Below are 144179 nucleotides of genomic sequence, written 5' to 3'. Positions count from 1 at the left end.
GGGCAGCTGAGTCGAAATATTGAGGCTTATGTTGATGACATGATCGTTAAAAGCAAAGAGAGCTCAGATCACATCGCAGACCTAAGGGAAACATTCACCACCCTTAGAAAATATAAAATGAAGCTCAACCCAGCAAATGTGTCTACGAGGTACAAGGGGAAAAGTGCCTCGGCTTTATGGTGGATCAACGTGGCATCGATGCCAACCCAAACAAAATTCAAGCTATCCTTAACATGGAATCCCCCCGAAATGTGAAAGAAGTACAACACCTTACAGGTTTCTTAGCTGCGCTTGGACGATTTCTATTCTTAATTAGCTGACCAGAGTCTTTTTTTTTTTCAAGGCCCACAAGAGGCCTAAGTTCATGTGGGATGAGGAGGCTGAAAAAACCTTCCAACAATTGAAGGAGCATTCCATGAACATGTACACCTCGAAACTTGTTAGCCCCCTGCCCAGGGAGACATTGTTTTTGTACTTGGCCATATCCGACTATACCCTGAGTCCAGTTCTTGTTGCTGAGAGGGATAAAGGTTAAATTCCCGTCTATTTTGTCAACCATGCCTTAAGAGGGGCTGAGATAAGATACACTCTCATCGAGAAAGTGGTGTACGCTTTAGTGATGGATAGCAGTAAGTTGAAGCCATACTTTCAAGCACAGCCAATTAAAGTTCTTATCGGCCAGCCAATCAAAAAAGTGCTGGAAAGCAAAAATCACTCTTCCCGGATAACAGATTGGTCAGATTAGTTGGTGTAGGCGTCGTTCGAAGTGCGCCTAAATTAAAGCATGTTGTGAATATGCTGGGCACTCATAGGAAGTGGGAACTGACGTATACGATTAGGGATAAATAAAGTAGGGAGCCGCCAACAAGTATTTAAGGAACTTGTAAACCGTTCACGGATCATAAAAGGAAACCACAATAAAGGGACAACGATAGGCAACAACGATTGACCCGTGAAGGTTACACCCCATTCATAATCCATGAGATTACTAACTCCATATGGTTCGGAACCACGAAAGGAGGATCGGGGATGATGGTACGAAGTGAGTCATGGAGTCACATTCGCCCGTATTGGCCTCTACTCGATTCTTATAATGAAAAGTGATTCCTGCGATCTCAAAGGCATGCAAACAAAGATTCAATTTGCTCCAAACTATTATTAAGCTAAATTGGTTGAATATTAATGCACCATATAATTCTAAAATATTTAGTGATCACTTGAATTAATAACAAGATTAAAAAGGAACCTAAACCGGTCGTCCAAATTATCTTATTAGGCGTGATTTTCAATTACATATTCCCTTTAAACATGCAATATGGTGATCAATAAATATAATAATAGAATAAACATTAATATTGGAAGCAATTTAACCATAATAACGTTAGTCAAATCAAATATAAATTAACCTAATCATGATACTAGCAATGTAAAAATAAAATAAGTAATTAAATTAATTAATTACTCATATTACGCACGTTCCTTTAAAATTGCTACATCATGAATAAATTGTTAGTAACTTCAATAAAAATATAAATCAAATTAAAATTAAATTAAAAGTAGAATTGATTTGGTCCAAACCCTAAGTCAATTCTACCTTTCACGCCTTGGTCTATGGACGGAACCTCAGATTAAGTATGGATTCCTCGGAGTGCTTAAGGGAAGGAATAATGTAATTAGAAATACAGGTTTAAGGTTTAGAATATGAGAGAGAGAAGAGAATGATTTTTGGTGTAGAAGAGAGGAAGAGAGAATGATTTGAAGCCCCGAACTGTAGAAAGGAGAGCGGTATTAATAGAGAAAATGAGTAGAGGGAACACACGGAACCCTAAAAAGGTAAAACCCTAGTTTTGGGGCGCCGTGACACGGCAAAAGGTGCCGCGACACGACAAAATATGTCACGAAGCGGCAAAATAACTGCCCTAAAAAGATAAAACGCGTGTAGGTTTTACGCGGAGAAAACACGGAAACATTCCGTGACACGGCACATGTACCGTCACACGGCAGAAAATGCCGTGACGCGGCAAAGTCCACCATGGTGCGGCACGTGGCGCCGTGTCACGGTGTACATTTTTTTTGTGACACGGCAGAAAATGCCGTGACGCGGCAAAGTCTACTGTGGCGCGGCACGTGGCGCCGTGTCACGGTGTACTTTTTTATTTGAAATGCGTGAGGAAAGGAGGAAAAACACAAAAAAAGCACCTTGAAACAGTGTAGAGTACCATGTCACGGCAATAAGCACCGTGCCACATAACCCTTTGTCGCGTCGCAGCATTTTAGCTGCTGCGCGGTAATTCTAGTTTTTTACGTGTTTTTAAAACTACGATAACTTTTGATCTGTAACTCGGAATAAGGCATATAATATATCATTGGAAATCTTATCAAGTATAATTTCTAATTGAATTAGAATCAGGTCAAAATCATTTTTATATTTTATGATATGGCCGTTTTAGTGAAAGGGTGTCGGTTTTGGGCAGAGTTTAGTATTTTACTCATATCTTCTTCATTTTAAATCGGAATTGGGCTTATGATATATCGTTGGAAATATTATTTCAAGGCCTATCCAAAAAAATAATAATTGGATCAAAATTTTAGGGTCAAAAAATCAGTTTCTCTCGGTTTTGTGATGTGGACACGAAAAGTGAAAAACAAGTTATGGTTTAGGGAAATGAGCTAGGAAATGGATTGATTTATGAAATGTATGGAATAGAAACATGGATTTAAGCACTCCAAAGATTAAATACTCAATCTGATCAATATTGGCGGTGAAAGATTGTTCATCATCGGGTTTGGTTTTGGGGAGACATTTTTAGGTGTCTACAGTTGGCTGACTTTTGAATTGAATTCGAGCCCCGCAAAGCCATAAAAGCGCAAGCCTTAGAATATTTCATAGGTGAATGCTCCCAATGGCCTACCCCAATGGACACCTCCACCCCCTGGGCTCTTCATGCGGATGGGTCGTCTAGTAAGGCAGGAAGTGGGGCCGGGCTAGTCATCACCTCCCCGAAGGGAGAGAAGTTTGAATATGTTGTAAACATCGCTTTCCATGCATCAAACATTGAAGCCGAATACGAAGCTCTTATCTTGGGGCTAAATTTGTGTCAATTCATGAAAATCAAGTCAGTTCAAGTATGCTCGGACTCCTAGCTTATTGTGGGGCAAATGACAAAAGAATTTGAAGTAAAGGAATAAAACATGAAGGCCTACTTTGAGAAGGCTGAGAGGTTGGCAAAAATGTTTGAAAACTTTAAGATCAAGCACATCCCTCACTCGAAAAATCAACAAGACGATGCTTTTTCTCGATTGGCAAGCTCAACCGAGGAAACAAATCCTCTAAACATCATGTGGGAAGTCCTAGAAAATCGAGTACTCATGAACTCGTCGTCATGGAAATCGATAGAGGGGATACTTGGATGGACCAAATCATTCTTTGCTTGAAGGGAGAATTCCCAACTGACAGCCTGACTATCAAACAATCAAGAAGCGTGCTGAGTGGTTCATAATACATGATGGGATCCTTTACATGAAATCCTTCACTCACCATTGCTCAAATGTATCACCCTAGAGGACGGAAATTTCATGAAGGGGGATGTGGTAGCCATCAGGGCAAAATAACCATAGTAGGAAAAGCGTTGAGGGTCGGGTTTTAATTGCCAACCCCGAGGCATGATGCCATGAAGCTTGTTAAAAAGTGTGATAAATGTCAACAGTTCGCTAACCTCCCTTACCTCCCTGCCAACGCCCTCACAAGCATTCAATTAGTCTTACCCATTGATCAATGGGGCATGGATATCTTTGGGCCTTTCCTTGTGGCCTCGGGATAAAGAAAGTTTCTAACAATGAATGTTGATTATTTTACTAAGTGGGTTGAGGCTGAGCCGGTGGCAACAATCACTGATAAGAAAATTCAAAAATTCATATGGAGAAACATTATCACTTGCTTCGGGGTGCCCCGTATCTTAATCTTAGACAACGGCCGTCAGTTCAACAGTAAGCCTACCAAAGAATGTTGTGGGCGATTCAGAATTCAAACCAGGTTCTCGGCTGTATGCCGACCCCAAACAAATGAGCAAGCCGAAGTGGCAAACAAAACAATCTTGAAGGGGCTAAAAATAATGCTTGAGGGTACGAAAGACTCTTGAGTTGATAACCTACTCGGGATTTTTTGGTCCATCTGTACCACTACCAAAGAGGCTACGGGGCAAACTCCTTTTGCCTTAGTCTATAGAAGCGATGTTGTGCTCCTAGTATAGGTCAGAATCCAATCTCCCAGGGTCACCTTCTATGACTATGCCTAAAATGATGAATTGAAGCCCTTGGCCTTAGACCTACTTTCAGAGATAAGAGGAGATGCCTTGCTTCGTTCCATAGCATAAAAGTAGAGGGTCACTTGTTACTATAACAATAGAGTCAAGGCTAAACCCCTAGCTGAAGGAGATTGGGTGTTCATAAAATGTGAAGCTGCTGGCAAGCCCCCACATTGGAAAAGCTGAGCCCAAATTAGGAAGGGCCTTACAAGATCAAAAAAGTCATTCGCCCGGGGACCTTTCGCTTGCAAACTCCTAATGGCAAGGACCTCCCCTGGCCATGGAATGCGAACAACCTACGAAGGTTTTATGTCTAGGCATGTCATTCCTTTACAATGATGCTCTAGGGGCAATAATAACCGATACGAGGAGACCAATTTTTTCTAGTGCATCATTGTAATATTTTTGCTTTATGTTAATATAATGAAAAACCCCCTTAGTTGGGATATTAGCCCCCTACCTTTTGCATTCTTTATTATTTTGTCACTTTTAATTTATTTCTTATCTTTTATATCGGATATTAGCATAGCCAACACACATTTAACAGCACTGTATGTCCGACATAGGGCATTCTGGTTTGCTGACTTATATCAATAACAAGATCGTTCCAATGTTTGGGGCAAGATGCTAGCCTATACTCAAGCAGTTGAGATAAAGTCCTTGCAAAGTCTTTAACATAACTTTGGGCTCATTTAACCCTCAACATGCCCCGTAGAAGGGGATAGCGCAGCTCTCAGACCCTTAATAACTCTGGGCTCGTTAGCCCTCAACCTATTCCAAGAGTTAGGAAAGCCCAGCTCTCATACTACTGAGTTGGGGCTAATTTTAGCCCCTAATCTATCCTTATTATTGAATAAGCCTATTTAACATCTACAATTAAGGGCTCGTTTAGCCCCTCGGCTTGTATTAAAAAAGCAAAATAAAGACTAAAACGAACCTCTTTCATGAATCAATAACATGGGGCTCGTTTAGCCCTCACCCTATTCGAAAAAGCAAGAATGGCATACTGAAGTTAATAGTCAAGCACTTGGGGCTTATAGCCCCTAGATTTCAACAATTCATGAGAAATCATCAAGTAAAGTGCAAGAATTCCACAAAAGAAAGTCACAGAAAAACATGCAATGTCATTATGTCGATAAAACCAAGTCAAGAGTCAGATTGTTCCGCAAATCAAAAACAAAGTGCTACAAGTTTAAGTACAACTCGAGAAAATAACTTAAGCAAATCAAATACAAATGCCGAGCTGGAATAACTACTCATTGGTCTCATCTTGCTGACCCCGCTTAGCCAAAACCTTCCTCTATGCCTCCGCTTCCGTAATCAGAGTGCATATCTTATCTTGCACCTTAGGATAAGACTCTTGTAACTCGAAGGCAGCAAAGGCCTTCACCGTATGACCCTGAGCATCAGCATCCCCGGCCTCGAAAGCCTTATATCCCAGCTAAGCCTAAAGTTCCTAAAAAGCTAGAGTTTGCTTCTAAGCAGCAATCACCGCCTCTTGGGATTGCCCCTGGGCCTCTTGAGTAAGGCTATCCACCTTAGCCTGAGCCTTAACCTACTCCTGCTTCACCTTTGTCAGCTCACTGATCTTTCTCTTAAGCCAGTTAACCGCCTTCTCCTTCTCCTTCTCCTTGTTGGCAGTAACAACATTGGCCTCAAGGTTCTTAGTACGAGCACCCCCGGCCTCGTTGGCATCGGCAAGGTCCTTCTTAGCTTTATCCAAAGCCACCCGTGCCAAGTTAAGGGCCTCTTTCAGCTTATGAATCTCATCGCGAGCCTTCGAAAAGCTCAGGCCAAAGTTGTTAAACACCCTGTTAGGCATTCCTTTGGTATTCTTCAATCAGTCACGCCAACCTACACCAAAAATGAACGGTTAACACAAAATACCTGAAGGAAGGGAAGGCAAACATAAGAATAAAAGAAAAGTACCTTCAGGTAACCGTCAAAGGCACCAGTAAGGATATTATCCGGGTCAAACCTACCTTCATGATCATCATTAACGGTCGCAAAGCGGGCCATTACATCTTCAGCCATAGGCCTGCACTCTGAATTAAAATAAATTAAGAAGGCTTTCGGGAATAAGAACCCAGGGTTCTCACCAACCTCCTCTTCTTCATTATTCTCTTCGTCCTCGCTCTGATCAACACGAGGGCCCTTCCCTTGGGGCATACTTCCTTCAACTTCAAAGCCCTGGACATGATGAGAGGCAGCTGGGGAAGCTTGGAGGGACCCTTGATCCTCTATCTCAACGATCGCAGCTTGTGAAGAGCCTTTAGCCGTGTCGGCTGGTTTCTTCATGCTCTTAGGGTTCTGAAAAGAAAAGACACAAAACCAATCAAGTCATTAAGAGAAATAAATAATTGATAAAGAAAAGAACAACTCACAAGAATAAGGGACATACCGTGGGAGGAGGAGGAATGCTCATCTCTCCTTTGGTCAAGGTAGCCTTAAACTTCGCAGCTCGGTAGTTTGCAGCGACCATCTTCCTTTGAAGCTGGTCTTTCAAGTGGCTATATGCAACACCTGTAAACAAAACATGTTAGAAATACATAAAGAGTTAGAAAATTTTAAATAAATAAAAGCAAGTCCTACCCCTATCATAAGTGTGGCTCAAGCCCACGACACTCAAAAAGCGCTCCTTCTTGAAATGTCTATCCTTTAAAATCCACATGGTCGGACGCTTTCCTTTCGATCCTTTTTTCTTAAAGGACTACAACCAGACAGCTCCTACGGCCTCATCAATGCTCATGGCAGGCACATTGTAGTTCAAGCCGACCTTAGGTGTGCCACTATGGTCTCTGGGTACTCTCCAATCCCCCGCATGGAAAATAAAGAGAACGGCATGGCGAAAACCTTTTTGGCTAGAAGGCTTTGTGTGTATGGTAAGGTAGAACTCCCTATCATGAATAGCATACCACCCATGTCTATCAACATTACCCAAGATCTCTTGAAGCCTATGAGTGTTCCTAAAGGTAGTTATAGTATAAGGTACGCCAAGTATACTACAAGTGGCTATAAAGGCCTTTATTGTCAACTAGGAGTTTGGAACAAGCTGGGTAATTCACAAGTTATACACTATCAACAATTCCTCAATGAAGGGGTGCAAAGGAAGCCTCAATCCATTATCTAAACAATCCTTATTGATGCGTGCCATTTATGGCACTCTTAGGCTAGGTTTTCTTCTTATTTTTATACTCGTTTTTAGTCTTTTATTTCGTGTTTTTAGGGAATAATGCTTGATTTGTGTGTTTGTGTGTGATTTTAGAGAAATGCGTGCTTTTAATGGTTTTCTTATTATTTTATTCATTTCTCGGCTATTTCTCTCGCTTCTCCGTTTCTTTGACTTGTTTTGTAGGTGTGTCGATTTTCCCGGGATTTAATTATCAAGGAGGAAGCTTGAGCGTATTCAAGGAGGTTGATGGAGCTAAGTTCGAGAATCCAAGCATGCAACTCAAGCAAACCAAGCTAGCTCCGCAAGCACAAGCACCTTGGAAGCAATGTTTTGGTTCGGAGTGTGAAAGTGCTTGAAGAATAAAAGGCTGCCCTCCTCGCGGGCATCGCCTCGAGTGCACCAATGATAGGGATGCTTGGGAGCGCAGAGATTGATCGAGCAAGCGAAGGAAGCAAGTCCACGAGCACCAAGCAGGGGTGCGCGCGCGCGGATGGTGGTGCGCGCGCGCAGACCCTGCTGTGCGCGCAGACCCTGCTGTGCGCGCACGCGGCCTGGGTGGTGTGAGCGCACAGATCTTCTGTGGCCTGCTGTGCGTGCGCACGGAAAGGTGGTGCGTGCGCACGGTCTGCCCTGTTTCCCCTCACTCGTTTTATTATAAATTAGCCTTGTCATTTCTATTTTAGAGGACGATTTTTAGATTAGTTTTGGAGACTTTCTCTCTCATATCTTAGCTTAGGTTGAGAGTTTCTCTCTCTAGTTTTAGGGATAGTTTAGGAGTAGTTTTAGAGAGAGAAAGTGAGGGATTTCAATGGTGGTTTAAGAGATTGAAGATCCAATGGTGACAATTGTATTGAAGATCTTCTTAATCAATCAATGAGCATTTCTCACTCTATCTCATCCTTATTGCTTTGTTCAATTTCATTTTTGTTTGGTTTAATCTTGATGTTTGATTCTTAATAGTGTAATTGTTCTTGATATTTTGTTGATTCTTTATTTCTTAGTAGTTTGTTGATAGATAATGATTCTTGAGTAGTTGTTTGGCTAGGAATTGGGTGAAACTTGTATGATTGATTGATTGTGATTAATTTGGGAATTGTGTTGATTGATTGTTAAGATTAAAGTGATTAATGAAGGTTTGCATGTGTGTAATTCGATTAGGCCTTGAGAATTATGCTAGATTGCATTGTAATTGCTAATGACACGACCAATTGATTTAGGAATTGCAATTATCGATTGGTTTGGATTGTGATTCTCTTAGTTTGTTATTCATAGTGAACCCTAGCTTAACGATTATGAGATAGCTCTTTGATTCCAATTGATAGCTCTTATCATTAGCCTTCACAACCTTTGATTGGCATGATCTTCCCAAGTTGTTGCAATTATCATGATTTCTTGTTGATCCCCATTCCTAGTGTTTTATTTGTTTGATTGTTAGTTTGTTAGTTGTTACTATTTCTTCTTCACCTTCGACTTCGACCTAGCTTAGGCGCATAATTGAGAGTGCTTGAACATTACCGTTCCTTTGGGTTCGACCCTTGACTTACCTCTATACTCGTATTTAGGTTTGTTAAGTGTTTATAAATTTAGTTTGACTTAGGGAGGATTAGTAAACGACCTAGTTTTCCCCTAGTCACTTATATACAACTATACACCCGGGCGGAGGGTTACAGTGATGTCACCCCCCCATGGAGAAAAATGAGAAAAGGTTCGATATTATACTGGGTTTGCAAATGCCTTGTCCCTCTAGATAAAGATCTAAGCTAAGGGACGGATGGGAAACACATAAAGGGGCTCCATCCAAGAGAAGAAGTGGAAGTATCATCCTCACTTGACATAGTCACCGCTTCGTCAACAAGCAATCTGTTCAAACAACCCCTATTAGTTGGTTCACGTGCAAGAGAAACTTCCCAAGGGGAAGGATACAAATAATAATCAAAGCCTAAATAATGCTCAGGGGTGGGGATGACATATAAGAAGATGGCACACCAAAAGGAATAGATGCATCAACACTACTACCAATCACATTTACTACAAGTCTCTCCCCCGACCAGATTTCCTTTAACAAGTCATAAGATGGAAGGTCGGCAAGAGGATTTGGATAATCTTGAGTCGCTTGGTCATTCATAACACATGCATAGCACAACTCAAGATTACCCCAAAAATGCTTTAATGTGCACACAATCGACACAACAAACGTACCTCTAAGCCTAACATCATCGATAGCGCAGCCGAGCAACAATCAAGCATACAAGGAAAAATAGCAAACAATTACTAATCATGAAGATATGATACTTAGAGTTATAAAAATTAAGTATTGAAATGCTCACCAAGTGGTCAGAGAGGCCGGAAGATTTCCTTGCAGCAAGTCGAGGGTACCTTGGGGAGAAGTACTCCTACAACACCAACAAAATTCAAAATATTAGAAGAAAGTTCAATTAAGCAAGCTAGGCCCTCACCATAACACAAATGGGCTTGTTTTTGACCCAAAATTTAAGCCAAGCTATGACACCAAAACTCAGCCCGCCTACACTAAGGTGACGATATCTGGGCCTTAAGCAAAACTAGCAACCCGGATGCTCGGCTAATCCCTTTTAGCACCTCACATCACTCGCCGCAAGTAGGTCAAGAGCCTTACCTACCCAATCATTCGGTCGCTCGAGTAGGCCACACATACCAGGAGCTCGGCATTCCTCGCACTGATACCCGCTTGGAATCCCTCCTCTTAGCTACCCCCTCGGCTTGCCTTGCCATATCCTCGGCAAGCCCAGTTACCCCCTCGGCAAGCCGAGCGTAAAGCACTCATGTTTGACGAAAGAGCCGAGCGCTCAACCTATCCACCCTCTCGGCCTACATACCTTCTCGGTTAGGCCTCACACCGCACTCCTACTCCCTCGGCATATGCCAGGCCTTCGGCAGGATACTTACTCGGCTATCAAGCCGAGCCCTCGGCCAAGCCTACAAGTCCCTCAGCGAAGCTGAGTTCTAGACCTTCTTTGTCGTTACCTAGCTAGGCACTTGGCATGCGAGACTGCTAGCCTAGCTAAGCATACTCAGCCCGCTCTGTATCGCACATCTCACCCCCCCCCCCCCCCTCAGCTTGTTAGCAAGCCCTCGGCATATCAACATTTAACAAAAAAAAAACTTAACTTACTTTGCTGATTGAAAGTCGAGAGCTCAGTACGTACACTAAGACCTCGACAGCAATGCCCTCGGCTTGCCATTAGGGCAATTGGCCCCTATCTATTCATCCACCCTATCAAGCAAGGCCATGGGCTTGATAAGCTATGCCCTCGGCTTGTCATGTAACACCCTCGGCCTGCTACTCTCTCGCACCTCATTAGTCACGCTGAGCGCTCAGTAGTCAGCGTCCCCTCATCCAAGCCGAGTGCTCGACGACTCCTCCCCCTAAAAACCTTTGTCCGGTAAACCTGAACTACCCTAGGCACTCAGCCCCCACCTCTACTTTGCCTTACATTCCTCTCTCTCGGACCTACCCGAGTCACCTCCGCTCGGCCTAGCCATCTCTCCCTTCGCTCGGCGCTCCCAAAGCTAACCGAGCGCTAGGCATTCCACCGCCTAGAAACTCAAAAGGGAAAAAGTCGCACTCTCACCTCACTCTCTCAGCTGGCCTAGCAACTGTACTCGACCGTACCCCATTGGCTTTCAGGCCAAGCCCTCGGCAGCTCAAGGAAATTAAAACTTCCTACTTAAAAATAAAAAAATTAAAAAATTAAAAAAATCCCCTTGGCTAGGCAAATCAAAATTCAAACACCTCAATTCAAAAATTCAAGTACAAAAAGCCAGATACATGCTTTTGGATATACAAAAACGAATCAAAAGTTCGAAATTTTCACATACCTCTTGAAAATCTTGGTGAACTTGGATGAATCCGAGCGATGTGACTTGAATCACTCAACTCTCAAGAAATTTGGGCGAAAATTGGAGAGGATTTTGTGAGTTTCTCTAAGGGAAATATGAAGAAAAGGAGAATGAGGTGGGATTTATATATTCAAAGGCAAAGAGAATGATCTCCCCAAAACCCTGGCTCAAATGGGCTTGTGATACTGGAGCCCAGAATGCCTCTAATGGAAGATTAAGCTTAATTACAAGTTCATTACCATTTAACTGCCATAAATTAATTCTTAATGCAAGCTTAACCGAAAATCAAGACAAGTCATGCCTTCAGCAACATACAAGGGCTTTACCCTTAGAAGAAAATTTGAAAAAGATAGGCTCTCAGCACCTACAAGCCTTCATTGTCCTTAATCGTTCTCAAACACCTGTTTAGCATTGCTTGGGGATGGTTTTCACCCTAGCAAGTTGCTTGGGGCTCGTTTTAGCCCTCAGGTACGCATGAGGCTCGTTTTAGCCCTCGGGTATGCCTAAAAATCTATTTTAACTCGCATGAAAACTTATCAGCCTCAACCTCATTCATTCCGCGTGACATCCGAACTTCATGTGATCTCGTTCACACATCACGCGTGGGCCTAAATGTTTGGGCCAAGTCCATTGTCCTAGGCCCAGTGACCTGAAATTACGAAAATATCCCTCCATGATCTAGCCCATCATTAATGATTGCAAAGTATAGATTTACCCCTAATCTGTCCAACTAAGTACAGCTTTGCCACCTGAAAAGTACAACTATACATAACTCTCCAATCATTAATGAAGACTTATTCTGAGTTCTCTTTCCTTCTCTCTACACTTTCTCTCTCTAATTGCTCTCTCTCCACTTTCTCTCTCTAAAAAACACATTTGCTGACTTAAGCGGGGAGGGGCTTTCCCGGGTCACACCCCGGGGCAGTTAACCTTCTTTGTATTGCAGGCATAGCTCTCAGATATACCTGTGCAAGGTGAATCTCTCAGACATACCTTGGCTAGGTGGAGCAGAAGGACATTTGGACAATAATTGGACTTGGTTTCTAGGACATCTTGGTACCCTTACCCTAACATCCCGAGGAGTATTCTGTTTCTAGGAACAGTTTTTAGTCTTTGTTTTTATTTTTCCCAGTACATACGTATCATGAATCAATATTTTTTGTATGTTGTAAATGATATACATTTGGCATTCAAAGATAAAATTACATTAAAGATATGTAAAACATTAACTCAATAATTTTTCAACTAGATTCTTAATTAATTACAAATGAAAACTAAACCAAATTGTAAATAAACCTCTCTAGACCATGTCATGTGTAGTAATGCACGCAAGTTATATTTATTATAAACAATCTACTGCAATTTTGGCTAATTGAGTCATATGCTGTACTAAAAAACCGTTTAACGGTACAATTATTCAAAATCTTGAGCAATTTCTGGTTACTAGTACACCTAGGTGTCTTAAACTGACTCAAAGCAGCCCCATTTCCTATGTAATACTCCAATATTTTCCTGAAAGTTCCTCTTTCAACAATGCAAAGCTCTAATGGTCCTATAGAGTTGGTCTTCCTAGACACCACGTAACCGTGATCGACAAAGGACTCATCCATCTTTTTGCAACACTCATGTAGCACTCGCTCCTCTGCTTCCCCCTTGATCTCCCAAAATATTACGTAATGCCCCGGCGTACTGGCCACATTGGCACGGCTCGTGAAGTCAACTAGCTCAGCCTGCTGACTCAGAATCTGAGACCCTGTCTCGACAACAATCTGCAGGTCTTTCTCTGTGTTCTTGTCTATGTTGACTGTCAGAATTAGCTTCCTCCTGCATATGATGCTCAGTTTTGGGGTACCCTTGTGGAACCCAGATACCTGCACCACATCTCCTAACCTATACCTGTATAATCCTACAAAAGAAATTTAAAATTGAAAATATTAATTTCATACATCATAATCGTACAAAATGTTGAATTATGTGATACATAATGATGATGGAAGTATGGAACAATCAAATACTATGATAAGACATAAATGATGCTGCAAAAAATGACTCATCTCTAAGTCAACAAAAAATCATGATTAATTACCAATTTACCACTATTCTATCGACATATCCAATCCAATATTATGTCATAATTATTCCTTGTACAATGACACCCAAATAATTAATAAACGTGATAAATCCTAAAAGCAGTACGTAGATAAATGGAACACCATGCACGCATCAGCTGTTAGCCGCATTTTAGCTAACCACACGACTGTGTAGAACTAGGTACACGGCCATGTACATCACACATTCACACTATTATGTAGCATTGCATTATATACACGGCCATGCATCATATTGTTGTACACCAAGTCATCAACACACAAACGGATAGCAAACTTCTCCAATTGCATTACTAGTTCCAACAATAGGAATATCATATGAATACTATATTAATGAACCGAATGAAAATAATTAGCTTAGTAACATATAGATAACGTACCTGTAAACGTAGTTAGGACTATCTCATAGTCTTGACCAACCTTGACCTTAGAAAGTGGAACAGGTTCATCTTTAATGAAGTCATCAAGAGCAGATGACTTCCCGTCTTCATACCTTCGATTTCTTTGAAGAGGTATGAACTCAAAATAGGAAAACATAGGCACGACTGCAAAAGTAACATCCTCAGGAGGGGAAGAAGGATCAATGTTCACCCCAATCCAACTTTCAGTTGACCCATAATCTGCACTTATTAAGGGCAGATTTCCTGCATAATGCCTTAATTTCTTAAGGTAAGGCTGCATTGATCCTGTCATTATAGAATAAACATACTTCGCATTTGGCCATAACTTCGGTATTAAACCAGACCAACTCTCCTTCTCTAATTTCTCACAACATTCTCTAATTGTTAAGGCCAAACACGGGTTTGGATACAAAATCTGTAAGACAGAGTCACGGACAGAAGGAATCGTGATTCTTGAGCTAGGTTTACCTTCTCTGATGTCTTTGCATAGTTCTTTCCGTAAGTCTTCAGATGTTTCGAGTGCTTGAACTATGCTAAAGACAAATGTCGAAGTGATAAATTCAATTTCATTGTTAAAGAAAAGGCCCAGGAGGAGGTGACAGTACGTCGCTTGTGCATAGTCTCCACTTGAAATCACTTCTAGAGGACTGCAAGTGAAGCACTTGGTCTTTTCCTGCTTCAGCTTGAATTCTTTGCTGTTGAAGTAGTGAGTTGTAGCAGTTCCTGCAGTAAGACCTCCCTTCGTCTTGAATTGCTTGCTGCCGTAAATAAACTCTAGGATCCTTCCTCCAGCTTTTGTTGGATAAACCCTGAAATTGTGTAAACAAACAAATATTGTAAGAAATTATAATTCATTTTTGAGATCAATATATTAAAGTAAAATAAAATAAGCAATGGTTGATTTCGGAGGTCACTAATAACAGTCTAAGTACTATTACTTTCGTCATGAAATTAAAGTAAGAAAGTATAGTCAGGTTGAATTGATAGAGTAATCAAAACCAGTAATGTGACAACCAAATCCAAATGAAGGTATATCTTATCGACACCTTGATCCAAATGAAAGGTATATCATATCGATACACTAGTAATGTGACAACCAAATCCAAAAAGAAGTTTTAGACAAGATACTATTTTTGCACAAATTTATAAGTCGGCTTTTTTCCTATTTAAGTTTTCTTGATTGGAATAGTTGATGATTGTAAAAAAACAAGAACTCAAACCTTGATCTATAAGCCGCTGCCAATCTAAATGTCTGAAGAGTAGTGTGAGCATTGTGTTGAGTAAAAGGTACGTACTTTTGCCTTCCTTCAGTGGTACCAGAGCTACCCAAATAATCATTCAAAATATTTATCAAATAACATTATATGAAATCGGGAAATTGTTTAAACTTGAGACTGCACTTAGACCATTCAAAATTACAAAAGGTTGATATTGTGAAAGTATATGTTGAGATGAATCTAATACAACGTCAAAGTGCAAACAAGTGGAGAGGTTTTACCTCAAAGAGAGGAGAGTTATAGGGTGTTTAGTGAGAAGTGGAGAGGTATCTCCATCAGCAATCCTGTAAATATAAGGCTCAATATCTGCGTGATTCGAAAGCGGGACTAACTTAGTAAACATCTTTTCCAAAGTAGATGCATCCATCTCTCGAATATTCGTGACCCCCCCTAACCACTTGCTTAGATACTCAACACCATAATTAACCTCAAGAATCTGTCGAAGTGTTTCTTGTTGCACTGATGTTGCATTGTCGGATATCTCGTTAAACCACTCGATTATTTCGTAATTCTCGACATTCATTGCTGGCTTATCTTCCTACAAATTGTGTAATCACCATAAAGAGACGATGAATGTCATGAATCTATATTTATATATAAATATAACTTCCACTGTTCTAATAATAATATTACAACATTGAGACTTTTGCACTATTCATCATACTTTTTTGATCATATAATATGATTTATACGTTAAACAAAATAAAGTCATGTGAGATCCTCTTAGATTTGTCTCATCTATTACTTTCACAATATCAACTTTTTATAATTTATTGTTACACAATTATATATATTTAACACGTATAATATGTTTTGAAATGCGTAATTATATCCTTGTTGGCTTATTGCAACATTATTGGAACCAAAGAAGTAATAATAATAATATATAACAATACACTTGAAAAGGTTACCAAGTACTCCGACCTCTATTCCATATTCCTTGAGGTGTTGGGGTACACTGAAAATTCTAATGTGGTGATATGACTACTGACTACCACAATGTGTTTAGAATGGACGGCTGAGATTAATTTTCTTTTTTAGAAATTTTTCTGACAAAAAACTAATAACTCGTTGAAAAAAAAAAAATCAAACCACTCTCTACCCTCTGCATCGTTCTAACGATTCCATCACCATAACTATCTTCAACATTGTTCACAACGATTGCTCAAACTTTTTTTGGCTATTAAATTTGTCTATTTTGTTGTTAACGTTGTTAATTAGTTTATGAATATTATTTTTTCAAAAAAAAAAAAAAGAAAAAAGGTTTTCGAATATGATACATGATCTAATTTTAAAATTTTATGAATTTAGTTTAGTTTTCAATTGCTGTACTTTTTAAGTGGAATTTTACTCTTGCAATTTGGTTATTAATGTGTTTCAAATCTATATATATCTATCTATCTATATATATATATATATATATATATATATATATATATATATATATATATATACTAAAATAACAACCGCTGATGTCATAACTGCCACGTATCACTTTCTTATTTTATTTTTTCCCTCCAAAATGCATGGATGATGTCATATTTTTCATTTACAAGCTACCCTATTTTGCTTTGAAAATTAAATTCCATTTGAATTTTTAAATTTTGGGTTTTATACAGATATTATGTTATTTAGTTATTTATGATTTGTTAACAATAGTTAATAATATAAAATAATATAATTTAATTGAAATTTCCTAATTAAATATGAAAATTATGCACTTTTGGGAATTGTATATTCATATTTAATCGAAAATTAATTAGGAAAACGGAGGAAGTAGTTATATTCTTTCAATATGTGTTAAAAGTCTATAATTCAATTCTTATTATAAAATCTTGCATCGCACGGGATTAACCTAATATATACTAAAATAGAGAGCACTCGAAGCTCCACTCTAACTACACTTTGACACGTGTCGAGCGATTGTTAAAAACATTCTCGCTTTATTTTTCACCCCTAAATATAGAAACAAAATCAAAGATTATATGTTATAAAATAATATAAATATTTTATACTCATTTACCTATTACCATAATATACCTACTCCCTTATGATAATGCATGTAAAATCAAATATAATCTCTGATTATACTTCCTCATAATATTATACATCTAAATATTTTTATTTTCTTGATCTTAATATTTGATCTTAAGTTTTTTTTTTTTTTTTTTGAATAGCAATATTTGATCTTAAGATTCATGATCTTAAGCCCTGAAAATTCTTAATTGGACTACGAGCATGTATTTTTTAAAAATGGGTTGTGGGTTTACAATTCATCATTATTGATGATGTATTTTTAAAATATATACAGTATAAGAATTTTTAAAACAGTGCAACTTATTTTTCTAAAACCATGAAAATTTTATTAGATATATTAGAAATGATGAGATAATTGATCCTATATAATTTTGTGACCACATTCTGACTTGGGATAGCGAGAAAGTGTTATTATGTTGATTGAATCTAAAGTACACATTTTAAAAGTAATCATAAACTTTCATATATTAGGTGCTACAAAATCAGTTAAGCTACATTTTTAAAAAAAAATTGGTCGGAGGTTACTCACTCGGCCAGGGGTTACTCGATTAGTCAGGAGTTACTTGGTTAGGGGTTACTCGGTCAGTCAGGGGTTACTCGGTCAGTCAGGGGTTACTTATCGGTTAGTTATGGTTTACTCAGTCAGGGGTTACTCGGCCGATCAGGGTTTACATGGTAAGGGGTTACTTGGTCGTTGTCAGGGGTTACTTGTGTCATTGTGTGTTAGCTGGTCACTTACAAAAGTTGCTGAAAGGTAATATATATATATATGAGCATGAGTCATCCGTATTGAAATGGTAAAATATGTAAAAGTCATAAACGTTTTTATATCTCCAAATTTAAATTTTTTTAATGCAACATTTAATTAAAATTCTGATACACAATACCATGATAAAATGGGTACATATCAATGTGAATTTGCACGGGTACTAACATGATAAAAACCATAACTAACATTAAGCTAATTTTCGTTTCAAATTTTAGCATATATAATGTATCAACTTTCAAAACCGTACAATTTGCACGGGTACTAAACTAGTATACTATACCAACAGACAAGCGCCTCAATGTGAGACTGACAAATGTCACTCCCTCATTTGCTTATCTTATTTATATAAACATTTCTAATAATTATTATTTACATATTTAACCCTAATTATTTTTGTTAAACTTCAAACTTAAATCTATCAATAAAAAGCAAGTTCTATACATGCATAAGATATTCATGATTTCCTAATAAAATTTTGTATTTTATTTTTAGCAATAAATTATACTCTGTGTATTGTAATTCTTAAATGTTACCCGTAATTTTTATAGTGTAACTATGTAGATTTACTTCATCTATGATTACAATGTCATCAAGTTATAGAATAAATAATTTGAATAAATATAGTTTAAGTGGTATAAGGAAACAAAATATTTAGTATATTGAAATCCTAATACTATTTTTCTACTGAAAATTAAGCAAAATTATTGGTAGACTTTATTTTGAGATCAATTATGGAGTCATAAATACAATACAAAATAGTGTTATAATTAATTTTATTGGTTGTTGTACTCCTTGACAGATATTGAATATTAAGTTGAAATGTTATTTTTAAAAAAAAAAAAAATTGAAGCTTGAATATAAATTTAACTTTAATTGTCCTTTCAATTTCTGTACAATGTCTTTTACAATGACAGTTTCCTCTTTTTCATTACATAAGAAAAATTGAAAGAAAAATCAGTCTAAACGAGAAGAATACATACAAGTTAAATTAGACATTTGATAGGAAAACACATATAGGAGTAAAATGTTTAACAACAACTACTCATGTTTAACACTGTAATATTCGTATATTGACAATGCCATTACTTTTAAGAATTTTGAGAAAAAATATTATTTTGATTCAAAATAAAATTGTGCATTGCACGGGTGTGATACTAAATATATAACCATTATTTGCAATAATTTTATGTTATTCTACATATAGTAATGTTGTTAATTAGAATATTCTAATTACATCAATCAATTAATACATTATACTATAAGATAAACAAATCAATCAATCAATCACTGATTCGTTTATCTTATATTTGTAATGAGATAACAAAGACTTGATAGATTTTGTTGCATATTTTTGGTTAGTTTTTGTTATATAAATTATATTGAATTCAAAATATATTTTATTGACTTTGATTGATTCCAAATAATTTATTACAAAAAGTTGATCAAAATGTTTCCTAGCCAAAGATATGCCAAAAATTTATGTATAGTGTGTAAGATATAAGGTTATTATTGTGTCTATAGATTTGGTGACTGCGACAATTAAAACAAATATTTGATTACATAGCTATTGAAGCGAATGATATGAAGAAAAAAAAAATTAGTTTTTCCTGACTGGAGATAGGAAATGAATCGGTCTGTTTCTCTTATAATATTTTTTTTTTTGATGCTCTGTCTATTTCTCTCATATAGTTATGTGGAGCATTATTCATTTATTTTTCAATTAATAAAAACAACATTATAAAAAAAAGGAAAAAAAAAGCGAATAAAATATTAAAATAAATGCCAATGACATAAAATATTATTCAAATCACATTCCATAATTTGTGTATCGGCCATTACTGGGACTAAGCAAAATTTTAATAATTAAATTGTTAGTGAAAATAAGCCCTTTATTACTAATTGAATTATTTTTGTTTTTTCCTATGGGATTAATAATATGATTTATGCACGGTCACTATACTAGTGATTTGCTAATTAAAAATACGTACATTACCCAACATAATTTATTTAATTTTAAACCCCTAAAACACGAAATCTTAGGTTTGACAAAATCTATGTTATTTTTTTTGACAAAATCTATGCAATTTTGTAAGTGACCCCTTTTTAGTAGAAATTGTTTAATACATCCAAGCGCGTGGTGCATCCAAGAGTATTTTTTGCACATTTCAATAATTATTTTTCATTTTATCATCAAATGAACAAACAAATTTCCTTGGATGTACCATACACCCGAGTGTATATAACAATATCTCATTTTTAGAGTTTCGCTTATGAATTTACAAACCAAAATCTATGTAATTTTTTTAACAAAATCTATGTAATTGGTTTTGAGCCTTTTTTAAAGATACAAAATTATGATTATCGTTTGTTATTCTCGAATTAAACTCTTAACTTCTAAAAATTAATTTAATATAACGATTGATTATTTTCGTAAATTGTGTGTATTAAATTGTTATAATTCTTATTACGTTGCACTACTCTGTTTCATGAACTATGCGTACATGAGTTTATGATATATATGAGTGTTTGGTTTGTTAATTGGTTGGAGTAACGCCTTCGCAATTAGTAATGACCTTTGTGAACAATGTTGAAGATAGTTTTGGTAAATGGAATCTTTAGAAAGATATAGAGGGTGGAGAGTGGTTTGATTTTTATTTTTTTTTTCCCAAAACTAGAGTAATTAGTTTTCAGTAAGAAAGAAGTAATTTTTTGGGCTTTTTGTCATAAACTACCTATTAAAAATCATTTTTTGTGAGAAAATACCTATTAAAAAAAAAGTTGTAAGAAACTACCTATTAAAATGAAAATGTTGTAAAATACTACCCTTTTACCGAATTTTCACCGTTGACTAATTTTTCCAGCATTGACCACCCACTTGCCAATCAAACTTTTAAAACCTTTATTTTTCCATGCCCCGCCAACAATAATGCCACCTATCATGTGATCGGCCTAGCATGGTTAACACCAGAGAAATTAGTCAAAGATGAAAATCTGACGAATAATAGCATTTTTACAACATTATTTGCTTTAATAGGTAGTTTCTTACAATATTTTTATTTTAATAGGTAGTTTTTTTACAACATTTTTTTTTCTTTTTTTTGTAGTTTCTCACAAAAATTGCTTTTAAAGGGTAGTTTCTGACAAAATGACCTAATTTTTTTATTCAAAAAATAAATAAAAAGAGAATTAATAATCTCAACCATTCGTTGTGGTAGTCAGTAGTTATACGACAATATTTAAGAAAGCTACAAGTAAATCCATTTAAAACATTTGTTTATTATACAAAGGATTTCTTTTTGTATTTTTATATGGTAAAAAAACAAAAAGTGGCAGAGGTGGGTAAGGAGAAAAGAGAAAATGTAATATTTAATTGGGTTTTGGGGTTTGTGATCCCATAGAGAGTATAGAAAAATATTTTTGTTTATTAACGGTCACATTCCATAGTAACGTGTGAATTATTTTGAGATAGACGAAATTGAAAATAGTGTCAAGTATTATAGGACATAGGAGTATAATATAGGAATATTCTGTTACATATGAATTTTAGTGAATATTAAGGACCATCTTATCTCAATAATCGATCTGACAACGTTGGAGGACGCTGTAATGAAGGTGATAGTACGTACTATGTAAATTCATGTGCTAGGTAAGAGTACGAATCCATGTAAACCACAAAAAAAAGATAAGTGAAGGACTCGATAAAGACAGATGTTATGTGACGGCCATCGTAGACAAGTTGTTGTTCAAGGGACCAAGATTTAAATCAGCCTTTTTCACAGGTTGGCATATATATACTCACCTATGTAATGTTCTTCTTCTGACATTTATGGCAAATTGCATTAATTATTGGAAAACCTTGGATATCAACGAAAATAGGATATTATACCAGGTTAAATAAATAAAAAACGGAAAAAACATATATGTGTTTGACAAAAAACAAAACTGTATTTAATAATATGTTTTTTGAGTTTGATTAGTGTGTTTTTGGATATGAACTATATGTTCTTTACAATTTGTTGATTAAACATGTTTTTTGGGTTTCAATAAAACAAATTTTGTTCTTTGAATTTGGCTCGTATATTCTTTAATTTGAGGAAATGAGTGGCGCACAAATTATGTTTTAATTATCCTATGTCGTATTTAAATTATTTTTATTACTTCCTCCGTTTTTTTTAAGTGACACACTTTCCTTAAATGACCAGTTTTTTTTAAGTGACACACTTCCTCTTTTAGAAATTCCTTACATTTTAATAATATATCTTCAACCCACTATGTCTTACTTTATCATTTCTCACTCTTTTCATGGTCCCCACTTTCTCTCACATTCTTTTACTTTATCATTTCTCACTCATCCAACCTACCCCACTAACATCTTATTTTATTAAAGTCAATAAAATCTCCTAAAACTACATGCCGGTCAAACTGTGTCACTTAAAAAAAACCGGAGGGAGTATTGTATGTTATTTGCGTTTGATCACTGTGTTTTTTACACTATAACTTATGTTCTTTTAACATTTGTTATTTTGAATTTTAAATTATAAATTTTAAATGCCCCCCTAAACCTATGAACAACATGTTTTGCGCACGAAAAGCGAAGAATTTTTTTTAACCGTTAAATTTAACGGTTTTCTTCACGGTAGGTGGTAAAAAACAATTTTTAGAAATTTTTTTGGTGGCAAAATAAAACTTTTAAAATTTTTGGTAGTAAAAAACAATTTCGTGATTTTTTTTATGGTAAAAGATAAATTTTTTTTTTTTTTTGAAAATATAATATTAGAGAGGGAAAATTAAAATTATTATAGGAAGTTGAATTTTAGAGAGAGCAAACTATTTTTGGGAAAATGATATCTTTAATAAAGAATTTTTTTTTGTTAATGAGTAATTTTTCAGGAAATTTGAATAAAGTTTTTATCATATTTTTTTTCAATTATCTTTACGTGTTTTGATAATGCATGCATGTTCTTTGTCAGACATAAACATATTTTTTGTCAAACACATCTATGTACTTTGTCAAAACACTGCCACACTGGTATATTCTCTTTGCCTTTTTTCTTTAATTAACCGGGGCGCTAAATAAACAAACCATGATTAGCGAATGATAAATTGGACCTTATTATTCGGCTATATAATGTAGAATCCTCTTTTGACATCTACGATGAATTGCAATTATTATCACGATATCATTCATACCAATGATCAATATATTGTTGAAATTATATTAGAGACGAGAAGGAAAGGGAAAAATTTGTGTGGATCTGGTTGACAAATTTATTGTGAACTTTGAAGTACATATGCGCACAACAGACGTTACATTAAATGTAGTGACCATAATTTTAACATATGTATTGACCTATGTGACCTTTAATATTATCGTGAACATGAAGTAAAAATGTGATAACCAACGTTATGCTGAACATAGTGACCTTAATTCAAACATACTCGTAGTGACCTTAATTTGAACGCACTCGTAGTGACCTTTATTGTTCATATTGACCTACTGTATATTATAACCTTCATTAAAAAGAACTAACCTCTTATTAGGACCTTTAATTTTAAATAACAAAATTAATGACCTTTATTTTAGTATAAAAACATTATTTTAACAGTACATAGTGACCTCTATTTTTTTTTTAATAAATCGGTCATAGTGTCTGTTTAACTAATAAATACCTATGTTTATCTTTTATCATATATTGTAATTTTATCAATTTTCATATATGTTAATTAAACATTTTTTTTCCACAATTTTCCACTTGAACGCAGTTTATGTTTACTCTTTTTCAATATTTCTTATGTAGATATGTCTAAATTTAAGTAATGTTATTTTTTTTTTTTGACTAAAGTAATGTTAATTTTTTTTGTTATGATATAATTTTTTAATAATTTAAACCATAATATCAAAATATAATTTATTCAATATTTTCGAAAAAATTATTTCAATCCTTAATCTAAAGATGATTTTAGTTTTTTGTTAAAAGATAGTTATTTGACTTTTAAATAATTTAAATCCTAAAAAATCACTATTCGGCTGTTTTTACTAATGTGGCAAAAATTTTAAATCTCATTCGTCACTTTTACTACGTGGTGAGTGAATTTTTTAATTCTAAAATAAAATACAAATCTAATTTTTGATTGGTGGAAATAATATCTTTGCTTATGTACCGCGACAAATGCTTCCAAAAAGTGCCTACTTTATTTATATAACTAGATGTAAGATCGTGTGATGCCCGATTTTTTCATATATATATATCTCAAGAAAAGATATTTTTCTATAGATTCTAAGTTTTTTTATAGTTATTTGATTTATTTTACTATTTAATAATTTCAGACAAACAAAACACATAATAATTTAATTAAACTATTATTGCCTATTACAAAAGTAAAACTTTTTTAAAGTATTTAATAAAAGACCTTTATTTATTGTTGTTTTGTATTTTATTTGTTGTTGTTAGTCGAAGTATATGACAACTGAATTTAAAAATCTGAATAAATTGTAAGATATCTTTTTTTTAAAAAAATATTGTAAATATGATATTGAAAAATTGTAAATACGCATGTTAATTGGAAAGCGTACATGAATATGAGAAGAAAAAAGTAGAGGCCTAAGTAGGGCGGGTTCTGATAGGGGGAAAACTAGGTTGTGACTAATCCTCCCTAAGCCAAACAAAATTTATAATCACTTAACAAACGTAAATATAAGTATAGAGGTAAGTCAAGGATCGAACCACTAGGAACGGTTATGTTCAAGTGCTTTCAATCGTGCATCTAAGCTAAGTCGAAGTCTGTAGACATCCAAATGTGTCTCCCCAAAAACCAAACCTAGTGATGAATACTTTTCACGTCACTTGATTATCGAATGAGGTGAAAGTGTGAAAAGTCTTGTGATGCGGTTGTTTTAATAAAAATCTTTCCTTCTCTTTTTGAAAATCTTCTCTATTTATGAAAATAGCTAGTCCAATTTGACTTGGTCCATGACAAGGTTCAAATAATAGTGTAATTGGGTCGGGCTCGTAAAGAGCTTTCCAATGATATATTATAAGCCCAATTTCGATGAATAATGAGGAAGTTATGGCCAAAATACTAAATTGGGTCTGAAATTGTTTTAAGGCCCAATGATCTAGTGGAGGACCCATTAATTTTATTCCTAAAATTATTAGGATTGATCTTAATTTTCTAGAATAGTCTAGGAAGTTATTTTGAGTTCTAATTTAATAGTGTCAGGATTGATAATTATCTTTTTTAGAAAAATAATGAATTTCATTTGAAATAAAACAAGTGTTTTATTTTGATAAAATCTGATTTAAAATTGATAAACACGGAGTTTAATTGCTTATATTAAGAAGAGGATTCCATAAAAAAGCGCGTTTTATCTTTTAATTAGCGCCAAACGACAAGTCTGTCACCAAACGACAGAGCCTGTCGCCATGCGTGATGCTTGTCGTTTCGCGCTGGGCTCTGTCCCTGGCGACAGAGGTCATTTTTTTTCCGATTCAAATTCTGATTCTTTTCTATCGTTTCCGGACTATTTTCTTTATAAATAGGGTCGTATTTCCCCGTTTTCATTCACTCAGAATCATCAAGATTCACAACCATCCTTAATTCTTTCAAGCAATAGCTTATTCTACTCTCTCTTTCTAAACCTTTCCCTTTTACAAAATTCCTCATTCACAAGTTCTAGACACACCTAGCCAAGTTCGAGGTTGCCTTCGCCCTAGACGTGAAAGGTTGATAATTTCTGAGGGTTTGGTCCCAAATCCCTATTTTAATTATTCAATTTAATTGTTTGATTTAATATTTTCCTTGAAGTTACTAACGTGTGTATTGTTTTGATAGAAAGAGATATGAGACATCGAAGTAAATAATTCGATTATTTACTATTCTTTTGATATAGAAGTCATGTTTATATTATTTTAATTCCTAGTATCATGTTAGGATGCTTTTATTGCTTTCTAGTATCATATTTAGGATGCTTTCTATTTCTTCTATCATATTAGTATCATGATAGGGATAAAGCTTTGATCTTTATTGTTTAGTGACATGCTAGGATTTGTTATTAATCTTGTTAGTATTATGTCTAGGATCTTGCTATTATTATTAAGCTTTATTGATTGTTATTATGATGATGGTTGTTATTATTATGTTGCTTGATATATTATTATTGTTATTGCCTGATCACGCCTTCTCTTGCAGGATTAAAGGGAATTTGTATTTGTAATCGCGCATAATAAGATAATTAATAATCTTGTTTAGGCTAATATGATTATAATTCAAGTGATCACAAATAATAGTTTTATTTGTGCATTAATTATCAACCAACATAGATAAACATGTTTAGGATTAATATATTGATTGTATGTTAGTCAAAAAGAGCACATGAATATGAGAAGAATAAAGTAGAGGCCTATTTTTAGGGCAGGTTCAATCTCTTTTAGGTTGGATTTGTACCTTCATCCTCGAATATCCAGTCATGGTTCAGGACCACTATGGAGTTAGCGATCTCATGGATCGTGAAGGGGTGCAACCTTCACCTTGTGAACGGTTTACAAGTTTCTAAAATTTGTTGGCGACTATTTTACTCTAACTTCCTTCCCTTTGGACGCCACCATGATTAAGTGTATGATCACAGTGGGGCTCAAGTGTGGGATGCTTGAAATATTCCCTACAGTTTTTTGGCGACTCCGCTGGGGAGGATTTCTATTTTAATTCCTAAAATTTATTTTGGCAATGATTTAGAATGAGTGGATGAGACTCGAAAAGTTCTAAATATTCATGTGCGTAATTTTAATTGACATTATTGACATATGCATAAAAAGGTCCTCATTGGATAGACCATCCTTAATGCGTCAAAAACATAGGATTTTTTACACGTATGATATTTGGGAAATATCTTTCACAACTAGGATCGAAAAAACGCTACGAAAACTTGGAAAATTCAAAGAACAGAAAGCTGCTGAGGCATGTAGGAACCGGTGCCGAGAAAACAATGCCAGCGCCATGCAATGGCTCTGTCGCCATGCGACAGCAATGTCGTTTGGCGACAGGGTCATTGTCTGGCGACAGGCCCTGTTGTCTCGCGCCATGTTCTTCCAATACCGAGCCAGAAATCTACCTTTTTTGTTTCAACCGATTCTAGTACTGTTCGCTCGATTCTACTTCCCGATTGAGTTTTTCCTCACTTTTTAGAACCCATATATGTTCTACATATGGCCATAACCTTCTGGGGATTCACGCTCCATCTACCCAATCGAACGCTCATGGCAACGAAGGGTACATCTGAGTTTGTTGAATTCACCAAACCGTGGAACCGAGTTTAACTCGGAGGGTCCCATCCACACGCGCCAACCCTTCCAAAGGTAAGGCTCTCGCGTGGTGCATCCGGACTCATAACCATGGACCCTTTTTGACTAACCCTTATCCTTGAACTTTAGAGAACTAGAGCCATGGTTAGGTTGCAAACTCATTGCATCATATTGTGCTTACTTGACTACTTGTGCATAACCTATGTGTGCTTACACTAACCGTTTTTTTGACTTGTGAATGAGTATAAATAAACTAATTAATGACTAAAGGACTTTGCTTAATTAATTAATTCATTAATATGAGTTTAAATAAATTGATCAAACCTGACTTAGGACGACTATAGGCTTGTCCTTTTAGAATAAAACACTGGAAATAGACCCAGACTAATGTTTCAGCAATGACGCAGAAGTTTGGCCTGTGGCACAACACTCTAGTGCCTGGCGCGATGTGACAGCAATGTCATTTCGCACTGGTCCCGGTGTATGGAGACATTCCTGTTGCTGAGGCGATGGTCCAGTTTTCTGCTCGAGTCCTCACGTTGAGTCTAATTAATCAATTTATTAAACAGCAGAAGCTATATTTAGTCCTTAATTGAGTCTAAGCACATAGTCTAGTCCCATGGTCATGACACGAGTCTTGAAAATATCACTTACACTCACAAGTATTCACACACTTTGTACATACCTTTTTCACACTATGACCATGTCTTAAGTTCATGCATGAGTCGTGCCTTCCGTCATTTGAGTTGGGGGTCCACTCTATTCCTAAATTCTTCCACATTTCTCCATCTACATCATCTTTCCACTCTCCACATGCTTGCTCCATACATATCATTCCCCTCATTCTTCCATGATCTTTCTCTACCTATGCATGTTGAATCGAGTTTGAGTCAAACATTAACAATAAATATTCATAAATCCCTTTTTCGCAATACTTGGTCAAGAAAAGAAGGGTGGCTAATCAAGGACAACGCTTTTGTTCAAGTCTTACTTTTTGATAAACCGATTCGTCAAAAGAGAAAAGCTAAGAGGATAATGGCAACTCAAGAAGAAGTCAATGAACTTAGGCAAAACTTGGCTAATGTAACTGAAATGATGAAGGCTATTGCTCTTCAAGTCAATGACCCTGTGAAACAGCAACAGATGCAGCGAACGGAGGAAAGCTTGAACAAGCTCTCCAATGACTACAAGTTCTAGGGAATTAGCTCACAAGGGGTCTCAGTGGACAAGGAACTTCTTCCGCAAAATTTCAATGCCAATGACATCCCTAGATTCAAACCTACTGACAATCCTTGTTTCCACTTAAGAGATTTTGAAACCATAATGAATATGAAGGGGATTGATAGGAAAGTCTTTCACTCTTTATTCTCTTTGTCTCTTGAAACCGTTTGCCAACAATGGTTCTTTTCCCTTCACAAAGAAAAGATCTCTACTTGGGATGGAATAGTAAACGCTTTCATTGATAGGTACAAATGTAACATTCAAGTTGAAACAGACCATAGACAACTTGAGATGCTAAGGCAAAAAGAAAACGAAGGGTTCACCTCTTTCTTCAACAAGTGGAGGGAAACTTCCGCTAATATGGTTAAATTTCCTACTAAAAAGGAGTCTGTAAGGATGTTCATCAAGAACCTCCAAGAAATGTATTCAAAGCACTTGAAATATAACCACAACTTGAATACATTCAAGGCCGTCTATGACATAGGTGTTGAAATCGAAGATGACCTTGCAAAATAAAAAGCTACTAACAATAATAACAACAGTGGCTGGAAAGGAAAGAAGAACGACAATCCTTCTTCTTCCGAAAACACCCACTCTAGTAACAATGTTAGTACCTTTGACCTTGACGATGTCTTAACCATGGATAATCAAGGAAACCAAAAAGAGAGTTCACACCCATTGGAATGACCTATGATGCTGCTTTCGATCGTCTCCATGATCAAGGATTAATCAAACCTATTGGCCCTATTGAAGATACAACACCAGAAAGCCGATCTTCAAGATGGAATCCCAACTCTTATTGCAAGTACCATCAAGGAAATGGTCATACCACAGATGAATGTTACTAATTTCAAAATCTCATTCAAGATCTCATAGAAGCAAACAAGATCCCATTGCCTCTAGCTAGCAAGAAGACCGGGTGATGATCAAGCAAAAGACACAAGGCGAGCTTCAACGATAAGATTTCATGACCTCTTTTTTCTTTTCTTTATTCCTTCTTTCCCCAATAAGTCAAGTATAGGAACCTTTTATTTTCCTTAGATTTTATTTTGTAGGATTTTTTCATTTCCTTTTAATAAAATGAGCATTTCTTCCTTACATATGATCATTGCATTGCATCATAAAAAAAAAAAAAAAAAAAAAAAAAAAAAAAGCTGAACTAAGCACAAGGTATACTAATAATTTGAGGCACCCTTGTAGCCATATCATATCACTTTCACCCTTTAAAAAATATAAATCCTTTCTTGATAAACCACTTTGAGCCTTGTCTAACGATAGACCTTTCTTGTTTCAACCTACATCTACCTAACCCTGGAATGGGATGGTGTGCAACTTATGCAATTTCAAAGCTTGAGTAATTTCAAAAGATTAAAAGAGCAAATAAAAATAATAAAAGTGTACAAAAGGACAAGTGTTCCAATGTCTTTGACATAAACATGTCTTTGATATGAACACGTCTCAGATTGCGTCTCTTATCGAGTGCTCGGTACCGTGCCTGAGAAACATGAATGCCAAGTGAGTGATAGACCGCATGATCGGGATTTCCCACACTTATCAAAAAAGATTCAAATGAAAGAATGATGAAACAAAAAAAGAGAGCAAAAAAAATAAACAAAAGAAAGAGAGTTCAAAAGTGAGGAAGCCTCAAGCATAAAAATATAAAGATTTTAAAAGCAAGGTTGCACACCTTGGGGGCTTATCTAGGGTCCTGAGCCTTTATCCCCTTCTTCTTCAACCTTTAGCCTAACCATGTTACAACCCTTCAAAGACCTCTTTGAGGTATACACACACTTGTGCGAGGTTCGGCTACAGCTACATTCGGACTGATTCCTAACGGATACGTAAGCAACCTCACATTGAGGTGCGGCCGTAATAAAATGCATTCATTCATATACACATTCATGCATGATCATATCAAGGGATCTCCAATGTTCATCCCTATCAATTTAGAGCTAGACTTGGGGGCTTGATCCTTACATTATTAGCCTACCCAGCCTAAGAGTCACCATCATTTGGTCTTCACAAAATATATTTCCACACACTTAGCTTTGGCAGCCTAACTTTAGTGTCACTTTCACACACTGCACAGATACATGACCAAATAATCCTTCCCTTAGGAACCTTTTGTCATGAAATTTTAGCACAACGCTGAAGCATGCCTTGACATATCAAAATCACTCATTGCTGTAATCATCATTGCATCACAAAGTATGAAGTGCTTAGCCTCCGCGCCTAAGTTACCCAAATACTTTCATCATCGAGTCAACAATTGAGATAGCCTAGGTTGAACTAATCCTTGCATTGTGAGATACAACGTCGACGCATACATTTGACTAAGCTCATTCAACATGCACCGTAAACACTCACTTTGATTCTTTTTCGTGTTTTTCTTTTTCGGGAGAAAGTCGGTACCCTCCACAAAAATGACGGAAAATTTTTGCTTTTCTGCATTTTGAGTCGCACAAGCACATTACATTGCAATGCACACACGAGTCATGCACATTGAGTCATGTCGTGTCAAAACACATTGAGTCAACCTCAAGTCAGTCAATCACATTGAGTCAAAGCAATCACAATGAGTCAAGTACACCAAAACTTAGGTCAACCCCAAGATGACTATAAACATGAGCACAGTCCTATTGTCCAAAATATAGATGCAGGTAAACTGAGTCCCTGATGGACGAGTAACCTTTACAAAAAATTTGAAGCAAAAGGACGCAAACAACTTAGCAAATCAACTGAAGTCAGCCTGATTGCAATCATATTTGATTGCCGATCGGCTTGCCGACGGTCATATTGATTGATTTGGTTCCTTGGTACGCCAGTTAACCCCCATAAGCAAATTGACATGATTAGTAGTCGGCCCGATTACAATCCCAATCAGTGATCGGCCTGACAACGATCATCTCACTTAGCTTAGTGCCTAAACATTGGCTCATTATAAGCACCAAGGCATTGGTTCAAAAGCATGTACATCACCTATACGACAATTTTCCAAGATTGGATTGTCATCTCAAACTAACAATATTTCCTAGAGTGGATTGTCGCATATCTTCTTCAACGAATTTTTCCAAGATTGGATTGTCCCCTTTGGAAAAGTTTCCAAGCGTGGATTGTCGTACTCCTTCTCTGTTTGGCAAATTTTTTCAGGTTCGGATTGTCATATATTCATATAAACCTTTGGCAATTTTTTCGAGATTAGATTGTTATACACCCAGTTCCCTATGGCAAAATTTCCCAAAGGATTATCGTAGGTCTCTATTCATCTTAAAAATTTCGGCAAAGGTTCCCTAACGTGGATTGTCATTCAATTCAATAAGTGACAAATTTTTCCAAATGGGATTGTCGATCGACTCTTTTTTACAAATGTTCCAAGACGCGGATTGTCAAATGTGGCAATATTTTCCTAAAAGGATTGCCGCATAACATTGGAAAATTTCCAAGGTGGATTGCTTTCAAGAGTTATATTCCAAGACGTGAATTGTCGATCGTAGCAAGGTTCTTATGACAGATTGTTACGAAGCATTGGCAACTTTTCCCAAAATAGGATTTTGGCGAAATTTCCGAGATACGGATTGTCGCTTCATCGTGGCAACATGTCCTAGGATGGATTGTTACGTGGCATTGACAAATTTCCTTAAATCAGATTGTTGTACATCATTCAAGAGTTGTGTTGGCAACTATTCCTAACGAAGAGAGGATTGTCATCACCCTAAAGCATCAACACAACAAGCTTTCAAGCGAAGCATCAGCAGATAGAGGATCACAAGGCAACGAGGTCTTCGACGACTTTCACTAGGATGAGAAAGTTTTCAATTAAGTCGAAGGGTGAAGAATCGAGTAACCAAGGCTAATCCACTAATAAAACAAAGAATCAAGCAAATAAAACACTAGGGAATAGAGATCAACAAATAATCATGACAGTTGCAACAACTTGGGAAGAACATGCATGCCAATCAATGGTTGCAAACACTAATGATAAGAGCTATCAATCTAAATCAAAGAGCTATCTCCTAATCATTAAGCTAGTGGTCTCTACGAATAAAAAACTAGGAGAATCACAATCCAAACCAATCGACAATTGCAGCTTCTAAATCAATGGTCCGTATCATTAGAAATCACAATGCAATCTAGCATAATTCTCAAGGCCTAATCAAACTACACACATGTAAACTTACATTAATCACTTTAATCTCAACAATCAATCAATATAATTCCCAAATTAATCACAATCAATCAATCATACAAGTTTCATCCAATCCCTAGCCAAATAACTACCCAAGAATCATCATCTAATCAACAAACAACTGAGAAATCAAGTACCAACTAAAGATGAAGAACAATTACACTAATGAAGAATCAAACATCAAAATCAAATCAAACAAGCATGAAATTAAACAAAGCAATAAGATGAGATAGAGTTTGAAATGCTCATTGATAATAGAGAAGATCTTCAATCTCCCAAATCACTTTTGAAATCTCTCACTTTCTCTCTGTAAATCTACTCCTAAACATGTACAAACCCTAAAACTAGAGAGAGAAACTCTCAACTAAGCTAAAATTATGATCAAAATTATGTCTAAAAACTTCCTACAAAAATCGGATTAAAATAGGTATTTATAAGAGGCACGGAAAAGAAAATGAGTAAAACCAGAAACCAAGGAGAAGCGCCCGCACAAGGGGCTGCGTGCCCGTGTAGGAGCCTTGCGCGCCCGCGCGTTTTAGGCTTCGCGCCTGCGCTCTTCCGGCTTTCTTCGAAACTCCGTATCTTCGTGCGCTCGCAAATGATTCTTTGTGTGCGCTCGCAAGGTCTTCATGATAGGTACTAAGCATGGAAGATTCAAATGGACTTGTTGGTGGGTTCAACACCGTAATTTCATGAGAGTGCGGCTTGAGAGCGCAAGAGCTAGAACTTGGAGCATCCACTTTCTTGCATCTTGAGCTTTCCCAATGCTATAAGTTTGCTCCAAATGCATCTTCCAACTTAGTAGGCCACCAATATCAAGACCTGAACCTCGTACAATACCTACAACCACAAAAGGAGGAGAAATAAAGGAGAAAACACTAGAAAAACCATGAAAACACAAAATAAGGGAGAAAAGGGAAACTAAGGAGGAAATGCATTAAACTAAGCATTTATTAAGAAAGAAAGTTATGAAAAGAAGGTAAAAACAACCTAAATACTCATCAAAAGGTTCAATCTTTTTTAGGTTGGATTCGTACCATCATCCTCGAATATCCAGTCATGATTCAGGACCACTATGGAGTTAGCGATCTCTGTGATCGTGAATGGGGTGTAACCTTCACACCCGTGGACGGTTTAAAAGTTCCTAAAATTTGTTGATGATGTGTGTCATAAATGGCACACATTTGATGAGCATTTAGGTCCTTTTTGTCTTCTTTTCATTGCTTTCTTGCTCAATAAATGCTCGGTTTTATGCTTTCTCTGTCTTTTCTACCTTTCTATGGTTTTCTAGTATTTTCTCCTTTATTTCTTTTATTTTCGTTATTTTAGTTGTTTTCTCTTTATTTTAGATTTTATAGATTTAGTTTTATTTTATTTTAGTTTATTTGATTTTATTTTCATTTCATTTTCCTTTACTTTATTTTATTTTCATTTTATTTTATTTTCTTTCTTTTATTATTTTCATTTTCATTTTATTTCTTTTACTTTTATTTGTCGGTTTTAGTTTTATTTCACTTTGTTTTATTTCTCGGTTTTTTGTGTGTTTTGTAGGTATTTGTTCCAATTGTGATTTGGTGTTAGAAACTGCTTAGTTTGGTCTTCATCACCATCATGGTGATGATGGTGATGGTGTTGGCAACAACCAGAAACTCTACAGCAACTCTCCCCTGCCTTCCCCTGTTCAACTCCCTTATTTCCCCTGCTTCAAACCAGCAACATCAACTCCAACAACAACTTCAATCTCCCCTGTTCCCCGAAGCAACCCCCAACAGCCACTACCTCACTCCCTCACCTCGCAACACCAACCTCCCAGCAGCTCCGCCGCACCTCCAACACACCACCACTTCACGCAGCCACCGCAACCCCTGCTACCCCCAAACACCACCAGCACCCACCACAATTACACCTCAAATCCAGCGACCTCACCACGCAACAGCAACTCCGACTCCACTCCAATTCCCGCAAACCACCTCACGCAACAACGACAATTGCAGCAACATCAACTCAGCCAGCACCGTCGCACCATATCTCCAGCCACAACCACCTATTACGCCGCCCTTGAAACAATTCCCAGCCGCAGCTAACGCCTTCTTCTCCTCCGCAACCACCGCAATTGTGCTCCTTCGAACCTCAGCATGTGCGGGCGCACATTCAATGAATGCGGCCGCACACAGCTGGGTATAATTAGGGGCTGTTGATTGATGATGATGTGCGGCTTGATAGTTGCGTGCTAATGATAATAGCCGTGAGAAACATGGGATTATTTCCCCAATTTGATGAAGCAACACGATTTTGCTGTTCCCCTTTTCTTCTTTTTGATTTCTTTTTATTTTTATTTTCTTTTTAATTTTAGTTTTCTTTTATTTTTCCTTTTCTTTTGTTTTATTTTATTTTTCTTTTCTCTTTTATTTTCTTTTCCCTTTTCTTTTATTTTCTTTTCTATTTTATTTTCTTTTATCTTTGTATTTATAAATACCCATTTTTGGGTAGAGAGGAAAACAATTAGACAATTAGAATTGAGCTTAGAAATTAGATCATTTTCCTAGCTTAGTTGAGAGCTTCTCTCTCTAGTTTAGGGTTAATTTTAGGAGTAGATTTTAGAGAGAGAAAGTGAGGAATTTCAATGGTGATTGAGAGATTGAAGATTCAAATGTGACAATTGTATTGGAAGATCTACTCTATTATCAATGAGCATTTCTAAACTCTATCTCATTTATTGCTTTGTTTAATATTCATTGTTTTGATTGATTGATTTGATTGGAATTTTATGATTTGATGATTGATTTTGGATATTCATGTTTGTATTGGTAGAATTGATGATAATGTTTGAGTAGTTGTTTGGTTAGGGATTTGGTGAAGCTTATGATGTAATGAATTGATGTAAATTGGGGATAATTGATGGAGTTGATGATGTGATTAAACTTGGTTGATTGATCATGTGCATGTGTGTGATTAATTAGAGAGTAGCTAACTTTGATTATTGCACTAGATTGCATTGTAAGTTCACATTAATACGGACCATTGATTTGTGGCTTGCATTTACACGATTGAGGTGTCTTGTGATGTTTCCTAGCTAGAGTTTATCGTAGTTGACGCTAGTTAGACCTCTAGGAGAATAGCTTGACATGCTCTTTTGGTTGCATGATTGATTTTCCCTCACATTGCTTGACTTAGTCGACTTTCCATTCCAATTTGCATCGTTCATTGCCATTATAAGTGAATCCTAATCCCTAGCTCTTATATTTGTTTGGTTTCCTCGTTTTAGTAGTTGTTAGAGCCACCTTTTATCTCTAGTCTTCGACCTAGCTTAGGCATATAATTGGAAGCACTTAGGCATTACCGTTCCTTTGGGTTCGACCCTTGACTTACCTCTATACTTGTATTTAGGTTTGTTGAGTGTTTATAAATTTTGTTTGGCTTAGGGAGAATTAGCCCAACGACCTAGTTTTCCCCACGTCAGTTGACGATTCTTTTGCTCTAACTTCCTTCCTTTTGGATGCCACCATGCTTAAATGCATGATCACAGTGGGGCTCAAAGTTGGGTGTTTGAAATATTCCCTACTGTTTTTGGCGACTCCGCTGGGGAGGATTTCTATTTTAGTTCCTAAATTTTTTTGGCAATTGATTTAGAATGAGTGGACGAGACTTAAAATGTTCTAAATATTCATGTGCGTAACGTTTATAAATATTGTGGCATAAGCATAAAAAGTTCCGCATTGGAAAGACCATCCGTAATGCGTCAAAAAAATAGGATTTTTACATGTATGAAAATTGGGAAAAATCTTTTACAACTAGAATCGAAAGAATACTCAGAAAATCGGAAAATCCTAAGAACACAGAAAGCTGCCTAGAAGTGTAGGGACTGTTGCGCGACAACAGTAAACATCCAAGTGCGATGGCTTTATCACGATGTGATACTCCTATCGTGGCGCAATAAAGCCATCTCATCGCGATTGATCCTTTTTTTATCATGCCGAGTTCTTCCAACACCGAGCTAAAAATCTGCCTTCTTGTTTTGATCGATTCTAGTTCTGTTTGGCCGATTTTACTTCCTGATTGAGTTTTTCCTCCTTTTCTGAAAATCATATGTGTTCTAAATATGGCTTTAGCCCTTTGGAATTCACGCTCCATCTACCCAATCAAACGCTCCGTGCAACGAAGGGTACATCCGTGTTTGTGAATTCACCAAACCATGGAAGCAAGTTTAACTTGCGGGGTCACATACATACGCGTCAACCCTTCCAAAGGTAAGGCTTCTGCACGATGCATCTGGACTCATAACCATAAATCCTCTTTGACTACCATAATTCTTGAACTTTAGAGAACTAGATCCATGGTTACACTAGTAGAAAAAAGCAATTGGGAGACAGTTGAAAACCCCTAATGGGAAGCGGTTTAGAACTGCTTGGGCTTGGGGGGCTTCCCATTGCTCCTTTAAATGGGAAGCAGTTTGAACCACTTCCCATTTCAAAGTAATGGGAAGTAGTTTTGGCTCATAACCGCTTTCCATTATGCCTACAAAAATTATTATTATTATTATTATTTTTTAATTATTTTTTTGCTTTTTTCGCTCAAATTGACATACAATTACTAAACATACATAATAACATAAATATTTTCATTAATTAATTGTTATAATATTACATTTTCATAAAAAAAATTAATAATTAAAAAAAATCCGTAACTACATCAAAAGCACAAAAATTTAACAAAAAAAATTATACACTCAATATAATTAAAAATTACAATTAAATAAAAAACATACAAGAAATTAAAATCTAAAATTTGATAAAAAAAAAAATGAAACTAGATCTAAATACTTGTAGCAAGGAAGTGTTGTTGTTGTTGTCGGCGTTGGTGGTGCTTACCACTACAATCGAACAACCACCGTAATTCAAACCAAAACATCACGAAATCATAGTCAAAACCCAGAAAATGTAAGTCGAATTCCTGATCTGCGAAATTGAAACCGAACCCCAAAATAAAATCAGAACCCAAAAATCGGAATCAAAATTAAAATTAAAATCGAAACCAAAAAATCCGAACCCAAACCCACGAAATTAAACTCCAAATCTGCGAAATCGAACTTGAAACCTTGAATACTACTTTCTTCTTCGTTGAATTAAGGTTTTTTTAGTAAAGGGGTAACGTGAGGAGAGTGAACAATGGGTCGATGCCTCAGTGGTGAGTGCTTGAGATTTGCTCGGTGGTTGATTTAGGTGTTGTAATAGGCGGACATTTTGCTTTTACTCCCCTATCTCGTCCATGGATATAACTTCTAAAAATTTATCTAACATAAACTACATAATCGCATAGGTTTCTCTTGCCAACTCTTCTTAACAATCAACAAAATCTTTAATTATAGGTATCTTAATTAATACATCGGCTTCATTTAGTCAGAGGTACAGACATAACAGCAGACACCTCACCTCCCCTCTATATCTATGTATTTGTTTGATGAAATATTTAATTATTATCGCAAATCAAAATAAACAGGACAAAAAAGAAGCAGATAGCATGCAAAGGGTGCTATGAAGGAAAATAAGAAAACACTACAGCGCAATAAACCTAAGCATCATTTTGTTCACCAAATTACACAGACAAATTCATATGTAACACTGAGTAAAAACTAACAGAGCATAAAACTGTGGACGAGGGTATAAACTGACAGCTGGAGTTGCTGGGCAGAATTAGTGGAGATGAATAACATCATAATACATTATATTGAGGATCTTTTGTCAAAATGACTACTTTTACAAAACTATTTATCAAAACAGCTATTTAACATTATTAATTCCAAAATTAGCTAACTTATTAACTTGGAAGGAAATTATTTATTTCTTATTTTCCTTTAAACTAGTTTAGTTCACTCTATGGGTTTTTTTAAAGAAAAAAAAAATAGTTTTTTTAGTTTTTTTTTTTTTTTTTTTTTTTTTTTTTTTTTTTTTTTTAGGGTTCTCCCCTCATTTGCAATGAAAAAAAAATCTCATTAATTTGAAAAATAACATTCAACATAATATATTTGCAAAAATTCTATGTTCAGAGGTGCAAGCATCAACATTTTAAAAAAAATTAGAAAAAAAAAAACTCAAAAAATTATTCCAAATTTCCAATTAATAAAAAAATATAAATAAATAAATAACAAATGAGAATATATTCATTGTCTACCATTATGTATCACTATGTGTAAATTTGATTTATTATACCCATCAAACTAAAAAATATTCAAATTAGCTGACATTAACAACAGTATACAATTAATAGGCATGAAAAAGATGAACAATACCTTAAAAACCCTTATCGTTGTATAAATTTGCGGTAGTGTTAATAGAACAATACTACTTGAAATTCCAAATTTAAATGATACGATCTAGACGAAAAAATTAGTATATTTGTACTCCGTATATCGTTAAATTTCCAACTTAAAAAAATCTTAAAAACAAAATTAAAATAAAACAAAAGTAAAAAAAAAAAAATATCAATAAAGTGAACCCTGAACAAAACTGGTTCAAAAGAAAAAGAATTAGCTAATTTACTTCAAAGTCAATAATTTAGCTAGTTTTGGAATTAAAAATCATAATTGACCGTTTTGGTAAATACTTTTGTCAAAAGTCATTTTGGCAAAAGATTTTTATATTGATTGATAAACTTAAACAACAGCAGATGTAAAGCGGTAGATAGTCAAACATTTGAATGACCTGAAACACCCTAAAGCTATCAAATCCAACACGAGAACTCTCAAAATTTCTTCGTATCCTTCTACCTTGTCCCTAACTAACTGACGAGTTTTCTTCAACAAGCTACTGTTAATAGAACTAGACTAAATTCCCAAGTACATTGCAAAGACCTTTGTTTGTGGCAGGTGAGCTTAGTATGAGTAAATGAAGGGCTGCTCATGGATACTGATCAAGCTTTGGCTACATACACTGGCTGACCATTACTCCAAATAGTTTGTTAACAATACAAATAGAACAAAGAAGGAAATTATGAGATCAGGCACAATTACAAGATAAAACTCAGTGTTTTGACATCTAATGTTATCAGCGGTGCCATTTGCACATTGAAGACTCACAAAATTAGATTGAAGTCAATGTAAGAAACTAGGTTGTACATAGTAAATATAGGTCCACAATAGTTAAAAAGCATGAGAAGCAAAAAGTATTGTAAAATTATCACACATAAACTTACACATCATCCTTCCTTCTGTATTCTTGATACTTCTTGATTATGCCATCAACATTGGGAGTTCGAGGAAGCTTCACGAGCTGTCACAAAAATGTATCAAAGAGAAGGTTGAGTTGAACACCAGAAAAAGGACAGCTGCATAGAGATAATAAAAGGTTGAGTCCCACACGACCCTAAAATACAAAGAAAGCAAGCAGAACAATATAGGTTGCTTAACAACTCATGAACAACATATTTGCCTCTTTAGTTTCACAATTGGTTTTAGGAGCTGTTGCAGGATTGTAACTTTATTTATGGGAAATTGCTCACTTTCAATGTTTCAACATGAACACTTATAAATCTTAGCAAACTAATTTTATAACTTTGCCTCAATAAGTTCAATAATATCAATTTCTAACTTTGTAAAATGGGTCTTAATCAAGCTATAAGATTGCATAATTGACCCTGAACTCCTAGCCAACTTCTCATCGACACGGGGAAATCTCAAACTTTTGTAGCTCCGGCTTTGTACATTATGCTAGTAGTCCATAAATGTGTTCATGAAAATCCAACAGTGACACAATCATACAAATCAATCAAGCAAGGCTATCCATCAGTGCCCGTGTTAGCTTTCATTAGCCCTACAGTCCTACACAATTAGAAATCCTTCCATCTCTACATCTGGTCCATACCAGAAGCAGTATTAAGCTATATAATACAGTATCTTCCCATATTGCTGGAAAAACATAACAAAGGGTGGGGATTTGTGTCTATGTATGGTCAGAATCTTCTTCTACACAATGTCTTCTAACATTCAGTTGTGACACCATTTGAACATGCTGATGCCCTTGTATTCCGTAGCAAACCTAGCTCGATATGAGCCTTCCTGTACGCATTTAGCAAGATGATGCTAGAATGCCAAACATTGCATTTTCCAAATGTACCCTTACTTTGTGTAATATGAGGTACGATACTCACTTTACCCTAACTCCATAAGGGTACACTTATACGAAATCCCAAGTTACGCCGGCAAATTTAACCATTCAACATATAAAATACATGATAGAAAAGTTTAAACCCATATACTATTTATCAATGAATCTATTGTCATTATTCTTTATAGTTTCAATTAAGCTGGATCAAGATATATACGAAAAGACGTAAGAGCAAATTACCTTGATTAGCTTCCGCTCCATATGAATTTGGAGTGAGGAGTGTATGACACAGGTTGTCTCTTCTCCTAAGTGGTGGCTGGTAATTGGATTAGATATGTTATTCTATCATTAAACGTTGTGTTTTTCTCAATTTTCATACATTTTGACATTTGCATGATCATTTCTCGGACTGATTCAGAATGGATTCCATATCTTAAACACCCATCACTCTTCAAGTCATAATTGAAGAGAACATCCTCGTAACTGTTGTCATACATCACCATCGCTGAGATAGACAATATATGGACAACCAAAAGCTTACCCTCCATATCTACAACTGCGGCCCCCGACGATCCCTCTCCGGAGCCAGCGGTGTACTCAACGAGGGCAGCAATTTCTTGTTTTTCGTAGGATTCTCCATCTACCAGGGGTCGGGATATGATGCCAGTCGTACACGAAACATTGTCGTGAGCAAAGTAAGAGAACATGAAAACTTCCGTTCCAGTTTCGTTTTCTAAGATTGAAATATCAACAAAATGTTTCCTACATTTGATATCTTTGACCACAAGCAAAGCCATTTCTTTTTCAACCATATTACTATTACTAATCAAATATGCTGGTTTATAATCCTCCACATGAAGAAACTTCAAACCAAATTCTCTGATTTTTCTTAAAAAAAATCTTCTACATTGTGAACGCAGGTTAATACGAGTAAATACAAGTTCATAACTGATATCAACATATTTTGTTGATAACAGGGGCAGCACCGTCTTTTCCGCAATTAAATGAGGGGCACGGATGTCCATACGAAAAAACCAAGTAAGTGCCCGTAATATTAGCCCCGTTATGAAAAAGTTGAATGGGGACTTTTGTAGTTGACGGATACAACAATGCTATTTTGCCGTTAATTCATTCCCCCTTCACTCTTTCGCATCAACCACCTGCAATCATTTGAAATAAAACTCAGGTAAAATGGAAAACACAAATCGATCTACAACTTGTTAACAATTTGCAAATAATTTAAGCTAAAGCAAACCATGAATTATCAATTACATAAAACAATTTCAATAAAGGGGAAAACCCCCAAGTCAATTAACTTCGAGGATCTGAAGCATACAAACAACCACACAACAGCATACAAAGAAATTGATCAATGTATTGGAAAGAATACCTCAATTGTCAGGTTAGCAGCTTCGAATTGGATAGTATTACATGAATTCACCCATCCCAAAGATATGGATCCATGGCTTTACTGAATACAACCCAGTGTCAGAACTCTTTTGTTTTCAAATGCATGATTGAGCTGCTGACGGGTGGTGCCGGATTAGACAACTCTATCTTCGTCGCCGATCATCTTTATGTTTGGTCCCGTCAATTTTGAGGATTCTCTCACCTTTATATCTCTCTCTATGAGAATCAGATTAAGTTTTCTCTCTCCTCCAAACCAGGATTCCAGAAAAATAAAAAGACGGCGTTAACTACCACGTTAATTTCCTACCGTTATAGAGTTTAGTATTAAAAATAGGAGAACGGAGTCCAAATAACAAATCTAATATTTTATTATTACTTTACAGAAGTCAAAGTCACGTGCAATGTTATAAACAACTTTCGTTTATAACAGTTATCAATGGGGACTGCCTCGGTTAATACTTGAAGACAGATGATTGTGTCTCCCCAAAAACCAAATCCAGTGATGAGTAACTTTTACGTCGATTATCGAGTAAGATGAAATGTTGAAGAGTTTCGTGCATTTCCCTTTTCTAAATTGTTTTAATTGAAAATAATTCATTTCGTATTTTTTAGGAAAATTTGTCAAAAATAAGCCAACCGTTACGTGATTAGCTCAAAATAAGTCAACTTTTCAATTAACTCAATATAAGTCGACTTTTAAAGGGTGTTTTCTTTTAATAGGTCCAATGACTTATAACCTACTAAACAAGTCATTTTTTTTAATTAAAAATAATTTATTAAATTTTATTAAATATTAATTATAATTTCATTAAATAAATATTTGGGTTTTTCTAAGTTATGCCCCTAAACTTCTTCGGTTTCTAAGCTGTGCCCACAGTTTTTTAAACGTCTAAGCTATGCCCTCCAGTTTACTTTTTTTAATTAACAATAACCAATTAAGTTAAAACTCCGTAAGTAGTTGTGGAACTGTTAAGTATCTCTCTTTGGAGGGAAGATTTGCCGCCATATTTGTTAGGGTTTTACTTGGATTTTATAACACAGTTTCCCTGTTTCTTCTTCTTATCTCCAAAAAATTTAGCCCTTGAAAATTTAGCCATTACGATGACGAGCTCCCGTTCTTCTCCAGCGATTTCTAGTTGTCAATGGGATTTTGTTAGTCCCAAGTGCAATTGCAAGCCTTCTTTAGATTGCAAGTTACATGTTTCCACTTCAAAAAGGAACCCTAGAAAGGCATATTGGAGGTGTGATTTCTGCAGATTTTTTGAATGGGTAGGCCCTCATAACATGTTGTGGAGAGGAGAGTACCAACAACCTTTTTACCATGGTTTTGATGGTGGTGAAAGCGTTGACAATGCTGCAGTGATGGAGGTGAAGCGTGAATTGGGGAATTTAAGGCAAAAAGTTGATAATGTTACTACTTCTTTTAAGGACATGTTTAAAATTGGGGTGGTTATGTTTTTGTTGTTAATTATCATATTGAAAATGTAAGTGGTGTTTAAGTAGTGTATGGTTTGAGAATCATAGTAAGCTTGGTTTGTATATGATCTCATGATGTAATGTACTGTCCTTTTTTTTATTAATATTAGTTATCAGATTCCTATTTATATTGAGTTTTATATTGAATTTGATAATATCACATTTCAAAAAAAAAAAAAATTAGTGACAATTTGCAATTTATATTCCATAATGTTAACCAAAAGTACCATACAATCACAGTTTGCCCAAAAAGTTACATCATCACTTAGTAGCAATAACACAAAAGTTGGCTTAAAAAGTGTTGTTTGCCACAAAAACTAGGCCACTTGCATACCTGACATAACACTAACAGCAATCAGTTCTAGTGTTTATGCCCAAAAAAATAGTAATTACATTTTGCCCCAATAATTACAAAAGGATAAGTGTCACCCATTTCAAAGTATGTAATATCTTCGCTTGCTTAAGGGATTTAACTTAAGGCTGACTCATCGATGGCTGCCTGTCTGCACTTTGTTTTGATGTTTGAACTAGGGGTTGTGAAGATGCAATCATGGTATCAATGAAGCTATGATCAAATGCATCACTGTAGTTGGATTGTTCTTGGTGTGACTTTCCTTTCCCTTTTGATGTACCACTGTGATAAGTATGGTTGTTTGTTCTATCAGCACCATCACTAGTGTAATTTCCATTGATCATCAATTCAATCAAGGAGAAGTCAACATCATCATTTTCAGGTGGTCTCTGTGCTTTCTTTCCTTTATTGCCTCCCTTTTGTGGCACAGTCTTCCCTTGTTGCTCGGCTACTTCTCTAGCAGTTGGGCCACCTTTGCATGTTACCATATTATGCCCATAATTCTTGCACTTACTACACTAGACGGTTGCGCTTCTTTTTCCTTTTCTCTGCTCCCCTTCTTCTCTCCTCTTATTTCTTGATGGTCTGCCAATACTTCGTTTCATTGTTGGTGGTATGAGGGTTGGAACACCATCAATGTGTGGCCATTGCTCTTGATCAGGTACAGGGGATATGTTTCCACTATAGGCTTGTTTGTACATAGCCACAGTGAACCATTCACTCACATAATCTGCTGGATCCTTACCTTCATGTAAGATAGCTTTGATTCCATGTTTGAATGAAATTCCGCTCAATTGCCATCTCCCACATTCACATGTTCCACCAGTTAAAGACACTAGTAACCTTGCTCGTCCATCATGAATCTCATAAGTACCCTTGTCAAAAGGGTATGCTTGACAAACTCTGCTATCCTTAGTTAGTACCCTGATCCTGTTCCTAATGTTTGGATAGATTCCGTCTTGCCATTGGTCTGCTAGGTGTTGTCTAGTAGCATGTCTAACCATTGCTATTCTCCTAACACCTGCACATATTACATAGAAAATAAAACATTATTATTGGCTTGCATTTTCTAATGTACATCAACAACAAAAATAACTACACACTTGCCTTCCAGTAGAGTCAGAATTGGATAAGTTCGGTCCACCCCTATAGTACTATTGAAGCTTTCCACAAAATTATTTGTGTTTTCATCACTTTTCAAAGTGGGGTCAAACTTCCACCTTGTCCATCGCTCTAGTGGACCTACATCATTAAATCATTTCACTGCCCCTAAACCACCATGGTTTTGAAGCTAAACCAAAGCCTTCCTAAATGAGTAGTCTGAGTACGCATTTGTAACAGTCCAAAATAGTTTATGCATGACTAATCCGGGGTTGTCTTTCTTGAAGTTTTTACATAAGTGTCTAGCACAATACCTTCTAGGCACCTTTGGCCAAACTGAGTCCAAAGATGGGTCTACACCCTGTATAACATAAATTAAGAAAAAGAAAGTAAAGCAAAGAAAGTAAACAAACATTCCAAATATTAGCAAAAAAAACAAAGTAAAACAAACTAAGTAAATTAAATAGCATAGAGTAGTAACCTTTTGTCGATCAGACATTATAGTCCAGTCTTCTCTCCCTGTAGAAGTGAGTATTTGCTTTAGATGGTGAAAGAACCAACTCCGGCTGGTCTTATTTTCATAATCAACAACCACTACAGCAACTGGAAAAATCTCATTGTTACTGTTCAAGGAAACGGCAGACAATAAAATACCCCCATAGTTTCCCTTCAAGTGACATCCGTCCACTCCAACTAACCCTCTACATCCGCTTATCAACCCCTTGAACTATGCAGCAAAGCTGATAAAAATTGATGAAAGCTGATAAAAATCTTACACTAATAAAAAAATTAATTTTTATCATTATGGAATATAAATTGAACTGTGCAGCAAAGCTGATAAAAAAGCTGATAAAAATCCAACAACAGAAAGCCATTAACCCAGGATTGCTCCCCTTTAATAGTTCACAATACCGAGGTAAATTAGTGTAAGATTCATCATGCCCACCTTGAATGATTTTCATTGCTATTCCTCTCATTCTATAAATGGTAGATGTGCACATTTTCAACCCATATCTTTCCCAAAGAAGAGCATTCAAGGCCTTTCCCTTAATGTCTGTGTTAGCTCTTATGTCCTCAAGAAGCTTATTAGCAGCCCATTCACAGTTACACATGGGGTTGTTTACTAAGTTAAGGTCACAAGTATGGCCTTTTCTCGACTTCTTGATGGCCCATGTATGTCCATCACCTAGCAGAGCTGCATGAACCCTCCAGTTGCACCTTTGATCTACACACTCTGCAGTATATCTTAGGTTTTCTGCCTTGTTCACAACCAGAGCAAATCCCTCTTGGATATAAAAATCTCTTAAAGCATCCTTGAAATGATCTTTGTCTACAAAAAGCTGCCACTGTTTCAACCTGATTTTACCAAATTTTGCCTCCTTAAATACCTCCCCATTCCTATACAACCTACTCATGTAAGAATCATCATCAAACACCCATTCATTTGTCCCAAATGGTTCCCATCCACCATCTACATAATTTTGATTCAACAGTTCATTGATATCACCCTCTTCATACTCCATTTCATCATCATCAAATTCAGTTTCTACATCAGAACCTTGGTTAGGTTGGTAATCACCTTCACTATTTGTACCACTACCATCAGATAAAGCCCCACTCACATTTGACACCCCAACATCATAATCTAGCCTAACCCTAGACCTCTTTCTAGTCCTAAATGATGGTTGCTCCTCCTGAACTTCATTGGCTTTAGTATTTGGATGAGGTGGAACCCATAGACCCTTGAATTTAAGGGTAGATTTTGAAATTTTTTTACCATGAGGGAATGAAAAAGGCTTAAAAATATTGTTTGGTTTGGTACGGGTAGTATGGCCAACACTAGGACCTGTTTGGGTGACACCTGAAGTTGGAGGGTTGATTAAGGACTATTGTGTGGTTGGGGGCTAGAAGGCATAAGCTTGGGGCTTCTTCTTGGGCTTGACAAAGTAAGGGCTTGAATTTGTTCAGGAGATTGAATTTTAGATGTCCATAAGATGAAGGGGTTGGAGATAGATTACCAGAATTCCGTTCTTCAGGCTTACCCCTCTTACCCCCCTTAACTGGCAGTTTAGTTATTGGTGGTTTAGGTGGTGCTGCTGAAGCACTTACATTTGATCCATTCAACCTTAACTTTTCAGCTAAGGTCCAAATAAAATTAGGTTGCTTCAAACAACCAATCCATATGTCTATGCTTTTGGACTCAACTACCTCAAACATGGTCATTAGTGTTTCATCATCAGTAAGTGCATGACTCTTCCCATTAGAACAATAACTTAACCCAGGAAAGTAGGGAGTTCAAACCCAAAAGAATTAAAATTTTCAACCATATCATTCACTACATCTATCAGCAAACATTCATCTATATCAGCAACCATAACATCAACAGAGTTACCAAAGAAATGCATTTTCAACACCCTTTCACCCATTCTACAGATCAAAAACAAGGGGCACAAAACCAATGTATAATCATTAACCAACATATACATATACACAATTGACCCAAACCCTATTTTACTTAATCAACACTTACCAACTGTATTTTTGTAAAAAAAAAAAGCCCTAGAATCAATTGCTACATCAACAATCACAATTTCTCCCAAATATATGTAAAACAACAAATACTTGCTCTAAATTTCAGAAATTTATGTGAAATTACCTGTCTTAGAGGTCAAAATTTTCGATCTTAGGTGAAATACAATTTCCCAGCCACCACGACTCCACCACAGGAGTTTTGATCCACCAAATTCAAGTACAAAAGCTGCGCTCATCAATGAAGATCAGTCATCGCATTCTTGGTTTGATTTCAATCGCAAATTCTGGGCACTACTTTTTAAGGGTTTTGATTTTCTTTTAAGTGTTTATGAAACAGAGTAGAAGAGGGGTTTGATCAGTGTAAGGGAACAAGAAAGAATTTTTTTATTTTAATCGTTTTTTGTAATTGGGGAATTCAATCGTTTTTTTTTTTAATTCTATTTCACCTACCAATAACAACTAACAGACCTTAACGTCCGTTAATTAGTGTTAATGATATAGGTTATTGTTAATTAAAAAATGTAAATTGGAGGGCATAGCTTAGACGTTTAAAAAACCGTGGGCATAGCTTAGAAACCGAAGAAGTTTAGGGGCATAGCTTAGAAAAACCTTAAACATTTTTTAAAAAATTGAAAATTCAAGCCACCCCAATCTGGCCCACTACCCACTGCGAGCCCACCCCCCCCACCAGCTCCCCTGTCACCGGCTGTCGGTCAGAGACTAGTCAGACTACCCCCTCCCTCGACGCCAACAACCCTACCCCCTTCTTTTGCTCTCTTGTTCGCCGGAAAACCACTGGAAATTGATTAAAGTCGTTCAATCTCATGTTGAAACAGCTAACATCCCATGTTAATCAAGGCTGCCACATTCACTCTACACTCGATCTTCCTGCTGGCCATTATGTCTTCCCGTCGCTCACTGTCAAATCCTGCTCATCTCTCCATTGTCCACTTCTTGGGACCTCCATTCATGCTAACTTAACCAAAAAATTTCTATTATCAAACCCATTTGTAGATTCTACTCTTGTTGATTTTTATGGGATATGTGTTTGGTTTTTGCACGCAAGTTTGATGTAATTCCTCTGAGAAATGATATTTGTATGGACTTTAATGATTTCTCTTATTGTACATTCTAATCATATTCCTCCGGCTTTAGGGTTTGAATCTATGTATGTTGCTCCAAATATTTCGACATTTATTTCGATTATCGATGGTTTATCATGATTGTTTTCTCTCTAGTTCCACCTAGAGCAAGTGCAGAGTGAATGTTCGCTCTCTATTATGTCGGAAATTCGCCGAAAATTCATTGAACCTTCCTTCCAATGAACTAGAAAACAAAAGAGGAGAGGGGTGGGGTCGTCATTGTCAGGGAAGGGGGTGGTGCCGGTGGCAGGGGAGCTTGTGGGGAGGATACCGGGCGGCTGGCAGTGGGTAGAGGGTGGTTAGGATTTTTTTTTTTAGTTTTTTTTTTATTCAATATAATTATTAATTGAAAAACAGCTTTTTTTTAAAAAAAAAAAAAGAAATAACAATTAATAAAAAATTAAATCTTAATTTTAAAATGACCAACCACATAATTACACATGTCTTAATTTACAGAAATAAACGATTACCCCAAAATTCAAGAGGTCATGACTCATTTTGAGAAGATATTCTATAACGGTCAACTTATTTTGAGTTAATTAAAAGGTTGACTTATTTTGAGCTAACCGAACAAAGGTTAGCTTATTTTTGACAAATTTTCCTTTAAAATCATTCATTTCGTACCCAATCTATTTAGTTTAGTCCATAATCTTGGTCCAATAATTGTGTAATTGGATGGGGTTTGAAAAGAACTTTCCAACGATATATTATAAACCTAATTCCGAGTTATAACGAGGAAGTTATGGCCGAAATGCTAAAATGGACCCAACCGTGCTTTATATGCGGACCCAGTGATCATGTAAAGGGTCCATTGAGCGCGGGGAAATTAGGTCGTTGACTAACCTCCTCACGGCCAAACAAAATTTATTATAATCCTAAACTAACCCCTAAACAAGTCTAGTGGTAAGTTCGGAGTCGAACCACAAGGAACGGCAATGTTGGATTGTTCTCGATCTAATGCTTAAGCTACGCCGAAGTCGGTTTATGGATAGTGGACTACAACTACACTAACACACATATAAAGATCAAGATATTATAAAGTCTACTAGGGGCAAAGATCCACTTTGAACAATTAACAAGTTAATGGGAATCGATTTGATAATCAATCATGCAAAGAAAGAATTAAAATGAGAATTAATTACACTCAAGAGCAATCTCTCAAATTTCTAGCCTAGATCCCTCATTGACTAGGTGCATAGAAGAAATTTACCCAAAATGCAATCAAATATATTAATTCTAATTCACAATCCCTTGTCAAACTAGAACTAACATGCAATTAAGTTTGCTATCTTGGGAGATCAATCCAATCTAAAACAAACAACATGCCATCATCAATTCAATCAATTTAATCACACAATTATCATCAAATTTATCTCAAGTAACTTGATTAACCATACCAAAGCTTCACTCAACACCTAGTAGAATGAAATCTACTTAAACATGATTAACAAAGCAATTAATAAAGCATAAAGAGAGAAGAGAGTAAGAAATGCTCATTGATATAAAATGGAGATCTTCAAATCATCAAATTCCTCCTTTGATTATCCAAAATCCATGAAAACCATTGTTTCTCTCACTTTCTCTCTCCAAAATTTGAGAGTTTCTCTCTCTAAAAAACTAACCTAAGCTAAAATTACACTAAGAAGCTCTCTCTTTTACAATCGGAGCTAAGAAGGTATTTATATTACCCCAAATAGAAAGGACGGAGAAAACGAGAAAAACGACCCGTCTACAGGTCGGCACGGACGTGCCAAAGGTTGCACGGACGTGCAGACCTGTTAAAATACGAGCAGCAGCTACTGCCTGACCTTGCACGGGCGTGCTTCATTAGACACGGACGTGCAGGGACCTGCACGGACGTGCCACTTATTGGCACGGACGTGCGGCCCTTTTTTGGCGAAACAGCTTATTTTCGGAAGGTCATAACTTCTTCGTTACTCATCGGAATAAGGCATGTGACCAGTCGTTGGAAAGCCCTCGAGATGAACTTTATTTTCCAATTTGAATCACTTCAAAATGTTTTTTAGATCAAAAGATATAGGCGTTGGAAGTATGATCTTTGCAAATCAAGTGCACATTTCTTCATTACTTGTTCTTTTATGTTTTATATTTCTTCAATCTTGAGCAATGAACTTATCCAAGTGTTCCTAAACATAAGAGTAAACCAATAAAGTTTAATCTAATGTCATAAGCCACCAAAATATGCAAGAAAAGCCAAAATTGAGCAATAACGACATTTCACACATAAACATGACAAATGTAGTAAAACGTTATTAAAACCAAGTAAAAAGATAGAAAAACTATGAAAAACTAACTAGAAAACTCCTAAAAATAGTGACATAAATAACACTTATCAAATTCTCCCAAGCTTAACTTTTGCTCGCCCTCGAGCAAAACAAAAGAAACACAAGGGAATGTGATGCATTATATACAAACAAAGAAAACTAGAAGGGAAAGAATATACACTAACTCACTTTCGTAGGAATCACGAATACATTTAGCGTATGCATCAAGCACTTTAAACCCCTTAGATTGCTCTATAGGACGAGTAAGCTCTCGTAAGGGTGTCCTAAGAGTTTAACCCATAACTCTTGACAAAAATCAAGACAAAGCAATAAATAAATAAAATAAAATAAATCGAAGTAACAGAAAAGTTACAAGCGTTCTAGAGTGGACTTTTATGATGGAACAAACACTAATGAATGTCAATCTTTCTAAAATAATAAAGGTATGCACGTTCTAAGATGTCCAAGGTTGATTGAAACATAACATATGCTAAGCATAGAGAACTAAAGGAAACACATTCCACCTTTTGTTTCAACCAATCGAACCACGTTCTCTCTACTAGTTTCAAATCCACTTTCAAGTTAGCTTTCTCATGATTCCACGAAGGAACCGGAAAATAAATAAGAAATTAAAAACATTGAGAAGGTTACCCGACATCTTGGCTATGCAAACTCGCTCTATAGGCTTGATTCCTATTTCCCGCCATCATTGAATGACTTAACCCTCTAGGATCAAAAGGACTTTCAAGGTATTAACATATAAGCTAGGAGAGTAAAGGTGTGGAGAACTCTTGAAATTGGTGGTAAACCTATGTGAAGCACGGGTGGAACTTCTTCCACAAGATCCAAACGATTCCAAAACAAAAGTGCCATGTATGCTTATTAAATAACTTTCCCCCAAGCTTATTTAACACAAAATAACAAAAACAGGGAAAACAACAATAACAAAACCCCCTTTTTTTGTGCTTTACATTCTTCTTTACTTTTTTTTTCAATATTTCCTTTTTCCAAGCTTTTGTTTTTTTTTTTTTTTTTTTTTTTTTTTTTTTTTTTTTTTTTTTAATGTCCTTGCCTCTTTTAACTTTGGACGGCTTTTTTCTCAAAATGCATTTGCTTTTATGCACAAAATTATATACGATACATACTTGCTTTGCAAATGAACTCATAATTCTAGACTTGCACCATAAACAATAAAACAAGCTCGAAAACAAAATTGCTTCACAAAACTAAAGGTAGAAATTAAAGTGAAACCAACGCTTGAAGGCTTGTATGTGGCTAGAGAAAAGAATGCATATGGGTCAAAGGGGCTAGCAAGAGGGGCAAATGCAAACCAAATCCAAAAATTGAAAATTAATCCTATAAAAAGAGAAATGCCTTTGTCATCCCCTAAAGTGGCTCGGTTGTGATCTTGGGAGCTAAAAGTCAAGTTCTAGATATGAGAATGCAATAGCCAAGGATCCAAAAATGCCGCTCAACAAAATATGATGAAGGCTTGAACAATTATACCTCACTAGGGATAGCAATAACTAACTCTTAATTTCATATCCACTATAGAGAGCAACTCCATCTTACCACAAACAAGTGAACTAAAGCTTCATGGTCCCAAAGTTCTTAGCCAACTACCTTAGCATACCATATCCTAGAGTCAACCTAACACATTCTCAAACCGTGCACACCTCTAAAATTTAGGAAGAAAGACATTCAAGAATACAAGTCCAAAAGTATTATGTCCAAAGCAAGAACAAAAGAAAACACATTGCAAATTTGCCTTGATAGAAACAAAAATCCTTTTGTGATTTTCAAGATAAAGAACATGAAAATACATATACAAATGTGCATGGCATATATGAATCAACATCCCACCAAACATGATGGAATACCCTCCCCGAAGCTTGAATGAAACACTAAACTCAATCATAAATCAATTAATCCATGGGAGGGGAAAACAAGGAGATCAATCCAACAACCCAACATATGTCTTGTTTCAAAGCCACTTTAGGTATCAACCAATGGAGAAATAGCAAGGAAAGATATTACCGGATTTTAGGTGGGTGTATATACCCGCAAATGACCCAATTAAACTTTTCAAAGCCACTTTTCTCAAGAATTGAATCTTGTTTTCCATATGCTAGCAATTGTGGTGCCAAACTTCCTTGATTCTTGATCCAAACTAATGCACCAAAGTATATCAAGTTATGTACCTAGAAAAAGGCACACAAACATTTCCATGAGAGAAAATCTATTCTAAAAAGAAAAGAAAATGAAAGCAATAAAACACGGGTTACTTCCCGAGAAAGGCTTGCTTAAGGTCCAAGCTTGACCGCTCTAGTAAATAATATTGCAACGATCGCAAGAGCTTGTCAAATGCACTACTACACATCTCATAAGATAACAAGTAGGCAAATGATATAAGAAGGACATGCACCAAGATTAGGGCACACAAAAGAAAATGAAGAGGGAGTTGCCAAGAAGAAGAATAATCAAAAGAAAATTCAAGAAAATAAGAAGAAGAATAGAAAGGCAAACTCTCTTCACAAAAATCTTTTTGGGTGGCAAAATCACCCTTTTCCTCAATAGAAGACGAATGAGGGACATGAAAATCATCATAGGCAAGGGGTTCCCCAATAGGCTCATTAACAAAGGAAGGAAGGGATATAGGAGTGTAGGGGATATGGTTGAAATTCCTTGGAAAAGGGACATGAGAGAAGGGGATAGGAGCAATGGTCTCACAAATGGTCTCTTCTTCACCACCATCCCTCAAATCACCAATTTGAGCATGAAAATCAATCATAGAATCCTCAAAAGAAGAACACTCATGATCATGATCTTCCTCAAACATCCAACTTCCAAGAGGAACTACATAATCCCCTTCACTACAATCATGAACAACAACTCCCTCAACTTCCTTAAAGCCTAAAATCTCAAAGCCATGCATGAATGGATGCAAATTCATTTCAAAATTATCTCTCTCCCATGAAGCATTCTTAATGAACTCACTCAAAAGGCTATGGGTTTTCATTTGACACTCAATAAACACATTAGACATAACCTCAAATGAATCCAAATACTCATGGATAAAAGGATCACAATCATGCATTTGAGACTCATCAAGATGGGAAAGAGGGTTAAGATTTTCAAAATCAACACTCTCTTCATTCTCAACTCCTTCACCATCACTCATATGCTCACCAATGGGATCCTCACACTCTCTTGGTTGCTTAAAATCATCATCATCATCCTCAACACACACATTAAATTGGGATTTTTCACAAACAAGCATCAAAGGTGACAATTGGCTTTCTAACTCTTCTTTTCTTCTCCTTCCCTCCTCAAGACGCTCCTCATTCTTTTTCATTATCTCTAATTGACCTCTCATAGAATTAAGAATCGTTTCCTTACTAGGCCCAAGCTCATTATCAAGCTCAATGCACCTAATTTGAGATTCAAAAGTAGCAATAAGGGATTCAAAAGGTGTAGAATATTGAGGCTCAACAAGAGAAGAAGAAGTACAACCAAGATTGGAAAAATTAACATTAAGATCATGAGCATATACATCACAATGGGGAGTGGGGGCACAATCAAACACATGAGATTCATCATTAAGGGAACGAAGCACATCACAAGAAGGCATGGTAAATAATGAAGAATATTGAAACACACCATTAGCATCAACTTGAGCATGTACCTCATCATCATGAACAAAAGAGGAAATAAAGTTGAAATCATGTGTTCTAGGTTCACTTAAGGAATCATGTAACAAATCATGGGAATTCATGCTAATATTGAAAGTATCAACACATTGCATATCAATAATAGAATCATTATTACCCTTATTGTTGACATCCCAAGAAAACCAAACATAAAAATCCCAAGCATCATCAATTGATAATGCTCTAAATTCACCATTATGCATGTATTCAATTTCATCCCTAGTTTGCTCATTCAAACCAAAATAACGAATCTCACAAGCCTCCCAAAGACTACAACAATTAAAGTCCAAATATCCCTCAATTCTATTGAAATATTCACAAAAAGGCTCATTATCATATTGAGGAAACGAGTTACTTGCCATTTTTTTTACAAAAACAAGCAAAAATAAAAAAAATAATAAATAAAATAAAAAGAAAAGTATACACAAAGACCTAGACTCAAGCAATAAAAAACAATCAAGCATTGACACCGTTCCCCGGCAACGGCGCCATTTTGAGCGCGGGGAAATTAGGTCGTTGACTAACCTCCTCACGGCCAAACAAAATTTATTATAATCCTAAACTAACCCCTAAACAAGTCTAGTGGTAAGTTCGGAGTCGAACCACAAGGAACGGCAATGTTGGATTGTTCTCGATCTAATGCTTAAGCTACGCCGAAGTCGGTTTATGGATAGTGGACACTACAACTACACTAACACACATATAAAGATCAAGATATTATAAAGTCTACTAGGGGCAAAGATCCACTTTGAACAATTAACAAGTTAATGGGAATCGATTTGATAATCAATCATGCAAAGAAAGAATTAAAATGAGAATTAATTACACTCAAGAGCAATCTCTCAAATTCCTAGCCTAGATCCCTCATTGACTAGGTGCATAGAAGAAATTTACCCAAAATGCAATCAAATATATTAATTCTAATTCACAATCCCTTGTCAAACTAGAACTAACATGCAATTAAGTTTGCTATCTTGGGAGATCAATCCAATCTAAAACAAACAACATGCCATCATCAATTCAATCAATTTAATCACACAATTATCATCAAATTTATCTCAAGTAACTTGATTAACCATACCAAAGCTTCACTCAACACCTAGTAGAATGAAATCTACTTAAACATGATTAACAAAGCAATAAATAAAGCATAAAGAGAGAAGAGAGTAAGAAATGCTCATTGATATAAAATGGAGATCTTCAAATCATCAAATTCCTCCTTTGATTATCCAAAATCCATGAAAACCATTGTTTCTCTCACTTTCTCTCTCCAAAATTTGAGAGTTTCTCTCTCTAAAAAACTAACCTAAGCTAAAATTACACTAAGAAGCTCTCTCTTTTACAATCGGAGCTAAGAAGGTATTTATATCACCCCAAATAGAAAGGACGGAGAAAACGAGAAAAACGACCCGTCTACAGGTCGGCACGGACGTGCCAAAGGTTGCACGGACGTGCAGACCTGTTAAAATACGAGCAGCAGCTACTGCCTGACCTTGCACGGGCGTGCTTCATTAGGCACGGACGTGCAGGGACCTGCACGGACGTGCCACTTATTGGCACGGACGTGCAGCCCTTTTCTGGCGAAACAGCTTATTTTCGGAAGGTCATAACTTCTTTGTTACTCATCCGAATAAGGCATGTGACCAGTCGTTGGAAAGCTCTCGAGATGAACTTTATTCTCCAATTTGAATCACTTCAAAATGTTTTTTAGATCAAAAGATATAGGCGTTTGAAGTATGATCTTTGCAAATCAAGTGCACATTTCTTCATTACTTGTTCTTTTATGTTTTATATTTCTTCAATCTTGAGCAATGAACTTATCCAAGTGTTCCTAAACGTAAGAGTAAACCAATAAAGTTTAATCTAATGTCATAAGCCACCAAAATATGCAAGAAAAGCCAAAATTGAGCAATAACGACATTTCACACATAAACATGACAAATGTAGTAAAACGTTATTAAAACCAAGTAAAAAGATAGAAAAACTATGAAAAACTAACTAGAAATCCTAAAAATAGCGACATAAATAACACTTATCATCCATTAATATTAATTATATTTCTAAAATCATTAGGATTTACTTTAAGCTCTTATATATATATTTCAATATATATATAAGGTTTACGTAATTTGTTAATTCAAGAATAAGTTTTACATAATTTGTTAATTTAAGAATAAGTTTTACATAATTTGTTCTACAAAGTTCTAGTTTATCCTATTTTTGAATATTATTATACCCCAAAATGGCATTTCCACTCCCAAATCCTACAGTTGATTACCCGTCAAATCTACACATTATATGAACACATGTTTATTTCAAATGCGCAAAGACACGTTCCTTGTAATATTTTCCCTTCATATTAGTGATTGAGAAAGAAAAATATATAAGGGTTAAAGATGAGGAGGAGAAGGAGGTTGTAGACACTCAAATGTGTCTCCCTAAAACCAAATTCAGTGATGAATACCTTTCATGTCATTTGATTATCAAACGAGGTGAAAGTGTGAAAAATCTGGTGATGTGGATGTTTTTTAAAAATATCTCTCTTTCTGTTTTTGAAAATATTTTTTTTCTTACTCTATTTATGAAAATAGCTAGTCTAATTTGGTTTGGTCCATGATGAGGGTCCAATAATAGTGTAGTTAGGTTGGGCTCGAAAAGAGCTTTCCAATAATATATTATAAACCCAATTCCGATGAATAATGAGAAAGTTATAGATTATATTAAATTGGGCTCGAAATGATTTTTATATGCGGCCCACTGATTTAGAGGAGGGCCTATTAATTATTATTCCTAAAGTTATTAGGATTGAATTTTAATCTTCTAGAATATTTAGAAGATTCCTTTTAATTCTAATAGTATTAGGATTAATAATTATATTTTAAAGAGTTTTATTTGGAATAAAATAAGTGTTTTATGATAAACTTGATTTTAATTTGATAAACACGGAATTTGCTGCTTAATCATATTAAGAAGAGGATTTCGTACAAAAGCGTGTTTTATCTTTTAATTAGCGCCAAACGACAATATCTGTCGCCTGGAGCTAACATCTGTCGCCTGGAGCTAACATCTGTCGCCTGGTGCTGGTGTCTGTCGCCTGGCGACAGATTTCAGTTTTATTCCGCATAGAACTTGAAGTATTTTCTATCGTTTTCGGACTATTTTCTTATAAATATGGGGTCGTATCTTCCCCGTTTTTAATCATCAACAATCATCTCTCTCTTTTCTCTTTCTAAAGCTAGAAGCTTTCTCTCTATTCTTTTTCAAAACCTTCCCTCTTACAAAATTCCGCATTCACAAGTTCTAGACACACCTAGCCAAGTTCGAAGTTGCCTTCACCCTAGACGTGAAAGGTTGAATATTTCTGAGGGCTTGGCCCCAAATCCCTATTTCAATTATTTAAATTAATTGTTTGATTTATTATTTTCCTTGAAGTTATTAACGTGTGTATTTTGTTATTAGAAAGAGATACGAGGCATCGAAGTAAGTAATTTAATTGCTTTATTGCTCTAGAAATCATGCTTAGATTATTTTATTGTTTCCTAGTATCATGTTAGGATGTTTTTATTGATTTCTAATATCATGCGTGTTTCTATGATGCTTCCTATTCTTTCTTTATATCATGTTAGTACCATGTTAGGGGTAAAGATTTGATCTTTATTGTTTAGTGACATGCTAGGGTTTGTTATTCATATTGTTAGTATCATGCCTAGGATCTTGCTATCATTGAGATTATTATTATTAATATGATGATTGTTGTTGTTATTTTTATGTTGCTTGATATTATATTATTATTGTTTTTATTACTTGATCACGCCCTCTCTTGCAGGATTAAAGGGAATTTGTACTTGTAATCACGCTTAATAAGATAATTAATAATTTTGTTTAGGTTAATATGATTATAATTCAAGTGATCGCCAATAGTAGTTTTGTTGTGCAATTCAACCAACATATATTAAATAGGTTTAGGGTTAACCTATTGATTGTATGTTAGTCAGAAAGCGCACATGAATACAGGAAGAATAAAGTAGAGGCCTATATTTACGGCAGGTTCAATCTCTTTTAGGTTGGATTTATACCTACATCCCCGAACTTCCAGTCATGGTTCCAGACCTATTGGAGTTAACGATCTCCTGGATCGTTAAGGGGTGTAACCTTTACCCTGTGAACGGTTTACAAGTTCCTAAAACTTGTTGGCGACTCTTTTACTCTAACTTCTTTCCATTTGGACGCCACCATGCTTAAGTGTATGATCATAGTGGGGCTCAAGTGTGGGATGATTGAAATATTCCCTACAGAGATCAAGATGAGGGAAAGAGCGTGTCTGATTTCTTCAAAGTGACAAAGATAGTGTTTTTTGGGTTATGGTGAAGTAGTATGCTAAAACCTCAGATAAAATCCATACAAATTAATACAGACGTTGTTTAGGGATTAGTACAGACATTGTTTAAAAATAATAATAAATAAAAACCCAACAAAATGGGGTAATTTAAAAATCAAAAACAAACAGAACCCAATTAATTAAAATAAAATTAAAGAAACCAAAAAAACTCTTATTATTGATGAAATCAACTTGATTAGAAGAAGCTTTACATTGATCACAATCGAGGTTTAAGAATTTGACTTTGGCAAACCCAAACCCCATTAGCGAAGGCCGGTTTGGTCGGTGATTGATTTGCTAAGGTCGTCCATTGTAATGGTAAGCCGCAAACTTCATTAGATGATTTGTTAGCCATCTTATGTCATTTGTTATGAGCCTATGAGCATATAATTATTATCTGATTATGAGTGAATCTAGGAAGTGTTGCTCTGAATTTTGTGTTGTGGCTTAGAAAGGTTCATAAAATCAAATATGACATTTCTCTTCGTGAGTAAATTTTTCTTTAATAGATACTCCCTCCGTCCCATAAAATAGGTAAAGTATATTTAAGAAATAGGAAGAAAAAGTGAATAAAGTATATTACTAAAAGTAAAAAGTACAATTATAGACAAAAGTTAGAGAGAAAAAGTGGAAAAAAGTACAAAGCATGTGCAAAATTCAAGGGTAAATTAGGAAGTACAATGAACAAAGTTAAAAAATTAAGGGTATAATGGTCTTTACATACTATTCAAAAATAGGAATAGGAACAATATTTTGTTTTCTAAAATAAGAAAACATGAACTATATTATGGGACGGAGGGAGTAATTAGTTTGTGTTTGGATTGAATGCTTTAATGTCTATTAGGCCTTATTATTTAGTAGGTAATTATGCTTATTGGACTATTGTTATTTTAAGGCCCTATAGTGTTAATACTAGCTTGTATATAATCTCTTCTATACTGATGAATGAAAGCTAAGGAAAATTAAATCCTGACATGGTATCAGAGCTATCAAACCCTAAAAACCCTAAACCTTGAGAAATTTTTTTTTATTTGCAATGGAGGATGGGAAAATTGACCCTTCTTCCCCGTACTACTTAGGTGCGAGAGATCAATCTGGAAACACGATTACTCACATAATCCTGAAAGCCGATAATTATCTTGCGTGGTCTAGGGCAATCACTTTGTCCTTGAAGTCCCGATGAAAATTCGTGTTCATTAATGGAATCATCACTAAGCCGTCTGAGAAGAAGAAACTTCTCGATTGGGAGACAGTTAACTCCATGTTAGTTTCATGGATTTTGAGATCAATGGACCCTAAACCTGCTGCGTCAATTCCTTACTTTGAGGAGGCGAAGCTTCTAAGGGATTATTTTAAACAACGATTTTGTGTGTCTAATGGTCCTCGTTTACAACAGTTGCGGGCAAGAATCACTGATTGCAAGCAAACTAAAGGCATGTCCATTGAAGAATATTATGCTAAATTAATGGGGTTGTTTAATGACATAACGAGGCTCAAACCACCTCATGGATGTGAGTGCGGCCTTTATCCCTGTAATGTGGCGGGTAAATATGCGACTGATAGAGAGGAAGAGGTGCTTCATCAATTTCTAATTGGGGTTGATGATTACTTATATGCTACGGTTCGCACCAATTTGTTATTGCAACAACCTGCGTCTGACTTGAACCGTGCCTATCAAGCCCTTCTTCAAGAGGAACAATCCCGAAGCATTGCTCATGGGAAAGCTGCAATAGACAAGGCGAAGGAGGGGGCTCACGTATTTGCGCTTTCCTCTGATCGTGGTAAAGGTAGTACGGTTCATCGAGACAAAGAAAAACTCTCTATTGCTCTCAGTGCCGCAAGAATGGTCATGACAATAGCGGATGCTTCAAACTTCATGAGTATCCTACTTGGTGGTTGGAGAAGTATGGTGCACCTGGCAGCAATGGGTCAGCCACCAATTCTTCCTCTCGTTTGTCTTCTTCGGTCTCTGCTCAATAATTTGATAAGAGTCGTGTCTCGAGGTCTGCTGGTCCTGTTCGCGCAAATGCTGTTGGCAGCAGCATTAGCGAGCCATTTACATTCTCTGATCAGCGTATTGCTCTTGTGTCTGACCCTCTAGCTGCTCTCAAACCCGAACAGGTTCAAGTGTTATCGAATGCAATCATGCCTTGTATCATGGTATCACCTGCCTATTTACACAAGATATATTGTAAATACCTATATATATTGATTGATGAGAATACTCCAACGAAGGAGAATTACACTATTCTACATGGTATCAGATTCCACTTAGGGTTTCCTCTTTTCTCTCTTTTTACAAACCTTAAAACGATCCTTCGACCTAGCCGTGACCAATCACAACTGTCCATCACCAATCGTCAGCCGTTCCCTTATCCATGGCAGGTGATGACGTTCCCCCCTCCCCCTCTTCCTCCTCCCTCTAACACCACCTTCCACCCGGCCTTTGCCATATCGAACATAAAAAATCTCATGAGTGTCACCTTAGATCAAGAAGAGGCTCAATATGCTACGTGGGTAGAGCTTTTTCAAATTCAGGCATGTGCTTTTAACGTTCTTGACCATAATGATGCTACTGTTTCTCGTCCGACAGAGATTGATGATGCTACTTGGAAGCGTTTGGATGCTATTGTGAAGCAATGGATCTATGGAACCATCTCCAAAGACCTTGTTCACACCATCATGAAACTGTGTGCCACCGCTCGTGAATTATTGACCCGGCTTGAGGAATTATTTCATGATAATAAGCATACTAGGGAAGTTTATTTGGAGGAGCAATTCTTGAACACGAAACTCGAACACTTTGCTAACATGTCTGATTATTGTAGGCAAATCAAGCTTCTAGCGGATCAACTAGCTAATGTTGATTGTCCGGGCTCCGATCGCAAGATGGTTATGAAACTGATCGCGGGTCTCACCAAGGGTGAATATGACACCGTGGTTGCCATTGTTTCCCAATCTGAGCTGACCCCGATCTTTACCAAGGCACGGTCTATGTTTTTATTGGAGGAGACTAGACAAAAGAAGTAAGAAGACCAAGGGCAACACGCTCTTGTAGCCCAAGCCCAGTTAGCACCGTCTCAAACCACGGCCCAGTCGCCCGCCGACTAGCAATGCAGTGGTAGTGATGGTGGTGGCAGGGGGCGAGGCCGTGGTTGCGGAACCAATCCCAAACCCAAGGGTCGTGTAAAAGGTCGAAACAATAGCAACAAGGGACTGGGCCGCCATGGCAGGCCCAACATCAGCAGGTCCCTCATTGGGGAGACCAGTCCGCTTAGTCATCTCATCAGCAAGGCAACTAGGCCTCTCCACCCCACCCTTTCCTAAACGTGCCGGCCCAGCAGCAGCGCCCCCAACCTTCTTTGTTGGGCCCCCGTCCTCCATAATAGCAGGCCTACTATGCCAGTTCGTATGGCCAGCTTATGACACCAACAGAGTTGGGCCAAGCTTACAACACCATGAGTTTGCAACCGCCCGACAATGGATGGTACATGGACACGAGGGCGACATCTCATATGACTCGTGATTCGGGTATAATTTCTAAACTGTTTAATTTGAGTTTTCCTAAATATATTTTTGTTGGTGATGGTAAAAGCAGTTCAATTTATGGTTATGGCAATTTTACCACCCCCTTCTTTCCACCTAAAAAATGTCCTTTACGCTTCTAACATAATTAAAAATTTAATTTCTGTTAGAAAATTCACTTGTGATAATTTTGTGTCTGTTGAGTTTGACCCTCTTGGTTTTTCTGTGACGGACCTTCATACAGGGACAACTCAAGTGAGGTGCAATAGTGTGGGGGAGTTATATCCATTCTCAAAGTCTTCCGCTACCTATGACAAAAGTCATCTATCCCTAGCTGCAATCTCTCCTTCAACTTGGCATCATAAACTTGGACATCCCGGCGAATCAGTTTTTGATTTTCTTAGGAAAAACAATTTCATTCGTTGTAATAAGAAAAATAGTTCTCTTTTTTGCTATTCTTGTCCTTTAGGAAAACATGTACGACTTCCTTTTCAGCCTTCTACTTCTGTCACTTTTTCTTCATTTGACATTATTCATGCGGACTTATGGACATCGCCTATTCCCAGCTAACTGGGACATAAATATTATCTTTTTTTCTTGATGATTATTCTCATTTTTTATGGATTTTCCATTCAAATACAAATCCCAAGTCTATGACACTTTCTTATAGTTTTGAGCATTTGTTAAAACTCAATTTGAAAAGGACATTAAAACATTTCAATGTGATAATGGTTGTGAATTCAATCAAACACCGTTTCATAAATTTTTTGGGGATAATGGCATGGTCTTTCGCTTCGTTTGCCCAAACACTTCTCCTCAAAATGGCAAAGACGAAATAATTATTCGTACAATAAGCAATATGTCTCGCACTTTTCTTTTCCATGCTTCTCTTCCTCCTTCCTTTTGGTTTTATTCCATTTGTATGGTTGCTTATATCTTTAATATTCTACCATCCACAACCATACAAAATAGGTCCCCAACCGAAGTTTTATATCGTCGTGTACCACTTACAATCACCTTCGTACTTTTGGTTGCCTATGCTACCCAAATATTAGTGCCACTACTCCTAATAAACTTGCTCCTCAGTCTAACCATGTGTTTTCTTGGGATTCCCATCTAATCACCAGGGTTATCTATGTTATAATTTATCATCTAACAAAACCATAAGTTCGTGCCACGTCAACTTTGTTGAAGATAAATTTCCATTCTCTGATCATCAAAAGTTCAAAATATCAGATTATGATTTTTTGGCTCACAAAATTCTGATTTTATCACCCCAATGTTCATGAAAGCCCACATCCCTCTTGGCCCAAACACGACTTTAAGCCCACACATGCCAGCGCACCCTTCCCCCCCTCAATCCTCTTCTCACACAATTGGGCAGTCCACTCCGCAGGTGGATTGCGACCAGGGTCTGCAAACCGCAACCTGCTTGTGGAGCCCCCTACCTTGCCCCAACTCCAATCCCAGCCCACCTAATTCACCTACAAGCCGAGCTATTCAATTTGTCTCTCTTCCCAGCCCACCCCGATCCAACAAACTCCTCAACCTCGGCTCATTCCTCAACCGTCCCACATTATGGCCACACGTGCCAAATGTGGCATCTGTAAACCAAATCAGAAATATCAAGCTCATGTCACGGTCAATGTTATTTCACCTTTACCCAAAAACCCGAAATTAGCCATGCTTGACCATAATTGGAATGCCGCTATGAATGAGAAATTTAGCGCTCTTACTAAATAGTATACTTGGGATCTTGTTCCAAGACCGGAGGGGGTGAATTTTATTCAATGCATGTGGTTGTTTAAACACAAGTACAGGGAAAATGGTGAATTGGAGAGACACAAGGCGAAACTTGTTGTGAATGGAAAGTCTCAACAGGTTAGAGTTGATTGTGATGAGACTTTTAATCCTGTGGTGAAACCGGCGACTATCCGTATTGTTTTGAGTATTGCTATGGGTAGAGATTGGCCCATTCATCAGTTAGATGTGAAAAATGCCTTTCTTCATGGTGACCTAAAAGAAACGGTATTTATGCATCAACCTTCGAGATTTGTGAATCCCAATGCTCCTACTTATATTTTCCAGCTCCGCAAATCTCTCTATGGTCTTAAACAGGCCCCTCGTGCTCAGTACCAACGGTTTGCTAACTATCTCTTGTTGATTGGTTGGTGTGCAGCAAAGGTGATAATGCCCTCTTTATTTGTTGACATGGTGTTAATGTTGCATATCTATTGCTTTATGTTGATGACATTGTTCTTATAGCTTCCTCAGAATAACTCAAGAGTGATATTATTACTCTTCTAAGTCCGAATTCTCCATGACTGATTTGGAGAAGTTAAGTTATTTTTTGGGAATTTCTGTAACCAGAACAAAGGACTCCATGATTCTTTGTCAGAGCAAGTACGCAGAGGAAATTATTCACAGGGAAAATATGGACAATTGCAAACGGGTTGTCACACCCGTCGACACTAAGTCAAAACTTGGGGATCACGATGGTGAGCCAATGAAGGATCCCTCTCTCTACAGGAGCCTTGCAACTGCACTCCATTACCTCACTTTCACCAGACCTGACATTGCTTATGTCGTTCAACAGGTTTGTTTATTCATGCATGCTCCTAAGGAACCTCATTTTAACGCTCTTAAGCGTATTATCAGATATATCAAAGGCACTTCCGATCATGGACTATATTTATACCGTTCTGCTCCTACGAGACTTATTTCTTACACAGACGCCGATTGGGGCGGCTGCCCAGGCACACGGCGCTCCACTTCAGGGTATTGTGTTTATTTGGGTGATAATCTTGTCTCGTGATCTGCAAAACGACAGGCTACATTGTCCAAATCAAGTGCTGAAGCAATATACAGAGGTGTCGCTAATGTTGTTTTCTGAAATATGTTGGCTCCGGAATCTACTTCTCGAGTTATATTGCCCTATTCGACGGGCATCCTTGGTTTACTATGATAATATCTCTGCCGTATACTTATCTTGCAATCCGGTACAACACCAACGCACCAAACACATTGAGATGCACATTCATGTTTCTGACTTCTTAGCAGATTTCCCACTGGAATAAGTTAAGAAGAAAGAAGAAGAGTATGATTTCCCTGACGAAGATCTACTCATGACTGAAGATGATAAATGGAAGCTCTATTTCGATGGAGCTTCAAACCAAAAGTGTTGTGGTGTAGGAGTTTTGCTCGTATCACCCAATAAGGAGCACATCCCAATCTCCATGAAACTTGATTTCTATGTCACCAAAAACGCCGCAGAATATGAAGCGTGCATCTTGGGGTTGGAAACAGCTCTTGCCTTGGGAATCAAGAAGTTGAGAATCTAGGGCGACTTGTCACTGATCATCAACCAGATCTCGAAGAGATGGAAGGTGAGAAGTGAAAGTCTCGCTACGTATCAAGCTCATCTGGAAACTCTCGCGGAACAACTAGACGAAGTGGAATACAAGTACTTGCCTAGAAAAGAAAATCAGTTTGTCGACGCACTAGCTAAGTTGGCGTAAATGGTTCGAATCCCGAGAGATACAATCAGAATGCCATTGACAGTAGAAAGAAGATATGAGCCGGCTTATGTTCACGCACTTGATGATGACCAAGATTCACAAGAAGAAGACGAAGAGCCATGGTACACAGACATCCTTACCTATGTAACGAAGGGAGAATACCCTCCTAATACTGACAAAAGGGCACGCCTCGCTTTGAGCCTCCTGGCCTCACAATATGTGCTCATCAAGGGAGAACTCCATAAAAGGACATCACAAGGGAGAAACTTGTTATACATAGCTAAGAAAGAAGCATTTAGAATCATGGAAAACCTTCATGCAAGGATATGTGAAACGCATATGAATGCTAAGATGTTAGTCCAAAAGATTTAATGATAGTCTTAAAGATTTAACGACAAGGTTATTATTGGACTACCATGGAAAGAGATTGCCATGAATATGTCAAGAAATGTATGAAGTGTCAAGTTTACGCAAATTTGTAGCACGTTCCACCTTCACTTCTCTACACATGCAATTCTCCGTGGCCTTTCTCTACTTGGGGAATCGACATCATTAGGAAGATAACGCCACCAGGACAAGGAGGACACGAGTTCATCCTCGTAGCAATTGACTACTTCACCAAATGGGTCGAGGCTGCTTCATATGCTAAACTCACAGCAAAATATGTAGCTCAGTTCATCGAGAAAAAACATTATATGCCGCTATTGTGTGCCTCATGAAATGATCAGTGATACCGGGATGCATTTCCAAACCGAATGCGCAGAATTATTACAGAAATATCACATCAAATATCACAGATCATCACCTTACAGGCCACAAACCAATGGTACTGTGGACTCAGCCAACAAGAATGTAAAAACCATCATTGAAAAAATGACGGAAAACTATAAAGATTAGCCAAGCAAGCTACAATTTGCTTTTTGGGGTTATTGAACTTCTGTTCGTACATCAACCGGGGCCACTCCCTTCTCTTTAGACTATGGAGTTGAAGCCGTACAACCAATCGAGTTAGAGATTCCTTCCCTAAGGATTGCGTTAGAAAGCCAACTAGATGAAGTCGACTGGATTAGAGGAAGATATGATGAACTAGTCTTACTTGACGAAAAACGCTTGGCAGCTTTGCATCATGTCCAAACCTACCAACAGCGTATGGCACGACACTTCAATAAAAAAATGTCAAGACTAGGAACATCAAAGAAGGTGATCTGGTACTTAAAGCACTTCGCAAAAATGTGCTAGATCCAAGAAGAAAATTTATACCAAACTAGTAAGGTCCATACATTATCAAAGTTATCTTATCTGGAGGAGCGGCACAATTAGTAGACATGGATGGAATGTTTCCACAATTTAACCAACTTGGATCAATTGAAGAAATTTTATGCTTAATTGCATGGGTTCAAGACCCGATAGAGCTACGTTTGGCCTGATTACTTTTAAAGGATATGTACACAACCCCTCAAGAGGGCCCAGCCACTTTAAAAATAAAAATTCCTTTCTTCGTCAACAAAAATAGTGTACAAGGTAGCAGAATGTGAAAAACCGAGAAAAATCACACAGCAGCGAGTACTGCGCCACAGTAGAACACACCGTGTCACGGAATTTCACACCGTGACGCGGCAAAATACGCAGTGACGCGGCAGACTCTGCCGTGACACGGCAGTTTGTTTGTGCGAAAGCAATTCTGGTTTATTTTCGTTGTTTCGACAATTATTACTATTCTTCCATTGCGTTTGACTTCTTGACTCAAATAGAAAAAAAATACATGAAAGTCATTGTAAGTTTTAATTAAGGCAAAAATAAATATGCTATTATTAATGAAATAAATGTCACTACAACTATTGGCATCACACACCTTATTTGAAAAATTAAAACTTAAATCATAAAAGCAAAGCAATATTGGTTTAATCCTTCTTAGCCTTAGGAACCTCTTTCTTCTTTTCAACTAGGTCGGCCTTCACCATTAATGTGTCCTTTGTAGCTCGAACCGTCACACCTCTAGTAGAGATTTTGCACCTTTCACCTCTTTCGAATTTCTTGGGTTGTTTCTCCCTATACACCATCTTGTCTTTTCCCTTTCCTCTTACCCAACTCTTCTTTTTAGGCATGATAGTAGTCTTAAATTCAATCCCTTGTGTTCTCGGACCAAGACGATCTTTAGGAGGCTCCTTCTTACTTCCAAGTTGTTCCTTCACATCACCTTCAAACTTACGCGATCCAACTTGTTCCCTCCTACTTCGAGCATTCAACCATGACTTGTATGCACTAGATAAGGGTGGAGGAGGTTGATTACTCGCAGAAAGGGTCCACATAGGCCTTCCAATCCAATACGTCTCATACTTATGAACATTACTTTCATGAAGTGATACTTCATGAGGACTATCATTATAGCGTGGAACTAATTGTTCAAGACAATATTGTCGCATCAATCGGGAAGTGCAATAAAAAGTCAATTTTGAGAGACTAGGAACACGACAATATAGAGTATCATTCGTCCCGACCATCCTAGTAAGCCTCCACCAAGGCACCACCCATCGAATGGAAAATTCTCTTTTCGCAAAAAACAACTTCCAATCATCATAAGATATGTTTGCAGAGTAGTTTCTTCCTACAAGCTAGATCATTGAGACCATTTTTTTCAATATCGTCGTGGGATTCAAAAAGTTCCAAGCGCTCCATCAATAAAATCTGCACACACAAAAAAAAACGCAGATGGTTAGTATAAAAATAAAAAAATTAAAAATTAAAAAAAATCACATAATATGTGTCGTGTCACGGCAAAACACAAACGTGGCACGGCAGAAAATACTGTGACACAGTGTCTACCAAGTGTCATGGTGTTAACGCGGAATACTTTCTTACCTGCAACAGTACTAGAGAGCCCTTCCTGACGAATTTTCGGTTAGATTTTACTTCAAGACCACGGAGAGTTTTTCCAAGGCAAGTAGGCAAAGGGGATCTTCCAGATTCAACATGTTCAAGCACAGAAGCTAGAATAGCATGTCCTACTCTACCGCTTGCAAATAAAAGCTTGCTAAACATGCAAAAAATATAAGTCCTCTTACGGTATACATGATATGATTCAAAAATAGGACGATTAAAATATAAATTTGCAAGCTTTTCTAGATCTACCTCGTTACCACACATAATTCTATTTACATCTGTGTCTGTCAGATTTAGATGACGCTCAAAATCCTGGTAATAGTATTCACGTAGGGTAGGCATTGCAACAAGAAATCTAGTAGGGAAGCCAAAGATAGCACCAAATTCCTCCGGCAGAGGACAAATTTCATCATAATCGAACTTGAAACAATGGATTTTCGCACTCCAATAATCTAAGGCTGCTCTCAGAAAATCATGTTCAATTGCTACATGCCTCAACACTAGTAAACCTCTGACATTGAATAATTCTAGCTCTCTTTTCTCTACATTGATCAAGGAATACGACTAATCACGCAATGTATTATCAAAATTTTGAGACATTATTATTGAAATATGAAATTCTAGCTATTTTATGTTTTGTAATTATGCATATCACGAACTAACTTGCAAGAGATTAGCCCAGACCTAAGGTACGTTTCACATATGCAAGGAGGAAGCCCAAACATGGGCCTGATAAGAGAGTATGAGCTGGAACATTGAGTTAGAAGTTAGTTACAGGGAAGGGTAAATCGGTAATTCAGGGAAATAAGTTTGTTTGTCCTTGTGTAGTGTGCTGAGTTTGTTATTTCTGCTTGTTAGTTTATTTTGTGTATTTAAGGAAGGTTTGTAATGAGGGAAGGTATCTAGAAAATTATTGTGGAATTCATTCCTTGGAGAGCATCCTTTCCTCTCAAAAGAAGGGAGTTGTATTGTGGTTTCACTGACTTGCAATACAATCTATCTTTGGATTTATTAGAGAAGGAGGTCTCTGGAATCACCGATCAGCTTGCTCGCGAAATCGATTTTGCCATGGCAACCCTCGAAACTAACCTTGATGAACAAAATGAGAAGATACGTTTGGAGTTGCGCTCATCCATGGTGATTGGACCTCAATACCAGTGGGACAACCCATTCGCGTCGCAACCTCATCTGGATTATGGAAAAGGTGGTCCTCAAATCAAACTGGAAATTACGTAAGCTCGATTTACCCCTCTTTGATGGCACGAATCCAGATAGGTGGATCCTTAGAGCTGAGCAGTTTTTCCACTTCTATCGGCTGAGCGAAGAAGACCAACTGGAAGCTGCCATTATTGCGCTTGACGGTGACATGCTGCTCTGGTATCAATGGGAGCATCGTCGTAATCCCTTGCGAGCGTGGGAGGCGATGAAGAATCTGCTTCTCCGTCGATTCAGAACCACCGGAACCGGCACGCTTCACGAGCAGTGGCTCGCACACCAGCAGACCGCCACGGTGGCTGATTACCAGCGCCGCTTCATTAAGTTACTAGCTCCGATTGATAGCGTACCTGAGGAGATCGCAAAGGAGCAGTATATTAATTGTTTAAATGAGGATATTTGGGTCGAGGTCCGGTTCCTAGATCCAATCACTTTGGATCAGGCCATGGATCTGTCCATGCGAATTGAAGAGAAATTGCGTTTGAGCCCACAGCCCAAACCCACTAGACACTTGCCCACTTGGCGTACTCTAATTCCAAACCTCCATTCCAACCCAGATACCCATACCCAAAACTCCACGACCCTAAACACTAGCCTAAACACAACCCCAAACCTCACCAACACCTCCACCTACCAGCCAAACACAAACCGAAACACATATAACACCCACAAACCCACCGGAGAGATAAGGCGGTTACCGGAAAAGGAATTACAACAAAAACGTGAACAAGGGTTATGTTTACGTTGCGATGAAAAATGGAACCTCAACCACCATTGTTGCCACCGGGAGTTAAGCGTCCTTCTTACGATGAAGAGGAGGATTGGAACGGCTCTGGCGAGTTATCGGCGGTGGAAACCTAGATCCCAAACCTTAACCTACCCGTAACTGAATCCGCACCCACTCCCGAGGTTTCTCTAAGCTCGGTTATGGGACTTACCAGCCCTAAGACGATGAGGTTGATAGGAACGATCAAGGACAACGAGGTGGTGGTGATGATTGATCCAAGCATGACCCATAACTTTATTTCCTCCGTCGTCGCGAAACATCTTTAGATTTCGGTAACAGCGGTGAAGAGCTTTGGGGTGACTTTGGGAACAGGGAAGCAGTGCAAGGGAGTGACGCTTGTAAAGGAGTTGTGTTGGAGGTCCAGGGGGTTACCATAGTCGAGGATTTCTTAGTGCTTCCGTTGGGAAATTCCGACTTAATTCAAGGAGTCCAATGGCTGGAAAAATTGGGCACGACCATGTCTAATTGGAAAACGCAAACCCTTAAATTTCAGGTGGGAGGAGAGTCGATGACGTTGTAAGGAAATCCTCACCTGAGCAGGACTTGTATATCCCTTAAAGCCATGTTTAAGTCCTTGGAGAAAGAGGGCTAGGGATTTTTAATTGAATTTAATCACATGGAGAGAGTAGTAGACGAGGCACCAACAGTATTTCACATGCCTGATGGGTTACCTTCGAGGAGACAAATCAAACACTCTATTATTCTGAAGCATGGTGCAAATCCCATCAGTGTACGCCCTTATCACTATCCGCAATCACATAAAGATGAGATCGAGAAGCTGGTGACTGATATGCTGGGAGCAGGTATCATACAATCTTCTACTAGTGCCTATTCTAGCCCTGTTCTGTTGGTTAAAAAGAAAGATGGTAGTTGGTGTTTTTGTGTAGATTGTAGGGCGTTAAATAAAGATACGATACCTGATAAATTTCCTATCCCCGTGATTGAGTTGTTGGATGAATTATGTAGGTCTACAATCTTTACAAAGTTGGATTTGAAATCCGGATATCACCAGATCAGGCTACGAGCAAAAGACGTGCATAAAACTGCTTTTCGCAACCACGAGGGGCATTATGAGTTCCTAGTAATGCCCTTCAGCCTCACAAATGCCTTTGCAACTTTTCAGTCATTAATGAACGAAGTGTTCCGTCCTTTTTTACCCAAGTTTGTCTTGGTTTTCTTTGACGACATCTTGGTGCACAATCGTTGTGAGAAGTCTCACCAAGGTCATCTTAGATGACAAGTCTTAAAAACGCTGGTTGCTCATCAATTGTATGCGAATTTAAGAAGTGTGAAGTGGGTAAGACAAGGGTGGCATATTTAGGGCATGTAATTTCAGTAGCAGGTGTGGAAGTGGATACTTCTAAGGTGCAGGCTATGGTGGACTGGCCCATGCCGACCACCATCAAGGAGTTGAGAGGCTTCCTAGGTCTGACATGTTATTATAGGAAGATTTTTTTTAAGGTTATGCTATAATTGCTCAACCCCTGACTAATCAGTTGCGCAAGGATTGTTTGGGGTGGTCTGTTGGGGCTACTTCTGCGTTTGAGGCACTCAAGGTAGCCATGGTTCGGACTCCTATGTTGGCAACCCCTAACTTCACATTACCCTTCATAGTAGGCACCGATGCTTCGGGGCATGATTTAGGGGTTGTCCTCTTGAAAGAGAACCACCCAGTTGCTTATTTCAGCAAGGTCTTAGGCTTGAGAGCTCGTTCTAAGTCAATATATGAGAAATAACTTATGGAGATTGTTTTTGCTACAGAGAAGTGGAGGCACTACTTGTTAGGTAGGCAATTTGTTGTTAGAACTGAAAAACGTAGCCTCAAATACCTTTTGAAACAAAAGGAGGCGGGTCGGGCTTACCAAAAATGGGTAAGAAAACTCTTGGGGATACTTTTGACATCCACTACAAACCGAGTCTCACGAATACTAACAAAGTGGCAGATGTGCTGTCCAGACTGCATGGTTCAATAGTTGAGTGTGCTTCCTTGGTTGCTTCTTGCGGGGTTCAATGGCAGTTTATACTCTCATTTATAGAGAAAGACACCACCATTCAGCAGCTTATTTCTCAGTTACAAGCTGGTGAACCAGTCCCAAAAGGGTTCACACTTGACAGTGGGGTGTTGAAGTACAGAAACAGAGTGGTAATTCCCAAGCAAAGCGACCTCACAACAAAGTTGCTCAAGTAATACCATGACTCTCGTGTTTGGAGCCACGCAGGGAACTTCAAAACATACCAGAGGCATGCAAGTGTGTGGTATTGGGTGGGGATGCGCAAGGACATGACAAAATATGTCCAGAATTTTCACGTATGCCAGCAGAACAAGGAGTCAACTTTATCTCCTCTAGGGTTCCTTCAACCCCTTTCTATTCCCGAAAAGGTTTGGGAAGACATCTACATGGATTTTGTGGAGGGTCTTCCTAAATCACTTGGTTGGGACACCATCCTTGTGGTCATGGACAGGTTAACTAAGTATGGTCACTTCATTTTGTTGCGGCATCCATACACTGCTCAGCTGGTTGCCCGGGTTTTTGTGAAGGAAGTAGTGAGGTTGCATGGTGTACCATCTTCAATCGTGTCAGATCGGGACAAGATCTTTCTTAGCATTTTTTGGAAGGAACTTTTCAGGCTGTAGGGAACTCATCTTCAGCGAAGTACGGCGTACCATCCTCAAGTGGATGGTCAGACCGAGGTGGTAAACAAAGGGGTAGAATCCTAATTGCGTTGCTTCGTGAATGGAAAGCCTTCTAGTTGGGCAAACTGGTTGCATTGGGCAGAATATTGGTACAACACGGCATTCCACACCGCAACTCATTGCACTCCTTTGAAGGCAATTTATGGCAGGGACCCACCCCACTTGGTCAGGTTTTCCCCGGGAAACACTAGTGGAGGATTTTAAAATACCATTTGGTGCAGGCTCAGGTTTATATGCAGCAATATGAGAATAAGTCTCGCAAGGATGGGGTCTTTGAAGTCGGGGATTTGGTCTATCTCAAGTTGCAGCCATATAGATAGCACTCTGTTGTCAAAAGACATTTTGAGAAGCTGTCACCTCGTTTTTTTGGACCATACCCAAATCTAGAACGTGTGGGGAAGATGGCATATAGGATGCAACTCCCTACTTCTGCTAAAATACATCCTGTTTTCCACACATTTCACAGCTTAAAAAAGCCATAGGACCAGGGCAATTGCCTACTCCTCTACCTGCCCAGCTCTTTGCTGAATTGGTGTTGGAGGTAGAACCAGAGTCTGTGTTGGGGGTGCAAAGTTCACAGACTGCCACTGAGGTTTTGATTAATTGGAATGGGTTACAAGACTTTGAGGCTACATGGGAAAACTTTGATGAAATTGCTGCTCGTTTTCCTCATTTCCACCTTAAAGTCAAGGTGCTTTTTGGGTGGGAGGTATTGCAAGAGATCATCCCATACCTGAGGTGCGTTTCACATTTGCAAGGAGGAAGCCCAAATATGGGCCTGATAAGAGAGTATGAGCTGGAACGTTGAGCTGGAAGTTAGTTACAGGACCCGTAAATCAGTAATTCAGGGAAATAAGTTTGTTAGTCCTTGTGTTGTGTGCTGAGTTTGTTATTTCTGCTTGTTAGTTTATTTTGTGTATTTAAGGAAGGTTTGTAATGAGGGAAGGTATCTAGAAAATTATTGTGGAATTCATTCCTTGGAAAACATCTTTTCCTATCGAAAGAAGGGAGTTGCATTTTCTCTTTTCTGCTTGGATTACTCAATTTTCTGACCCAATCTCTAGCATAACTAGTCATAATTTATAGGCAAAAGAGTCCAGAAACGCAAAAAATGTTATCTAAATGCATGTGCAAAAACACCGTACTTTATTTGCGCACCACGACACGGCAATGGACACCGTGTCACGGGACAGAGCACCGTGGCGCGGCATCCTACATCGTGACACGGTATTTACCACGTGTCGTGGTGTTAACGCGTCACCAATTTTTATCCTCGACCTATTTTTTCCGAATTTTCTTTTGTTTTCCTTAACTGTTTCTCCTTCAAACTCCTTTTTCAAGTGTTTTATTCCTAATGAAATTCTCCCTTTGTTTTTATTATTTTTTTTATTTTTTTTATTTTTAGGAAATCTGTAAAACTTGTTTCATTTTATTTTTATTTCTTTTCTATTTTAGGGAAGTTGTATAATTTGTCTCACTTTATTTCTTATTTTTTGGAGAAGTTGTAAAACTTATCCCATTTTATTTTAATTTCTTTTTATTTTGGGGAAGTTGTAAAACTTGTCCAATTTTTCTTTCTTTTTATTTTGGGAAAGTTGTAAAAATTTTTCCTTTCTTTGTTTTTTTTCTTTTTGGGAGAAGGTCAATACCCTCCACTTACGAAAAAATATGGATTTTTTTTCGCGTTTTTAATAAATAAACAATCACACACAAACAGTCACAGGCACACACTAACACACACTACTTGAATAAATAAAGTGTCAGATACAGAAAGCGTGAATAAAATGTACAAAGTGAGTCATGATACATAAATAACATCAAGTGTCATCAATCAATTACATAATAAAAACACTCGGTCAAAATTCTCCAGTCCGGAAGAACTAGGATCAGTGTCTTGCTGAGGCTGCGATTAAGGGAATGGCACACCAAAAAAGCACTCCATCATCTGAGTATGAGGAGTAGTGTCCCTACTAATTTCCGCGACTCCTGCAAAAGACAAAGTCATGGAAAACCTTGACCAACTGGTAAACTGCATAAGCTGACTCCAAGATGTAGGCATCATCCCGAACACTGAAATCGGATGTAAGCCCTGATCCACAAGAGTAATGATCGGCCTAAACTCAGGCTGTGAAGGTTAAGAAGGTGGAGGTTGCTGCCACTTGGTCAGAAAATGGTGGAATGGCTGAGAAGGCTGAGGCTATTGCCACTTAGTTTGAAATTGCTGAAATGGCTGAGAAGGTGGAGGCTACTGTAACTGGGTCTGAGAATGCTGACGAACCTCAGGGGGTCGTCTACGGCGACTAGGCTCCGTCCGAGCCTCTATGCCTCGAGCCTGAGCGAGACCTCCGTCACCTCCGTCGCTCTTGAAAGACACAAAATGAGAAAATATCAGTGATGTAGGATAAAACAAAAAGTAAACATGAAAAAAAAGCAAGCGAATATACTTTATAAACATCGTCTGAACCGCTCCGACAACTCGCACCACGTCACAGCTTGATGATGCAATATTTCAGAGCATCAACCTGCTTCATCATATCCGAGTGTGTGACCTGAAAACAAAAGAATCAATAACAAGCAATATTAAGAAGAATGAAAGATGTGTCAAAAATCTTACCGGGTCGAACTATTTAAGGACTCCTGCGCCTGTCTAAAACCCTCTGGTGCATCAGCAATATGGTCCTCGACCATACCAATTAACCCCGGGTAACAGACAGAACGAGACGGGATGTCAATCCCCCCTACGACGAGCAGTCACCTAAAACATGATCGAATAATCAAGTTATTCGACGATTTAAACAGGGATTAAAACAAAAAAAATAAATAAATAAATAAAATCTCAAAAATCAAACCTCAGGAAGACGGGGGTGGAGGAGCCAAAGAAGCTGGTCATGTGAATAATCGTCGTCCATACGCATGAGCTCTTGCCAGGAAAACTGAAAGCGCTCTCTTCCGCTCACAAGCGCCTCCAACGAGCGTGAGTGCAACATCGACGCAGGCAGAGGCAATGGCACTATAAAGCGGGCAACGCTGTGCTAACAAACTACGCACTCTCCAAGATACCAAACAAAACGTAATGTACCAAAGAAGACGATACGATACGTCGAGAGTTCCAAAGCCTCGAGAAGGTCAGTCAAGCCTGTCCAAGGTCGATAATGAATCTCGACCGGGACCTGAAAACAATAAAAGAATATAGTGAATGCCGAGAAATAATATCAAAATGAAAGAAATACACTGTAAAGTCAATCCTTACGCCAACAGTGGTGGTACCCCGACGCAGCAACCTTCGTAGATTCGATACTGACTCCACTCGAGACTCGTCCCGATCACGCCAGCTAGCATCGATAGGAAAATCGTGGAGCTCTCCTTGATGCCGTTGAGAGGCTAGTCCTGGAAAGTACTCATAGAACCATAGATGCAACAAGAATAATCTTTAACTACATGAGCCAAACTGGTAAAAGCAAAACACGAAAATAAAAGGATCATCACCTCTACAACTCTCTCCAAAGCCCATAGACGGTAACAGGAGACTGATCGTTCAGCTGCCTGCAACCATGACGCAGCAACGAAAGTAGATCATTATACCCCATACTAGCCCAATGTAGGGAATATTTCAAGCCATTAACCCCAAGCTTGAACCCCACTGTGATCATACACTTAAGCATGGTGGCGTCCAAAGGGAAGGAAGCTAGAGCAAAAGAGTCACCAACAAGTTTTAGGAACTTGTAAACCGTTCAAAAGGTGAAGATTACACCCCTTAACGATCCATGAGATCGTCAACTCCAAAAGGTCTTGAACCAAATAGGGTTCGGGGATGAAGGTACAAATCCAACCTAAAAGAGATTGAACCTGCCCTAAATAGGCCTCTACTTCATTCTTCTCGTATTCATGTGCGCTTTCTGACTAACATGCAATCAATAGGTTAACCCTAACCTGTTTATCTATGTTGGTTGAACTTAATGCACAGATAAATCTATTATTGGCGATCACTTGAATTATAATCATATTATCCCTAAACAAGATTATTAATTATCTTATTAAGCGTGATTACAAGTACAAATTCACTTTAAACATGCATAAAAGGCGTGATCAAGCAATAACAATAAATAATATAAAATCAAGCAACATGATAATCACAATAATCATAACAATTATAATCATGTTAATAATAAATCTTAAATATAATAGCAAGATTCTAGGCATGATACTAACAAGATTAATAACAAACCCTAGCATGTCACTAAACAATAAAAATCAAAGCTTTAGCCCTAACATGATATTGATATGATATTAGAAAGCATAGGAAGCACCCTAAACATGATACTAGAAAGCAATAATAACATCCTAAGCATGATGCTAGGAATTAAACAAATTTAAACATGATTTCCACAAGAATAGAACAATAAGATTACATACTTTGATGCCTCATATCTCTTTCTAATAACAAAATATACGCGTTAGTAACTTCAAGGAAAATATAAAATCAAACAATTAAATCAAATAATGGAAATAGAGATTTGGGACCAAACCCTCAGAAATTATAACCTTTCACGTTTAGGGCGAAGGCAACTTCGAACTTGGCTAGTTGTTTTTAGATCTCGTGAATGCGGAATTTTGTAAGAGGGAAGGTTTAGATAAAGAATAGAGAGAGAAAGCTTCTAGCTTTTTAGAGAGAGAGAGAGAGAAGATTGTTGTAGATGAGAATTGATGATGATTGATGAATAAAAACGGAGGTTCAGGACCCTATTTATAAGAAAAAAGTTCGGAAATAAGTACAATTTGATAAGGAATAAAACTCCACTCTGTCGCTGCAAAACCGACCTTGTCGCCAGGCGACAGGGTCTGTCACTTGGCGACAAGGTTTGTCGCGTGGCGACAGGCCTGTCGTTTGGCGACAGCCTGGATTTCTACGCGCTTTCAAACACGGAGTCCACATATGAATCAAAATCGATTTGTAAAGTCCGTATGAAAACTGAAACCGTATTTTCCATAAAATAATATTTTATTCCAAATAAAACTTATCAAAATATAATTATTAATTCTAATCTTATTAGGATTTAAGAGAACCTTCTAGAGAATTCTAGAAGACTATAATTAATTCTAATAACTTTAGGAATAATAATTAACATTGGGCCGCATGTAAAGATCAAACCGGGTCCAGTTTAGCATTTTGGCCATAACTTCCTCATTATTCATCGAAATTGGGCTTATAATATATCGTTGGAAAGCTCTTTGCAAGCCCCATCCAACTACACTATTATTGGACCCTTGTCGTCGACCAAACTAAATTGGATTGGCTGTTTTCATAAAATAGAGTTGTTTTTTAAAACAGAAAGAAAGAATTTTTAATAAAAACCAACTGCAACACTTGACTTTTCACACTTTCACCTCATTCGATAATCATTCGACGCAAAAGGTATTCATCACTGGGTTTGGTTTTGGGGAGACACATTTGGGTGTCTACACCCAACTAAAGGATCGTATCTCAGCGATCCTGGTCAGAGACGGCAGGTAGCAGAGAAGTGTGTGAGAACTCCTATCATGAGAAATAATCCCGGAAATGAGGATCAAGATGAAGATCCTACTCGTTACTCAGGTATCGTCTCAGCAATATCCAAACCATGGGAAAAAACGGAAGCCGACTCTATCCACCCACTCCGGGGACCATCCTAATGTACCGGTCGAGTCCTGATATGGTGAACAGCAGGAATTAACAAGTCCGCTACCTTACTCGCCCCCCAAGTGAGGTTAGGTATCTGCTGAACGGGTCGATTAGTGAAACGCTAGCCGCTAATCATGCTGAAATCGAACCGTCATCTCCCCCCAAGCAAAGTGGAAAGTCCTGGTAGTATTCCAAAAATAATCCAACGAGGCTCGGACGACCGTCGAACCACGGTTTCGGGGGCTGCGAAATCCTACAACCGCTGAGTAAAAATCGCCTGAACCAGCATACTCCCACAATGCGTTGGTAACGGGATTTTCTGTGATGAGCCCGTATAGCTGGGGAATCAAGTTTCCAACTCCAAAACCATGATGGCGAAGTACACCATCGACTAATTCGACAAGTGAAAGGTGAGAAACATGGTTCTCACGACATAAAACTAGCTCGTCTGGTGCCCATGATGGTGTAGTCCCACCTACCCTTGCTCGTAGAGGGGCGAGGCTCGGGCTCCAAAGACTCGTCCACATCCTCGGAAAACGAGGGAGTGTCCTCTCTCAAGGCCTGACGCCGGCCACGACTAGAAATATCTCGTTCTAAGCATGCTATTATGTTCAAAAAAAGATAAAAATCTAAATATTTAGCATCATTTTCTAAGTTATTTAGTTATTTATTCAAAATAGCGTGACAACTACCTAAAGTCGCATTTTCTCTATGACAAACTAATACTACAGTTTTCCTAGCCGCATGATAGTATGTTCTCCATCACAACATAGTATATATGCAAAACAGTGCATTTTTCAAAATTGCACAAAAACAAAAGATCTGCACATCATAGCATGTTTTACAAGATTTACAACAATTATATCATCATTTCAAGTAACAAAACACAATAACAACATGAACACCATTCACTTACAAACTAGTACCAAAAATGATGATTTGGTCATTTTTTCACCAAATCATGCAAACTTGGCCTTAAATTGCTTACAAATCAAACTACATACATAAACAAGCAAAATCATAGCAAGAATTTTGACATAAAAGCTCAAAATTAAAACCCCCCAATTTGATTTTTCAAGGGTTTACATACGAAAATCGTTCATTTGAAGCAAAATTCAAGACATAAGGCAAGAAAACTTAGATTCTTTAGAAATTCGAAAATGAGGAAGTTTGCAAGAAATTTGAGTGAATTTAATGAAAAATTAAGGGAGCAAGCTCTAAAAATTGCAGCAGCATGGGGGAAAAAACTCGAGCAGCGAAGAAATGAAAATGAAATGAGAAAGAAGTCGAGATTTCTGAATTAAAAGGCCACACATAGGCGCCGTGACACGGTACACCATGTCGTGTGACGGTAACAGGTGTCGTGTCACGGTGCACCTCGACGTGACACGGCAGGACAGTGGCATAAATAAAAAAATAAATAAATAGCGCACGTGATTGAATTCAGAAGCAAAAGCGCCGCGTCACGATAAAATATGTCGTGTAACGATAGACGATGCTATGTCACGGTGCTTGGCCACGTGACGCGATAATCGCGCGTGTCCTGCAAACTGCAGAAATTTTCGGTGAATATTCCAAAGCATCATTTGACTAGTTTAAACGGCTTTTCGCACCACTTTGATAGATATTTTTTCACCGATTTTTCACTGGAAATTCTAATTGATATTTAATTGATACCGAAATTACCATTTTACCCCTAGCAAGCATCAAAGTCATATTTTCATTATTTTAAGCACCTAATACGATCGATTATACTAGGCTTGAAGGTCTAATCATCTACAGCCCACGTTCGGGGACAATCGAACCATTTACAGCCCACGTTCAGGGATAATCGAACCATCTACGGCCTACGTTCGGGGACAATCGAACCATCATCATTTTTTAGTGATCATCTCCCAAGCGAATACGATTCACGGCACAAGGTTCTCGATATACAAAGACTTGCAATCTCATCGTCAGACAAGCTTTTCTTCAAGCATGGAAAATTGTCGGTCATTGCCACCTCTCGAGGCGAAGAAGTCAACGATTATATCATCTATCAACATTCCTCAAGCATGGAAAATATCACAGTAATCTTCACCTAGTGGATTTCTTTGGGCATAGAAAACTACCAAACTCATTTGTCACCGATACACTAGTGTCGGATACTATCGAACATATTTGTCACCAATACATTGGCGTCAGATAAGCATTGTGTACTCTTTAATCTGTGGAACTAAGGTTTTTTGCAGGTATCGGCGTATACATAGTGATTTAGGATCGCAGAACGTGTTAAATCATTCTCTGTCCCTATAGACTATTTTGACTATCGCTTTCGAAACTAATGTTTCTACAAACTCAGTCAAAGTGGGCGCTTCTATACAAACCTAAAAATGTCTCCCCAAAACCAAACCCGATGTTGAACAAACTTTCACCGCCACTATTGGTCGGGTTGAGTATTTAATCCCAAGAGTGCTTAAAATCCATATTCAATCAAACCCAGCTCACAAAATAATCAACGCGTCAGTCCTTATGTTTAGTCAATACATAGTCGAATTTATATATTGGCCCGAACATTTTAATTCATTTCGTATTATTTATTAATTGAACCGATTAATGAATAATGACTCAAATAAGCCCGAAACTAAGAAACGACACTTAAAAATACCGAACTTAATTATTTTTAGAGGCTTTTTGGGCAGAATTGTGCACCGCGACACGGCGCCCTGTGCCGCGCCACGGTGGACAATGCCGTGACACGGTGTGTGTCGAGTACCGTGTCGCGGTACACACACCATGTCACGGTGCCCAATTAGGGTTCCGGGACGCATATTTTTTCTAGGGTTTCGTGTGATCCCCTACTCATTTCCTCTATAAATACCCCCTCATTTCTACAATTCAGGGCATCAAATAAATCTCTATTCTCTTTTCTATGCTCTAGCATAAACACTTGCCTACCCTATTCTCTCATAATATTTGCCCCAAGCACTCCAAAGAGTCCATACTTTACCCGAGGTTCTATCCTTAAACCAAGGCGTGAAAGGTAGAACTGTTTGAGGGTTTGACCCCAAATCAACCTTAATTTAATTTAATTTAATTTCAATTATTGTATATTAATTTCCTTAAATTTACTACCGCATTTATTATTTTGTAGTTACAAGTAAACAAAATCAAAGTAAGGAATCATGTTCCTTTTATTTATACTCCCTCCGTTTTTTTTTTTAAATGCATCACTTTGATTTTTGCACTATTCACATACCATGGTTGACTTGATTTTTTCACCTCTTGGTCTCTTACTCTCTATCTTAGTCAGTTAGTGGTATCCGTCGGTCGGTTAGCAGATTTGCAGATAAGGCTAGCCAGCCTAAGCCGATCTCGAGGAAAGGGGCTATAGGATTGCCCACGACAAGCATTGGATTTCTTTTTTCATGATCTCCGACTCTGAAGTCTTCTGCGTGCCTTATTCCACCCTCAAAAAAGGATTTTCGTAGTTTATCCGCCCGTCTTGCCTCACACTTCTACTTCAGGAGCTTGCCTTGAGGGTACGATGACTAGTCCGAATAACTGCTTCAGAGTGGGAATGAATAAAAGGCCGGTGCTAAACGCCCAATGCTATTTATACGAAAAGACTGATCGAACCAATGAAGTAAGGTTTTTTAACACTACTTTAAAAAGTCGAGGCAAAAAGCTTATTTAGGAAAAAGCCCACTTTTTAGCAACATGATAGCATGAACTCTTCCCCAATGTAAACATTTCCTGCCTAACAGATTTGTAGACGTCCAGGAAGCTTAAAATCTTAACAAGAAAGATATAGACGATGGCGTCGCCAATTGCATGAAAGAAAGCCTTGAAGAGGACAAGCTCTCTTATAATATATCGTTAGATTCGTCATAATGTCTAGTTTCATAGTATAATTTTTACTAATTAACAATTAAAGATATCGATGGTCAAAGTTGCGTCTCGACAAATGTGCCGGTCAAACTGATGCAAATAAAAGAAAACAGAGGAAGTATTATTTTTCTGACGATTTTTATTATGTTTGTCATATATTAATTGTTGAATTTATTGTTAAATTTCTTTCAACATTAATGCTTATTTTATTATATTTATTGATCACCATATTGCATCTTAAAGGGAATATGTACTCCCTTTGTGTTTTAGTAAGTGTTACACTTATTAAATACGGCCGTGTTATAATAAATATTACACTTCCTTTTTTGGCAAAAAATTACATTAAAATATTATCTCTCTCCTCTCATGGCCCCCACCCAAACTCACTACTACTTTTTTTTATTATATCTTTCCTCTCATATTCATTGCTTTTCAATAAACTATTAACCCCACTATCTTTCTTTTATAATTTTTTAACACTCCAACTACCCCACTTACCTCTTATTTTATTTAAGTCAATAAAATTGCCTAAAACTATGTGCCGATCAAACTGTAACACTTAAAAAAACTCGGAGGGAGTAATTGAAAATCACGCCTAATAAGATAATTTGGACAATCGGATTAGGTTCTTTTTAATCTTGTTGTTTAATCGAGTGATCACAAATATTTTAGAATTATATGTTGCCTAAATATTCAACCAATTTAGCATAATAATAGTTTGGAGCGAATTAAATATTTTGTTTATATGCCTTTGAGATTGCAGGAATGCTTTTCACTATAAAAATCAAGTAAAAATCAATGCGGGACGAATGTGACTCCATGAATCACTTCGTACGATCATCCCCGATCCGCTTTTCGTGGTTCCAAACCATATGAAGATAGTAATCTCATTAATTATGAATGGGGTGTAACATTCATGGGTCAATCGTTGTTGTCTATCATTGTCCCTTTATTCGTCGTTGCCTTATAATGATCCTGAACATTTTACAAGTTCATTAAAAACTTGTTGGTGACTCCCTACTTTATTTGTTCTTAATCGTATATATCAATTCTTACTTCCTATGAGAGTCGCTGATATTCACACATGCTTAACGTAGGCGTTGGCCTACAGACATCTTCCTTGCCCAAGCTACGCCACTTGTCTTTCAATAAAATAGCACGCACGAATGTCCTTCGAGATCGCCTCAATAAAGCTCAAACTTTAGCTCAATGAGCACGCCAAAGTTCGCCAACCAATCAGCAGCTTTGTTGGCCTCTCGGTAGCAATGATCAATCCTTACTTCCCACCTTCTACTAGAAATAAGCTCTTTACATTGTTTTATTAAATGAATGTAAGGAGAGATAAATTGAGTATCCCCAACTAAAATACGAACCACGGCCTAAGACAAACTAGTCTTTGGCCCTGATCTTTTGAGATTCTGGACAGAACAGAGCACATCAAGGGTCAGTAGAGCAGATTAGATTTCAGCAGAGCAGGGCCAAGCCGAACAGATTTCGACAACATTATTATTATTATTATTATTATTATTATTATTATTATTATTATTATTATTATTATTATTATTATTATTATTATTATTATCATTATTATTATTATTAGGCAAAAGCTACCGAACGTCCCGGGGGCGTTGGATAAGCCAACTAAAAATAGAAAGATTAAATTAAAATGAACATTAATTACACCGATCGACGCGTGATTTTGTCATCCTTTCTTAAATTAATACCACTTTTGGTAATATTTTAAATGCTTATCCAACGCCCAAGGGAGCGTTCGTTAGCAAGATCCTTATTATTATTATCATTATCATTATCATTATTATCATTATTATCATTATTACTATTATTATTATTATTATTACTATTATTAAGTGCATATACCATTGATTTAAATGAGTGAAAACATAAATAACTATGTATCATATTTAACATATATTAATAGCAGAAAAATAAAAGACAATAGTTTAACATCTTTAAATTATAACAACCACGTATCAAAATAGGAACATAATTAAATAAGACTTTAACATCGTGGTGAATTAACCATCTACTTTCATATGATCGTCATTTTCATCATCTTCATTGTCACTTTGATCTTCGTTGTTATCATCTTTATTGTTGCTTTGATCTTCGATGTTATCACATATTTTATAACAAACAATTTTTTGCAGTTTTTTTTATTATTTTTATATCATTGATTATTATTATTAAATAAAATTATTTATTTAGTATTATTATAAAATATTAAGTATTTCTTTTCAGAAAGAAAAAAAATATTATTACTATTCCTTAAAAAAAATATTAACTGTCTGTTATAATTATTCTCGATAAATAGTAGAAATTGTTATTATTTTTATTTCAAAAAAAAAATAGAAATTGTTATTATTTGTTATTATTATTATTTTTTTTTGAAAGAATTGTTACAATTATTAGAAGTTATGAATTATTAATATTATTAAATATTAATTCTTAATATTTTGGATTATTAATTTTTATTTTGAATGATAAATATTAATTATTATTAATATTAATAATTATTATAATTATTTTTAATATTAATATTTATTATAATTATTTAAAATAATAAATTATTATCACCAATACAATATTAATTATTATTATCGAATATTTATTATTATTGTTATTATTAATTATTATTTGAAAATAGAGTAGAGCAGATTTCTTTTGAAGCAAAGCAGCTCTAAAAAACGAGCCTTTTGTTGTTTCTGAGACAATCCTAAGGTTCTAATGATATACACCATATTGAATTGACAAAATTAAATAAATATATATAATTTTAAAAAAATAATAAGTTAATCTAACATAGTAACACTAATGTTGCACGATTTAGACACAAATACTTAGTGAAAAAAGTACGAAGCTGAAATTTAATGAAGTATATATTAAAGCACATTTTAAATTTCTTCAAAAAAACAAAAAAAATTAAAGCACGTTTTAAATTAAAAAAAAATATCAGCACACCTAAATAAATTGATAAATAATGCATGTATATAACAATAATATTTCCTCCGTTCTATTAATATTGCAACAAGGATGAAATTACGCATTCCAAAGCACACATTTTATATGCTAAATATTTATAATTGTGTAAGAGTAAAAATTATAAAAAGTTGATTCTGTGAAAGTATTAAATGAGATGAATCCAACAAGAGCCCATGACTATATTTTTCTTAACGTATAAATCATATTATATGATTTAACAAGAGTGATAAATAGTACAAAAAATCCATTGTTACAATATTAAAAGAACGAAGGAAGTAAGAAGTACAATGTGTTAAACAAAAGGACAAAATAAGGAGTATTAAACAAATGGACAAAATAAGGAGTATTATACTCACAAAATTATTAATACTTTTCAGCAATAATTAGACTGTGACAAATTAATTGATTTGATAAAAAGCCATAAATTAAAATTAAAAGAATGACATAAATCAAAGTACAAAACAGAAATCCATTCAAATTCGAATGTGGTGATCATAAATTAAATCAAAAAAATTACTCTATTATTCTAGTAATCAATTGCTCAATTATGTAAACACATAACACAATATTTGACATAAAATTTCAGAATAAAACAACTACACAATAAGAAATTAGACTTATTTTGAGAAGCTAAAGAAATTATACCTTATACGGGGTGAAATAATTGACGATTTAGACAGGGAAACCATGGTCGAATTTGAAATAGCATCAACACAATTAGATCCAAAAGGCGATGATGACGTCGTCAAAAACCTGAAGCAAACGCTACATTGTTGCAGCATATTATCTCTTATAATTTGGTAGCAAATAGAAAAAAATCATTTTTGTAGCATCTTAGTTAGTCGAAGAACAGATCCAAAGAGAAAAATATATGTGAATGCGGCAGATAATTTACCCTAGACAATTGGTGTAAACTTTATATAACAACAAGGCTAACAAAACCTTTTACATGTCCCCGGTTTACAATAATTTTATTATATATCGAACATTTTGCGAAAAGTGACCCTTTTTCTTACAAAAGTGACCCTTTATATTTACAAAAGTGATCCCTTTTTTTTCATAAAAGTGACCCTTTTTTCACAAAAGTGACCAAGTGACTCTTTTTTTTTCCACAAAAATGACTTTTTTTTTCCACAAAAGTGACCCTTTTTATCACAAAAGTAATTAAGTTACATATGCAAATTACAAAACAGAGTATCAAAATCTCACTAGTTTTTTTTTTGGTTTTTTCAAAAGTAACCAATATTTTGTTACTTTGATTCGAAATTTCTACTACTTTGATCTATTATTATTGCTACTATTGTTACTTGATCTGTTGTGAAAGATGAACTGTCAATTTCTATTCAATTTTTCTGTTAACGAGGCTCAAGCTCGCGGCAATGGTGGCGGCGGCGGTGGCTTCCGTAGTGGGTGAAAATTAGATGAACATACATACCTCGAAATTGGCAGTAGAAAGATGAATCATTGATCAAAACAGGAAAATTATGTTACAAAATCAAGATAAAATCGAAAAAAAAAAAGGAAATTGAAGAATAAAGGAGAGAGAAAGAGAGAAGAAGAAGTGCAGAGGAGAGAGAAGAAGAGCAGAAAAAAATATCAAATAGAAACCCATGAGGAGAGAGAAAAATAGAAACTGTAGTACTCCGTAAAACTTTCGCATGCTCAACACCGCCGTTCATTAAATTATTGTAAACCCGCTTTTTTAAAACTTTTGTGCAAGGCTAATGCATTATATTTATTTCGGGCTTATCAGTTATATAAGCAACAGTCAATAGTGAATCTAGTACTTCGTAAATGATAATTGGACTTTGTAATGTCCGTCAAATAAAAGTCTTTGTCAAGGTTGTAGTCCAATAATATAGTAGCCCAAAAATCTAGAAGTCATACTTTACTTCCTTCCCTTTTTTTATAAATTATACAGAGTACTTTACTTCCTTCCCTTTTTAAATTGCATCAGTAAACTGCGGACTCATAAGTAATTTTGTAGATAAAGAAATATAAAGAGTAAAAAAAATGGCAATTAATTTGAAACTTTCATTTTGGAAAAATAATGCAACTAAAAAAACAGAAAAGATTCTCTCTTCATATTTTAATAAGTATTACACTTACTAAATTTGGCCATATTTTTTTGTTTTTTGATAAAACCCCAAAGGGATAGATTAATTAATTAAATCAAGCGAAGCAAGCTCCAGTACACGGGATGGAATAACACTACTCCATGATCGTTGGCCAACCTCCCAAGGTTGAAGATGAGCCAATTCATGAGCAATCTTGTTACCCCCTCTTCTCACAAAAGACCACTTAACACTAGGAAAGCTATTACAAAAGTCGAGAATATCTTCTATAACTAAAAAGAAAGCACTAGAGCCACTGGACTTATTTCTAATAGCATTAATAACCTGCACACATTCACTTTCCACTATCAAATGATCCACTCCTGCATCTTTCGCAAGCTGCATCCCATACATCACTACCTTAGTGTTAGAATCCGCCTCTTTTTCTATGTACCCCTTTCCTTTTTCTTGTATTTCCCTTAGGTTTTACCTTCTAAGTCCTTTCCTTTTATTTTCTAGACTCTAGGGAGCATTATTGTGTTACTGTAGTTCCAGTGTTCACTTGTATTTCTCTATGCAATCAATATAAAGCTCTTTAAGGAGTGATTGGTTATTGAATCATAGCTCCTTACCCCATTGTCATTGCTTTAAGACTTGTGTGTTGTTTTAAGCCTTTATAGATATTGTGCTTACCTTGTTTTAAAGCATCCCCCTCCAAACCAAGAAACCTCCAAAAGACGCCCCATTCCGTCGGTTCCGCTTGTGCCCACTTTGAAGCATCGGCCGTCACAAGCCCCGACTCCGCACCTGTGGTTGAACAGTGCTTCCTTGAGATACCCTTGGTCCGTGTTGCTGTGTGCTCACGAACCTCTCCCGCTTTAGGCTTGCGTCCTTTCCATCAATAGTCAAGAGCGCGCCGCACGATCCGGTGTCAGATTATTCGGACCGTGACACTTAGCCTCAGCAACTGACGTCTCCCATCTGTCATAGGATTGGGATGTGCCACACGCACACACCACCCCTTCCTTGTCTCGAATCACAGCACCAAGACCTGAGCCTAGCACACCCACCTGTCCCGCGTCCACATTCACCTTGCACCAGCCTATTTCTGGAGGAGACCACACAAAAGAAGCAGCCCTCCCACCTTCAGACATACAACCTTTACTCTTACCCGTCTCCTCGCATACCTCACTACAGGTCTTCTCAGCATAGCGCACAATGTTTTCTGGAATTGGCACCACACCCTCCATAACGCAAGAGTTACGAGCCCCCCATATAGCCCAGCAAGTAGTAATAATAGTTGCAGCCTCAAAATCATCAAATTCAGCTAGACAACCTTCCCACCAGTCTAAAATGTTGCTGGTTTTAGAGTGAGCAACATGTGCAAATCGACTCTGCCTCCAAACATCCCGAGCCAATCTGCAATCTCTTAGGGCATGTATAGTTGTCTCAAAGTCCTTCTCACAAATACTGCAGTTCGAATCATATCCACTAACACGGTAGCTTATATTGCGACGGGTAGGAAGTGCATTTTGGCAAGCCCTCCAAGCAAAAATTTTGACCCGGGGAAGAACTTGTAGCTGCCAGATTTTTTTTCAAATAGAGTGAGCAGCAACTGACGTAGCCTCCTCCTCAAGCTTCCAATTATCATCGAACAAAGCTACATTTTAATATTGTATCTCACTACTCTCATGGTCCCCACCCAAACTTACTACTACTTTTTATTATATATTTCCTTTCATATTCATTACTTTTCAATAAACTATTGACCCACTATCTTTCTTTTATAATTTTTTAATACTCCAACTACCCCACTTATCTCTTATTTTATTTAAAAATTGCCTAAAACTATGTGACGGTCAAACTGTAACACTTATTGAAACACGGAGAGAGTATAAAAATAAGTGAAAATACAGTTTAATAGTCCCAACTATTAGCAATTTACTTCTAATAATCTCAATTATGGGCTCAGTTTGCCTCCAATGATCCCAATGACCGGTAACTTGCTAGAAGGGTAAATTTTTTTATTTTTTGTTTTCAAAAGCCCTGTGTCGAAACATGGTTGGTGTAATGTTAAAAAAAAAATTGAAAAAAAAACAAAACAAAACAAAAACCATTCCCAGCCACCCCTTCCCCTTCCCCTTCCCCACCGTGAAACCTAAGGCCAACCCCAAGCACATCAAAAACCAGTCGACCGGCCACCTCCCTAACCCCCGAAAAACAGTCGGCGGTCCTTTTTCACCCCTAAACTCGCCATCCAGCCCTCTCAGTAATCCATGAAACTTCAATCGTGCGTCAAGGATTTCACTTTTGAAGCCTCACACCGACCGCAAGTCATGGACCGCTTGCCACCAAAGAATTCTGGCCAACTTCTTCCACCTCTTCACTATCACTCAAGTGAATTGCTAATTGAACATAATTAAAACCTCATTGTTGCATTTTAAAATGGAGGAGAGAGAAAAGGGGAGAAATGAAATGGGGGTGTTTGGGGGATGCAGAAGGCGAGAGGAAGAAAGGTTGGGAAAATGGGGGTCTGGCGTCGGTTGTTTTCAGGGGTTAGGAGAGACGACCGATGGGCTAGGGGTTGTCCCTTGGGCTTGGTGGTGGTGGTGGAAGGGGAGGGGTGGTGGCTTTGAGGGGGTTTTTTTTTTGTCCTTTTTCTTTTTTATTTTTATTCTATTCATTTTTTAACCAATCATGTGTTGACACTTGTATTAGTTACTTGTTACAACAAGTCATTGACTTGATATTGACCGGTTGGGATTATTGGAGGCAAAGTTACCCCATAGTTGGGATTATTAGATAATAAATCTTAATTATAATTATAATTATTTGAAGTAAATCGCTAATAGTTGGGATTTCCAAGTGTATTTTCCAAAAATTTAAGTTTAACATTCGGGTTGAAGGTTTTTTTTTTATTTAAATAAAAAATAAAAAAAATAAAAAAACCCTTATGACCCTAATGTTTTTTTTTCAACGTTTGGTACTTAGAGTCCAATTTTTGGCCAAAAACTAAATAAAGGAGAGTTTATCAATAATCTATAACTACATATAACTATAAATTATCGTGCATGGCACGAGATCTAACTTAGTATATTTCTTGCTGGAATAGGCCCTACTAGTCGGAATTAGTTGCCGGAAAATGGAAAAGGATAACTGTAGACACCTGATTGTGTCTCCCCAAAAACCAAACTCACTGATGAGTATCTTTCACGTAGGTGAAATGTGTGAAGAATCTCGTGACTTCTTCTGTTTTCTAAAATGTTTTAGTAAAAATATTCATTTCTTATTTTCAAAATCATTCATTTCATATCCTATTTATGAAAAACGTCCAAATCGGTTTATTTTGATCCATAATATGGGTCCAATAATTTTTTAATTGGATGGGGCTTGAAAAGAGCTTTCCAACGATATATTATTAGCCCAATTTCGAGTTACAACGAGAAAGTTATGGTCAAAATACTTAACTGGGCTGAATCGGTTTTATGTGCGGGCTCAATGATCATGTGGAGGGTCCATTAATTATAATTGTAATCCTAAAGTCATTAGGATTTATCTTAATCTTCTAGAAGGTTATTTTGAGTTCAAAAGTCATTAGGATTTATCTTAATCTTCTAGAAATATCTAGAAGGTTATTTTGAGTTCTAAAGGGATTAGGATTGATAATTATAATTATTATTTACTTTGAAAAGATAAAGAATTCTACATCGGATAAAACAAGTGTTTTATAAGGATTAAATTTTATTTAATAAAAGATAAGTACGGACAGCAGCTAACCCAATTTGATTTGGAGACTGATACCGTACGAATTTTATCATACAGCCTCTATCGCGTCGCGATAGACCCAGTTTTACTACGAGTCAAATTCTGACTCTTTTCTGATCGTTTTTGGTTGGTTTTTTCTCTATGAATAGGGACAATTTTCCCCATCTTTTTCATAAAATATACACCATACGTCCTTCACGAGACTTAGACACATCTAACCAAGCTCGAAGTTGCCTTAGACCTTGACGTGAAAGGTTGATAGTTCCGAGGGTTTGGTCCCAAATCCTATTTCCATTCTTTGATTAGATTTATTGTTTAATACCTTTATTAAAGTTACTTATGCACTACTACAAAAAAGCCCAAAGAGACCCGTTCAAAAAGGCCAAAGAGACTGCCTTAGAGGCAGTCTCTAGCTAAGCGGTCTCTTTGGCAAAGAGACTGCTTTATTAGAGGCGGTCTCTAGAAAGAAAAAACTGAGACCGCCTATTTAGAATAGGCAGTCTTTTTTTAAGAAACTGAGACCGACTATTTAAGATAGGCAGTCTCTTTTTTCATAAAACTGAGACTGCTTTTTTAGCTTAACGGGTCTCTCTGGTTTTATTATATAAAAAAAAAAATTATATTATTATATGTTATATATCAAATTGGTGGTAATTTACCAATTAGCTTCAACATTAAACAAAAATAACATTGCGATAAATCCAACATTCTTTGATTTAATTTGTTTCACAAAATCACCACTGTTACATCTAATAATAAATCCTAAATACACTGGGTAAGATGGAATAGGCATGCTTCTAACACCACTTAGTCAAAGACGACGCACCACCACCACCACCAACAAGCTTGTTAATATCCTTGTTGCTCACTTGGGTTATGAATAGCTCAATCCTCTTGTCATCAACATCAAGACCAACTGTAGTAAAACAAAAAAAGCTCAAATTACAACCATGAACCATCTCCTCACAGACATAGTCAGATATTGAATTCCTAACAAATTGCAACACAGATAATACATTTGTGACATCAAAATATGCAGCACATTACGAAAATCGGAGAAATTGAGAATAAACCATAGTATCTTTCCTCATTGACCGTATCCAACAGAACACTATTGGCAATTTGACCAATAAAATAAAATAAAAAAAGAATCACACTTTTTTCAAATTGTATATACATAAATAATTCCAAACACATAACATTAAAAAAAAAAAAATTAATCAATCAAAAACAGTAATAATGACGATAAGACCAAAAAAAATTACCTGAAAATTATTGTAGCAGCATAAAAAACTATAAAACCTCTAGCAAAAATGATCGAAATCCAACTCCTGAAAATCAAATTCCTCCATTTCGGTACTTGTCTGGATCTCGAGCCAAGACAACCGAAAAAAAAAACTACAAAAATTGCAAGATCTTCGGAATAAAATTGATGAGCAGGAAATCAAATAATTCAGAAACCCTAGACATTTTGGGGGGAAAGAGAGAAGAACAGATACAAGAGTGTGATGGCGGTATGCGTATGCGTTCAATGTTATTGTTCTAATCGGTTTTAAAGAATGAAAATTGGAATGATAGGAAAGGAAAGAAGGGAGGAGAGAGAGGGAGAGGAGGAAGAGGAAGGAGATGGAGGCGGAATGAAGAGAGCTGAATCGGCTAGGGTTTCTTTTTTTATTTAGTAACTCAGGAAATCTGTTAAGTGGCATAACAGGTCTCTTCTAATAATTTTAATTTTTTCTTCTTTTAAGAAAAAAAGAGAGATCGGTTTACTATGATAAAGGGTCTCTAACTATTTTTATTCCAAAAAAAAATATATTTAAAAAATGCAAGAGACCCATTATCTTAGATAACCGTTCTTTCTAATATTTTTACCCTCAAACAAATGAAATTAGGGACATTATAAATAATAAACGGTCTCTTGGAACAAAGAGACCCGTTATCTAGTTAACATGTTTTTTATATTGCGTCTCTTTGGCCAATTTTGTAGTAGTGATGTGTGTATTGTTTTAATAGAAAGAGGTATGAGGCATCAAATTAAGTAATTAGATTAATTCTTAATTATTCTTTTGATATAAAAATCATGTTTAGAATATTTTATTAATCCCTAATATCATGTTAAAATGTCTTATTGATTTCTAGAATCATGTTAGGGATAAAGCTTTGATCTTTATTGTTTAGTGACATGCTAGGATTTGTTATTAATCATGTTAGTATCATGCCTAGGATCTTGCTAATATTATTATGCTTTGATGAGATTATGATGATGATGATATGTGGTATCAATATTATGTTGCTTGATATTATTGTTATTGCTTGATCACGCCCTCTCTTGCAGGTTTAAAGGGAATTTGTACTTGAAATTACGCTTAATAAGATAATTAATAATTTTATTTAGGCTAATATGATTTTAATTCAAGTGTTCGTCAATAAAAGATTTATTTGTGCATTAATAATAAACTAACATAGACTAAACAGGTTTAGGATTAATATAATGATTGTATGTTGATCGGAAAGCGCACATGAATATGAGAAGAACAAAATAGAGTCCTATTTAGGGCAAATTCAATCTCTTTTAGGTTGGATTTGTACCTTTCTCCCTAAATATTCAGTCATGGTTTAGGACCACTATGGAGTTAGCGATCTCTGTGATTGTGAAGGGGTATAACCTTCACCTCGTGAACCGTTTACAAGCTCCTAAAACTTATTGCCGACTCTTTTGCTCTACCTTCCTTACCTTTGAACGCCACCATGCTTAAATACATGATTACAGTGGGGCTCAAAGTTGATGTTTGAAATATTCCCTACAATAATGCTACTAAAACTTTTAAAATTTGGAGGGTAGGTTTTTTATTAAACTTTTTAGCAAGTAGTTGTTCACAAATTGACCCGTTAAGCGAGTAGTTTTGTGACAATTTTTCCTTATAACTACTTTAGTTTTAAGGTGAATGCTATTTTGATTGAGTTATTTGACAATGTTGTCTTGATAAAACGAACTTATAAGTAACATTTTAGACCTTCTTCTCCTTGATTGTTAGAAACCAATGTAAAATCTTTCAATTTGTTTCATTACGATGAAAATAGTTATGATTTTAAAAAGGGAATTCCAAAAGTTAAAATTTTTTGAGTGCTGCAAGTGTAATGAGATGTTATGAAATAATTTAGCTAAGTGGAATGTTTTAAATTTCATATTATTTTCTAAAGATTATGTTTGGGATACAAAGGTTATTATATATTAAATTTACTTTGAAGATCAATGATCAACAGTTTTAAATTGTGTACAACAGTTTTAAATTGCGTATATCATTTACAAGTAACTTGACTAGTCATTGCCTTTCAAAAAAAAAAAAAAAACTTGACTAGTCATTAATGTATACCAAGTTATTTTGAACTAAGTAATATCGATCGAGAGTATTGATTTGTTTACTTATTATATAATTATGTTTGCAAATGTGACACTTTGATGGATAATTTGTGTTATTACAATAGTTTTGGAACCACGAGTTGTTTGGTTTTCTTGGGGAAAGTAGCTAGGCAAAGTGAGATTTTAGTCACAGCCTTTTGACACCTTGGTCTGCTGGTCATAGTACGGTCTAAGTCTTTAATGGACTCGTGATCGTGATCATCACGAGGCGCTTAAAACTATCTCTAATGGTGAAAATTGAAGGAATTTTTTAGGAGAGAGTGTAGTTTTTGTAAAGGATATCAATAAGTTGGTATCTAACAACTTTCTAACTCCAAAAGAAAGTTGTTAAGTTTAGATACCCAACTTTGAGTCTTATTTGACAAAAAGTGTGGGCTCCTTATCAATATTATAATGTATTTTGTAAATTATTTAAGTTTTATTTCTAATTTTTTTTATAAAAAACTTACAATATGGATTTGGTGGGGCATAAATTGAAAGTAACATTAGTATATTTTAGGGAGTCTCACCATTGAGAAATTAGACTTTACATGAATTGTTAAATTGAAAAGTGGGTTAGGTATAATCATTTGAGACAAAAAACAACTCGTTTTGTATTTCAATACTCAAAATTGAGTCTCACCAAAGAAGGTGGTCTAATAGGGCAAAATTAAACGGGGATCCGAGCTTGTGGTCGTGGTTTTCGGGCTTATGCTCATGGTTTATTGTGAAAGTCTGGCAAGCACTTGGTTAGGAGGCAACCACCCCGTAGTCTCGAAACAGCGGTCTTGTGACCCCTCCTTGTGATAGATGATGATTTTAATCAAATGATATGGTTGTATATACATATTTTTGTAGTTTGAAATTGCTTGAAAAGAAATCATATTTTGAGAAAGAGTTACTGCTTGAAATTTGAGAAAGAGTTATTAAAAATATTACTGAAAACATCAAACATCAAACATCAAATTAGATCAGACTGCCATAATCAAATTAGATCAAATTTCCATTAACAAATTCAAAATAACTTAAGGAAAAAAGTAATCATCTTCCAATTAAAGCCTGTAAAAGCATACTCAATTAAGATGTTCAAAGCATCAATTGGTACAGGGCCAAAAAAGTAGGGATAAACCTTTTAAAAATTTGTGATTCAAACTCAATAAATTATATTGTGTCGAAAATTTTAAATAATACTAACCTTAAAAGGGGCATTTCTTAAAAAATAAAAAATAAAAAATAAATAAATAAAAAAGCATAATTTATAGTCATGTAACATCATTAAACTAAACAAATACTAATATGATATTTTATCCTGATTTATAGTCGCATAAATCCTAGTGCCTACATAACAGCAAATGAATATCAATATGATATATGTCTTTCAAAATTTCATCACTCCTACCTGACCTAAATTGGTTTTTGACTAAAAAGGATTGGAAAAAAGAACATCCATATGAAGGTAATTTAACAATATCTAAGTTATCAACTCAATAAAAGGCACTTGTTTTGTCCTATGACACATCGAGTATATAATTTATTGATGATGACACCCCGTTTAAAGCCTGCTTTGCGAATTCGAAAATTGAAATGCCTGACGTGTCTACGAAGAAGATAACCGATTAGTTAATTGAATAACTGATGTTGATCAACTTGTCAGTTAGACTATATACATGGACATTACTCAACTCCTTGTATTTCATTTTAGTATCCCACTATTTTTTTCCAATACATTAGAAATTTTCCTTATAAAGAGGGGATTCCTATGGTTTTCCCCAATTTTCTTAACTTATAAAAATGATCTTAGAATGTCTTGACCAAATTCTATGAATATAATCTTACAGAGCCTTTAAGGCATTAACTTGACTGCAATATATTTGTCCTATATTGTGTTGGTGTAGATGAGTAACAAGCACACTTAAAATTAGCTTGCAACTACATATATACTAGTAGTCTAGTAGTACGAAATCTCATAAAAAGAAAATAAAAACATGGTGATATGTAAGAATTGTACAACAATATATGTGACTTGTTTGAGGTGGTCCTAATTAATACTAACTAGAAAATTAATATTAATGAGACATTTAAAATTATATATGGGTATCATTTTCAGAGATTTATTTCATTTATATGGTACACCTTTAGCAAGTGTGACTTGTTTGAGGTGTTTCCACAACCAAAAATAATTTTCCTCAGATCACCCTCAACTTAGCTTGATTTGCTTATCTAATATTTTTGAGTGGACCACTCAATCAATTCGGCATCTCAAATCAAATTCTCAATGTGTTAATATAACGATAAAAAAAATCGTGAAAATTAAAATCTGCTTAAGGTGTACTTTAGCATAAAATATACTTTATAATATATTCAGGGTATTTTAATTAATTAAAAAAAAATGCAAGTGGAGTATTATTATCAATTTAAAATTTTGTAAAGTGTGAGAGAACAAAATAATAAGATACGAGAGTGGAGGCTATTAGGGAATATATACAAACAATAATGAATAATGTAAGATATTCAGAAATGGAGATGGGACATTTATTTTGGAACGACCCGTGTATAAATTAGAAAAAAAAAATGATTATTTTGAAACAATGGATTTTTTTTTTTTTTTTTTTTTTTGAGTCATAAGGCCAAGTTATGAGAATCGATTCAAAAGACCCATAAGGACAAATGATGAAATCAATTTCAAAATCTCTTGAAATCAGAAAAAAAAAATACTAACCACTTGAATTATCTTTCACTCTCAGTGGAAATATAAATGTAAGCTCATTAAACTTAAGAAAATTTGCAAATTGTAGCCATTTAAAGTTCATATTTTGCAAATTGCAGCCATTTAAAAAAAAATTGCAAATTGCAGCCCAAAAGTTCGTATAAATTGTAAATTACAGCCCGATTCAACTTTTTCATCGATTTACAAGTCGAAAAATCTTCGATTAAGGTTTTAGGGGCCATATTAGGTCTTAGGGGTCCGAATTGAGCTCGGAATTAACAAAAAAATAACGCAAGTGTTTCGTTTTACGTAACAAAAATTTATTTGCGGGAAATTGTAAAAATGAGACACTTACGTTATTTTTTTACTAATTCTGAGCTCAATTTCCTAAGAGCAAAATGACCCCTAAAACCTTAACCGAAATTTTTTGGACATGTAAACCGATGAAAAAGTTGAATCGGGCTGCAATTTACAATTTATACGAAATTTTGGGCTGCAATTTGCAATTTTTTTTAAATGGCTGCAATTTGCAAAATACAAACTTTAAATTGCTGTAATTTTCATATTTTCCTTAAACTTATTAAATGTTGCATATTTGACAAAATACATGACATAATTTTGTGAAACTATTTTTCTAATGTAGTGGGGTATATTTGAAACCTCCATCATGTTTACAATTATATGTGGCTATTAATTCTCAATCGAATATACTAGTAGATTAGCTTGCAAGTGTAACAAGATCCCTAAGATTAAAGTTTGTGTATAATGACAATAATGTAGATGGAATATGTACATATGCACATATGAAATTGAAGGCCACTAATCATATTATTGGAAATTTTATCTTTTATATATATATATATATATATATATATATATATATATATATATATATATATATATATATATATATATATATATATATATTATTTTTCTATTTTTGACGATAAAAATCATAATTTTATTTTTACATATAGTATATTTGACCCAATTACTTTTGTCTCTTATGAGTCATATCATTCCAACATTTTAAAATCCAGGACCACATATTTATTTGAATAAATAAATGTATAAAATATGCCCCTAATTTAATTTATAAATTTCATTTTAACATATTTAATTATATAATTTAAATTTCTTGATGATAAAAAAAAAAAAAAATGTCTAATTTACTCAAGAGTTTTACCAACCTCTCAAATTATTCAACTAGCTCTTGCCAAAATTGAAAAAAAAAAAAAAAAAAAAAAAAAAAAAAAAAAAAAAAAATCATTATTCCTCATAAATAGCCCATTCTTTTTTTCTCTCCCTCTACTTCGCTCCCCTTCATCCAACCTACAATGGATTCAGAGGTTTTCTCATGTTTTCTTTGCACTTCAACTTCCAAAACATCAAAATCAGCTGATCAAATTCTAGAAAATAATGAATCAAATAATACATCATCTTTATCTTCAAACACCTTGAGAAGCTTATCAAAAATGGTTCTTCCACCTTTGGGTGTTTCTGGTTATAACCACAATGATGTTGTCTCTAAAGGTTGGATCCTTTCTCCTACTAATTCCAAGTACAGGTAAATTTATTACTCCCTCACCCTTTTTTTCTTTGTCTCATTTGAAATATTCGGTGTTCGTATCATAGCCATTTACAATACAACATCAAAATAATGATAAGTTGATATATCTGAATACTTGACGCCCAAAACCTCCCTAATTTTTCAGTGGTACAATGAATAATTGACTTAACTTTTTGGGCCATGATAGAATCATCAAGCACTGCGTTTTTTATTCTATGTGTCGTGTATATATAGGTCTAAGCCTTGAGAGTAGACGGGCTTGATTGTTATCCCGTATTTTTCATTAACTATAAAATTTTAGGGTGGGGTGTCAACTCATATAGTTAAAATTTGCGTTTATTAATTAATTAATGTACAAGAATTTTATGTAAAACATATCTCATGATCTGATTATGAATATTGATGTAAATGTCTAAAAGTGGAGTAAGAAAATTAAAAGAATTCTATGAAAAACATAAATTTTCTTTTTGAGTCGACATTAGACGTATTTACTATTGTCTGTTTTTTTTTTTTTTTTTTTTTTTTTTTTTTTTTTGACAAGCAGTATTCATTATTGTCATATAGTGGAATGTATTATTTTTAAATTCCCAAACTACATTGGTACTTTTATATTCAAAAAACTGAGTATGATTTTTTTTTTTTTTTTTTTTTTTAACCCGATCCATGTTTTTTTTTTTTTTTTTTTTTGACAAGAAAAAAAAAATATGGATCAGGTAAAAAAAATTAAAAAATAAAAAATAAATTTATATTGTTGACACATAAATAATAAATTTAATATGAGAAAATTATTTTCTTTTCCATCAAATTCGAACTTTCAACCAAACAAAAATTTGGAAATTTAATTTGTCAAAAAAAAAAAAAATGGAAATTTAATGATTATTGCAATCAATGTATTATTTTTTCTTTATTTAAATCCGGGTGCTTTAATAGAGAAATATTCATAATTCATGATTGTGGATCTTAATGGAGAAAAATTCGAGGTTTGACTTCATATTTATGTACTCCATATTATATAATACTCGGATTAACTTTAACTATGGAGTAAAATTTTTCAATAATAATATTCGAAAATATTCTATACACAATGTAATTATTACCACGTAGAGGGCTCGTTTGCATGCGAGAGGCACAGGGTTCGATCCCACGTCTCCACATAATTTATTTGCACCAAAAAAATTAAAAAAGTATAACGACCACAGAAAACACAATGGTCCCTAAAGTATGAATAATAATCTGAAGCAAAGGGACGTCCCTAGCTAGATACTTAGTTTCCCCACATCCGCTGGTATAGAAGACGATACTTATCTTAAGTAGGGGTGTTCAAATCCGGGTACCCGGGTTTTCGGGTACCCGAAAATACGGGTACCCGGATTTTCGGGTAGTTGTTAAGTTGTCCCATGTCCCGACCCGAATATCTCGGGTACCCGGGTTTCGGGTACCCGAATAATTCGGGTCGGGACATAGGGTACCCGAATCTGTTTTTATTTTTTTTTTTAAATAATTTTTTACTTAATTTTATGTTTTATACCTGCTGTAAATCTGTAATTTACTTAATTTTATGTTTTATACCTGCTGACCTGCTGTAAATCTGTAAATCTGTAAATTTATACATGCTGTAATTTAATAAAAATATACCTACTAAAAATTAAAGTACATATTAAACTATTAAAGTACCTATTTTAACATATTAAAGACTTAAAGTACATGTTCTAACATATTAAAGTACTAGTAAAAGCTAAAAATTAGGGGAAGTCATTAGTTACATAATTAAAAACATACAAATTACAAAGTACAATAATATAACAAAGTCACAATGCAAATTAAATAAGATGGGAGGTCGTGCTTCATTCACTTGTGAGATCCGAAATTTCAATCGTCTCAGCAAGTATCACCAGCAACTCAGCAAGGCAGCAAGTCAGCATTCTCAGCAATTCAGCAAGACAGCAACTAATCAACTATATAATTAAAGGGTAAACTGATGAAATACAACGAAACAACGAAAATTCAGACATACAAAATTACAAATTCAAGACATATTTCAACATAATTCATTTCTTCAATTATAAATGCAGAATATACCACAAAATACCACGAAAATTACAACGAAAATTACAACGAAAATAATACGAAAATTACAACGAAATTACAACGAAAATACCCCTAAAAAAATTCAGATACACAACCAATAATCCAATATACCCACGAATTCCATAAACATACAAGTATACAACCAATATACCACAAATTCCATGAACATTGAACAATATACCACAACTTACAACGAAATTAAAATACCCTAAAAAATCGCGTGAGAATAGAAAGTACCTGAGATTAGAACTCGTCAAAATTGAGGATTTAACTCGTCAAAGGCTTGAATGAAGGCAAATCCGTGAAGGCTTGAAGTCTTGAATTCGTGTAGTAGTGTGAAACTGTGAATGGCAGGAAGAGAGGAAGAGAGAGAGATCCCAGAGAGGAAGAGAGAGAGAGAGAGGAAGAGAGAGAGGACGGCGGTGAGTGAATGAGAGGAAGAGAGAGAGTGAGCCCTAATTTGGGTGAGTGAGTGAGTGAGTAATTTGGGTCAGTGGGTGGGCACTGGGCAAGTGGGCAGTGGGCTTATTTACATAATGGGCAATATTTTGAGTTATGTGGGTGTTTTTTTTTTCATATTAATTTATTTTCGGGTAATCGGGTACCCGAAAATAAAAAAATACGGCCCATGACATGACCCGAAAACAGGTAGGTTTCCCGGGTCGGGTACCCGACCCGAAAATATAATTTTTTTCCCCAAATTTCCCATCGGGTTTTTATTCGGGTCATCGGGAAATCGGGTCGGGACAATCGGGTCGGGTTTTTTTGAACACCCCTAATCTTAAGTACCAACCCACTTTTGTTTGTCCATTACTTAACTTTTATTGTTCTTCTTTGCATCTTTATGTACACGTATCTTTAGATTTGTCACGTTACAAATCTTTTTATTCCATCTTTTGGCATTATAAAAGATAATAAAATGGCATAAATTAATTTTTTGAAGTTCATTTTTTGGATACAATTTTGAAGCATTTTTTGTCTGATTTTTTACTAAAATATTTTATGTAACTAAACATATTAATCATTAACGTAGAAACGAAATTTTTTGAGTCATTTAAGATGTGTGACTTCCCTAATCATATCACATGGTTTCCTTGCTGTAGACCTATTTTTGGTGATCTAATTTTTACTATAACTCACTAAATAATAATGTAGCTTCCAAATCCTAGAATCTTAAACTAGATAAATATTTCATGCAATTATTTGAAAGCTATAGTGCAAATTTAAATAGTTTCGCATGCACCTTTTTTTTTTTTTTACCCAAACTCCCAAATGTGGTCACCCTTTTTCTTTTTCCATGCACTATTTTTACCCAATTAAACTCCCAAAGGTGGTCACCCTTTTCCCATCTCCATTTTAATTTAATTTTCAGTTTTATCTCTTACTCATCTAGTACAAAATTTAAACCATATATATGAAGTATACAATATAATCACCCTATTGATTCAAAATTACAACAATACCATATTCCACCACCCATACTAGGTAGCTAGACTAACTACTCCTACTTAATACTCACCTCAACTCACATATTATGCGCCCACAATAACCTTTTCATTGCATCCATATAATCAATGTTGCAAGTATCACTTTATTCTATAAAACGAAGTTTTTTTTTTTTTTTTTTTTTTTTTTTTAAATTAGTAAAATTATATACTTTCGTTGTTTTTATATATTTACAACAGCCTTTGTTACACTGATTAAAAAAGGTATATGGTTTGATTAACCTATACAATTTAACCCATAACAAGCAGAAAATTCTATGATAGTCATTCTTAAAATGACTACTATTATACTAATTTTTTATTGGCTGGTTTTTAGTTTATTATTTCAAAATTAATTGTAAATGTTTTTTCTTATTTTTAAAATTAATTTTTTTTTATATATATTTTCATAATTAATTTATAAATTATTTTTTAATTTCAGTAACAATAAAAGCTGAATTTTGTTAATTATTTAGGAAAATTATAAACGAATTCAAAAATTATTTCAAAATTAATAAATGAATTTTAAAAATTAGATGCATGATTTATAATTAATTTTGACCTTAAAAGTAAATCAAAATCAGCCAATAAAATGTTAGTATAATAGTAGTCATTTTAAAGATGAATACCACAGAATCTGCAACTTGTTTTAATTAAATTTTCTGTTTATCTAGTATAATATTTTCCGTAAATTGATGAATGCAGATGTTGGGAGACATTGATGGTTGGATTAGTAGCATACTCAGCATGGGTATACCCGTTTGAGGTAGCATTCATGAAGGCGTATCCAAAGAGAGAACTTTTTGTTACTGACAACATCGTCAATGTGTTTTTCGCCATCGACATTATTTTGACATTCTTTGTTGCTTATTTTGATTCTAGAACTCAGCTTCTTGTTTATAACTCCAAAAAGATTGCTAAAAGGTTTGTCTACTTTCTTATCTTTCTATTTTTTTTCCTTCGTTTTTTTTAGTTTACAGATTTTAATTTGTTACACACATAGTTCTGTCTTAATTCACCTTTGTTATCCTACAATTTATTTATATTTCTACTTTTGCTCTACTTAATCTCTACCTTATTTTTTTTTACACTCAGCCAATTTTTTATTTGCACAAATGTATGTAGATTACAAGTGTACACTTCCTTTGTTTCATAATATTCTTAATATATATATTGTATATATAAGAATTAAGGTAAAATGGACAAATTAAGAATGTTAAAAAAAAAAAAAAAAAAAAAAAGTGAATAAAATAAGAAAAAATACGTGTAAGGTAAATGTAAGAAAAAAATAATGAATAAAGTAAAAGATAAAACATAATTGGAAATGTGTGAATGTCGTTGGGTATGACCGTACGTATGAGCCTAAAGGGGTAAGTTAAAAAGATATTGTCAAATAAAATAAAGTAAATACTACTCTCCACTTATAATTAACATATCAGTTCTACAAATTTTCTAATTTTTAATTAGATTAAGTTAAGTTGCTAAATGTTCTTAACACTTTCATTCCATTTTGGTTTGTTTTAAAGTTTTTTTTTTGTTTTTTACAACTTGTGTTGTGTGTGACTGACCAAATCACGTGGCTGGTTGTAAAAGAACAAATTAACCCCTATAATACTGACCGAGTAAACTTTATAATATTGAATGAGTAATCCTTATAATATTAACTAAGTAATATCTTTTTATAACTGATCAGATCACACGGTGTAGCCAGCCACATCATATAAAAATTTGTGAAAATTAAAACACCTTGTCTTTGTTTTATCATTGGCAAATCTAATTTACTACTCTAAACTTTTATCTCACAATATATACAACCTTTCATTCACATTATCAGTCCGTTTTTTGCGTGGTTGACCACACCGTGTAACCACTTATAACAAAAAAAAAAAAAAAAAAAAACAAAATAACCCCTATAACACTGACTAAGTAGTCCATGTAATATTGATCGAGTAACCCCAATTATACTAAAGAAGTAATCCCTTTAACACTTACTAAGTAACCCCTATAATGACTGGCCACACGGTGTGGCCAGCCATATATAAGACTTTGTGTCACACTATATTCTCTCACTTTATCCTTTTAGTTACGTTTTTCCATTCTTTATCTTAATTTAACCACTTTTACATCAACTCACCACTTAAACACTAAATATACGGAGTAAGATACAAATATAAATAGAATTGGAGGTAAGGTACTACTTGATTTAATAAATTAAAGAAAAATTATCACTAATATTATTGACTTAACTCTACGTATGTATTAAAATTTCCATGTTTTGTTACCTGTCAACCACCTAAATAAAAACAAATTTGTTAAAATTATGCCACGCAAAAATGTGATTCATCTCCTTCCAAACAGTTTTAAGTTTGTATGCTACTATATTTGTACGTTACTTGTATAAGACCAAATACATACCTACCTTTGTAAGGATCTCTTCTATTCGATTTTTCTTCGTCGAATTGAAGTTATTTTTATATAATTTACTTTATCTAACATTATTTTGCCTATAAAAAAAAAAGATTATCTAGAATTATGGCCTATATAATGAAAATACATTTTCAATGATTGGCGTAAGATTGTCTTTTGCATGGGATGAAAATGATTGATTTTGCACGTATATGGTGGGGTAGATAAACATGAAGGTCGGCAGAACTTATTATTACGTGTCTTCTCAAACTACCTTATATACACTCCCAAAACTTGATTAATATATTAATTAAATTGAAATAAAGAGTAATAAATGCGATGGTTATTGAATAAAAGGGGACTCGTTGATTAAAGATGAAGGTGATTTTCATTACTAACTGAACTAAATTGTATATGAGAGAAGGATATTAGAAAATAAAGTAAAATGAAATTAATATGAAGAGAACAGATTCGTACCACATCCATTTTCAAATAATGTAGTCATTTATTATAGTGTCAATTAAAGTGATTAAATTTAATCATGAATCATGCTAACATGTAAGAAAATGTAGGATATTGTGAAATTCATCATCTTGATTTATATTTTTCAAATAGTATCTTTTTTATTATTTTTGAGAGTTTGAATTTGGAGATATCGACGCTTACAAAAAGTGTAATGAAAAAAAAAAAAAAAAAAAGCAAAAGAAAACAGAGAATATGTGTTTATGAAATGGTAATTTCCGTAAATATGAAAACTAATCTAGCTTTTGGCGTGTGCAATAATGCACGACTTGTCGACTTGTATTGTTGTATAAAGCAAATCAAGACAAAATATGTTACTCTCTCCGTTTCAGTTTGTTAGTCTCATATACTATTTTGGACGTTTTAAAAAGATCTATCCATATTGAATGTATTCCATTTTTAACTTAGTTTTATTTTCTATTTTATACATATTAAATTCTGATTGGTTAAATTAATTGATTGTGAATTGATTACATGACTCTAAGTAAAGAAATTATTCCCTTGAATTATACAATTATGGTTGACGGTTTCCTAAAAAAAAAAAAAAACCTTAAATAAGGCAAAACTATTTATGAATTGTTTTTAACTTTAATGTTAGATTCCAAATATTCTTATTTTATGTGATTGATTCCATATGGGACTATCATATTGAAACAGAGGGAGTATTTTTCAATAATTATTTACTTTTTTTGTAAGAAAGATTAAGAGTTTTAACCTAGCAACCTTTACTAATTATATTGTTAAAAAAAAAACCTCTTATAGCTTTATAATATCACAATATCTTTTATTTCAACATAAAAACCTTTATTTTAATATATATATATATATATATATATATATATATATATATATATATATATATATATATATATATATATATATAATAGTGTCTCTATTATTAATGGTCCAGTTCCATATAAGAGTTTGTATAGATTATAGAAGGTGAACACTTAGATATATTTATAATACAACTTAGAAAAACTTTTGTATATGTATCTGATGTACAGTAATTTATTGTATATCAGGGGTTACTTTTGTTGAATTTATGATCACTTTTGTTGAATTTAGGATAATTTTTATTCTTAAAGCTTAAATAACTTTTATTATATCAAGGTAACTTTAATTCATTATAGGCTAACTTTTGAGCATTTTAAGGTAAATTTGAATTCGATATTTTTTTAAAATTTGTCTACAATTTATATATTTTTTATGAGAAAAGTATTACAAGAAAAGGCCTAAAGAAAAAGGTTAATTGAATGTATGTAGGTATGTATCGACATGGTTGATAATGGACGTGGCATCAACAATACCATATGAAGCATTAGCTTTGATGTTTACTGGCAAATACAAATTCAGCCTTTCTTATTCTCTTTTAGGATTGTTTCGTTTTTGGCGACTCCGACGAGTTAAGCAATTCTTCACCAGGTATCTTACTCAGTACTCACTCTATGTACCTTTACTTATATGGCCGACCTTGGTGTAATGCACCCGATCAAATACAACAACTTTTATTTAAACCAAACTTATGCTAGATCAATTTTTTAAAAGGTGATTTTTGACAAATTGACAATGACATAGATAACTACTAGATAACTTTTATTTAAACCAAACTTATGCTAGATCAATTTTTTAAAAGGTGATTTTTGACAAATTGACAATGACATAGATAACTACTAGATAAGTTGAGAGTTGATGATGGTAAATGTAAAAGGCTTAGTGTCTTATTCTGTGGTTGACATTATATATTTTAAAGGCTTGCATTAAAGAGAAAGAATCAAAGAAAGATTATGAAGGAGCTGAAAGAAATGATGAGCAACTAACTTGATTAATGTGCACATAAGTTGGATTTGAATCATATCCCTCTGTTTTATACCACTACTAGAATTAAGCCAAATATTCTATGGATATTCTCTATCAGTAAAAGTAGGAAAAACTATCGTATCACAAAATGATTTTAAGTAGGAAGAACAATATAAAATAGAGGGAGTAATGTTCTTAAAGATATACTCCGTAGATGCTAAAATAACCTCATGTTTTTATAAATAATAATACTAAGTACTTCTCCGTATGCATGTTTTTTGTTTTTTTCATCCAAAGAATGTATACTTCTTATAATACCTTCTAATTATTGACCAAGTATTATTATTTTTTTTTTCTCTAATTACAAAATAACTAATTTGCAAGTAATTTTTTTTTTTCAATTATTTTAACTGGCTTTAAATTATAATTGTAGGCTTGAGAAAGATATCAGATTCAGCTACTTTTGGGTCCGATGTGCTAGGCTTCTATTTGTAAGTAAAAGCATCCTAGCTACATCGTGTCAATGCTTGTTCATGTTTGTTTTGAAAGAAAATATTTTTAATTTTTAGAAAAAAAAAAAAAAAACATCCAAATTTTTTTTTTTTTTTCTAATATAGACACGTTCATGTAGGTGACGTTGTTTTTAGTACACTGCGCCGGATGTCTATACTACTTACTAGCAGATCGATACCCTCACGAGGGGAAGACATGGATAGGAGCAATGAATCCAAACTTCAGGGAAACAAGCCTTTGGGTTCGTTACATTTCCGCCATTTACTGGTCCATCACCACTATGACCACGGTTGGTTACGGCGACTTGCATGCCAATAACACCATTGAAATGATTTTTATCATCTTTTATATGCTCTTTAACTTAAGCCTCACTGCCTATCTCATTGGTAATATGACCAACTTAGTTGTTGAAGGAACACGTCGTACCATGGAATTCGTAAGTCCGTCACTTTATTTAACCGTACTATATATGGATCATATCGAGTAATACGAGTACATAATATAGTTTGTGAATGACTTGGTGTTAGTGTTTTGTAACTGCAGAGAAGTAGCATAGAAGCAGCATCAAGTTTTGTAGGTAGAAACCGGCTACCAACAAGGCTAAAGGAGCAAATATTAGGGTATATGTGCTTGAGATTCAAGGCTGAAAATTTGAATCAATTCCAACTTATTGAACAACTCCCAAACTCCATCTATAAGAGCATTTGCCAGCATTTGTTCCTCCCAACTGTTGAAAATGTCTACTTGTTTCGCGGTGTCTCAAGGAAAACTCTCCTACAACTGGTATGTATAGAGGCCTTGTTGAATTCTTGCATTTTTGTTTATCATTTTCATCTTTTAAAGGGTAGAGTATTCAGTAAAGACATTTATTTGGTAATTACAATGTTTCTTGAGTTACTTTATTGAACCATTAGCACCAATTTAAGCAAAGTTCATCCTTAATCTTGGTTTTTTTTTTTTTTTTTAAAAAAAAAAAACAAAAAAAAAAGGATGTGTGCAAATATGTATTTGGCATGAATTTTTGCATTTGAATTTGGGTTAGTATACTATACACAAGGTCTATATCATGTGCTATGCTCTTCTTACAACTTTGCGAACAGCTCTTATTAATTCATATTAGCCGAACTCAAATCATTTTGAGACTAGGACTGCTGTTGTTCTATATGTATACTTGTTTCGCAGTGTCTTAAGGAAAACTCTGCTTTTTATCTTTTGTTCTTCTTTATCATTTTTAAGGGTGTAGATAGTATCAATGATAAACCTTTACTTGTACTCCCTTTGTTTTTTAAATGCATCACTTTCTTAATTTTGCCGGGTTTATTTATGAAAGTATTGTGTCAGTCCGAACTGACGAAAAATGGATTTTTGATATCCTCAATTGGCGGGATGATATCCTCTATTGGATGAATGATATCCTCTATTGGCTGGATGATATCTTCTACTTAGGGCTGAGCAAAACTACCCGAAAAACCGTTTCATATCCGTTCCGAAAATTTGGGTACCCGATCCGATAACCATAATGGTTCGGGTACCCATTTCGATAATTTGTTATCGGGTATGGTTATTGGGCATCATTTTAAAATTAACGGTTACCCAATCCGATCCGATAATCATTTTCTTGCTTTTTTTCCCTACTTAAATCTTTTTTTTTTTTAAATCTAAACTCTTACTTTACTCCACAATCACTTTATAATATCAATAATTAGTAATATTATTAATAATTTAGTCAAGATCATATGGTATTGTTGTTAATTAGTGGTAAATGATATCATAATAACTACATAATTAAGTTTAATTATCATTATTGGATATCTTATTGGGTACCCGATAATCGATCCGAAAATCCGGGTATCTGAAGTTTGGGTATCGGAACTTATCGGTTCGGGTTATGGATATCACTTTTAGTGATTTTGGTTATCGAGTACCCGAACCGTTAGTACTAATGGTACGGGTACCCGTCCCATGCTCACCCCTATATTTATTGGCTATATAATATCCTTTATTGGTTGGATGATATCCTCTACTGACTGAATGATATCCTATGTTAGCTACAAGATATCATCTAGGCAATAAAGGAGATTATAAACACAATTATAAATGATATCATATAGCCAATATAGAGGATATTATCCAACCAGTGAAGAATATCAACCAGCCAGTAGAGAATATATCCAACCAATAAAAGATGTCATAAAAATAATAAAGGATATCATAAAAATAATATATGATATCATTCATCTTAAGAGGATATAAACTAGGCAATAGTGCAATACATGATATGATAAACCCAATAGATGATATAATCTAACCCAGATGATATAAGCTAACCCATATATGATATCAACTAGGCAACGCCACCACCACAAATCGCAACGCCACCACAACCGCAACATTAGCCCCAGGTCCCTATCTCCTTCACTGCTCCTCTGCTCCAATTCAAACACTAGCCAGGCAGCAGCTACCCTAAACTCCAGATCTGCAACAATTAGCCACCAAATCACAACCAAATCAAACAAATTGCACCCAAATCGTCACCACCAATTCGCCCTATTTCGCCCGGCCCCCACAAAATCGCACCACCAGCCCAAATCGCCGCCACCAAATCGACACACCAAATTGCAACAATTAGCCACCACATCGAACCCAAATCGACCCAAATCGTCACCACCAATTCGCCCCCACAAAATCGCACCACCAATCGAAAATAAAAGTATGAACTCTACCAATAGCAACCTTTGATTCAATTACAAAATCACAATGAATATGGAGTTTATAAGGTAGAAGAAAGAAGAAAGAAGAAAGAGGAGGCAGAAAAGTTCTGCAATTTTTTTGATTTTTAAGGAGGAGAAAATGAAAATAGCGTAAGATGGAGATGCATGCCGCACGAAACTATGGGTGGACTAACAGAACAATTGGTCAGGCTTGACTGATACAGTAGTTTGTGATGAATTTAAGTGAGTATACATAAGATTTATATTAATAAAGTATACTTTTAAATAATAATCTAATAATTTGACCATATGAATGCTTCAAATTAAAAAAATAAGGTAGCAAGAACCAAGGCAGAGTACTTGCCTCCAAGAGAAGACATAATATAGAACAGAGACCTTGAGTTTTTTATTTATTTTTTTTTTTTATTTCGTTCTTCATCATCATTTTTAAGAGGGTAGATAGAATTGATGATAAACAATTATTTGGTTCTCCCTTCGTTTTTTAAATACAGCACTTTCATAAATCGACGGTTTTTTTTATTTTAAAAAAAAAAAAAAAAATTTGAATTTGGATCAGTATATACAATATTTTGCTATGCTCATTTTCCTTTACGAGCAGCTTCTTACGACAAGATTCATGTTATCATCCATCCAAATTATAAAATCATTATGAGACTAAGGCTTTGATGTTGTTATTGTTGTTGTTGCTGCTGTTGTATATAGATACAAGATCTAATGATCTATGTAACTATGTTAAGTATACTTTAAAGGACTTAATTCAAAGTCCAATTAAATAATCTAACAATTTGACCATATGTATGCTTCAAAAAACTAGGTAGCAAGAACAAAGGCAGAGTACTTGCCTCCAAGAGAAGACATAATAATGCAAAACGAAGCAGCAGATGACATATACATTATAGTATCTGGAGAAGTGGAGATGATAGATTATGAAAGTGATCAGAAAGAGATTGTCGTCGGTAGTTTACAAGCCGGAGATATGTTTGGAGAGGTTGCTGCTATTTGTTCTACTCCACAAGCCTTCACTTTTCGTACGAAAACACTTGCACAACTTCTTAGATTAAAAACTTCTAATCTTATTGAAGCAATGAAGATTAGGCAAGAAGATAATATTGTTATGGTTAACAACTTTCTTCAGGTTAGTATCTTCATACATCCTTTATTGTTAGACCCTGTTCACTTCACCCTTAAAAAATAATATTCGATAAAATAATTTCAATTCAATAAAAATAAGTTCATTTCATTAAAATCAGTAATTTCAAAGAAGAAATATAATAGATAAATCAGTAAAAATAATTTCAGTTCAGTAAAAGTAAGGGATGCAAATTCAGCAAAAATAATTTCAGCTCAATAAAAGTAATTTCGGTTCATCAAATATAAGGTGAAGTGAACAGGGCTTTTGGTTTTAAGGTTTGTACTTTTAGGTATGGTGAGTTTATTAACATGAACGCGTGTGCATGATTCCATGTTATTGACAGCATAATAGGAAGCTTAACATTTTGAGAGTGGGAGAATGGCTGATTGAGAATGCCGAAAGAGATGGTGAATTAGTCAAAGCATTGATTTTATTGAATGTTTCTGCTGCTGGAAATAGCATTTTTCTTGACAAGCTTCTCAATGCAAACTTTGATCCGAACGTTTGCGACTCTCGTGGAAGAACCCCATTGGTATTGTTTAAGTCCTTCATTTTTAAGCTTCAAACATTTGGTTTCATTCATTTCATCTTTTTGAAGTTCAAAGTAAAGAGATTGTTTCCTCTATTTTTTTTAAGTAGGTATAACACAACACTTTGACATGATATTTGATGAAATGATTAAAGAAAGTAAACGAACAAATTAATTTGAATAAGTTTAACTATAAACTTACTCTTTCCTCTTATGTTGATTAGTGGTAAATTTATTTTGATTAATTAACTTGTCATCACTATGATTTACTTAGCATGAAGCAGCTTCAAGGGGACATGAAGAATGTGTTGTTGTGCTTCTAAATTATGGATGCAATGTACTTTTACAAGGTATATACAAGTACTTTGGACCGTTTAGTTACATGGACAGATATTACGCATTAAAAGTCCCTCATAAGGAGGGTCTCCTAGAGTTTTTTTTTTTTTTTTTTTTTTTTTTTTTCATACAGATATACGTGTATATTAGATACGGTGTCAGCTGTTAGTTTAAAATCTTGGATATGACTGTGCTTTATTAATTTCGTATCACACGATTAATTACTAGGAACCAAGTTGGTACTCTTATCATCTAACATATCATAATTTTTACAGATGTCAATGGCAACACAGCTTTATGGGATGCTATAACTTCCAAACACTACAAGATATTCCAACTGCTATACAATTACGCTACTATTTCTGATCCACATGTAGCAGGCGATCTTCTCACCACAGCAACTGAACGCAACGAAATCGAAGTGATCAAGGATATGTTACGATGTGGATTAAACCCGGACTCGAAGAATCTTCATGGCTTAAGAGCTCTTCAGGTTTCCTTAGCAACTAATCATCTTGAAGTAGCCAAGGTACTAATAGCCCATGGTGCAAAAGCTAGTGACCTTAATGGTCATACATTTTCGTCGATTTTCGCCGATGGTGATCAATATGTGCTACATAACAAGATGCAAAAAATAAATCCTGAATATAAAGAAGTAAACTTAGTGAATAGGCATAATGACAAGTTTTGCGCAAGGATAAATTTATACAAGGGGCATCCAATTATAAGCAGCACATTTGATAGAAATGCAACTGGAAGGCTTATTAAATTGCCAAGTTCTTTTGAGGAACTCAAAAGAATTGCAGGTATGGTTTCTAGCTTAATATTCTATTCCCTTTTGTTAGAAAAATATTATTAATTGGTTATTTTCACCATTAACTTATTAATATATTTAAATTCTAGTTAGTACTGTAATAAAGCTAAAATTATACAAAATAATGTAAATATCAACTACCTTAGTTGGTTAAAAGTCTTGTAGGTGGTATTCAAGACATGAAATTAAATCATGTCTATATCAGTGTTTTTATGATACATTTGTTTCACATAGAGTAATTATATAGTAGAAAAATCAATAATAGTTGCAAAATTTAATGTTAGCGCCAATATAAGGTCCTTCCTTTAATCTGATATATGAAAAAGATGATTTAAATATGAAAAAGATGTACGTAATTTATTCAATTCTTCATTGGATCAAATAAAACTTATTGGTCTTTGATCATTGCGTATGACTTCCTTCTTATGATACAAGTTTTTTTTTTACATGATTGATTGTAATTAGTGATTTGATTTTGCAATACGAATGACAGGGAAAAAGTTCGAAGTTATTGCAGACAACATAACAATTGTAAATGAAGAAGGGGCAGAGATTGATTCCATTCAAGTGATTAGAGACAATGATAAATTATATGTAATTGAAGATGTAATTTCATGACACAATTGTGTGTTACAAGAATTAAAGATACATCAATGATGAAAAGTGAAATACTTAGTATTAAAATTTTCACTTCAGCCAGAAAATTGTAAATATAGAAATTATATTCAGTTAAAACAACCAGGTAACATACAGAGTAATTTCATTGTGACCAATGAATCATAAATCATTCTAAATCAACGTTGTTACATAAATCATTTTAATAAATATGTTTAATCTTGAAGCAACATGAGTAATGTGCCTACAAAAAGTTTAAATTTGCTACAAAGCTTCAGTTGGTCTAGGTAACATGCTATGCATCACTTGGAGCATGGTGTATACCGCAGCCCCTCTCCTCCCCCCCCCCCCCCCCCCAACACCCACCCCCTCTTCACCTTCCTAAAGATGATCCATTCCCACATCGGCACAATGTCAGTGATCTAGCCTCATGTTCTTGCCCTTCACCCCACGGTCGTGTGGAGATAGTATACTTTCCCAAGTCTTAAGACTTGGATGTGCCATTATCTTTGGTGGTCCCCATTAAAAAATGATGTCATCAAATTCTTGTTAAGACTCCCTGAGACTTGTCCAAATTTATCACTTTTGCCCTAAGATTCAAATATATGACATATTATATGTAAAAAAGTGTTAAAAAAAAAATAAATAAAAATAAAATTGAAGTGGGTCCCAATCTCAAGTCTTAAGTTGAGTTTTAGAATTTCAAGACTCAACTTGAGATTTGCTTGAGATTTAAGAAGAAAAATAAGGAAAGTCTTAAACATAAGTCTTAAGACTCAAAATGATGATGTCATCCCAAGACTTAGCCTAAACTTGCTCTAACTTAAATCTTGTTAGGAATATGATGTCCACTACATGACATCGCAGGCCAACCATGCTTATTGGTAAGTAAATCCATGAAGTGGTACATTAACAAGGTAGACATTGGGTGGTGACGGGCACAGCCGCACAGGCAGAGTTAAGAAAGGCCTATCAAAGTACCAAGTGTCACGGAGACAGAAACACTTGTATTTGTAGTAGCACAATAACACACATATCAATAGACTGCTAAAAATCAAATATTGAAAAAACAGAGCAAGATAAGTTTATACAAAAAGGTTTTATACATTGCACATCAAAAACCTGAGAAGTATCGTGTGATGCTACAAATGGTTGTACCATCACTATGGATGCTTTAGAGATTTGCTGCTAGAATATTTGATCGTTCCCCATATCATCATAAAAAGGATTTAATCAAATTTCTAATGAGGTTAAAAAGGTTAATTAACTCATACTTGAACCAAGAAGTTTGCAGCAGATCTTCTCAAGCTACTTCACAATTCAGAACATTTATTTGGTCCTTTTAACTTTTTTGCCCAGTCTGATCCATCAATTTTTGAAGAATGCTCTGCGCACATGAACAGCATTTTTATATATCAGGTGTTTTATACAGCTATCATTTGTCAGATATAACCTTGATGTCAAAACATTCAGAAACAGGGCATCAAAAAGAAAAGAACCATAAAATATGTTTCTACACCATAGATTAGAGAAGCAGAAGTTACTTAACTACTTTGCAGCATTAACTTATTCAGAAATTAACACAGCAAACACAATTGAAACATTTAAACTTACTGGGCAACTTTGATTTTCCTTCAAACCCAATTGGAGCTCATATGGTGAGATTAGCAACTTCACTGGACGAAATTCATTGGATTGGTTGTACCCCCTATTGTCCACAAAGCAAACTAATTCACATTGGATAAGATGCTCCAAAGCCTGAAATTATTGACCAGTAGATTATCAAATAAATAAGATTGTGCAAGTAATATTGATAAAAGCTAAACCATGCTCACCCTTAAGCAAACATTCCGTGCATAATAGTCAGGAGTCTGGAATGAATCATGTATAGCTTTGTATTCTGCCACATAAACGACAGTAAGTACATGGAAATTTTAAAATATAATGCAACTCGTAGATCTTTTATATGTACCTTTCATGACAGAGTTGAAGTTATATGAGTTCTGCTCTTTAACTTCTAGCCTTTTCATACAGACCAGTATATAAAGTTCTAAGACGGAGCAATCTGTGAAAACAAATTTATATATGTCAGAGAAGTCAATAATAATTTTAGGAGGGGAAAACGATTAAGGAAGTGAGAGCTTGGAATGCAGCATTAGCCAAATAAACATTAGTTCAAAAGAACAGACTTGAATCTGGGGAACTTCCCTTCTAAACCTTCAGCTATTTATCTTATAAAAAATTTACACCATGCATATATAACTAAATAACATATGAAAGAGGGCTTCTTACAATAAATTATGATCCCAGTGTCAATCACTGGAATTGGGAACAAAAGCATAAAATCTACACTATACAACACTGCAAAAAGCATAGCTTGTCCCCAAGAAAGAAAAAGAAAAAAGATTTCAGCCACCTTGTTATATCCATCATTCCCTCGCCCCACCCCCCATACACACCTAACCCTTTCTTCTGCTCCAACTCCTCACATTCAAAATTCGTCAAAAAGGACCATTTAAAGTAAACCGAAAATTTTGTTTTGAACAAGGACCCTAAACAGGATCCTGACCTTTGATTGTCCTTATTCGGAATTGACCCTCACATGCTAAGCAAATGACTTGATTTTTTCCTCTAATTATGCTGAACATTATCCCCACCAGCCCACCACTACCATATCACCATCCCTCCATAATTTTCGCCTCTCATCGTCATCCCTTCCATTTTCTTACCTTCTGCCTTTAATATGCCATTAAAACCCCGCATAAAACATATTAAGTCAATTGAATCATATGAAATCACCCTCTTATGAATACTACGTGAAAGCTATAAATAACATCCAAATGGGGATAATAAGATGGAATGAGTTGCATGGGTAGCGGCTTGGCAACGGCAATACGCTGATAGGTGACATGAGTGGCGCTTGAGGTAGTGCCAATTTGTAGTAGGTAGTGTGAAGGGGTAGCTGGCGTTGGGTTCAGACGAGGAGAGGAGAGGAGAGGATGAAGCAAAGGAAAAGGGAGTGAAGAGGTAGGGCATGTGGTGGTGTAGGATTTCAGTGTGGTGGTGGGCTAGTAGTGGGATGATGGTAGGCATGGTTTAAAAAAAATTATATACATCCGATTGTAAGCTGCACCCAAAGGTATTTTCTACTCGTTAAATATTTTTTGCACATTTTAAAATCTTAAAAAAAGAAAAAAAAAATACGCTTGGGTGCACCTATCTCTATGTGCACCCAAAGGTGTTGGGCATGGTGGTTGGGAAGGTGAGAGGGATGAAAACGAGGCAAAAAACAAGGCACATGCTCTGCATACGAGGGTCAACATTGGAAAAATCAAGTCAAAGCTAGGTCCCTTTTCACACAAAAAAAAATAAGAATGCAAAATAAAAAAGTATTCATATAAGATCCTAATTTACCACTTTATTTATATAAAAGGACCTTTCTCACAAAATGTCTACTTTAAAAGGTCCTTTTTGACATTTTCAGATTTTCCTATTAAATTTCTTAAAAACCAAAAGACTCGATAAATCTTCAGCCTTCTTTCCACGAAATTACTACACTATGATAATCAATAGAATGGACAACGGATATTAGGGACCAAGATCATGGTTCTCCAGAATATATACTTATGTTTTATAAATGGTGCAAATATGGGGAGACAATAGGAGCAGCAGTGCATACTACATACTGAATGAGAAAAATACATACTATCAGATTATTGAGTAAATCACTATCAAATTGAAATGGAACAAAATAAAGCATATAAAATTGGAGAGGCTACTTCACCTTTTAGATACTCCAACTTTGGCTGTCTATTTATTCTCACAACAGCCCTCTTGAAGTTCTGAATTGAAAGGATGCCCGACTTCATGTCCATGGTGGAAACAGATAAAAACCTGGAAACATGGGAGGTATATAACATGAGAAAACAGGTTTTGTTTTTGTTCATTTTTTGTATTGCTAGACCCCACGAGAGGAGATGGATGCGCAGAAGGGAGGCTCATAAGGAACCATAAAATGCAATGATGCAGGCAAATTTTTTTTAGAGCATTTCTGCACAGTAACTTTTAGGTGCAATTAGTAAGTCAACAGTAACCTAACTACGTTAGCAAAATTCATGGACGTTAGACAAACGTTAGATGCTTACTCTAGGTTCTTTCTCCTGAAGTTTTTCTCTCTTTCTAAAAGATGGAGAATGAGAAAGTGACAAAGAAGCAGAAAAAGAAAATACCAAGTTAGTTTATTTCATATTCTCTTGGCAAAATTGGCCTCAACACTCTAAAATATGGCTTGGGTGCACCCAACACCCTTTACTTTGCTTAGTGGTCAAAACACCACAAACTAATGACTTGGGTGCAAAGCGCACCTTTAGTGAGTTTTTTGGCCACCATTCTCACCGGAGTCTGTGATTTTTTTTTTATTTGCGTGCCAAAAATGTCCCGTAAAGGTTTCGGAGGTCATTTTGGTCTTTTAGGGTCCAAATTGAGCTCGAAACAAGAAAAAAAATATCATACTAATTGGACGTTAGGATTACTATGTGTAAAATCTAAAAACATAGGGCACAACTCTGATCACCCAATATTATAGGGTTACTATATCGAAAATTGCAAGAAATAAGCCCAATCGGCCTATGATCACATATGTTCGGAGGAAGGCAAAAGGAGTTTGTGGGTAATAAAGTGATTTTTTTTTTGAAACAAGGTAATAAAGTAATTTGATGCTAGTCTGTTATGGAGAGAATCTGTTAGTTTGTTATGCAAGAAATTTGTATTAAATAGGGAGATTGTATGATGGAGAAGGCATCAAGAAAATTAGTAGAAAGAAGTTTGGAGAGAATCCTTCCTCTTGAAAGGAGTGTTGTGTTGTTTAATTTCTTTAATTATCAATACAATATACTATCATTTGGGGCTATTTTTACTTCTGATTGTACTTGGGATTCTCTGTTTTTGATCCAATTCCTAGCAGAAAACCCTTCTATTTTTATTGTGGTTCTCAGGGACCACCCCAAAGCCTTTCGCAGTTTAAAATATCTATCACAAACTTATCAAAAGTTGATTAATTGACTTGAAATCACAAATTATAATAGTTACACTATTTGTTTCACTTAACAAAGAAATTACTTACAAGAATCTCATAATCTGGTCAACTGTTGAATCTGAACTCATCAATGTGTTCATAGTGTCTTTGAATTTCTTGTCAGCCAATATCTTCTACGAAAAATCAAGGAAGAAAATACAGAGTAGATAAAGAGATAGCTGGAGTATGACCATTAATATAGGTTTCAAATTAAAATGATTTGCCCATATCTAAAACTTTGCAAATTGTTGATTCGGCATAACAATGTGTTACATGATAGAAAGTTAATATCATTCATTGGTCGATTCCAGGTACAAATGATTTCATGTGGTACTACAATAGTGCATATGCTCTGTAACTCTGCTAAATCATTGAAAGAAAATTTGAAGGACAGTCATTTTATCCGTCTACATTTTCTAGTTGACCTCCCAGGCTTCCACTTCCTCTTCTAGGCTTTTCCCACCATGTTAAGTCTTACACTAACTAAAGAAATGTACTATAAACTCAGCTCTAGTCTCATGACGATGAGGTTGAGAAATATATTCTAACAAAATAGGCAAAAAGCGACGCGTAACTTCAGAAACAATAAGAACAGATAGAAAGATTATTAATTCCTGAAACTTCAGAAAAAGCACCAAAACCCATTGCATTATAAGTTTGGATTCAGGAATCAAGACAGAAGAGCCCAAGTATGTATAATTCTATTACAAGGTGAAACCAAAGGATCTTTGTATGCAATTAATGCCTGCTATATGGCCATTTGCTGCTACTTAATAAATCCACCTCTCAATCATCCATTCCAGCCCTACATAAATAAATGTGTCAACCTCCAGTACTCAGGTCTCCTCACCCAAACAGAAGTCTATAGCACACCATAATATTACTATTTGAACTTTGAGAGAACAGCACTGAACAGGGCATCAAAGCTGAGGCTAATCCAGAATGCTTATTCTGTAACTTGAGGGTAAAAACTAAAAAACAAATAATACGTATATTCATATACCGCTCTTTAGTGAATATCAACATCGATCCTACACATGATAATATAGAGCTCTATAGCACTAGCATGGAGTTAAATACCAAAGATTAGCAATATATTGTCCATAGTAGCAAGTAATTCTAGTTACATTTCATAGAGGGTGAATATACTGTGACCAAAATTTTGAAAATGCATTGTCAAGGGTACTAAGTAGCTTGAGGGTAGATGGAATCCAAGTGATATATACAACTTCAAAATGGTATAGTCAGAGAGAAAACATGTGAAAAAATGAACCATTACAATAAGCAGCACAGACAAAGTAACAGTCAATGCACAACAAATGTTTGCATTATGTGTAGTATACAGACCAAAATGATATATCTAAAGAGAAAGGATACACGAAGCTCTTTGTTGAATTCAACTACATAACTCTGAGGAAGGCTCGAATTTACCGGCAAGGATAATAGAAACTCCAGCAACCTGTGAACAGCCACTTAATCAAAGAATCACTTCAGAACATGCATGTAACACAAACTGCACAAAAAAATTGTCATTCTAATCTCTAAACTTGGCTAGAATTACCTTTCTAATTCATCTTTTGAGGGAGGACAAAACAAAAGTTTTCTCTGTGATAAACGGGATCTAACTCTTTTCTCTAAAAGTTGGTCAGCATCCTGCAGGTGGAATTGGACAAAATATGCAATTTCAGCCTTTCAGGGAATTATAATAGTGATACAATAAATGATTATTTTTCTGTGTTTTTTTTTTTATCTCTTATGAGATGTATCAGTAAAATAAAATTTTTGAAATATATTGCACCTCCCCTAAAACTTCTTCCTTAAATTTTTATACAAGTATATCGCAAATTCAGGTTCACAACAAAATAAAATAAAAATAAATAAAAAATTTTGTCAGAAAAAACCATTTATAACAATTATTTTGTTGGAAAAAACCTTATAAAAATTTTTTGGCAAAGAGAAACTAGATTGTAAAATATTTTTGTTGAAGACAACCTAAGATCTCTAATCACTCAATTAACGACTAATTTACCCTTAATTATTCTAATTAGTCATAACTTTCACTAACTATTGTAATAATTAAATTGATTTATAAATTTAAAAAAAAAAAAAAAAATCCAAAAACCACCCTCACCACCACTGGTCAACCACCCTCTCCTTCTCCCCCTCCCATGGCAGCTAACCCCCTCCCGACCTCCCCCATCCCCAGCCGGGCAGCCGCCGCGAACCCCTCACCCCCACCGAACCGAACCGACCCTCTCCCTTTCCCCTTCACCCTCGCCGACCACCCTCCTCCGGAACCCAATTCACCATTCTTCTAATTACTCTCTCTCTCTCTCTCTCTCTCTCTCTCTCTCCCCCCTTCTTCCCCAATTCACCATTTTCTCTCTCCTCTTCTTCCCCAATTCAACATTGTTCAACTGTTAAAGTTATTGTCATGATTATGTTTGTCTCATTTTCTCTCTCCTTCACTTCTTCCTATCTTCCTTCCGTTATCGAAATCGGCAACGCTTTTTTTTTTCCGGCAGATTTTCTCTCTCCTCCGGTTGGGGTGGTTATATGGGTTGTGGTTATGGCAGAAGGTGGAATTGGTGGCTGATTTTCCAGAGGAGGGTGGTCGGCGAGAGTAAAGGGGAAAGGGAGGGGGTCGGTTTGGTGGGGGTGAGGTGTCCAGCGGCGGCTGGGGAGGGTGGAGGCCGGGAGGGGGTTGCTTCCATGGGAGGGGGAGAAGGAGAGGGTGGTTGACTAGTGGTGGTGTGGGTGTATTATTTTATTTTTTTTAATTTATAAATTAACTTAATTATTAAATAGTTAGTGAAAGTTATGGCTAATTAGAAGAATTAAGGTGAAATTAGTGGTTAATTGAGTGATTAGAGATCTCGGGTTGTTTTCAACAAAAATATTTTACAATCTGGTTTCTTCTTGCAAAAAAATTTTTATAAGGTTTTTTCCAACAAAATAGTTGTTATAAATGGTTTTCTCTGACAAAATTTCCAAAAAAAAAAAAAAATAAATAATAATAAAAAAAAATAAATAAAAAAAAAAAAAAACTCAACTTTTGAATTGCAACCTCCCTAAAACTTATTCCATAAATTAATCTCATGTTTAGTTGATACGCTGAAAATAACTTCAACAGTTAAAATTTGCACATAATAATCCAAAATTTCAATCATGCATAAATACCATTTCTCAAAGTTTGACATTTTCAGGTACCCTCACATTTTAAAAATCTATTTAGGTGACCTAGGACAGCATTTATAATTCATGTAACTTGTTCTTGGTACTATCAATTTACTAGTTATAATGTCCTATTGGTAATATACTTGTGATGATTGTGAATCGGGTTTTATAGAAGTTATTCTCTCAATAGCAATTTGAATTGGTCATGTAGTTTTCTCAAAAATTGGAATAAGATGAATTGTAATTAAGTATTAAGTAATGTTGCATATGATTTGATAATGTTTTAAAAGATAGTAGGATGTTTATTTAAATTTTAATGATGAGAAATTGCGTTTGATTATGTTTCGGAAATATTAAACCAAAAATTATAACCATGAATCCCACAAAACAGTAAACATATTCTATCTATGTGAACCAGGCTTTACATTTCAGCAAGAGCAAATTTGAGTAGGCCATGCACTGATATTACTCCATGTGATGGTCTGAATGAGCATCTATAGAAATTTGAAAAATGAATGTGCTGCAATTACATGATGGACAATGTCCATTCTAATGAAATGTAATTTGTAAAAATTATATCAACTACTTATAGAGACATTGGATCTTATTATGTTTCCAAAGAATTTTTGGGTCTTTATGTAATTTGAAAAAGTTGTATAAACTACGAGTACATATTAAGAAATTGGATCTTCATCTCTCTGAATAATAAGTTTTTAATTAATATTCCTATCAAAACCATATTGAACACTCCTAAAAATCAAAATTGAGTAGAGAGTTGCTTAGTGAAATGAAAGCAAATTAAAATTTAACACCCAAACTTCTGTCATACCAAATCCAAAGCCTTGGAAAATGTTGTAGAAACTTCGTGTTGGGTTTCATTGCACATAAGATGTAGTTGGATAACCAGAGATGGAAGGAGGAGCCCCATATGATGATGGTTTGTTCAACATTATAATTGAAGCAAAAATATTACACAAAAAAAAAAAAAAAAAAAAAAAAAAAAAAAAAAAAAAAAAAAAAAAAATTATAATTATTAAAAATAAGATGAAACCATATCATTTTTTCTTTAGCTTTATAGTACTCTTTAGCTTAAATTCTTTACCATAGGATCGGAGGAAGCCCAAGGTTATATTCCAATCTCCCTTAGGATATGTCAATATTATCAAAATAAGCTTTAATTGTTGTTCAAATACCTTTAGAGGAGAGAGTGTGTGCAATGAGTTCATTGCATGAATTAGGAGAGAGAATTGAGGTGAAGGGAGAAAGAGGGGAACAAAGAGAAAGAAAGTGAAATGAGTGGTAGGGAGTAAAACCATGAAAAGTAAAAAAAAAAGGGAGATAAAGATGTATTGCAGGCTAAACAACCTCGAAGAAGACCGAGGGAAAGCAAAGGGGCAAAAAGGTCAACCGTCCTACAAAGAGAAGCAAATCAATTGCTAGAACAAGGGCAAAATAATCAATAAACTTTTTCAAGGGTAAAAAAGGAAGGACACTATTCATAAGCTTTTTAATTGCCATGTTGTGACTTTTTAAAGGCTATAGATTTTAAATAACTAGCTAGAAACCATACAAAGAATTAGTGATAAGTAGAATTTCTTATGAGCTCAAGTATTGGCTTCCAACTTGAATGATTTAAAAAGAAAGAAAAAGAAATTAAGCAAAACTACGCTCCCTCTCCAACTTCCACAAGTAAACAATAACCACTAAGTCACTAACTTTACTACTCCCACCACTAGTACCATCGGTCTATCATCCATCACCACCAAACTTGCTTCCACCCTCCTTTCACAATTGGCTTACCCTTATTGCCAACCTTTCCCTCTTCTTGTCCATTCCTTTTCCCTCTTCACCTATGCTCTTACTCAACCTTTTCAAAGGTTTAGAGGCGTTAGAGATTTTGACACCAAGTATCTACCAAGGCCACCATATATCATTCTAACTCCTTTCTTTCCATCTTCTTTTTCCCTTTTATCCAACATTAATACTCTATAGTACTACTCTAACCAACCCAAACACCTATTTCACTCATCCCTTATAGCTTCCTTGTCCTTCCTTAAGGGTAGTCAGTCAGCCACCTCTATTTTCTTGAATTCATTCACCTTAGCAAGAAGTAGACAAAGCGGTAGCTTGGTGGGTGATGGTTATGTACTATATAATAATAGCTATAGACCAATGGTGGTAGAGAGATGCAAACTTGATCGTGATGAGGAGTGGTAGTGAGTACTAAGTAGGTGATTGATAGAGAATCATGACAAGGAAAGAATTTCAAAGGTATTGTGGCTTTTTTTTTTTTCCTCTCTTCTTTATTTCATTGCAGTTTTGACATTTAAGTTGTCCAAAATATTCAAAAAATGTATCACTAATCTATACTCGTACCATTGTGTACAAATGCTTTAACATATAGTGACATTAGGAGTAAGTGAACAACTTTATTATATACCTAATTGTTACTCATTGGCCATCATTTGTAATTTACTAAAAAAAGTAGATGGGAAAGGAGATAGGGGGTTTTATTTCATGTAGAAGTTAATGGGTTTTTCAAAATATATATATCATCCTTAGTGTGAGAAGATTTGGGCTCACGTGAAAAGTATTCTTAGTGCGAGAAGCGTGAAAAGCGCTTAATACCGTCAATCAATTTAGTCTAGCGGACAGTATTTTGAATACTGGTCACTCTATATAATTTCCTTAAGGAGTATTACTCATGTGATTGTACCCAAAAAAAAATTCATTCACTATCTCTCTCCTCTCCACCTTGCCTCTTTCTCTCTCTTCAATGGAGCTGTGGAGCTCAAACATGACGTCTGGATCATCCTAAATTTTCTCTAAATATTTCCTACTTCAATCATTTTTACTAGTAATCGCACACTACTATTGAAGTTCATTAATTTTTTTATATTTCTAATTTTAATAAAAAGTAAAAAGTGTGGAGCATTTGATCTACCATTGTTGTTAGATCATCCTTTTTCTCTCTTCTCTAGACTATATCCAGAAATCAAAATAAAGATAAGAATGCTAGTCTATGGGTTCTAATAACTACCATAAAAATAGAAAATATGGCAAATTTGTCCTTTCTACAACACAAAGCTATTTACTACATATAAGCAACCAAGAATTGTATGATAAAGCCTGAGTACAATTCTTTATATTCAATCAAATCTTATTTTACATTTAAAAAAAAAAAAAAAAAAAAAAAAAAAAAATTAATTTTATGAAATACATGAATACAAATAAGACTTACACCATATCTCAAGGTAACCATAGCCAATTCAATTACTAAATATACTAATCCCATTCTAATTATTTCCAAAAAAAAAAAAAAAAAAAATTGATTTTACTAGTATTGGTGGGTTGTAGTATTATCATATAATCATACTTAAGTGTTTAGAGAGAAATTCAACTTTACACGAGATGACCTTCTCCAAAAACAACCAATGCTTGACTCTTATAATCATACTTAGGAATATCATTTTGCCAAGTTTACTTAAATCATCATTGAAATAGGCGATATAGCTATAACAACTAAGACCCCGTTCACTTCACCTTATTTTTGCTGAATTGCAATTATGTTTACTGAATTGAAATTATTTTTGCTAAACATAAATTATTTTTACTGAACTGAATTATTTTTGCTAAACTGAAATTATTTTTATTGATTCTCTATTATATTTCTTCTTTATAATTACTGAGTTTTACTAACTAAACTTAACTTAATTTTACTGAACTAAAATTATTTTTACTGAATATTATTTTTTTTAAGGTGAAGTGAACAGGGGCTAAATTTTAACAAACACAGCTTTAAACATCAATATAAACCTCCAATAAAAAAATCTCCAATTGAAACACTTCCATCTTGCTCAACCTGGACAAGATCATGTGTAGAGAAAAAGAAAATTCTTACTAAAACATACCAATCTACAGCTAATGCCAATCACAACAGCTTGTGACGTCACAGATTGCATTGCATCTAACAAGCTATAGAGTAACCGTTGTTTACCCTGGAAAGTGAAAAACAAAAGGTGATGATAAAAAATTTCAATACACATCACTTGAAATTTCATAAAAAATGAGTAAAAAATATATAAGGAATTAGGGAAGACATTGCAGAGCTAATGTGTACCCAAGAATGACCAATGCCATTGCAGAATTAGAAGAATGCTTCAAGGTTACAGGGAAGTTAGAAGAAGACAAATGCATACCTGAGTAAATATATCAAATTCGTCCAGAACAATAACAATTGTCTTATGTGCCAACCCACACTCTCTAAAAGAAAGAACAAAAGGTAAAAAGATTGATTTAATATCAATTTTAAAGGAATCCATTGACCAACAACCAAATGATGTAATTTAATTACATATGAAAGTTACCGAAAGTAAATTAAAAATATAAGCCACTCACCGCAACATACTAATCACAAACTGAGTATTGTCATCGAAAGAAGCCTGAGCACAGTCAATCTTTTTAATAATTGTTCTGTAATCTCATATGGAAATCAAATCAAAAACAAATTTTAAAAATGTATGCAATTTACCATTTTCGAGAACGACAACTGATGCTCCACACATAATTGTCGGGCAATTTCCTACATAGTAAATCAAGGTTAAATAATATCAATATAAGGAGAATCTCTATGCAGAGACAAACATAGAAGAAATTTATAAAACTCAGAGAACATCATCTACAGAAGACGGAAGTGCAAATCAGAGAAGCAGTAACAATATAAGACATTAACGCGGTAGCTATAATGATCTTGATTACATTTCTTAGCTAGTGGAACTGCACACCGAGAGTGTACCCAAGAAGGACCAATGCCACTACATAGTCACTAAAGCTAGATAATGTCAAGTTATTTAAGTTGTGCAGCGTTGGATAGTCTTAAGCTTTAATAATCAAATATATCATAAAATTAAATAGAAACATATCATTATAATTATTACATATTTATACATTACACAACTTCCTATCTGATGTAGTGGGAAAATGCACCCAAGTCATCCAACATTAAAGTCAACGTAAAGGTGCTCAAACAAACCAATGACTAAGGCTCAGTCCTCAACTTATTGTTGCTGAAAGAAAACATATTTTTGCAGAACCATTCAAATTTCTGCTAAAATATTGAACTTTGTTTATTTTTGCTGAAACTTAAATTACCAAGTTGAGGAGAATAAAGCCAAAAGCACACTCACCTAACACCGATACCAAGAGACTGAAAAGTTTTTGTATTAAGCCTCATCACTTCATAGCATAATAATGTAATATACTCAAGCTCATGTTATTTACAAACATTGAGAGCAATAATGTGAAAAATATGCAGCTTATAATATACCATCTAACAAAAATGAAAAGAAATTAAACTCTAAAGCAGCCATGTGTTGTAGATTACTGGAACTTTTGGTTAGGAGAAGACTTTTAAGCCGTACCTTGAGGGCACAATTATCATCACTATGCAAAAGCCCGTTTAATTTTATCTGCAAAAAGTAACAGATATACTTTAACACCCAATGCCATATTCAGCCCACCAAAAGGAAGGAAGAACCAACAACCATTTTCTCATAATAGAGAATAGAATATCAATAATTAATTTATATTAGGAAAACTTGAAATAGAGCACTAGTGAATTGCGGAAAAACAAGACTTTTTTTTTAATTCGAACATTGGTACAGTTACTCTACTTAAACAAATCCAAATTCTCATACATAGAAAGGAGTATTAGTTGAATACAAATAATAAGAAGAAATGTATCATACCAAATTAGTTAATCGCACAAATGATAAAGCAAGGACAAGTAATGTATCATGTCTAAATTGTAGCGTCAACCCTACCCCATTTCTAGTAACCCTATCCATCACTTGTTCCATACACATGCCAGTTTTCAGGAGCATGAAACTACTCGGGTTTTAGCCAAAGCACCTATAAAATAGTTTTAAGGACTGAAAGAAACCGTTGTTCTAAGGGTTGATACCTGTTAGGGTCATATTCAAAAGATCCCCACACCAAGTCAACATGAGGACGTTAATCTATATGAGAGAAAAATGGGAGATATTTTGGTCTACCACAGAGAATCAGCGAACATCAACCTTACTACTACCCAAAATTTAATTTGACTAAGCCCAATATGGAAACCTCACATAGCACATTTAGGATTGTTTGGAAGATTAAGAAAATACAAAGGGAATGAACTAAATTTTCTTCAGTTTGCCCACTTCCAGTAAATTGAACTGCCAAAGAAATGTTTTCTTCATATAAATTTCATTATACAAATAATAGCTTACGTCTAGTGATTTCTTTCAAAACATTACAATTTCACTTACAAATCAATTCAAGCTACTTCATTCATCAACCAAAACCAAGTAAAGTTATAGATTTTTTTAAAAGTGATTAGTCCAATATGAGATCATTCTGTTTAAAACACCAAAATTTTCGACTCTTATGTGCAAAATCTGAACACTGATACTTTATTAATTTGTAATATACATAGTAGTCATATTTCTACCTCTGTCCCCAAATAAATTCTCCTTTCACCCCAAACTTTAAGCAACTAAACCCCCACCATCTTGTTTTTTGAAAATTCATTTTTAATCAACCGAACCCCACATCTTATTATTTCCTTTACCTTCCTAAAAACTTATGCAAAAGACAAATGAGACTTTTATTTGAGGACAAATGAAGTACATAATATCAAAAATTTCTAAGTATTGCTTTGCCACAAGCAAAATGAGTTTCGACTAAAAGCACCAATTATTAGATTTTTTTTCACAGAGTAATGGGAATTGGGAATTCGAGATATAGAGCATTACCACAGATATCATATCAGGATATTCCACCAATAAATCTCTAAGAACTAACTCCAAAACCTACACACCCACAAAAGTGAGACATCATCAAAATCCGCAAAATCAGATAAATCCATAATTAATTAAATTTAAAACAATGGAAGAGAAACTAAGAACAAACCGCAGTTTTGCCACAACCACGGGGACCAAGAAGCAACACCGAATTATTACATGCTTCCGTGATTGAACTAGATATCAAAAACTTCAATTTACTGCAAAATTGAAAAGCGGTCGAAACAAATTAAGACGATTATAATTGAAAGAAATAAGTATGACTTTCATTGATTTAATATAAATAGAGATGAATGGGAAATGAAGAATTACCTAAAGTTGGTATCTGAAGAAGAAGGGAGGAGAGAGAAAAATGCATGAGGGTCACATAGTCTGCTTCTGAGTAGAATTAGAGCTTCTTCTGCGGGATTCTTGTCCATTTCTGAAATGTTCAAGTTTCAAGAATGGCGGGAAAATTCAGAATTGAAAACCCTAACAATAAACCCTAGATTGTGAAATTGATATTCGATGAATACAAAATGAAAAAGCAGTTAACCTTAGAAGGTGCATCAATGGAGGACAGAGATTTCAGAAGTCGCGTCAATGGAAAAAGTGGAGTGCGCTTCAATGGTAGAGAGAGAGTCAAGACTTGAGAACGGGAAACTGAAAACAAACAGGAGGGATGCAATTTTAGACTCCAATATAACCACAACATTTTTAACATTTTAACATTTCATTTATTTTTCTTATTCTTGTTAAAAATTCATTAGAGCACCAGCATTCAAGATGAAGCTCAATCCTTTCCCAATTTCATCACATTCTCTTTCTCCACATCACTTCTCACTATCTTTATCCTTTTACTTATCCTTTTTCTTAAATTAGATTAAGTCCCGTGCCTTGCACGATCATAATTAAATTTTACAACAGATAAATAATAAATAATGGTGTTAATTCAACGATAATTTATCCAAAAAATTATTTGTAACAAAATAACTTGAATTTTAATTAGTTTATACCAATACTAAATACATAAAGGTTATTGAATTGGATTGTATAAATAAATAAATAAATAAATATAGTAATAGAAACTTAAAAGCTATAAGGTTTTATATGAGAAAATTAAAATATTAGCTTAGGTTAGTACCCATACACGAACTCATATACATTTGTCCTTAAATTGTTGACACACTTTGATCGACATAATATGAAAATTTAGTTGAGTTCATTTACTTTAGGATAATTAGTATTCAATAATCAACTTTTTAAATATATCTTTATTGAGTAGTAGAGGTTTTTATTTTTTAAATAATCACATAAATGTTTAGAATGACTAAATAATTTTCCAATATATGCTGTGTACGAAGTATACTATAACAAACTTATTTTGTTCTTGTAAATGTTACGTATAATTTTAAAATTAATACAAAGTATGCTACCAAAATGATTTTTCTCTTTTAATTAAATAAATTTTATTATCAAATGATAAAAGTTGGAGAAAAAAATTGATATTGATAATATTATAATAATTTTGGAAAAGAATATATTTTAATATATTATTTTTAATTAATGTTAGTATTTTTGTAAGTAAAAGTTTCCTAGTATATTCTTTCAAAAAAAAAAAAAAAGTTTCCTAGTATATTTAATTGAATATAATTGAAGAAAAATATGTTGTCAAAATACTAAAAAGGAAAGGAAAACAAAAGCGGGAAAATTTTTAACCAGGAAATGACAAGTGTCATTCCTAGTTTCGCCTTTAGTATAGGTTTATTGATTGATTGGTTGATTGATACTTCCAACATCAATGTGTATCCTTTCCCATTTTCTCTCTCCTATTTACATATACCCCACCATATATTTCCTCTCCTATTTACACACTTAATTATTATTAAAGTTTGTAAAATATGTTTATTATTATTATTATTATTATTATTATTATTATTATTATTATTATTATTTATCGAACAAAAATACGTGAACTAATACATTTTCACATTAATATAAAAAATAGGAAATACATGAATTAAAAGACATAAATTAAAAATATGAAATACACGGATGAAAATAACACACATAATTTAAAATTATTAAAATGCTAATTTTCAACCGAGCTCCTTGACCTTGCCCATAAATGCTCAACCAAGTCGTTCTTTAATGCCTCATGAACTTGTCTATCGCGAATCTCCCCTCTTGAAGCTATCAATCTACTAAAATTATCAGGATCATACTGCCCAGGAGTTACGGTAAATGTTGTTGCATTTCTGGTTGAGGACGACCCTAGCATATTTTCAGGCTGTTCTTGGGCGAATTCAAGTGGATCTTTATAGTTTAAATATGTATCACGCTCGTCTTCAACTATCATGTTGTGGATGATGATGCAAGTCATCATGATTTTCCACATCAACTCTACACTCAATGCCAAAGCAGGCTTCCTAATTATTGCAAACCGAGCTTGTAACACACCAAATGCACGCTCAACATCCTTTCTAGCACTCTCTTGACGTGTAGTGAACAATTTATCTTTTAAGGTGTGTGGGGCTGCAATAGCGTCTATGAATGTCGACCATTTTGGATAAATCCCATCTGTGAGACAATATCCTTTGTTGTAATTATTTCCGTTAACAGTGAACAGAACTTGTGGAGCACGATTATTTATTATATCATTAAACACCGGAGAACGTTGAAGTACATTAATGTCGTTGCAAGATCCAGACGTCCCAAAGAAGGCGTGCCAAATCCATAAATCCCTAGAAGCAATCGCTTCTAAAATAACAGTCGCCGTTTTAGATCTTCCTTGATACATTCCTTTCCATCCAACTGGATAATTTTTCCATACCCAATACATGCAATCAATGCTGCCCAACATGCCAGGGAAACCTCTATCCTCCCCTTCTCTAAGGAGGCGTTGGATATCTTCCAATGTTGGCTTGCGAAGGTACTCAGTTGCAAATTGAGCAATTACTCCGTCGATAAACTGTGCAAGACATTCTCTAGCAGTGCTGTAATACCTCGTATTTTTGAAACGTATTTCTAATTATTTAATTAATTAGTATTCTCTTAAAAAGGGTATTTTAATAATTTATTTTACTATTGAATTTTGGAGCTAAAATGATATTTGAATTTTAGCGTCAAAAGTATTTTAAAAACTCAATTATTATTTTTGGATAAGATTTATTATCCATTTATTTTATTTTAAAAACCGGATTATTTATATATATTTCGGATATTTTAACTAATCAAAATTATATTTTAATTATTTAATTAGGAGGTCCGAATTTCCTAAATAATAAGATATGATTTTTGGATTTTCTAAGTGTAGAAAATCCGATTTTCGTAGTGAATTTATTTAGTGAATAATTGGTATTTTTTTAATTAGTTATTTTATACAATAAATATTATTTACAAAATTATTTTTAATTCCTTAAAACTAAAAAATTAATTCCCTAAATATCTAAAGGAGGTCCGAAAATATGAGCTTAGGAAAGCTCAAATTTTCGGCCACCATGATGGATTTTTGGGTGATTTATTTTGGTAAATTGTATTTTCAATTATCTCCTCAAAATCTCTTATTTCCCTTAATTTTATTTTTCTATCTCACAAAGATTTGATCATCTTATTTTCTTACCTTATTTCATCTTTGATTATTCCCCGAGTAATCTCTTCTGCCATATTATTTTCATGACAAACAAACTTTCCTAAATTCTATTATTCTTTTTTTTTTGAAAGATAAATTCTATTATTCTTAATCACCTTAATATCAAAAGTTTCCATATTTCTTTATTCACTTTTCCAAGTAATTCCTTAATTCTTCTTACCATAATTCTTCCTACATTCTCCTACCATAATTCCCTCATTCATGAGCCTATAAATACCCCTTCATACCTCTCATATTCTTTACACCAAAAACCCAATTCTCTTCTTCTCTCTTCTTCTTCTTCTTCTTTTCCCTAAACCTTTTCATACTTTTTTTCTCCTCTTTTTACACAAATCATCCCGTTTATTTTTGAAGCCAGTTTTCGGGCACTTCTGGTCAGTTTTTGGGGTATTGACGTTTCACAGAAGATTGTTCCTCTCAAAAAATCCTTGAGGTTAGGCTCGAGAATCACCCAATTCGGAGTTATATTGAAGGAGTTATGGCCTCTGCAAGTTCTGCCTATTCTTTCCAACGAAAATTCTATTCTCTTTATTCCTATTCTTTTATCTTATTCATGGTTAGTTTCTAAAATACAAATACCTATTTCAAAGCTATAATTTTATATTAAAGTATTATTTTAAAAGAGTTTTATAGTCCATGCACATTATATTTGAGTTTATGTTGTGATAACCTTATGGTTATGTTATTTGCAAGGTGTATTCATGATTGAATTTTGAAAGTACGAAGTGTTGATTGGTATTCAGAATTAAGGTACGTTTAGGTTGCTAGATACCTTTGAAATTGATTGGTTCGAATAACATGTTTTGAATGATTTTATGATGATTGCATTTGATTTGAATTATGATTTATAAAATAAATTATGTTTGGAAGTATTAATTTAAATATTTGTTTTAAAAAAGTATTTTGAATGATTGAGTTTTAAATCGTGTTTTAAATGGTTTGAATTACTTAACATGTTTAAATAAAGGAATTGATTTGAAAAGTTTGTTGAATTAAATCAAACGGGTTTTCAAAGGAAGAGATTGATTTTGAAAAGTTATTAATATGAGATTTTATTCTCAAGTATTTATTAAAAGGTAGATTTTGAGAGCATGATTTAATTGGATAAAAAGGAGTTTTGATTTAACCTATTATGAAGGTTTATTTTATTTACGGAGGAATTATTGAATTATTATTGAATTAAAGCTTTACAAGCATGTTAGTAATCCCTCTATGCAGATTTGGTTTGATAAGGCCTTGGACTTTGTATGACTGGGTCTTTCCTCAATAATAGCCTTATTATATAAGAAACTAGCTTAGGGGGTGTGCACACTTGGGCGAGGAATTGGATTTAAAAGGAATTGGATTTTTAAAGGAATTGGTTTTATTAATTATTTTGATTGTTGAATCATTAGAATTGATTTTGGAATAATGAGTTTGGAATTATTGGATTAATTATTGGAATTGGTTTTGAAAGCATGTTTGCAAATAAATTGAGTTTACATTATCTTGCACTTATCGTACTTAGCATATTTTGCTAATTCGTATTTCCTATTTGTTTTGGTTCGCCCTGTTTACCGTAATGGTAAGTAGTGTTGACTATTTTTAGGTGGAGTCATGAATGAGCATATGGGAGTCTCAGGATTTGCTTCACCTAGTTTAGGAATGTTGGTCTCGCCTTTATTTTGAGTACTCATAACAATGTTACTATATTATAAGTATTAATAAAAGAAAGTTGAATTTCCGCTGCAAGTTTTGTTATAGAGTTAAGTATCTTGAGTAGCCTTGTGTAATCACGCGGCGGTAACACTCCTAAGACTATCTCTACGGTATAATTATACGTATTATACTAGTATTTCCGTAGAGGGAGATTTGGGGGTGTTACAAGTGCTTTCACCGAGCTTCAGATATTCATCTACTTGATCAGCAGAACAACCATAAGCTAACATAGGTATGGCTGCTGTGTATTTTCTGAAGGGGTGAAGCACCAAGACGCATGGTAGCATCTGGGTGTTGTTGGAAGTAACGGTTAGTTGCACTTAATGTGTTGACAATGCAAAGGAAAAGGGGTCTTCGCATACGAAACCTCCTTCGCAATGTGGTTTCATCATATACTGGTTGGTCACTAAAGTAATCTGAAACTAAATTGTCTGGAGCTGCTTCACGATTTCTCGGCACAGTTATTCTTCGTTTTCTTTGACGTTTTTGTTCATTTTGCTGTATTGAATTGTTTACAGCAACAAGTACTACATTTTGCATTACTTGTAATCGATGACTCTCGTTGATAAAATTCATGACCATTTTATCATAGATTTCATCAGTTGAACTTGAAGACGAAGAAGAAGAACTTGAAGAGTTAGAATCGAAATTCATTTTATGCTTATTACCAAACAATATTTGAAATAGAAGGTTTTGGGTTTATTTTTTATTTTTTTTTTTTTTGAAATTGCTAAAGGGAATATACTGGTTAATAATAATAGATGTAATGTTATTGGGAGTAATATTATTAGTTTTATAGATAAAAATAGAATAAGGTTAGTCAGAAGATAAGATTTCTGATAAGGATATGTGGTCATAAAACAAAGGATGTCAGAAGATAAGATTTTGGTTAGATGAAATGTCATGGGAGCAATCTGATAAATTATCTAGACAAAAAAACGATAAGGTTAGTCAAAAGAAAAGATTTCAGATAATGATATGTGGTCATAAAACAAAGGATGTCAGAAGATAAGATTTTGGTTAGACGAAATGTCATGGGTAGCAATCTTATACATTATCACAATAATATAAAGTAACATTAACAGACTTGAACTCAATTTAGTAAAAATAAAGTTCATATTAATACATAGAAATTACATTCATATTAAAATGGTACATTGACAATAATTCTGCAAAGTTACAATAATAATAAAACATACAACTGATAATCGTAATAACAAATCATGATTACTCGGTACAATCAGGTAAATTAAATCAAATCGAAAATCTACTACTGAATTCATCTCTAAGTTTCTTATACATTCTAAACTTCATGGCCTCGTCCTTTTGCCTTTTCTTTTCTTCAACTTGTGCTTTTTTAAGTTCATCTCTTTCTTTCAACCGATCCAGAAGTCGCCCACCCAAATCATTCAACTTATCACCAACTTCGTTAAAATTTGTGTTTAACGCTTCAAGATTTATACTAGAAGATGAAGTAGTAGATGCTTTACCTTTCATCTTTGTTTGTTTTATGCCAGCAGGTCTTTTACCTCTTCCTCCAACCTCGGATGGTGAATCAGGTTGTGATCTTTTACCGCTTCCCCCACTTTCGATTGACGTTTGTTGGCCACCGAGTAACATATTCGATTGATCTTTGGCCAAAGATGGATCTCATTTCGGATATTTTCTCAATTCCTCAAAACAGTGCAATGAACAAAATATCTTATTGTTAGTTGCGTAATAATCTTTGTGAGCAAATTTCTCCAAATTTTGCTCGGACTCACCACTAGCCTTGGTTCGATAATGATACCCATATGCATCTACCCATTTACTACAATGTAAATTGATATGATCCCATCGATTTTGCATAGATTTAATGTTTCTTACCTTTATTTCATCGGGGTTTTCTATTCTAGAACGTTTGTAACAGTTATAGATGTCAACCCATAACCCACTTCTCTTTGTCTTGGTTCCTCTCACTACGTCACCCCCTGCATTTATGTAGGCCGATACAAGTGCTTTGTCTTCAGCTATGCTCCATGATTGGTTTTTCCTTTGCCCGGTGACATTTTGTTCGGGAACAATTTCGACATCAACATCGTTAATGTCTTCTAGATGTTGCGCCCCCACTAATTTTTCCACATGTTCATCACCACTCTTCTCTATTGGAGTTGCTTTGCTACCACCAAAACCTCCCGGTGATTGATCCATGTTCTGAGTGAAATGTTCAGAAATTGGAAAACCCGGCATATTACCAAGAGATTGTTGAGATGACGAGCTACTTTGAGGAAAAGGGAAAGAAGGTTGACATTGTGGAGTATTATTGACATTTATTGGTCTTGATTGACTATTAAACCATTGCAAAACAGCTTGAAAATGAGGATTACTCAATAAATTTGGGTCAAAAGGAGGATTAAAAATATTGAAAGTTTGGATTATTTGGAAAATTCATATTATTCCTGTAATTTGAATTATTATGATCCATATTGAAGGGTATTTGAAATTGGAAGTGAAGTGAAGAAAAAAAAAATTTGTTTGAGTGATATTAGATGTTTTCGACAATAGATGAGATTAATGGGTGAAAAATGCAAAAAATGAAAATGTGTGAAAATATGGAAAAATTATACTCATTTTATATAGAAAATTTTTTTATGACCATTGGTGCTTTTGGTTTTTTGAAATTGTTAACAAATTATAGCCGTTTTAGAGATTTAAGTCACAAAAATTATGTGACCTCTAAAGTTGTGACATGTGTCACTTTTTAACTTGTGCTTGCTTTTAAGTTGTGACAATTTACAGTTGGTGCTTTTGGTCGTTGCTTTGACATTTTGCTATCAACAGTCACTTTTTTTTTTCTTTTGTTTTCTTGTTTACATTTTGGCTCGTGGGTCGAGGCTTGCTTTCCTTTCCATAGAAAGGAAATGGTGGTTTCCTAATGAAGATAGGATCTTTTACCAAACCCAACATTCTTGAGGAAGCTATAAAGTAAATAAAAGAAGAGCAAAAAGGATAGATATCCTCTTGAATGCTGGTGCTCTTAACCTGCAGAAATGCATGATGATTTTTTTTTTTTTTCAAAAGAATAGATTATGGTTAAACTAGAGGTGATATAAAAAAATCGGGCCAAGCTGGCCTTATCACAAATCTCGTGCCAAAACCCACAAAAAAAAAGAAAAGGGCTTGTTAGGTCTAAGCGGACTTTGTCGGGTCAAAGCGGGTTTTTAGGCTTGCCTAGGGGTGAAAGTAATTCGGATTAACACCGAACCGAACCGAAAACCAAACCGAATTAGTAATTCGGTTTGGATTTTATTTTAATTCGGGTTGGATCGGTTTGGAAAAATTAAAAAGTATGGATTACGGGTTGGATTCGGTTTGGGATTTAAAAAAACCGAAAATCGAATTACAAACCGAATTTCGACCCATTACATTAAGCCCATTTTCTTTTCCAAAGTATCCCAACCCCTTTCTCTTTTCATATACTGGGGTTGTCACACGCGCGCGTTGCGCGTGAAGCAATGTAGTGTCATTAGTGAGTGTGGCCGGAAGTGTGATTTTGTTTTCGTAGTATGTATGCTTTTTAAATGGACATTGTTAGTGATTGCATATGTTGATAAATAGAATTGTATCCATAAATAGAATTGCATAATAATTAAATAAGTGTTTATACATATTTTTTTTTTATAAAGGATTTAATGTGTAATTTGGTGTTAACTAAGTTGGTTTAATTGTATGTCAATTTCTTAAGTAGACTACTACTTTTAGAAAGTGTGAGCTATTTGTAGATGGACTATTCTATTAAGTTGTGGGCCTTAAGGGTAGCCACTTGAATTACTTTTAAGTTGGACTAAAGGCCCAGATTACTAATCTCTTTCCCCAATAGAAAACAAAAGTAATCTAAAATGACAATCGGATTAAACCTTGAAGTAAATATTTTCAAATCATGAAACCAAATTAATGTTGCTCTAATCTGATACTATTAAAGGCTCTTGGACAAGGAAATTCGATGATTAATCCCAGTATTAGTACCTTAGAAAATAGAAGATTCCATAACTAGACTAACTAAATCTAAAGAAAATTCAAGTGCAGACATATAAATTAAGAATAATCAGTTAAAATTAAAGTTTCATCAGCCAAATTAAAAACCATTACTAACAAATCGAGCTAATATAGCATACTAAGTTCTTTAATTTTATTATTAACTATATAATAAGAGTAACACCATACATGTACTTACTAAATTTGCCATGAAAGGTGGGCACGGGCCGTGCCGGCACGACGCCGGCACGGCCCGGCACAGCCACTAGCACGGGACGGCACGGCGGCCCACCAGTGGGCCGTGCCGTGAACACAAATTTCGGAAAATGGCACGGGCACTGCATGGGCACGGCGGGTGGCACGGTACATGGGCCGGCACGCCGGCACAGCCCGTGCCTAGCCGTTGGAAGTAGCCGTTTTCCAACAGCTCTAAAACGGCTATAAAACGGCCATTTTTCCCACCCAAAATCCCTATAAATACCTCATTTCTTCCTCCAAAATTTTCACAATTCATCAACTCATCTCTTCTCCCTTATTCTCTAATTCCTGCAATCTTACTCTCTTTCTCTTTTGTGCAAAGAAAAAAAAAATTCCTACTCTCTTATAAATTTTACATTTTTACTTTTATTAGTATACTAACAAAATTATAAAAAAAAAAAAATTCTTATATTTACACTTGGGAAATTATAAATTCGGGATCGGGAAATTATAAATTTGGGAAAGCAATTGAAGCGTCATTGTAAGATCTAACTCAACTTTATTTTAATTTGTTATTGTTATTATTATTGTTATTATTATTATTATTATTATTATTTATTATTATTGTTGTTGTTGTTGTTGTTATTGTTGTTATTGTTTTCCTGGAAGTTGGAACAACTTAATTATATAAAAACTACTTTCTATTTTTATTGTGGATAATTTAGATTGTTAGTGAAATCTGTCTAAGGCGGGACTTGGGCTCTGCACAACGTCGTTCCTAACCTCTCCTACCTGGGATCTCATTGACCTAAGTAATCTACTATTATTATAATTATTTTTGAAAACTTAATTTATATAAAAACTACTTACTAATTCTTATTGCTATCGTTATTATTATTGTTGTCAATTGTTATTATTATTGTTATTGTTAATTTGTTATTTGTATTATTATTGTTGTTGTTATTATTACTAAATATCATGGCATCAAACCCGAACACTTCCTCCTCCTCTAGAAAAGCCAAGTCAAAACGTAGGGAATCACCAAACCCAAACACTTCAATGCCCCCCCTAACACCTTTCCCACCCCTAACATGCCCTTTCACTCCCCTAACATGCCCTTTTCAAACACTTCCACCCCTTTCTTTCATCCCCAAACCACGGGAGGGCACGAACAAATGGATGATATGGCTCCTTGGACTATGCCTAGTTCGGGATCACAACATGAATTTTCTATTCCTAGTAACCAAGGTAGCCAAACACAAGCCTCCGGGTCGAGTGAACAATCCACCCAAATGCCTAACACCCAAAATCCTAACATATTAGAGTGGTGTACTGAAGTGGAATTTTCTCAAACCAACCGAAAGAGTGAATTTTGGGCACATTATCAATTGAGTAAAAATGGAACCAAAGCCCGGTGTCGGACTTGTAGTAAAATTTTCTCGGCCGATACCAAGGGAGGGACGGGACACCTTAGTAGACATTCAAAAAGATGTGGTGGACCATCTAATGATCCAACCCAACCCAAAATTTCTCATTTCCATCCACAGGGCTTCATTTATAGTAATGAGAGAGATAGGGATGAACTTGGGAGAATGATTGTATATGCCGAACAACCTTTTCTTTTTGCCAAAAATGATGCCTTTAACAACTACATTAACCGAGCACTACAACCCAAACACAAAAAAATCTCCCGAAAAACCGTTCGATCTGCTGCCATGAAGAATTATCAAGAGTATAAATTGAAATTAGTAAATGAATTGGCTAATCTTCCTAGTAGAGTTTCTTTAACTACCGATGCATGGGATAGTGGATACGGACTTCACTATTTATGTGTTACTTGTCATTGGTTGGATAATGATTGGTTGTTACAAAAACGCATCATTCATTTTAAAATGCTTGAATACCCTCATACCGGTCTTAACATTTCTCATCATTTAATGGAAGCCATTGATGCATATAGTCTTAGGGATAAAATCATGTCTATGACTTTCGATAATGCAACTTCTATGACATATAGTGCGAATTTGGTTAAACCCCAATTGACCGATTTAGTATTAGATGGAGAAGCACTTCATATTAGATGCATTTGTCATGTTTTTAACTTGTGTGTGAAGGATGGAACACAAGCAATTGGTCCATTTTATCACCAAATAAGGAATGCTATTATGTCTATTAATAGCTCTAACTTGAGATATCAAGAATGAAAAGGTTTTTGCAGGCAACAAAGGAGAAAGATTATAAAAATAGCACCGGATTGTCCAACTAGGTGGAACTCCACCTATGAAATGTTGAGTCGGGCAATCGAGTACAAGGTTGATTTAACACTTTTTTATAATATGAAATTTCCACAATGTACTTTACTAGAAGATGATTGGGCTAATCGTGAAAAATATATGCAGTTTTTACAATTACTATATAGTATGACACATTGTTTTTCTTCTGTATATAATCCTTGTTCCCATTCTTTTCTTAGCAATGCATGTTTACTTGCACAACTTTTTGCCGAACATCGATCACAATATGAATATCATGGATATCTTCCATCTATGGAGGAAAAATGGCGTAAATATTACACTGATATTCCTATGATTTATATTTTTGCTTCTATTTTAGATCCTAGGCAAAAATATGATGACACTTTTTTATTAATTGATATTTATTATAGTAACATGAATTTGGAAGATGATGTTGAAAATTTTAAAAATAAGGTGACTAATGAGTTTTTCTCTTTATATAGAGTTTATGAAACTAAATATGGAACCGTGTCTCGATTTTCCCCTTCTCAAACATCCAAAAACGTAAGTAAACGGGCCAAAGGTTTATTTGCACAAGCTGCTAACATGGTGTCCAAGTTTTCAGGTACGGAATCATCATCAACTAGGAGAACACAAAGCGATGTTTCGGAGTTGCAAATGTACCTAAGTTACGACTTCATGAAAGGCATGGACGATGAAGAGAAGTTTGGCCTCAACATCCTTGATTGGTGGAAATCACAAACCATGAAACATCCAATTTTGACGGCAATGACTCGTGATATTTTTGCTATCCAAGTCTCCTCCGTTGCCTACGAAAGAGCTTTTAGTGCGTCGGGATGGGTTTTAGACGATAGAAGAACAAGACTAAAACCCGAAACACTTGAAATGTGTGTTTGCTTCAAGGATTGGTTGGATGCCGAAACTCGTTCTCAAGATTGTACTTATGCACAAAACGACGACGATGAAGGAACGTCGACTTCTTTTAGTTCTCATACTTCTCAATCAACTCAATTGGCCGATGACCTTGAACCATAAGAAGACGAAGACGAAGACGAACAATAATAATTACATTATTACATATTTACATTATACACTATTGTACAATTTTTGTATTATCGAACTTCGTATTCCGTATAATAAATGAATTTATTCACCAAATATTGTACAATTTTTAATTATCATTAATTATTTGTATTATCGATTTATCGTACCGGCTACCGGCATATAATAAACTAGGTTATTCTTCAATTTTTTGTGTTTTCGAATTATCGCACTCGTAATTTTTTTTTATTATATGCATTGTTGTTTTTTGCTAAATTAATAAAATTATTTTTATTTGTTTATTTAAACTTAAACATAATTAGATAAATAATTTATATAACCTTAATTAAAATAAAGTTGTTCAAAACAAAATATATTAACATTAACATAAACATAAATTAATCACATTATTTATATAAAATTAAGTTGTACTAAAAAATATATATCGTTTTTTATTTACATTTATTATTAAAAAAAAAAGTGGCACGGTTTGGCCCGCGGCCCGGCACGTGGGCCGTGCCGTGCCGTGGGCTGGGGTGTGCCAAAATTAGGCACGGCACGGCCCGTTGCCCATGTTTATTTTCCATACATTGACACAATACTACCTAATGATAGACAAGTACATTAAAATTAGTTCTAGTGCCATATATTGACACAATACAACCTACTGATAGATTAGTACATTAAAATTAGCTATAGGTTTGCCTGACTTCATAATTTTTAAAGTTTTTATAGCTTAGGAGGTTGCCTTGGCTGCATCATCTTCTAGTAGTAAGAGTCACTACTGTTTGAACCATTGCTGCTGTCTAAGTAGTCTAGTTCTAGTTCAGATGATGCATTGGAGGTGTCCTGGTTGGAAGATGCACTATCATCATCACCATTGTAGTCTGGATCACTGCTATGCTTGGTACCTTTGGAGTTTGAACTGAGCCTTTGGAGGTCACTGTTGTCGGAGGAGCTTAGTGTTTGTTCTTTTTCTGAGTCTGAACCGAGGATAAAGCGGCGCTTCTTTGGTGGCATTTGCTTTCTCTCTGGTTTAGAAATCCCCCTTGAGGTGGTTTCTTGAAGGTGTTGCAATTTGTGTTCTAGCTCTTCTACCTGTCTTGCCAGTGCATCAATTCTTTCTTCCATTAATTTTAATGTTTGCTTTCCTGATGAGCGTGATTTGGGTTCAACAGGAAGCTTTCCCTCACCTTTGGCTGCCATTTTTGTATTTTTTATTTGTTAGGAGAATTGGGATTGGTATATGAGGGGTTAGTAGTGAATTGATGGTACTTATAGCAGCATCCCACCCTGTGTAAGAGGTGCTTATGAGGAGGACCTTTTTGACAGCAACATCTGAGTCACCCTGCAGTCTTGATGGGGTTCGTTTGATCAGTTTGAAAGAGGAGTATTTTTCCATGTTTGTTATTTTCTTTTGCTGCTTTCTTTACTCTGGATGGTTGCAGCTTCTGCTTTGGTATTTTAGTTTGGGCTTTTTAAGCCATGTACT

At 35.1% G+C, this 144179-nt stretch overlaps 5 protein-coding genes and 3 long non-coding RNA genes across 9 annotated transcripts; 1 reads left to right on the top strand and 7 right to left on the bottom strand.

Moving 5' to 3' along the window:
• Positions 1-12665: 12665 nt before the first annotated feature.
• LOC145565105 (indole-3-acetic acid-amido synthetase GH3.10-like) lies at positions 12666-16290 on the bottom strand. The gene is made up of 5 exons (XM_081625202.1): positions 16273-16290; positions 15363-15679; positions 15085-15186; positions 13844-14673; positions 12666-13261 (listed from the first exon to the last, which is right to left on the bottom strand). Exons 1-5 carry the CDS (start codon positions 16288-16290, stop codon positions 12666-12668), a joined length of 1863 nt encoding a protein of 620 aa, XP_081481328.1.
• Positions 16291-37137: 20847 nt separating this feature from the next.
• Positions 37138-41384, bottom strand: LOC145563850 (uncharacterized). Its single transcript, XR_014094635.1, has 3 exons — positions 40993-41384; positions 39842-39918; positions 37138-37608 (listed from the first exon to the last, which is right to left on the bottom strand). It is a non-coding gene; the product is annotated as an uncharacterized LOC145563850 (long non-coding RNA).
• Positions 41385-43867: 2483 nt separating this feature from the next.
• LOC145565104 (uncharacterized) lies at positions 43868-47517 on the bottom strand. The gene is made up of 5 exons (XM_081625201.1): positions 47431-47517; positions 47201-47344; positions 45573-46977; positions 45098-45452; positions 43868-45011 (listed from the first exon to the last, which is right to left on the bottom strand). Exons 1-3 carry the CDS (start codon positions 47515-47517, stop codon positions 45793-45795), a joined length of 1416 nt encoding a protein of 471 aa, XP_081481327.1. The 3' UTR covers positions 43868-45011; positions 45098-45452; positions 45573-45792.
• Positions 47518-75480: 27963 nt separating this feature from the next.
• LOC145563849 (uncharacterized) lies at positions 75481-77486 on the bottom strand. Its single transcript, XR_014094634.1, has 6 exons — positions 77245-77486; positions 77009-77145; positions 76608-76928; positions 76373-76513; positions 76203-76307; positions 75481-76120 (listed from the first exon to the last, which is right to left on the bottom strand). It is a non-coding gene; the product is annotated as an uncharacterized LOC145563849 (long non-coding RNA).
• Positions 77487-99466: 21980 nt separating this feature from the next.
• LOC145562381 (potassium channel AKT2/3-like) lies at positions 99467-114936 on the top strand. Its single transcript, XM_081622642.1, has 11 exons — positions 99467-99780; positions 104061-104279; positions 107550-107708; positions 108517-108574; positions 108715-109032; positions 109140-109379; positions 112143-112463; positions 112804-112992; positions 113264-113339; positions 113601-114131; positions 114633-114936. Exons 1-11 carry the CDS (start codon positions 99551-99553, stop codon positions 114755-114757), a joined length of 2466 nt encoding a protein of 821 aa, XP_081478768.1. The 5' UTR covers positions 99467-99550; the 3' UTR covers positions 114758-114936.
• On the bottom strand, positions 101368-102584 carry LOC145563848 (uncharacterized). The gene is made up of 2 exons (XR_014094633.1): positions 102109-102584; positions 101368-101738 (listed from the first exon to the last, which is right to left on the bottom strand). It is a non-coding gene; the product is annotated as an uncharacterized LOC145563848 (long non-coding RNA).
• An 858-nt stretch (positions 114937-115794) lies between the features above and the next one.
• Positions 115795-130593, bottom strand: LOC145563846 (origin of replication complex subunit 4-like). 2 transcript variants are annotated; one of them, XM_081624262.1, is made up of 17 exons: positions 130386-130593; positions 130163-130271; positions 129960-130050; positions 129803-129859; positions 128426-128473; positions 127537-127587; positions 127404-127447; positions 127205-127268; positions 126917-127003; positions 121390-121481; positions 121206-121287; positions 119877-119959; positions 118539-118648; positions 116727-116819; positions 116590-116654; positions 116369-116512; positions 115795-116141 (listed from the first exon to the last, which is right to left on the bottom strand). In XM_081624262.1, the coding sequence occupies exons 2-17, from the start codon at positions 130267-130269 to the stop codon at positions 116097-116099; spliced, it is 1263 nt and encodes a 420-aa protein (XP_081480388.1). In that variant the 5' UTR covers positions 130270-130271; positions 130386-130593; the 3' UTR covers positions 115795-116096. The 2 variants fall into 2 exon arrangements, with proteins under 2 accessions (XP_081480388.1, XP_081480386.1); XM_081624260.1 differs by having other exon boundaries at positions 119877-119962; positions 130386-130592.
• A 1328-nt stretch (positions 130594-131921) lies between these two features.
• On the bottom strand, positions 131922-135833 carry LOC145565102 (uncharacterized). Its single transcript, XM_081625200.1, has 2 exons — positions 135408-135833; positions 131922-132800 (listed from the first exon to the last, which is right to left on the bottom strand). Exons 1-2 carry the CDS (start codon positions 135831-135833, stop codon positions 131922-131924), a joined length of 1305 nt encoding a protein of 434 aa, XP_081481326.1.
• Positions 135834-144179: the final 8346 nt, after the last annotated feature.

Source organism: Chenopodium album, chromosome 10, assembly GCF_948465745.1.
Source record: "Chenopodium album chromosome 10, dcCheAlbu1.1, whole genome shotgun sequence".
In the NCBI taxonomy this organism is placed as follows: domain Eukaryota; kingdom Viridiplantae; phylum Streptophyta; class Magnoliopsida; order Caryophyllales; family Amaranthaceae; genus Chenopodium; species Chenopodium album.
Note: the sequence above shows the minus strand (reverse complement) of the source record. Positions and strands in the feature narration are given on the sequence as shown.

Coding starts and splice junctions, on each gene's coding strand:
- LOC145565105 (XM_081625202.1), bottom strand. Junction 15,187..15,362: donor ATAACTCTCCTCTCTTTGAG/GTAAAACCTCTC, acceptor TTATTTGGGTAG/CTCTGGTACCACTGAAGGAA. Junction 14,674..15,084: donor GCAGCGGCTTATAGATCAAG/GTTTGAGTTCTT, acceptor ACACAATTTCAG/GGTTTATCCAACAAAAGCTG.
- LOC145565104 (XM_081625201.1), bottom strand. CDS start 47,517: ATGGGTGAAAGGGTGTTGAAAATGCATTTCTTTGGTAACTCTGTTGAT. Junction 47,345..47,430: donor ATGAATGTTTGCTGATAGAT/GTAGTGAATGAT, acceptor TCTAATGGGAAG/AGTCATGCACTTACTGATGA. Junction 46,978..47,200: donor TAAGGTTGAATGGATCAAAT/GTAAGTGCTTCA, acceptor ACCACACAATAG/TCCTTAATCAACCCTCCAAC.
- LOC145562381 (XM_081622642.1), top strand. CDS start 99,551: ATGGATTCAGAGGTTTTCTCATGTTTTCTTTGCACTTCAACTTCCAAA. Junction 99,781..104,060: donor CCTACTAATTCCAAGTACAG/GTAAATTTATTA, acceptor TGATGAATGCAG/ATGTTGGGAGACATTGATGG. Junction 109,380..112,142: donor GGAAAACTCTCCTACAACTG/GTATGTATAGAG, acceptor TCAAAAAACTAG/GTAGCAAGAACAAAGGCAGA.
- LOC145563846 (XM_081624260.1), bottom strand. CDS start 130,269: ATGGACAAGAATCCCGCAGAAGAAGCTCTAATTCTACTCAGAAGCAGA. Junction 121,482..126,916: donor TTGGCATTAGCTGTAGATTG/GTATGTTTTAGT, acceptor TTCCACCTGCAG/GATGCTGACCAACTTTTAGA. Junction 116,655..116,726: donor CTTCAACTCTGTCATGAAAG/GTACATATAAAA, acceptor TTTATGTGGCAG/AATACAAAGCTATACATGAT.
- LOC145565102 (XM_081625200.1), bottom strand. CDS start 135,833: ATGAATTTCGATTCTAACTCTTCAAGTTCTTCTTCTTCGTCTTCAAGT. Junction 132,801..135,407: donor TACACAGCAGCCATACCTAT/GTTAGCTTATGG, acceptor TGTCTTGCACAG/TTTATCGACGGAGTAATTGC.